Below are 144,179 nucleotides of genomic sequence, written 5' to 3' on the forward strand. Positions count from 1 at the left end.
TCATGCATGACATCACTGTTTGTAGGTGGGCCATGTGTCATTTTAAGTGAATGGTGACGGCCATAGTCCAAAACCCTAAGACACGCTAACCTGCATGTTACAGGTGAGCTGTAACTCAGCAAGCGCTGATCCCAGAGGACAGCAGACGTGTCAATCAGGCCGTTTTGTCGCCCGGCCGCGTGTTACAGATCACAATCAGTGAAGCACCGATAACAGCCATTGTAAAGTAGTGAGGTCTGCTCTTATTTCTCTCTCTCTCTCCTGGCTCAGTGCCTGTGGTGACTGGAGGTCGGGCCGTGCTGCACGGGGCAGGCCTGTTGACGGCTGACGGTGGTGTGATGGATTGGTTCCCGTGGAAACAGCCTGCCTGGCTATACATCACCCAGAGCTGAAGCTGCTGCCTGGAGCAACATGGGGGAACGTCCACTTGCCATACTCTCACTAACCCCCCTTGCACCAATATACACAGAGTCTTTAAACTATATTATTAAACATTATTATTTTTAAACTACCAAGGGATACCCTTCCGTTTGAATTTTGTGCCTTGTTGGATTGAGTGTATGTTTTTGTGACAGTGGAAGGAGGTTGGCTGCCGTGTGGTGGTCTGTCTGGTCTGTTTTTGGAAGGATGAGGGAAAAGCAGCTTCCTGTCCCTTGTAGGGGGGATGATTTCAGAAGCAGGGAGTGCAAGAGGGGGTTTAAGCCAGATGCGAGACCTAGTTTAAAGGTCACGGCGTAGCAAAGCTCTCCTTCCTGCAGTCCCACACACACGCTGTTATTTTCTGCATCTCAAGCATCTTTCTGTCAACAGAGCATCTCTGTCAGCCTGTGTTTTGGGGTCTCCCTCCCAGCTTCCTGAAGAGGCGAAGACAGAGTTAATGAGCCTGGTGTTGTTTTTGCAACTCAGGTTCATTAAAAAAACAAAACTGTGGCGACATTTCTGCAAAATATTATGTTGCTTTATGCACGTTTCGCACACTTTCAAAGTGGAAATGTCAAGTGAGTGGCACTAAAAGTGCATTTTGGCAACATTGAAACTGGAAACATTTTATTATGTTAATTGTTGTGTGTGGCTGGTAAAAGATTAATGTGTTTAAACCCTACTCTAATCCTAACCAATAGTGTTCACAAAAACTGAGCGCTCTCCATTGCAAGGGCAACCCTGAACCAGGTGAGCTACTGAGCATAAGTTTACTACATCAGAAAAGCCATAGAAATGGAGTGAGCGGATTATGTGATGCAAATGGCAATATGTATTATGATAAAAATGTTTTGAGGTCATAACATAGTATTGTGCAAGGAACTGTGTGAAAATAAGTCTTTATTAATAGATCATCTGACCCTGGCCTGTAATCAAAATTTGTGTGAAAAGAAATAAAAGTGTTTTACTGCCACTAATGTTCTTTACAGCTGGAAACTGCAGTGAATAGTATGTAAAGGCAAATTTTTCCAATGAGACAAGGTTGTGCTTTTGAAGTGGAAGGCAAGTGGGGGTTGGGGAGTATGAAGTTTTTATTTTGTTTATCTTTTTCTACTTTGTCAGAAATCACAATGTTAGTTGGTTGGGTTGAGGGAGTATTCATACTCAAATATGTACATCTCTTGCATGAGCGCATGCATGAGTCTTTTAATGTATAGCTCAGTGCAAATGAGTGAAGCAAGAAGTGAAAAAGAAAGGAAGGTGAGGACATTAAAGGAACCTAGAGAAGTGTACAAGATAGATGAAATGCACTTGTGCGGCCCCGTTTGCTTCTGTGCTCAATTACGAAGTGTTTAGAGCGAGGCTAATCTGCCTACACAGCTTGAGCGTGGCACTTAACAGACGACTCCTCGTTGAGGGTGTCCAAACAAATCAAAGGTGTAGGAACAAAACAAATAGGCAACGGAGTGGCAGAGCCCAATTTCACACCTCATTTGAAAAACAAATTGAATGAATCTTTCCAGATTCACTGTTGGATCAAGGAAGGATTGAGTCAAGTACTCCTTCCCTCCTCCTACAATAATCTTTAATCTAACTCGTTCCTGAATCTGTGCTAAACCACTTATCATGCAAACCAGGAGCAAGAGAACAAGAGAGAAAGAAAGAGCACCGAACACCATCAAATTTATGGTATTCTTCCTGTGAATTCAGGTCACAAAAATTTCCTGCATTTGTCCGTGAGGATCTCAGCACCATATATCACATGGACCTTTTATGAATTTATTTACCCAGCCAGCCAGCTCTCCGTGCACCCGCATTTCCTTTGCTTTTTTCTGCATCTCTCAGGAAGCGGCCATGTGATGGCCACATAAATCCTGGGTGCTTTTAGAGCATTTTTACTAATTAACATACCACTATTCATGAACACTTATACCATGATGCATTAAATAGAAAAATAAGGCAGCTAATTTACAAGCACTCATTTACAATTCAACTTCAAAACAGGCAAAACCAATCTCTCACAGTAAATTCAACCCAAGCAGGCCCATAATCAAACAGCAATCCTTCTTCATGCATGTTTAATGTGTCTTCTTAATACAGTTCATGACTTTGACCTGGATACTACAAAGAACAAACTCTGTATGATGCACTTGTTATATCATGTGTTGTGTGTAATTGTTTCGGATAAACTTTCTCCCATTCCTTATGTATGTATGTATGTATGTATGTATATACACACACACAAAAGTTTGAGTCGGTAAGATATTTTAAGTCTCATATGCTCAGAGACTGCATTTTTGAAAAATACAGTAAAAACAGTAATTTTGTGAAATATTATTACAGTTAAAAAAAAACTGTTTTCAATTTTATTATATTTTCAAATGTACTTTATTCCTGTGATGAAATTACCATTACTTCAGTCTTTAGTGTGACATGATCCATCAGAAATCATTCTAATATGCTGATTTGCTGCTCAAGAATAATGTCTAATTATTATCAGTGTTAAAAAGTTATGCAGCTTAATATTTTTGTTATACATTTTTTTTCATGATTCTTTGATGCACAGAAAGTTCAAATGAACAATAATTATTTTATAAAAGTATTTACTGTCATTGATCAATTCAATGCATCCTTGATGAATAAAATTATTTGGAGTAAGCCATATAGACAAATTTTAGGATTAGCCCATTGAATTGTCTTTGTACGGTAAAGATCTAAGTGATTTTTTTTTTTTCTTCAGTTGTTTTTCCACTGTCCACATAACAGCATACTGATTAGGAACAACATGAGGGTGAGTAAATGATAATAATTTTCTTTTTTGTGTGAACTGTCCCTTTAAGACCTTAAACACAACAATAAAAAGGTTGATCTTGCCATGTGAGTGCTGATTAGTTATCCGGCACCTTTATAACCCACAGGCAGATTGGTGATTCAAAGCTGCAAGTTTGTACCAAATGTGTGCACATTCGCCTTAATGGCTGTGCAGCTGCATATGGCATGCAGTGACAGCAAGACAGGTGTCTCTTTCTTTCTATGTAAACCTCCAGATATTCATTCAGGTTGCTCCAAAGACTCTCATCTGCTATTTCGAGTGTAATCTCGGTATTCATGCACATGCACGGCCCTGCGCTCGGCAAATAGTCATCTCCTCCCATACGCACGGACACGCGGACGGGTCACAGGAAGATGTGTGGATCGGGCAGAGCAGCAGCGCTGTAAACATTTCATTGTAATGGAATTTGTAATTTGATGATGTAGTAATGTAGAGGTCAGGGAACGCGAGCTTCAATAAAACAGCACACGCTGAGGCTCTCTCTCCGCCACATCCGTGAATGTTTATCCTCCACGTTTCAGTCCTCGTTGCTCTCATTATTGTAAAAATGACTATGCAGATGTAAATCTCACATCTAATTGTTTTTATCCTCAAACATTTCAGCCACCAACCTTAAACGATAAGACGTGGAATGTGGGTGATCAGTGACATCCAGTAATAACAGGGGCCGTTAAATATGGCCCTGGACCCAGAGCCACCTCTCTATCACAGTGTGAGACCATTAACAGCACGGAGCACAGCCCTAAATCAGCAGCAATCACAGCGCTGCTGGTCTGGACTCCTCATTACACACACACACATACACAGCCATTGTCTGACCATGCTGCGCCCCAGACACACTCATCTGTCATGTGGGAGGAAACACAGATAAGGAGATCTGAGAGGAGTGAATGTGAGCAGCAGACCTTATTAATACGCACAAGTGCGGGGTCGATAAAAGCCATGTCCACAGCTATCTGGGGCCCTTTAGGCTTAAGACGGGCTCCGTGAGCCAACCGTCATCAGTCAATTTAGTGTTATTCCACATTCTAATGATAGAAACCGCTCTGGCAGAGGAAACGCTGTGGTTTAGTGGTCTTCATGTGGAAGGAAGCAGCCATGTTGTGACAGGACCACCCTTTATCCCTCCTGTCCTATATCTCTCTCTCTTTCTCTCTCGGCATACACCTTTCAGAACACGCTTCTGACCTGTGACCTCTCTTCCTGGCTGGACTCAAATCGTAAACAGATGAGCTGTCTGCCAGGCTCTGCTCTGCTTAGTTTGTTCCATCTCTTTGGCATTTACGATGCTGAAGAGATGGCTGTCGGTCAATCAAAAGGCAAATCAGGGAGAAGTATTGTAAAATTATATTTATAATACTATTTTAAAGCTAAATTGCAAAAATAACAATTGTTTACAAGCAGGTTTCCCAGGAACACTTTCTCTGTCTGGTATTGGTTGGACAAACAGATAGCACCGCCTTTTCACAAGCTTTAATTATATATAATATGCGTAGATATATATATATATATGCAAAATATTTTTATTGAATTTGTTTTTTAAATATATTTATAATAATATTGTTATTATAACATTAATATAATCATATGAAATATATTTACCAACAATAATAATTGTTTTCAAACAGGTTTCCCAGAAGACCTCCACCTGCCATTGGTCGAACAAACAGATTTTTTGCTTTTTAATACAGAATTCCCAAGCTCTAAAGCTTAACTAGAAGAAAAAAAAACAATAATTTACTAAATATTCCCATGACTTTTTAATTAATTTCCATGGTTTTTCCAGGCCTGGAAATCAATATTGAGTCATTGAGTATTTAAATTGCTCAATCAATATGATTTCTCAATGAGATTCTTCAATTTTACTTTTGTTGATGAATTGGAATTGGTGTTAAGTCATTTCCAGTCTGTAGAGCAAAAAATCCAAAGAGTAAGTGAAGAGAAATTTTGATTTGGTAGCATTATCACTATCTGAGATTACATTGCGCCGCATTAACAGAAAAGAACGAGATAAACTAAGCTAAACTAGATTGCAGATATTAAGTTTCATTTCTCATGATGAAAGTCTATTGAAAGAGAGTGTCCATGCTACAGAGGTGAAGCTTTAATGCCTGGAAGAATTATTCCTGCTCAATTACAGATCAATATTGCCCAGTTCGTTCATATACTGATATTCAATAACTGTATTTGCCTTATAATTTCTGCATCTGTTTTATTTTCCCTCCAACCTCCTCTGTTCTAAAGGTACCAGCACTTAAGGCGCTGAGCAATTATGGAAATGGAGCTCAGCATCCCTCCATCGCTCCCACTCGGAATAGACGAGGCGGCAGCGGCTTGACGGCTAATCGATGAGCGCTCTCCTAAGAGCAGCATTGCGACCTCTGACCTCTGTAAGCCCGGCTTCTGACAGCTGACAAAAGGAGAGCTTTATTTGACTGAATTAGAAAATTGCATCATTCCATTTCGCCTCGTGGACAGACAAATAGAGAGAGGAAAAGACAAAAGACAGAAGCGGGAGGTACAGGGAATGATTGTCAGTTTAAAAACAAATACAAACATACAGTAGAAATCAGGCCATGAGAGACAGGAAGTTATGTAAGCGCTGGTGCTGGCGTTTGGATCACTGCCTTCCTCTAAACTCTATACATTAATTTAGCTGTTTTTATCTGTTTTCAGTGGCATCGTCTTGCTCTCAGTCACTTACTGTAAACATTCAATGTGTAATCTGCTCAGGAGATAAAACTCAACCTGTCAGAACAGAAGAATGAGGTAATTGGGTGGTATACGGCCAGCTGTTCGGCTTTTCACTGGAGTTAAACAACAAACAGCAATTTTGCCAGATTAGCCCTCCGTGGCTTCTAAAGCCAAGCCTTTATACCTTATCTTTAAAGCGATTCACCCCAAAATGAGCGTTCTGCCATCTACCCACTGCATACTTAGTCAATACTGATATTACTAGTTTGTTTCTCACACAAAGCTATTGTATGGCTGTAGAAGACTTAAATGTTTTCTCTTACAGCATATCAGTCACTTATATGGTACATCTTTGGTTTGCGATCACATTGTCACCATTGAAAAAAAATGTGGTATAGAAGCAATTTTCACTCAGAAATTGCCAATAAATTTCAAAAACATACACAAAGAAATGGCAAGCTACAGAATGAGGAAAACCTGAAATAGCATTTCCTTGTAACGTAGTAGCCTAATATTTGTTTTCAAAAAATCTTTATTACAGTGATTGCATGGAAAAGAGTTTTGTGCTCCATAGATGCGAGAAATCAGGGTTCGAGTGACACGAGGGTAAGTAGATGACAGAATTTTCATTTTTTGAGTGTATTATCCTTTTAATTTTGAAATGAATGTGTGAATAAAAAAAGAATACATACTTTTGTATTTCACATTTCGTTAAGTTGTACTGTATTTTGGATCAAATAATAAAAATGCAGCCTCTGAGCCCCGATGAGAATGAGAAACTTCTTTCAAAAACATAAAAAATCGTTCCAACCCAAATAGTTTAAATGCCCTGATTAAAGTCCTGAATGCTGAATCCTCTAATTGAGAAAACAATTAATGAATGCAAATGGTCTTTCCAGACAGTAGCGTGTTATAAGTGCAGATTGAAGTCTACAGGACGTGTTTGTTGTTTTTGGGTGCTGGTGCCGTGCTGTCAGGGCTCAGGGTAGAGGGGAGTGCTAAAAAACAACAATGCAGACCACAGTGGGAGGCTGTAGTCCACTTCTTGTGCAGATTGCACACTGGGAAGTATCAATTGCACAGACACGGCCATCCTAAACAAAACAACACTACCTATAATTCTTTAACATCTGTGACTGACAGCTGTGTCGTACAGTATAGTCTGTGTAAAAATAGCTTACCTCAAAATGACCTGAGTGTAAATCTGGCCATGATGTGTTTTCATATGAGGTGGAAGCATCCTAACTAGTACAGCATATTTTCTCTTCTTTCCATTGTGTTTCTCTTTCTCACTCACCCTTTCTCTTTGGTCTAAAATCTCTTGCACAGAATGCCCTAAATAGTTGACGCACTGCCTCTGGAGAACTGGGACATAATTCATTTGGGTCAGTGTGGCTCTCACAACCCCTTCACAAACATCTGAACAAAAGCAGATAGAAACACGGGCAGGCAGGGAGTCAGATTTAGGTGACTACTGCTGTTTTAAAACATGACTTACAGTGGCTTCCTAACTTTGCAACTGATTGCAAATGAATGTTTTTTTTTCCAAAACATTAATATATGTTATATATAATGCTAATGTATATGTTAATATATAGATACTTTTGTATCCAGGTTATTCCACTAAGGAAAATTCTGACTTTATCTCACAATTGTGACTTTATTCCTTATATTTAACTTCAATTCATGAAAATGATGCCTAGATTTTTGGAACAGACCAAAAATGTGTGCTTTTGAGCAGTACACACTCCTCTAAACTCTTCCACAGTGTATCCCTAAAAAGATTGGTGGACAGGAGGTCAGGTGAGCTCTGAGGGAAGGTGAGGAACCAGTTCTGAATTCACCCAGAGCTGAACTAACACGTCCATCTATTTTTCATCCTCTGACCCTTTTGTGATCCAGAATATCCTTCACAGCCCTCTCACTCTCTCTCTCTCTCTCATTTTCTCTCTCTTCATCCAGCACTCACAGAGCTGTAACCTGAGCCATCCATTTACCCTGCCAGGGGCCACAGCTCTCTCTCTCTCATTGTCTATTTGTAAGTGTACACGAACAGTGAATCATAACGTGCGCTTGTGTGTAGAAGTGGACCCTGAAATCCCTTCAGGAGGACGCAAGACTTGAAGGCAACCTGGGAAGCGTTCAAGCTATTAATATGGACAAGATTAGCATTTTTATTTCAACATGCACATTAATAATAAAGATTCGCATTACCTCTCCAGCACTACATCACTCACGAACCAAGAGCATGCACTACACTTACCAAAACGTTTAAGTCAGGACATGTTTGTAATTCAGACGATGCTAACACCCAGATCGGGGTGGCACAGACAGACACAGAGACAGGGAGGCTGAGGCGTGTCTTTCTGAGAGTGAGTGGTCCTCTTTCCTCAGCAAACACTGAAATCTGATTACGCATGGAGGATGAAACAGATGAGAAATGAGACGCCACCACCAGATCCTGCTAGACAGATCTGTGTGTGTGTGTGTTTGTGCACACTTTCTTTCCCAACCCCCAATTGTGACGCCAAAAATGTGATATTGTTCAGTCACACATATAAGAGCACGATTTGATTATTTTGAAAAGTCTCGAACTATCTAAGTGTCAGACTTTTACTTTTTCCAGCATATGTTAGGCTTCTCAAGTTGGCATGAAACAGAAGTTCTGATAGTCTTTTCTTTCCTTTTGTGACGTATGTCCACGTGAAACGGCTTTGGCTTCTCAAACAAGAAAAAAAAATTTAGGATGGGACTTGATTTTGCCTATCGGGAATTGATTGGATCGTTGTGGTTTGCCATTACTGCAATCTCATGTGGGTGACAGGTTGTCCCGCCCTCATGCCAAAAAGCACATCATTGGAGAGGAGAGGAGAGGAGAGGAGAGGAGAGGAGAGGAGAGGAGAGGAGAGGAGAGGAGAGGAGAGGAGAGGAGAGGAGAGGAGAGGAGAGGAGAGGAGAGGAGAGGAGAGGAGAGGAGAGGAGAGGAGAGGAGAGGAGAGGAGCCGCTGCAAGTGAAGGGAAGTTATTTTGATTCGGGATTACAAGGGTACATAATGTGCACAGATAAATTATGTATAATAAACACTGCAATATTCAGTTTAAAAAATTTGAATCGTCAGTTTTAATTTCATGTTGACTTTGACTAGCTTAACCAGCATGTCTCCAGTGAACCAGCTTCATTAAAAGCACCATGCTGGTTGACCAACAAATTTTGTACCATGGAAGTTTATGTTGGTCTAGACTGTTTTACTTTCAGCAAGACAGAAGAAATCTCTCAAATCATGAATTTATCTTGTGCACTCGTAGCTGTAATGGCTAAATCAGTGCAGATTATATTACGAATGCATTGGCACCATACTCTGCGTTGATTGTGTACGTGTGTTTCAGCACATAAAGAGAGTGAAAGAGCAAGAGTGTGTGTATAAAGAGAGCTGGTGTCCGCTACAAGATGAAAGCCCATTGACGTTTTAAAGCAGCTTCGACCTCTGCCTGCATCTGGCTGTCAATCACAGTTACCCACAGTCCCCTGAGGCTGTTTTGCCCAGCCCCAGGAAGAAAAAAAAATAAGACGGTGAAAGAGAGAGAGAAAGAAAGAAACATCAGGAACACAACAGGGAGGGAGCTCCAGGCCAGCCCAGTGAAGCCATCAACACCTTAAGGCTGCATAATCATCCACTACTCAGCAACTCTGCTGGCCTCCAACACACATTCACTGTGCACTACAGTTCCCACAATCCTCTGCCCTAAGGCCCAAATATACAGGTTGTCAATCAAATAGTTGAGAACTGATGGTGTGCTTTGAGATACGACAATCCAATAGCTGCATTTGTCATCCTTGCATTCATGTTTGTACAGGCCGGTGATCGAAACCCTGATGTACAGCATATTGACGGAGAAAGATAATGATTAGTGTTAGTGATAGACCTCTCAGACACCTCACTGACCTATACAGCTATTGCACCTCCTGTTTATTGCCTAAACCTTAAGTCTTTGTTAATGATTTTAAGACCTATATTTCCAAATAGTGAACAAATGGAAACAACAGATGTTTAAAGGGATAGTTCACCCAAAAATTAAAATTCTGTCATCATTTACTCACCTTTGTGTTATTTTAAATGTTTGACCTGTTTCTTTCTTCAATGGGATATAAAAGAGATGTTTAGCAGAATGTACTTGTTACTCTTTTCCATATAACGCAGTTTATAACATCACTAGTTTCCACAAAAAAAAGACATAAAAGTACTCTATTTTATAATAGTGTGTGAAAATAGTGTGCTATTTTCCAATTATGCATTATTCAGAAGACCAGACTGAAATCTTACTTAATCCAACACATTTACGTACATATATTTTAATATGGCGACTTAAAGGGATAGTTCGGCCAAAAATGATATTTAACCCATGATTTACATATGTCAATCTTTTTTCAGACGAACACATTTTCAGTTATTTTAGAAAATGTCTTAGAACTTTCAGTGGTTATAATGTGAAGCTATGGGGTCCACCTCCTTCAAGTCCCAAAATGTGCATGCATCCTTCAAAAAAGTAATCCATCCGGCTCCAGGGGGATAAACGAAGGCCTTCTGAGGGTAATCCGTGCGGTTTTGTCGTAAAAATATATTTAAAACTTTATAAATGAAAATATCTGGCTTCCGGCAACGTTCGACGCGCGTTCACGGCAGATGGATGCTGGCGTATGACGTAGGACGTAGTGTAGGAAGCGTCGTGACGTAGAACAAAGTATAGCTAAATCAAACGCTACGTCCTACGTCATACGCCATACGCCGGCATCCATCTGCCGTGAACGCGTGGAAGCCAGATATTTTCATTTATAAAGTTTTAAATATGTATATTTTTACGACAAAACCGCACGGATTACCCTCAGAAGGCCTTCATTTATCCCCCTGGAGCCGGATGGATTACTTTTGTGAAGGATGCATGCACATTTTGGGACTTGAAGGAGGTGGACCCCATAGCTTCATATTGTAACCACTGAAAGTTCTAAGACATTTTCTAAAATAACTGAAAATGTGTTCAACAACAGCTTTAGTTTCATGACCAATCAGCAGTGATGTCACTTGTTCAGCTATCAATTTTAGGTTTTAGTATGCTTGGAACGGAATGCATGAGTCATGTGGATCGTCATGATACTTTTATGATGTTTGAAATCATCACTTCCCAGAACAGAGGATGCCAAACCTCTTCCACGGAAGCAAGAAATCAGCTATCATGACGGTGAGTAAATGAAGACAGAACTCTCTTTCTTGGGTGAACTGTTCCTCATGGTACCCAATGTAGATTAAATTGTCAAGGCATGGCATGGAGCTCAGACAGATATTTTTATTAGGCAGAGCTGATGAGTTTAGCAATTAGAGGAGTAGACATAAGGCATAATGTAGTCAGTCTCAGACAGTACAAACAAGATTAATTTCCAGATGGGAGCAATGTGTGGCACACACAACACACATACAGCCAACACGCTCGGGTCCAACAGCGAAAAGCACGTTCAGTGGTAAAAACATATTTGAGCAGTGTCAGCCAATGAAAAGGCTCTGTATTCTGTGTGATACTAATGAAACATACACATACACAAACTAACACTGATCTGGAAAGACATACAGAGTCGTCCATTGAATGCATTTGCTGTGAGAGGTCTAAACATCTCACCCTCACTGTAGCAACGTGGGAGGTGTGCTTCCTTGAACATGGGATGAGGTCTTAAAAATTCATCCTATTTAAGTTCTTAATGTACTTATCTAGTCTTATTGTGACTGATTCATTTGTGCGTTATTACAAACTTGCCATTTCTGTAATCTTTAATCAAAATATCACTTTGAAATGACTTTCTTTTTAAGTTGACATTATTTAGGCTGTGCAGGCTATTAAATTCAGCATGAAATGAAAGTCCACCCTATACACGCATGTAATGTTCAATCAACAACCAATGAATAAAAAGTTCCCGTCCTACATTTTTCAGATGTTATTCAGATGTATGTCACAAAAGATCTGTCGATATTTCCGCTTAAACACGACTTTAAATAATGTGAGAGCCATCATTTATTTTTAGTAGCCAAATAGCTACTAAAGCATTACCATGCCAAACTCACATTTAGTAATTCTGATTTTTACCATCCAATTAATTCCTGATATATAAAATCAAATCTCGTCCTATTAGCATCACTTTGTGGAAGTAAAACGCATTGTGAATGTCAATTCACGTTCACTTAACAAAATAAATTCTGTTCTCTTTACCTGAATTGAATGAGAATGTATAGCAAAGCATTGACCTATGATGACATGATTGTGGCGATAAAAATAGAACAAAGAGAGAAAGAGAGAGACAGATGGATGACAGGGAAAATGACAGTGTGTGTGTGTTTAAAAGAAAGGTGATCTTCATGCGGAGTGAGGGAATAGGGCGGGAGCTAAGAGAAGGGGTATAAAGAGGCACATCTGTGCTTAACTTGCTCCAGGGCAAGTCTGTTCCCTCTGACACCTTCTAAACACACACACACGTTCACACTCTTCCAATGTTATAAGTTTCAGTAATTGGGCCACTTATTATTAGTAGTAAACAATGAGTGCTTAACAGTTACAAAATCTCTTTCTTTCTGTCTTTCATGCTGACTTTTAAGACTGACAATGCACATACTCATAGTTCATGTACAAATCGATGTATTGTGTTAAGTACAATATTTGTTTCTAAGAAAAAATAATGAAAATAGGGGAGCCCAGGCCTGCCGGTAAACTAAATTAGCATCTAATGCAAATGAGCGGGGTGCTTAATGGTGGAACAGGTGCAGGCAGGGCCCCTAAATGAGATAAATGAATAAAACATCCCTGGGCACGCCTGTGAAAGCTGACACAAAGTCAATGGCATGAATTATTCAGCAGCCAGCCGAGGCTGCGCGCTGCTGACCTCTCACCACAGGAAGTGCATCCCAAACACAACAAACCACAACAATGGACTTCAGACACGGGGGTTCCCTCTGTGCAGTACGCACGCAAATACACACACCCACTGAGCGGTACACAATGCTAAATATAGATCTATGAAATCTTGATTGGCCTGACCATATGGATGAGAGAAGCCAATAGAAAATGTGTTCACTGCAAAAAAAAATCATATTCTTCATCTGACTTTTTTTGTCTTTTTCTAGAAAAAGATACATTTTCAAAAAAAAAGTGAGTATACATCTTTTTAGAGCTTTTTCTTGCTTAACGCAATACTTTTGTTGCCAATCATAAGATAAATAAAATCCAAAATAAAATCAATAAATAAAGTTTTTTATTTTGTAATAATTTCTTAAAGGTATTTAGATACAGCTAAAATATATTTGATCACTTGTTCAAAATATGTGTGTGTTTGTGTGTGTGTGTGTGTGTGTGTGCTGACAGAAATAACAGGATTACTCTGATGTCCCTGCATGAGAGCATCCAGTGGAGAGAGGCAGAGAGGGGATGTTTTCCCAGCATGCCCTTTAGAGGGGAATCTGAGGTTGCTTAGAGCAGATTGAGAAAAACATCAGGTTTAACGTTAATAAGTTGTATGTGTGGACTTACGACAGAAAAAAGTTTGCAATTGGGAGAGTGCATCTGTTGCTGCAGAAGTAGACAGGAAGCCGCCCTGAAGCTGCGGTGACATCACCTTCCCCGGGAGGAGCACTTCCTGTCTGACATTCCTCAATCAACACACACACACACTCGTGAGGAAATGGCATACATCAACAATACCCTCCATATGAACACACACAAACACACGGTCTCATCCGCACACATGCTTCTTAAAACAACACCAGTCTAATCTGTGTCGCCACTAGTGTGTGAAAATGAGACGGTTTGGTTGCTTTTCTTGGAGTAAAATGAAGTTTTCCTCTCTGTCTTGCTCATAAACACTCTTTCTCATCAGTAAGTGTTGTCAGTAGCCTTGAGTGGGTCAGATCTGTGTCTAAAGCGTATGAAGTGGATCAGTGATCTGGCTGATCCGTGGGGCTCTTATCTGTGAGAGCAGAGGAGGAGACTCTGACTGCCAGGGTTTCTAGCACTAGCCTGAAGGGCCGATCAGTCTTCCCAGAGATCGCAAACTCATGCCCTGTTCGTGAACAACAGGCTGGACAAGCAGAGAGATAGAGCAGAGAGAATAGCTGTGTGTTTGTGTGTATGTGTGTATTTATGACTTATGCATTTGGGACAAAATTAACCAATGTATTAACCAATGTTGCCAATGTAATTTATGCAAAAATCCAGAAAATCACAAAAAAAGGTTTGTGAATAAAGCAGTGTTGTTTTGAACTTTTTTATCCAAAAAAATTATAAATAAATATATAAATAAATATATAAATATATATATACACACACACTGAAAAAAATGATTCATTGAATTTAATCCATTTTTTTTATGGTAAGTGGTTGCACACAATTGATTTTAGCTACATTTAAAGAAATGTATTAAGTTGAACTTATTACATTTTAGTTCAACTTAATGCATTTGTTTAAATCAATTGTGTGCAACTACTTACCATAATTTTTTTTATTAAATTCAACGAATAATTTTTTTTAGTGTGTATATATATATATAAATCAGCATATTATAATGATTTCTAAAGGAAATTCTGATTTTTCTTCACAGGAATAAATAACATTTTAAAACATTCAAATATGTGTTATTTTAAAATGTGATCATATTTCACAATATGTCTGCTTTCACTGTGTTGATCAAATTAATGCAGTTTTGCTGGGCATAAGATACTTATTTCAAAAACATTAGAAAACCTTTTTTATTAACATTTGGAAACTGGAAATTTGATTTGCACCTTTGTGTTTCATCAAGCAGTTTTTAATGCATTATTAAAAAATTAGCTTAAAATTTTGTTTATGGAGACCTGGGTATAGTTGAAAATATACCTGTAGCTTAATACTGGGAAAAAGCTTTGCCTTAGGCTTCTTTTGTGTATGTAATCTATTTTAAACATGAAATATATTCATACAGCATAAGAAAATTTCAGAATGGTCTTTTTTCTTATTATTTTGATGACAGTGGTAGCTACAGTCTTACAATAGTAAATGGGCTGGAGTTATAATTAATTTGTTTAAATAATATATTATTAATCAGGTTAATTAATTAGCTTAATTAAAAAAAAAGTCAATGTGACATTTATAATTGTGCGAGTGAAAAAGCAACAGAGAAGGAAAGTGGGCGCTCGGTATATAGAGAGAGTAAAGAAGACAGAATGGTAAAGTTGTCAGGGGAGAACAGCACACACAGGGCCACACACACAGGCACGGGCGAGTGGAGAGGAGTGCATGCTCTTCTTTGGGAACCATCCAGGCGGATGATGGGATTGTTGACAGTGAGTTGCATATCTTTAACCCTGTATTAACTCTGAACAGCAGAGCTTGGCCTTTTATTATTCCTGCACCGTTTGGACTTAAGTAGGCCACACATATACACCTATGCGCACAGACTCACAAATACAAGCAAGCGCACACACATACACACACACGCGCTCTCTCTCTCTCTCTCTCTCTCTAGGAAGAGACATTGTCACTGCATAAGAGCACCTCACCTTTCAGCAGCTGTGACAGCCCAGCCTGGAGTCACGCACACTTTTTAAAGCTGATGCCCACATTTTCCTTCACTAGCACATCTTATTCTCACTCTTTAAGAGGGAAAGAAATTTTTGTAGAGAAGACAGAAACATGTAAACTGCAAATACTATCCTTCACTGTATTACTGTCGTTTTCATGGCTCGCACACACAGACACTCACGCCGAGCTCTCCACAGTCTCTCAGTCTTAATTGCCACACAATAGGGCTACAGACCGGACAGGATTACGTTAACAATGGGAGCCCCAGCCTGTGAGGATCACTCTCTGGCCACCGATTCAGAGAACAGCTCTGTGAAATAGAGCCCGCTAATCCACTAATGCAAACATACTGCAGGAATATAGTGCTGCTCGCTGTCACTGTCTCTTTCCCAAACATCCAATATTGAGGTGCAATTTTACTGCTCAGATGTTGCTCCTTCATAGCTCAGCAGAAGATAGATAGATAGATAGATAGATAGATAGATAGATAGATAGATAGATAGATAGATAGATAGATAGATAGATAGATAGATAGATAGATAGATAGATAGATAATTTAAAAAAAAATCAGCATCTAAGTTCATAAGTGTTCTCTTAATATTACGCTATATCACTTTAGAAGAACTCATGCGTTCTCATGCTGTTTTGAATAAAATAGCACATCCTGTGTGAGCGGCCCGTAGCAGAGCAGGAGCGAAAATGGTTCTGTGAAACATTACTTCCTGTTCTGCTTTAATGAGACCTGAAGGTCTTCTTCTTCTAGAAGGTCAAATCTGGCCAGCAGTATAGTAGCGAGCCAAAGACCTCCATTAAACATTCAGAGAAAGGGCACATCAAGCCCGTTCCGTGGCGTTTTCCATCCTTCACTGTGTTATTTCTTCATGAAGTGGATATCCAGATGTTGAAGTTTACATCACAAATAAAGCCTTCCAGCGGGGTCAGGGCTCGCGACCGAGCGCAAAGCCACAGAACTCCCACGGTTCGCGCGGGAACTATGAACTTTCTGCACTCCGAAATCACTATCAGTGTTTAAGAGTATCCATGGAGATGAAGGCATCAACTGCAATGTTCCCAGGGAGATAGAACGACACCTTTCCCCATTACTGTACGGCTTATTGAGCTTCAATTACTCCTAACACACACAATGATAAGAGAGAAAGAAATCGAGAAAGAGAATAAGAGAGAGCGCTTCTAAGGGATGTGAAAGAGATGAAACAGGAGGCAGTGAAAAGGGCTGCTATTAGATGTCACTGGCCTTTTGTGTCTGTGTCAATGAGAGCAGATTAAAGTATTTGAAATAATCTTACTGGGGCATTAACAGAGCTCAGAAGGTAAAAGAAGAAGAAAAGGAGAAGACGAGGAGTCAATCAAGACACACATACATTTACACATGAAATGAGATTAGATACAGCCATCCAATGTAAACTAAACACACCCCTCTGAGAAGAAAGATAGCTAGCGAACCAGTTTTAATTTCACGTGAGTAATTCAATTTACCCCAATCACATTTTCAAAAGCTTCCCGTTGAGTCTGGGAACTCGAACCGTGAGCCGAAGGTCCCGTGAGCGCAGATCTGCTGCGAGTAAGATTTGTTCTTTTAACAATCTAATAAGGCATTGTTAGTTGGCTTTATTTATCTGACATTCCTCTGGTTTCGCTGAAATGGCCTGTTGTGCTGTCTTATGAGAGGAACCTAATTAGGAAATCACTTTCATTACTCTTCCAGAGGAATTAGCGCTAGCCTTGCTAATTACTGCTGTAAAACCTAATCAGCTCTTTGAAACAAGACCACACTAATGAGCTCTTATTTATTCAGCTAAATAACTTCAAGGGAAAGAAGAAGCTCAAAATCATATTTTTGATGAATTTGGGAGCGTGTGCGCGCTCGTCTACGCATGCCGTAATTGATTCTGTTCTATCTTGCGCCTTGTTTGTTGGGAACCCCAGTATGTGAATGTGGCCAAGAAAATATTGAAAGTTCCAGTAAACTCTTCCATATTTCCCGGTCTCATTTCAAATGACCTATTTTCCCATCTTGGAGAGACACATGACTAAAAGTAAACTGTTACTAATTCCTTTTTTATTCACGGGCAACTAGCGATGCCCTCGCACCTGAGCCTAAAGGGGTCTGTGGTGACCTCGAGCACAGCTGCCGACTTCAGCCAGACCCGAAACACAATCGTTCAGACCGCAAACAGCCACAGCGGAGCTGCAGCAGGAGGATGTGAGGAAGCATTTCAGACAAACTTCATATAGAAAAACAATCAAGAAGAGTAAGTGATGGGCAGTGTGTTTGTGTGAGCATGTGTTGGGTGGAGGTGATGCCACGTGGCGTCGAGGGGCTGCAGCTGTCTTTGAGAGCCGTGAAGCGTTCTAGCCCAGTGGAGCAGAAATGGGCCAGCCTCACAGACACAGCAGCCAGGTAGAAGCCTCTCTTACTCTCTGACAAACACACACACACACCCCAATGCTGGCAAAGTCGCGGTGATCCTACAGCTGTGTTCATCTGATAGCACAGGCCACTGACTTATTAACACACAGATCAGAACACACCTTTGACACTTAAACACACTTTAATCTGCAGAAATCCATGCTTAGTTTCATCGAACCACGGCACGATCGAGTCAGAAATGATATAGTAACTCAATAATAACGTGACACGGTTGTATGATCTTTTTAAACAAAAATGGTAGGAGACGTGCTTCGCTGCACATGCTGCTCTCTCCAGAAGTCTTGCACATCTTCACTGCTGATTATTCATACATGCACACTTCAGAGCACACTACATACTCAACAACCCCGACAGGGCCTCAAAACAGCCCAGCTCGATCACTTAACAATTACTCTTTTGCAAACAAATGGCTTCTGGTTCCAGAAAGGCTTTTTTATGCTTGTTGTCAGGTTGTTTTTCCCACTGATGGTGAATTCTTTGAAATGCAGCCTTTGATTTGCAATGTTTTATTCTGAGCAGTAGAGCGTATATAGTTATATAGAGCACCCACAGACATGTGTTCACAAAGCTGTTATAGAGCAACACTTGTAATTTTGACTTGTTTGAATGCAATTTGAATTAATTTACAGCATTATCTCTGCGGGGGTTCAGATACTAAATTAAAAATTAAAACAGGCTGTTATTTCCTTGTACACTACCAATCAAAAATTTGGGGTCAGTAACTGTTTTCGATTTTTTATATATATTTGAATTCAAATTAAACGTATTTCTATATTTGGTGCAACATTTCTTATTGAAAATAACAGCGCAGCTTAATATTTTTTATTATTTTTTCAAGATATGTACTCTAACTTTTGATCAATTTAACACATCCTTGCTAAATGAAAGTATAATTTTTTAATGGAAAAAAATCGAACTGACCTCAAACTTTTGAATGTTTTTTTAAGGACGCGGAGTGTAGAAAAGAAACATAAATTGAAAAAAATATATATTACTGAGGCCAAGTTTCTTTACAGCCTCATTTTCTTTCGTGTCAAATTAAATATGGAATCTACCCTGACAAACTATCCTTTATAACTCTGTAAATTTCAATGAAGCCACTTGCAACACTTCCACTGGACTTCCTGTCTAGTGTGATGATCAGATACATTGCAACACACATACAAACATCTAATACCCAGCTCTTACCTGTCGATGATGACTGGGTCAGAGGGTGTCTCGTTACGGTTGCCACAACTTTTTTTGTCACAGCAGCGGCTAATAGAGATGGAAAGGGAGAAAGAGAGGAAGAGAGCAGTTAATCTCGGTATTACTGCACATATGTAAGCACTGAACTCAAACACCGTGGAGAAGGAAGAGGTAGCAAATATAAAGAAGTCTTTCTTTCACTCCTTTAAGGCAGGCATTCACTACTGTACACACAGCACACAATATGTTGCTTCTCGGCCAGTGTATTAGTAATTGCAGCTAACAGACTGCCCGACTCAGAGACGGTTACTGAAGGATAAGAAGTGTGGCTGATAACTGGTCAGTTAAAGAGTGATGGAGAGAGGAGACGAGGGCATGGGAAGGAGAGGAAAGGATACAGGAGGAGAGGCGAAGGTAAAGAGGACACTTAAAGTGGGAGCATTTTAGCATACATCCTGGAAGGATTTCATAAAGACAGAAGAGGCAAGTGTTGCTAATGTGTTCCCAGAATAAATGTATATTTTTTTATATTACATAGTATATTTTATTTTATATTTGACATAATTAGAAAAAAGTATAGAACTGTGTGTGTGTGTGTGTGTGTGTGTGTGTGTGTGTGTGTGTGTTAAATTGTATTCCAGCAGCGGAGAACAAGATGGATACTAGAGCATGAGCAAGTGAAAGAAGACAGGAGGGATGGAAAAGGGGTGTATACATGGTGTCTTCGGCGGATGGAGGCTGTGGCGGTAAACAGCAGGTGGGGCGGTGAGTTCAGGTTTCCCTGCACAGATGGCAGAGGGGCTTGAATGAGAGAAGGTATAGGGCATGAGACATCATGTGATAGGAGCAGAACAGATCTGTGTGTGAGCTGGCTCCTTTAGACCTGATGAGCATGATAAGATTGATTGAGCTTGACCCCTCAGTCACGCACCCTGGCGGTCTAAGCGTTGTTAGTTAGTTTGGACAGAGTGTGGTGCTTCCGTATCAGTTTACTCTTCCTCGCTGTTGTATTTTTACCTTCCTTCCTCTCGCTGCTCTCATTTTCTCTCACTCCTCTGAGAGCAGTCAAGTCTTTAGCAATGTTCTCTCAGAAGTGGGTCACACAGAAGCAAGGCTTTCTGGGATGTGAGGGGTGGGCACATATGGATGTGACTCTCCAATAACCCAATAGCCAGCCAGAACCCATGGGAAACCACAACAAGCCCCCCATCAACGATATGCTAATGACTCCACGCATGCTCTGGCTTCGTTCAGGGGGATTTTTCGCCCATTCTGGCTCATTTTGCTCCGTCCCAGCGGACCTGCAGGGGAACCATAATCTTTAATCTCAAGCGTTTCCTCCTGCTGCAGCATTTGAAGAAATTAAATCCAAATTGCTGCACGTAATTACCAGGATGTGGCCCTCGCTGATGCCATTAAAGCTGAACTGCTCGTAGTCCAGCTTCTTTACAGACAGCGACTCTAAAATAGCCCCCAAAACCAAACAAAGCAGCGTTTCTCCAACTGTGACCACCCAGCCTTTAATAATCTGGCCAAGTTTGTGATGTTTCATCTGCACCACACAAACCAAACAAAATCTCATCAATCCGTGCGTATGAGGAAGTGGAACTCCATCATAAAGAGCCCAGAGTTGCGTTTGAGCGATTGTCTCTAGTCTTGCCTGTGAGCGAGTTGTTTGGGAAAACGCGTTTGTGTCTCATGCTTGCAGGCCCATGCGGCACCATATGGCTAATGGCAAGGCATACAGCAATTAACAGCCCTGATTAATGGAGAGCAGTCTAATTGCAGACTGGTAATTGTGCCTTTCTCTCAGCACAGGCTCTGTATTGAAACACCATATACAGATGAAGAAGGGAAAAAGAGACGAGATTTAGTTGTTTACTCATTTGAAATAGACGCTTTTTCCTTTTCTGCTGCTTTTAGAAAGCTCTTTGGTGTGCAACCAAGTATAGACATTTGCATTGGCGGGACCTTATGGGTTCCAGTAGCGATATGTACTTCAGATGTGATCCGTGTAATCCTACAGTGGCAGATCAAAGCTGACATGGTGAGCCTTTGTAGGCACGTATGGTACTTAGTGTTTGTGTTAATACACATCTTTAAATCAGCAAGTATTTTGAAAGAGCAATAACAGAAGGCTGTGTGCGTGTGTGTGTGTGTGTGTGTGTGTGTGAGAGAGAGAGAGAGAGAGAGAGGTAGTGAGGGGGAGTGAAAGATTGAAAGAGAAAGAGAAAGAGGAGAGAGCCTTGGCTCGCCTGCACATATTTCATTGTCAAAACTCAAAGCAAGCTGCATTCATTAGCTGTGGAATAACAAGAGGATTCTTATTGAGTAATGAGTTTTTCCTTGTCCTAATTAAGCAAGCATGAGTGGTATATTTTTAGTAGAAAACTGTTCAAATGCTCTCCATTTCAACCAAAAATAGATGAGGACTCATCTCCACAACCCAGTTTTAAGTGCAAGGAATTTATCTTTTGATTTTAATTAAAGGTGCATGGCTTTCTCTCGCTCTCTCTCTTTTTTCTCCTTTCAGAGCAAGAAGTGGATGACCTGGATAGAGAATCAAGAAGGCAGAGAGACGAGGGCCGCTCTGAACTTAAGGTCTGTCTTCCTCCATTTCTCATGCCATGAAACTCAATTTTTATACGGTCACGACAAACAGGGATGTGCAAAATTCAGAATTGAAAATCCGGGTCCCTTTAAATTCATGAATATATCTATGTATTAGTGCTGTCAAATCGATGAATCGCATCTAACATAAAAGTTTGTGTATATATAATGTGTGTGTGTGTGTATGTATATATATATATATATGCACACACATATATATGATGAGCTTACTCGATTTGACAACACTACTATCTATCCATGTAAACCTTCAAGGCTTTTTACTAAACTTTCAAATCAAGTTCAAAATTTGTCTTGACAAACTTTGCTTTTTAGTTAAAATGAGTTCCTAGTTATTTAAATAGGAATTCTGCATCCTGTTTGCTGATTCAATTCAAATTCAGGTATTTCAATTCTGAACGGTGACAACTATATGACTATGAAATGTGCTGTCCAAAAGTGTATTACTCTACTTGGCTTTTGAGTGTTTATTTAAACAATCACTAAAATAAGAACCACCAAACACCGATAAATGAGCCTCCAAAAATAGAAATGTTAGCTGGCATCTATTTTGAACATACTCAAGCTTTGATTTTTAAGGCTGAGCCAGAGTCTGGGAAAAGAACAGTTCTAACTCTGATAGGAAACAGGCTGGCGTAACTTTATCAGGATCCCATTTGGGCTGGTGAAAAATGATCTGGGAGTGTCTTGTGTAATAGTGCATTGTAAGTCTAAACTTGAGCCTTGATATAAACGTACTGCATCCCTCTTAAATAGAAGTAAACTGTTTATTCTAGTTTTGACGGATGTTTTTGATAAATTAAAGAATCATGATCTGACCTTTCAGCAAATTTATAATAATGTTAATCTATCCTCCCTCTTACGTCTAATTTTACAACAAGGCTTACACACAGCTGTGTGTGTGTGTGTGTGAGCAGAAAGCTCAGCCCTGTCACACTAATGCTAGATCCAGAGGTCTGCAGCCTTGCCAAGACAAGAATGAAGCCAAAGTAAAGCTCTCACAGTCAGCGGGCAGAGCTTGGTAGGGAAGATTCAAGAGCTTGATTGTGTAATAGTGAAGGAGGGAGTGTGGTGTATTGCATGTGTGTGTGTGTTTCTCACCTGCACATGATCTCGTGCGTCAGCAGCACCCGGCACATCTCTGGGTTTTTGTCTTGCCCTTCATAGATAATTGCCTGATGGACAAGAGAAGGTGGAAAAAATGTGGTTAGAGAAAATTGACAAACAACATTTTCTCCTTGTGGTGTAAACGCTCGGAGCGTGCACGAATTTCCATGACTAACTCTCAGGGTGTTTTAAATTCTACCATGAAAAGATTCGGATATCTGTTTGTATCGTTTCACTGAAACAAAAACATTATGACATCACATAATTTCTCCATACACGCACTGCAACGCTTATATGCGGTGAATGTGACCCTTCTTCCATCTGGCAGAGGCTGTCGTTGAAAGATCTCATGCAGCATGGGAATGATCAGTTCAGTTTTAGTATCTTTGTTTCCAAATGTTTTGTTCATTTGGTCCTGTGTTTCTCACTCTCACACTGGGTGCTGAATTTCATTCATGTCATTTTGTTTCAGCAAATCAATCAATAAAAATCGCCTAGTGCACCGTAGGACGGCTTGAACAGAGCCCTCGTGTGCGGGGTGGTCTGTCTCTGGCTGAGCCAGGCTTAAAGTGGGCAATTTAATGCCCACTTACTTGCTGCAATGGAAAACAATCCTCAACCACCTCTCTAAGAGCTTACACGTTCGGTTGTGAGAATCAATGGTGTTTGGTGTCATTAACATCAAACATGGATACATCCAAAGTTTGAATATGAAAATCTTTGAATCAATGAATAATAACTTAATTTTTTTAACGATTGCTTAAGTCAAATGGATTACTTCTATGGTACTTTTTGGAGCTTTATGAGAAAGAGCAGCATGATCATTCTGTCATCTCTATTTGTGTTCCACAGAAGGAAGGAAGTCACACAGGTTAGAAGCAGCATAATGGTGAGTAAATGATGCTTAAATGAGTTTATGTTTGGATGAACTTTTCCTTTAACATCAAATCTATAACATAACTGTCAGTGCAGTGGTAACTGCCAACTGATTTTATCTTCTTTTGTTTCAGATTTGACACCAATGAACAACACTATATGTTCATAGAAAAATGTCCTTTCAAATTAAAATCCTAAATCTGTATTCATTTCAAACCTAAACATTCATTTAACTTAAAAAAGCAAAGTTAGTCAACACAAACTCTGAACTTGTTTGAAATTTTTTGGGGGAAAAGTTAAAAAGCCGATAGATGGACAGATAGACAGACTTTTGTGAAAGAACGCTTCATTTCCCAGAATTTCAACTTCCTGTGGGGTGTGGCCAATTAAATTCTGATTCACTCCCATGAATTGAAAGGAGGCCAATTCTTCAATTTTGAATTTTGCACAATCCTGCATTGTTTTCTCTTGGCAACATTAAGTTCCATCATTTGTTGCTCTTTGGTTTAATTAAAAGCAGATGTGGGGAATCAAAAGAACTATGTGTGTAGTGTTTGTTGGACTTTGCAGATTACTGTCCTCTTATGTCATTGAGGACCACCCTTGCCACAGTGCCCACCCTCCACACGCATCTGGGGCTCACAGATTGGCTAATGACAGAATGCAAAACATTATTGTTCAGCAAAGCACTCTTATTATTACTACATGAGAAAAGACATTTGTGACGTTAAAAGAGATAAAGGAGGCCGATCTGATAAACTGCATAATTACAGGTCCCTCTAAATAAGTGTCGTACTCCAGCTAGTGTGAAATGGCCCTCTCGAAAAGATATGTGCGTGTGAGCTTCCATAAGCCTGCTTCTGTGAGACTCTGTGCATGTGTATGCATTCACGCATGTATTTGTGCATTAGCATGTGTGTGTTTATGTGTGCGGCAAGCAGTTGGGCTGCCAGACTGGAGCATAGCGAGCCATCTGGCCCAGCTAACACTTCATCCAAAAACCTCAGCTTTGTTTCCATCCTTCAATTCCACACAAGATGTCCCCCACAGCCGTGAATCAGTGACTCTACTCAAAACATACACACACTGCAGACTATTAACAGGCTGCTCTCTGTCTCACACACACACTTAAACCCGTTTGCCATGAATCACTCTCTCTTTCTCTCTGAACACACATATACATGCCACTTATGGCAACTGAAGACACAGAAAAACAGCTGATGGTTCTAATGAGGAACTGTTTCCCTCACAAGTGCACAATGCTTTTTCAATTACATGAAACACTTGTTTGAAAACAAGTTTTATAAGTAAAGCATCAGATCCAGAAAAGAAAGTTCATTCATATTAGGGAACACATTGCTATTAAAGGTTCAAATTAACAACTGATTCAAATACAATTGCATTCAAGTTTTTAAAATAATAACATAAGAATAACTTTTTAATAAGAGTAAAAATATGAATTCTAGCTGATTATCGAGTTTATTGTCTCTAGAGTTAATTTTTCTAGCTGATTGTTGATTTTATGGTCTCTCGAGTTCATTATTCTAGCTGCTTATCGAATTTATGGTCAATGAATGGCCGGTTTACCTGGGGTAGCTAAATATAAAGTTAAGATATATTTGTTTACAAGCTGTTTTATTGACAGTTGAAACATTGATTGAGCTATCACTTGAGACATGATAGATTTCATTAAGTTGTAGATTCTTCCTACATACCTTCTGACGTTCATTCGAGTTAATTTCGTGCTATAACTAGTGGTAAAGAGCAAGAGATGGTCGGTTCACGTGCTACTTGAACTGAAGTGCTAAAGCAATCTCACGACACATTAAAAAGCGCCAAAACCACGTAGTAAAATTGACAGAGTTTAAACGCTGAGACTTTAATTCATATATAAAGTAAGCTGTTCTGTCTTGTCTGTCGACGCGTCGTCAGTGTCCTCTTTGCTCTGCGATGTATTTTCACTGCATGAGAAAATGAACGTGTGGCGTGAGAACAGTGTTGACGTGAGTCTCTGAATACGTGAATTAAAAAAAAATTTTTTTTTTACTTATTATTATAATTTTAGTTATGTTAAACTTTCCCAAACTCTACTGGTTCAGCTTTGTTTGCACTCCGAAATGCCGTGTTTTCTTCTATCGGATTTCATCAGGGAGCTGCATTACAGTATTGCGCTACAGCGCCTCCCTGGTCAAACCGCGTTATCGCAGGCCCTTAAAATAGAGCAAAATCATATGAGATCAAAAGACTTTCCAACATCAAAAATATTTATCGACAATTTGATCGACTAATCGTTTCAGCCATATTCATATATTTTTTTATTATTATTTCCTGTCATTGCTTTGGTTAGAGGACATAGGTGATCCGGGGACATTTGTTTGTAAGGTTTCACATTGCGGAAATGAGGGTCAAGGTCCTCTAAAAGCGAGCAAGCATGCATCACTGTCTGAGCCTAGAGCCTCGACCCCGCAGGCTTTCTGAGAGAAAGAGGGAGGCAGAGAGAGCAGTTCAGGCCACACAAAGACGTCCTCTACACCTCCACACATTCATTTCATATATAAGACCGGCTATTTATCACACAAAGCCCCTGCAAACAGACTCAGAATAACTCCATGCAGAGAACAGTACATAAGTGCCTGGAAAAAGTCTGAAAACAGTTTGTCAATTTCTCCTCAGAGGCAAACACAACAATGGTAGTGCATAGTCCTCTGGATTCAAGATAGCCCCTGACGTCACACCTATCGTGCTTAAAAAAAAACTGTTAAAAAAACAGATTTTGTCTATGTTCAGGTCAGACTTAAAATTTTTGCACTAGGGGTTTTGTATATATATACAAAATGTATTTTTAGGACTGATTTTTAATAAAAAAAATTAAGTTGCATCTAACACTACTCTATTGGTATGTAGAATATAAATCATTCACTATCAAATATAATTTACATATTTTAATAAAATGCTTAAAGTACATATTTTGCAGATCATTCGGTACAGTAATAATTTTAAAAAACTATTATTAATTAATTTTTACAAGCAATAATGTTGTCTTCATATCATTTTTTTTTTTTAAATGTGCCTTTCTGCATATAAATATGTTTAGAAATTATATATTGAGGGTTCATGGGAACCAAAACTTGAAAACCTCTGTCTTAGACTATAATTTTTTCGGTTGTAGTTACTGTGTTTTGCCTTTGTGGGGCAGACTTCCTATTTTACCCAAATTCTCACTTTTCATCACCAAGTTGCAACAAAAAAGTCTTTAAGGTCATGGTCTATAGTAGCTTTGAATGCTACAAATTTCACACAAGCACACACACATTTTCAATGTAGATGAGCAGACTTAATCACTGGGATCTTTAGGCCCACAAAACTTGTGTGTGCAAATATTTGCAAATGAGTAGCATTAAGCCTTTATGTGGCCTGGCACAGAGCGGCCATTCACATCTGACATCATCAGAATCTCCAAACAGCTACTGATTACAGGAAATATCCAATATAGGAGATTTGTGTCACTTTGTTGCATGTCGTATACTTTGGAAAAGTGTTTCTGGCATGTAAACACACCCTATTTCGCAATTAACAGGAAAAATACGCTCACAAGCAGCACCAAAGCGAAAGAACGGCCGAGACCTTCCTCTCTCCCGTGCAAATTTATTTAGGAATCTGCCCGAAGCTTAGCTCTAAAAAACACACACACACGGCAACAGGCTACCGCTCTGAGTTGCCCACCGGTTCCAGCCCAACACTTTTCTGAACAAAGCTCTCCTTAAGGAGGGCCGTGAAGCGCATGAAACATGCATGGCGCGGTGCGCCGAGGTGTGTGTGAAGCTTTCATTAGGCCCTGATGCTGCTTTTAATGCATATTTTATATTGCACAAACTGCTCCTCAAATCTCGTTTGAGAGCCGGCAGTGCAGCCTTGAACTGACAGCCGCATCTGAAGCATGTAAACAATTCACTGTAAATACATGAAAACACATTTCCCTCTTTGTTACCATCACGCTAGCGTGTCAGCGCAGTGTGTGTGCGCATTAAGCCCGCGTATGTGATTCGCTTTTGTTCTGTGCTTCAGCTGTTGAGGGAAACAGTTGGATGGAAGGATAAAGAGCGAGAGAGAGAGAGTCTTTTACTGCATTGTCTTCATCAGATCTGTCACGAGCTCATGCGTTGATCACAGATACGGCCTGTCAGCTTGACACCCGCTCCATCTCTCCTCGCCCGCTCCAACCGTTCCCACAGGCAAACCGAGAGAGCGAATGTGTGTTTATTGTGAGCGTGAGCATAAAAAGGGCACTGATTGTGTCTGTTTTCATGCTTAGCGTGTACCGTTTCTTTATTTTGAAGCAAACTTGATCCTTGCAGCTCTAGCCCGGATTGTTTGATTGTCTCTAATAGCTGTGTGTGTGTACAGAAGCGCTCACTAGCTAACTGTGTGGTCAGGCGACTGGACTTCACTGCCTTGCTAAGTGCTAAAGAGAAGTGTGTGTTGAACAGCTCTATAAACCTGCTCATCAGCCCTCCCGTCCGACACTGCCAAAGCCAGCACATGCTGAGTGGAGAGGCGCTCTGTATAGCCTCTCTGTACAGAGTTATGGGGCTTTAATGGGAAATCTTAAACACATTGCGAGCACTCCTCGGCATATGTAGGCTGACTGCTCACCGCAGAGTGGTTTTGGACCAGGTTTTTCAAAAGGCATTTAAATACCAGCTAACACTCCATCATAACTTAAGCCGCGTTTCAAGCTGACATGGATGAGAGAGAGAAAAAAAAAAAAAAAACGCCACAGTCAAATGACAACAAGATCCGAAATCTGAAGAGGAGCCAGTCAAAAGGCCTTGCGCAAGTTTGTCTTTGACACGAATAAATATGTGTTACACATTTTTTCAGGAAATTTCGTGTGCAACAAAAGGTCCATTTGTATTGTGAATAATGTAGCTGTGAAACACACATTCAAACCAAGCAGCTTTCTATTGGTCAACACAGCAGATCTGCGTGACCAACTCGAACCTGTTGCGAAATCTGCGTTACATTTTTCGCCCCCCACACAAAAATCCAGAACACATTGAATCCTATTGAAACGACTGGACGTCACTATCACAATTATTCTTAGTTTCACCCGCATGTCTCCTTTGTTCTCAGTTTCCCGCCATTTGTTTGCATCCTAGAATACTCTTTGTGTTCTAGTTAGTTTCTGTGGTTACTCATCAGTTTTTTTCACCTGTGTTAATCCAATCATCTTTCTTTACAATTAGTATGCGTTATAGTTTTCATTTGTAGGTTCTTGTTAATGCTTCAGTCCAGTTAGGTGTAGTTATCGTTCTGTCAATAAACTCTGTTCACTTTTATCTTCGTCTTCGCGTCCTGCCTCACCGCGCTCAGCCAACGTGTGACAGTCACGCACAAACATTTGCCAAACAACAGTAAACGTGACCATACTTTAAAAGAGGAATTGTATGTAAATATAGGAGCATTTGAGAAAAGGATTCTGGGAAATGTAGTGAAAGAGTCTTTTGTTGCTGAAAGACCTGAGTTGTACCCTAACAAATCGTATTTACCACATTTTTTGGACTTGATACCATGGTAATACTGTCATTAAATAAGTGCAAAAATGCACCTTTCACTGGGGCAGTTCCCCTAAGGGGACAACATTTATAATACAAGTAATAATATGTAACCTTTTAGGGTAAATAAAGGTACAAAGTTGTCCATGTACGACGTGTACTGCTGCAGAGACAAGCTAATGTAACCTTAAAGGTAAAAATAAATACCGTGGTACCTTGGTATACCATCTGATAACTTTTTGTAAAGTAACAGTATATTCAGCTAGCATGTTGACTAGGCTGCCAAACTCTCTTTCACACACACTATCTCTCTTTCTCGTTCACTCAGTGGCACCACATCATTAACAGGTATGGCAGGGCTGTTTGCCACAGAAATAGCCAATAAATCAGTCGGTAATATATGTGAACGTGGGAGACAACCCTGGGGAGATAAACGGCTTTTTATTGAGACACTCAGTGAAAGGCTGAGCCGGGGCCAGTCCCATTGGCCACTGTATTTACCTCAGGGGTGTCAGAGAACAGTCTCTCTCCCTCAGCACAACGCTCCTGCCTTTCACCCACACACATAAATCTGTCCCGCTACACGCCGGCCAAACCGCTCAGCAGAGAGCGGGCAAGAACTAGCATCAGTAACAGCACCTAGCTTCCCGCACATAAACATTTATGCAAAAGGAAATTAAAAACCACAAACAAATCACACAATACAGAAATGGGAGCTGCAGAACAGTTTGCGCCAAAGGTAACATCCAGGGATTTTGTAGTAGGAATTTCTGAATAGAAATTCATGCTTTTGGTCATGAAAAACAGTAGGCTATATGAGTGAAAATGTAGTTTAAAAAAAAAAAAAAATTTGTAAAATAAATATTAAATATTACTATAAAAGAACACTTAAAGAAAATGTAAAGAACACTAAATGTTTTATTTTAGACTAAATTAAAATAATCGTCAGATGAGATGTTTTATTTTCTCTCTTTCTCCACGTCATTACAGCTTCTCAATAAGCATACATCCAGCAACAGGGTGGAACAACAGGGTAATCGAGCTGGCATGTTTAAATCACATGATGTAGCCTACTAAGTGTTCGGAGCGTCTGTCACAGCGCCTGCTAATCACCTAGTATCTATACACACTTCACCCTGCCTGGGGTCACACACATACGCACATATTACTTGTCATACAAAACGACTACGGCAAACCAGCTTATGAGAAATACAATTATTTTAGATATTAGTCAAATTAGCTTACAAGCTTTGCATATTTATTTGATTACAAATGCATTCGATATTTTTTTCTCTCTTGTTTGAAATGATGCAACTTTGAACTAAAATTTATTGTCACACTTCTTGACTTGCAGCTGTTAGCGTTGTTGGATACACTTTCCCTAAAGTGTCTTTAACACAACATTTAAAGACAGAGATCATGAGAGAGGAAGTGAGGGGACGAGCGAGAGAGAGGGGGAGAGGGGGGTTCTGTTTTAGGGTGAAAAAGAAGAGCGCCACATATGAGAATGTGAGGTCACTCTCGCTGCCCTGTGTGTTTTTCTCCAAGATTAAAGCTCACAACCTGCACAGTTAATACGACAAGCTATAACAATCTTCATGCATGCCTGTTCATAATAAACATCTGTTCCCACAACACATTTGAATACACACTGATAAGTCTATAGGCGTTGCAAAAGAGTCACACACACACACACACACACTCAAAAACTGGAAGTATGCTGTTTAAACATTGAAATGCTCCACTGGATAATCCCCTGTGACAGACAATGAATACAACTGAAAGTCTCTTTCTTTCTTTCTCTCTCTAGCTATCAATCTCGCTGTCACACGTATGCACATAAATACATGCATACGCTCAGTCATCTTAAATGATGTCCCAGAGAGAGTATGTCATATTTAGACACTAACCGATCCTCGTGCCCCTGAGGCATGCTAGAGTGTAACCCCAAACTCACCAGGGTGCACGGCACACACACACACACACACACACGTTCACTCTCACTGCAAATCTGACAATATTCACCAGCAGACCGTAGGGATTTTGAAATAGTGTCTTACCTGTTTGGTCATGGAGTCAATCAGGCGTACGTAAAAGTCCTGTTCTGTTCTGATGCCTGTAGAGGAGAGAAAATAACTCCTCTTTAACTCACAGTACAATGCAGGTCACACGCACACATGGATTAGAAATGAATCTGGCAGGTATATATTTGCCATTCACAATAACATGGGTTTAATACAACATAGATGTTTCAAATGTCTAGACAACCCAACCCAACATAGTCTGCAGACAGTGTTAAAAGATTATGAAATTGGTTTTGGATCAAACAAACTGACATAGACCCACATACACAAACTAAAATTAAAATAGCTTTTACAGAGAAAAATAAACAAGAAAACTGTGGTCAAATAAAACGAATAAAAATGTCAAATAGAAATAATCAAAATAACAATCACAGAAAACATGATTTTCAACTAACTAAAATGTATGTTCAAAATGTCTGGAACAGGAGGAACTGGCGCAACAAATTTGCAAACGCCTTGTTGTAATTTGCCACATTAGTAGACAGAAAAGAGTGTAGGCTACTTTCATTACGGCCAGGCCATTAGCTTCCATCAAAAATGAAGTGCACATTTCTGGAAAACGCGTAACCGGAAAAGTGCACTAATGGTGATCGTTTTGTGTTTCAATAATATTCATAGCCTAGTTAAAACGCAACGACTTTGCTGCGCATTTTAATATCTTTTGTTTGAACTATTATACGAATTATTATGACAGTATAGGCCAATTATTATTAGCCTGTTATTATTATTATTATTATTGTTGTAGGACATTACATTTCTTTTCCATCAGTTTTATCTAGTTACATAGGCTAGGGAATTATTTATTTATTGTCACCCCTTCTCGCTGTTTTTTCTTTTTCTTTTTTTAATTTAAATACTGAAGTAAATAGCTACCTGATGTGTTTATGCAAAGTTCAATGGATCTTAGATGATGCGTTCCGTCTTACCGTTGCTGTAAAGAAGCTGCAATCTGTAATGGATCCCATTGTTTGTCTTTTCTCCGCTAGATTCCTGCGAAAATAAATGTGATGGTTAGCAAGAAAAACCCATTTGATTATTCCTGACGAGCCCTGTGAGTCAGACCGGCTATTTCCCAGCAGACCAGGAGGCCAAAAAAACAAAAACAAAAAACACAACAAAAAACGCTAGGGTAGGCTAGTCAGCCGAATCAAAATCTGACCTGTACGTCATTTTCAGTGAGTAAGAACAAGTTTAAAATCAAAAAGCGATCTTAAAAATAAAGTTTTGTATATTTTTACAACGTGATATGATCAATAACAATGTACCCGTGGTATAGACAAAGTGACTGAATGTAGGCTACAGTAAGCATTAATAGCCACATCTTTTAATGAAATCAGCAGTCAGTCACTTTATTTCCAAATGTTTTCACTGATTTAAACAAAACATACGGTCCTTCACAATAATAAAAAAAGAATCTGTTTTATTAGTGTTTTGAAAGGGAAAATGTATTATATGACCTTAGGTTATCACTGTAACTTTCTGCAAAATATACAGAAGTGTTCAGATGATAAACTGAATGAAAAAAAAAAAAAAAAAACTAAAACTAAAACCTGAGATCCTCTTAAATTATTAGGGATAGATATGTAAAAACAAAAATAATAATTAAAGGGTGTTTACGAGCTGAGATTTGATAGATCAGTAATGTAATGCAAGAATAAAGATTTCAACTTTACGCCAGCATTTTCTCTGTTAGCCTAAAAAAAAATTATTATCAGAATTTACCAGACATTTTCATTCAAATTTGCAAAACCAATATTTGCACAAGAGAACGTTACACTTGCCTTTTCTTTTTCAACAAATCCAACAAAAGAAGTTCTTTCAATTTCCACGGGTTGTCCTTGTCTGTCGTATAGCGCTAAAACGAAGTGGAAGAAGTTGGATTTGCGAAGATTTGAAGGAGGCTGCTTCTCAAAGTGAGCTCGAGCAAGACCCACTCCACTGCACAGAGAGAGACAGAGTTATATATTTATATAGGCCTATATATCTCAAATAAAAACAACACTCTTCGTAATTATTTAATAATAGGCTACTTTTCTAAAAAGGGTTAAAAAATGTATTTGTTTTAGTTTCCAAAGTGGAGCGAAAAAATCTTGAAATGTAATTTTAACAATTTAAATAGCTTAAACAAACATTTAGAAGTCTATTAATATAGTCTGGTCTTTTGTATCATTAAGAATTTAGGCAGGATTTTTTTTCTGAAGCATCTGATTTTTTTTTTTCTAACAACAAATACTTAACATATTGGATTTAATTGTGGTAAATCAAAAAAGAAATTAATATAAATCTAATTAGATCTAACAACTATGCTCAACTGTTCATGACTAACTACTGGTCTGGATTTTCTTTTCAAATTCAGTATTTGAAGCCACAGAATCAATGCATAACTTGTTGGCGAAGTCGTTTAAAAGCAAACGTGTGTGGCTTTTTTAACGTTAGAAATAATAATGTTAAAAATAATAAAAAACGGTTTTAATGTGACTTGCAAACCAAGCATTTCATCTGTTGGTGTCGACAGCACGCCGGAGAGGATGCTATCCGAAACTTATCGCAGCAATAAATCAATCTCTTTGTCACCTGGTTATTAATACGCAGATATCGCGCACTGATTAGGGTGATATAGGCTACATGACCGTTTCGTGTCGTCCCAAGATGATAAGCGCACGATATTCCGTCTGCGTGGTTGTTCCCGTAGCGCCGCCGGCTTACCTCTGAGCGGCTGTGTTCGCATCCAGCACTCCGGCGCCCTGCATCCATGTCCGGACAGCGTTCATCCCGGCACCGATGGGCTCCTCTTTCATACTACTCCCGCTCCTTTGAATGCTGTCTTGAATCCCGAACATGAAAACAGACTCCTGTCACCGTCTCAGTCGGTGTTGGCTTCTTTTGATCGCTCCGTTAAACAAGACAAGGAGAAGTGTATGGGTGAGCAGGTGTCACCGCGTTTGTCTCTATTAGCGCTTCCTCTCTGAAACACAAAATAGAGCGACGTGCCAAAAGAAACGCGAGATGTCAACATCCAGGTTTGGGAACACCATGCAACAATAAACAAACAAACAAACAAAAACTGTAAGATTAGACTGGAGGTCCCTTTGGTCTAGCGTGCGCAAAAAGTCTAATGTCACTTTAAGAAACAATAGGATCAAGAACGGGCTTCGCTGAGGGTTAGATCAAATGTCATCATCCAGAGACTTTTTTTTTTCTCTCTCTCTTTATTTTCTCCTTCCTGTCTTTCTCCACAAAGAGTATTCTCTGATCAAATCACATGAATGAGCAATATGAAATCAAGCAGGAGAGGTGGACCCTTGTGAAGACAGCTCCCTCGCTGTTCCCCTTGTTCAAACGGGAGTGATTTGTGTCCTTTCCCAAAGGAATCCGATTTGACTGTCTCTGGGAACTAAACACAAGCAAACTAACCCCAAAGGGAGGAGGAGGATGAGGAGGAGGAGGAGGAGGGAGTGACTGAGCACACAGGGCCGCCCCCCAAACATAAGTAAAGCCGAACTACCATTAGCTGTCCATCCAACCACGAAGCCCGTCGCCTAATTAGATATCACAGCTCGCCCTGCCCACTTAGCGAGCAGCGCGTTTAGAGCGAAACCCAGAAAGAAGTTATGCGCGCGCCGCGAGTTAATGTCACGAGGGTAACTGCCTACCGGAGCGCGCGATTGAAGCCTATTTGATGCAGTTCACATGAACGCTGAGTTGTTGTTTTTTATTATTTTTTTCAGAAACAGCACAGTGAGTTTGTTTAAATAGTTTAGGGATGAGCTAGTGTGTGGATTGTTCAATAACTTTCTTTCAAGGGTTGGACTTTAAAAGGAATTTCTCCAGGAAATTTCGGGGCGCAGTCTGTTGAGGTTTGTCTCGCGCGCTGCACGAGTCTTTTGGCGCCCCTATCTATCATAAAGACTTTTTAAACAAAACACACGTTTTTTTTAATTTTTATTTTATTGAGAAATGTGAATGTAGGTCTAATAAAGTGATAAATAATACCATTGTTTGTTTATTTATTTTGTTTATTTACCGATAATTGTCCTGACGCAAAGTTCTCAAGCCTCCTACTGTTGCTATGGTTACCTGCTAGGAAAACGCGATTTTTTTTCTGTTCGTCAGCATCTTTACATCCAGGTAAAATAATAAATAATAAACTCTTACTAACTTTTGCAATCTAACTTTTGTGGTTGGCGAAACAACCGCAAGGAACCACAGTCATATTAGTGTATTGTTTTATTTAAAACACGTTTGTCAAATCAAATTAATCAATAAGTAAACAGAGATCACCTGTCATCGAAATAATGAGACCAGAGTTTTTATTAAATGTATGTATGAGAGACATCCCATGTGATATGCTTGACAAATAACGTAAGGTGATGAATAATTAGTGTCATAATTATTAAAGATTTGTCTTTTTCATAATTTCAGCAGATCAATTGTTATCAACTAAAAATAAATAATACAATTATTAACATGACAAAATTATTTAGGCCTAGGCCTATACTACAAAAAAATAATGTTTGACGCATGCAATGAAACGCATATGCAACCTAGGCTACTATGAAAAAAACGTCACTGCAGATAAGTCATGTAGCCTAGTTATTATAATCCATAAAACATCTGTTCAGACAGTAGACATATAAAAGCATCAAAAAACTGGAAAGACGCAAACAATTTAACAAAATAACCTACTATATAAAACGACAATAATATATAAAAGTAAATGCTGGGAGCGCAGAATCCTTTAAAAGCACGTTGTGTTTTTCATTGTTCACACAACAGTGTTTATAACTGTATAGGCTACTTAGAATGCAACTATAAAGCTTTAGCCTCTTATGTTCAAAAATGAGCATGTGCGTGGTGGAAATGGAGACTGAATAGAACTTCAGCTATAGGCTAAATGAAATCCTCCACAGAGGACGGAGGAAATATAACAGCAGAGTCCGTCCAATCCAGTGCTGGTCCGGCAGAAGGGAATCTCTGTATTTATATTCCCACACTGCAGTTTAAAGTGGCAGAAACTACACAAGGAGTCCCGGTAGAAACGGTGTATTTTCATATGTCCAAATAAGAAACAGACCTGTTATTTAGTCTATCAAAAAACATTCTACATTTTATGCATCACTTAAATAGGCTAGGCTATAGCGTTATGTGTACGTGTGAATAAGTGGAAAAAATCAATGTAGCCTACACTCTTTTTTAACGTGTGCCCATATTTATTATAAGCGTATAAAAATGCTCAAATTAACGTTTACATAGGCTAATATAGGATTAACTAATTCTATTACTGACAGCGACAACTTCGATTTGATTAAAAAAAAAAAAAACAGATGTCCACATAAATCACGAAGTCGTTGATAGCCTAACCATGTAGCCTAATTGAATTCAATAACCATAAAATAAATCATAATGTAAACCAAAGTTCTTGTTACGTCAACTTTTTTTTTTTTTTTTTTTTTTTTTTTAAAAGAAAGAAAAGCCTGTGAACTCTGTCAGTTTTGATAGAATGCAGTTGCCTAAATCCGTGGGCTACAACAACAACAACATAAAATAACAATAGACTATATAGGATTTTTTTCGCGTCAAGGTCAGAGTGCAAGAAAGCAGCTCGATAATAATTGTGTTCATTAATGTACCATTTATATGAAATAGTTAGGATTACCTATTACCTTTTGATTACCTAGCCTACCTTGTTGTGATCCATCTCAGCTCAACATTAGGCCTATGCCATTTAGACTAATTGACAAATAAGAGTCTCAGTTGGTGGTGATTATGACAACTAAAATGTGTGCATATTTTGTATATACAATAACGACAAAAACTATTTTTGGTTTGTGGAAAAGAAAATAAACCGATTCCAGAGTTTCGGACTCCACAGAGGATCGGACACAGGAGGCGCGCGATTAATCGTTGACAGCCCAACATTGCCATCTTGTGGCCACACGGGGAAACACGTTTGGAAGAAAAAAAATGAGTGAAGTAAAGATATTAATCTAAAATTATTTACTACTCGCTCGTATCATTCCAAACCAGTATGACTTTATTTTTTCCTTCAGTGAAACACAAAAAGAGACGTGAGGCAGAATGCGAGGGACCGAGAGCCTCAGTCACTATTCATAATTTGTATTGGATTTTTTTGAATGGTGAATGGTGACTGAAAAAATCATAAAGTAACAGATTTTTCAGATTTTTCAACAGTCATTTTAACGTATCAGATATTTAATTAGACAAACCTAAATTGTGATTACTTTTGAATAAATGTACATTAGCCTATAACAAAATCCTTATCAAGATATAGGTTTAAAAAAACAACAACAAAAAAACACTTTGTGACACTTGACCTTAACATGGCTTTCCTGCTGAATGACAAAAAAATGTCCCACAAGGACAAGGATTTTAGATATTGCCATCTTTGTGGGGACATTTTGTCCCCATATCGTAGGGTTTACAGGCCACACACACACACACACACACACACACACAAACCAAAATGAGAGGATGAGAAACTCACACTGGTGTGGACCCATGAAGACAACATAATTTATATTCTTGTTCCGTGAGAAAAAGTACCTAGGGAATATCTGGCCTTTCCAAAATGACCGAGTGCTTTGTTCCTGCTTTTCACATGTATTTTCTTTTTTTGTACTTTTTTTCTCCATTATACACAAAGGTCAGAGTTCAAGGCTAACTTTGATCAGAAATATGGAGACGGGTTAAAGGGTAGCGCTCTTTGATTTGCTAATGTTTCCTCCATTCTCTCTTCCTACTCCTCAGTCCTCACGCTAAAGGGAGTTAAAGTGCTCACACAGGAAAAGCGGATAAACGCTCTCATCTGCCTGCACTAGACACCTCACACTGCAGTTACATGTGTGTATGCCATCACTTCAAACTCTTACTGACGCATTTCCAAATGCATATAATAAAGAGTTACAGCAAAATAACAGCAATGACCAGAGGTGGACAAAGAACACAACTTCCTTACTTGAGTGAAAGTACAGATAGGCCTACTAGTGGTCAAATATTACTCCGTTACAAGTGAAAGTTGTAAAGACCGATTTTTACTCAAGTAAAAGTACAGAAGTATCAAAAGTAAAAAGTAAATGTCAATGCATTGTTTTATTATTGTTGCATTGTTGTATGTAATACTTCAAGTATGTATATCACATGTATTTCTAGAACACAGTTCCAGTAGTGGGATTGAATGTGAGATTGAATAAGTGCACTCAATAACGTCCACAATGGTTTCGGACACCCAAATGGCTGTTCCCTCAAATAGTGCCCTATTTAAAGTTTTTTGGCTTTCTGACAACCTGACTTTCATTTCCAACCAAAATGCAACCAAAATCATCCCAACTGACGTTACTACCTTCTACTCAAGGACCTTGACAGAAATGTAGCGGAGTATAAAGTACGATATTTGTCTTTCAAATGTAGTGAAGTTGAAGTAAAAAGTTTCCAGAAAAAAATAATACTCAAGTAAAAATTACTTATAGCCTACAGTACTCAAGTAAATGTAGCCTACTTTGTTACAGTCCACCTCTGGCTATATGACTATGACGACTGTACAGATTAGGACTGTGTACAGTAACTCTACAAGGGGGGAAAAAGACAAGTCTTCAGACCTCTGAAAGATAGTGAGTGGTCAGGAAATGAGTGCATATCCTGTCTGTGTCTCTTCATCAGATGTTTTGATGGTTTCCGCAGTCTGCCATTACCTCAGTACTCAGGTGTGGGTCTGTTTGATTCATCACAGGTGGGTTTAAGAGCCCTGTAGGACTTATTACACTTCAGAAAGGCCCCGTGAAAGAAAGCCAGAACAAATGTTTCATACGTTAGGTTTGGATTTATTCGGATATTCCGGTTCACATTCAGGCTTCAGGCATATTTTACTGAATTCAGCTGCAATTGAAACAAAACATAATTTCCATGCAGAATAAAAGCAAAGGAGGATACACTGAGAACGCTACTCATAGGCCTACACCAGTTTCATATAGATTTGATTTTTAAATGGAAAAATATAATAACAGCTTTTTTGAAACAATCAGGTGATCAAAGCTGACATGTCCTATATTCAAAAACAGAAGTGGTCAAGCTGTTAGTCATGTTATGGCCAATAACCGTTAAATAGCCTAACCAAAATTAAAATTCTTTTTTTTGTCTAAACGAAACACTACAAATTAAATTTAGGCATCACAAATTTTTTTATGTCAATTATGAAAATGGATATTCATATATTTCTTAAAAGGTACCATCTAACGGTAACATTAAATAAGTATCAATCAATAAATTATCATCATCATCATCACCACAGGTGAGAGCCCAGTCTTTTACGGTGAACGTGATTTCACCAAGTATGTTCCAGGATCAACATTCCAATCAACCAATCAGATTTGAGGGACAAGTTTACAGTTTATGTCAAGTTTAGGTTTACAACAAGGGTTAGGGGCTTCTGCACAACTCTTATTCCCCTATCATTTCCCTCTGATTTGAGAGAGAAGTTATGGGGAAGGGATAGGTTTAGTGATAGGGTTAGCACTACTTTTTCAGACAGGAATGATGTTCAAGGATCAAGAAAATATATTGATCCAGGAAAGAGGTGAATGTCTTTTTCCAGCTCAGAAAGGCACAGTGAAAGAAAGCCAGAACAAATGTTTCATACATTAGGGTTGGATTTATTCTGACATTCAAGTTCACGTTCAGACTTCAGGCATATTTGACAGAATTCAGCTGCAATTCAAACAAAAGTATAGCTTTCACATAACATCATTCCACGTTTATGCTGTATACGAATATACTTTCCATTCTCGTTCAGATTAGTTTTTTAAAAGAAAAAATATCTGTAACAGATTTAAAAACTGTGGTGTTCCACATAAACAGATTTAAAGCCAAATGTCATTCATTTAACGAGCTATATTAAACATATTAACTTAAACGGCATTCGCAAAGTGTGCTCATACATTCTCTAATGTATTCATGTTCACAAATGCGCTAAATGCCAAATACTGTCGAGAATGAATTTGACTCTAAAACCGTCACCAGTGCTGATCCACAGCCAAAGGCACTTCCCACTATCACCACCAGAGGCGTAGCGATCATATGAGCCTGAGGCCACTTCATGACACTCGGTGCTGCTTAACACTGTACTTTTTCATATCAAAACTCCACCACATATATATGTGTACATGGGTATATATTTCATATATAACTTGATCCAATGCATACACACCAAAATATTTGGTATCAGACAAGACAAACTTTGGAGGATTGCTTTATGTTACATTAGTGCAAATGCAGTGGCATATACTGTATATTTATATATTTTTTTCTCTCTCAAGAAAACAAATAGAGAACAGAAAAGAGATGGGCTACTGCTATTGGATGCTGAGAGCATGCTAGTGCCAACAGAGCATCACAGCCCTATATTCAAGGGTCACACGATCACATTCAGGTTGGTGTTTGCTGGAGATTGTAGTTTCATAATAAAGGGTGGGGAAGAGCTGGTGTTTGGGTAGATCCAGATGTGTGAGGGGTGAAATGATTCTTTTCACCTCTGGATTCTGTGACGGTTTGGATGAGAGGGGGACTGTAGAGGGGTTTTTGATTGTATAGGTGTCCAAGGAGCATTCAGTGTGCGTAACCGTCACAGAAAGCCGACAGTTTCCCATCGGACATTCTGCTGCAACATAAGTCTTTAGGCCAGCACTGTGTGAGTTAGGTTTGGCTCAAGGCAGGTTTAGGACTGGGAGGAGGAGCAGGCAGGAGAGGCAGCGTCTTCTTTTAGCCCAGCTGCAAGGTCTGTCGCTGGGGTGTGAGTGGAGTCGTCTTGCTGGGGAACCTGGAGGCTTGAATCTGACTCTAGATGCTGTGGAGGATCCAGATCCAGGGTCTCTTGTGGTGGGGCGTCCTGTGTGGAAGAGGCGGACTGTGATGAGCCTTTCAGCTGGTTGTGGCAAAGAGGGCAGGTCTCCTGCACATACAACCACTTCTTCAAGCAGCCGGCATGGAAGAGGTGACTGCAGGGGGTGATCACAGCTGACGTCATGTCCTAGATTCAAGAACAGAAAAGGTTAGATCTAAAAAAAAAAAATTGTGCAGCCAAATTGATTAATCGCATCTAATAGTTTGGATAATAGTAAAAGTTTGTTTACATGATATAGTCTGTGTGTTAGGGGTGGCACGGTACATGAAAAAACATCCGAACCGTTCGGTTCGCTTGTCTCGGTTCGGTGCGTGTGTGCGTCGCACGGTTCGACTTCGACGTATGCGCAATGTAGCCTCGTGCCCGTGCTAATACAATGCTAAATCATAAATCAGATGTATGTAGAATAACATTATGATGTCCAGCAATCGATTTAAATAGTACACTGGGTTTACTTAGACATTTAACTTAGAGATCTACTCCACTATGTTGTTTTTTCACGTGAATAAATACATAGGTCGACTGTTTCACAAATGTAGCCTACTTTAATGGTCCAGTGGCAGAACTCTTGCCAAGCGTGTCATAGGTTCATCAAAACCGATTATGTTTATCAGTGGTTGTATATCAAGCAGGGACAGATTTGTGTGAATTTTGCTTTGTGATTTCACCAGAACGAATAGAGAGTCTCCACAGCGGATTGAAGCACGCGTCCGAGTGAAGACTGCGGCGTGTGCACGAGCCACAAGAGAACACTGTATCAGCGCCACTGATCTCAGCAACGAGCACTTTGATCACTTGATTAAAAAAAAAAAAAATTTCAGCGCTAGATTGCTTCTTATTTAACAAGCGAACGAAACGAATAATTTGCTAGTTAACTGGAGATGTTTTATTTATTTGTATTGGTACATCCGTGCCGCGAGATGTTTCAAAAGTGGTGGGGACAATATCGACCCTGGGGTACATGTCCCACCTGCAAATTACGCCTATGATGACGAGACACGAGGAGAAATTGACAAAGAAGTGTCCGACACAGCCCACGCAGCTCCCCAGATGGATGGACCTCCAGGGCCACTGAAAGTTTCCTCACGGTGACCGCTCACTCACTATATTACTTCGAAATGGGAAATGAGAAGCTGCGTTTTGCAAACACGCCCCATTTATGAAATAAATCAATTAATAATTAGATAATTAAGCTATATATCATATGCTGAAGTACATTTTTGGAGTGTTAAAGATTAAAAGAAAAAAATAACAACAAGAACCGTACAGAACCGAAAACCGTGACCCTAAAACTGTGATATGAACCGAACCGTAGGTTTTGTGAACTGTGCCACCCCTAGTGTGTGTATATATATATATTATAAAATGAATATATATTTCATATATATATATTTCTGTGTGTGTGTGCGTATCTGTGTACATATACATATATATACATACACAGTGTATAATTAATCACGATTAACTGAACTGACAGCACTAAAAAAAAATATACTGATAATTATAATGTACAATATGAAAAATGTATATTCATTTTGAGATATATATTAAAACAAATTATAATCATTATTATTTATTCTTATCATCACTAATATTTTTATAATAATGGAAAATTACATTATTATTATTATTATTAGTAGTAGAAGTATCATCACATTATCACCTTCGCTCCACATCGTGCCTAACAACGGCCCTTAACTGTTCTAAATTCACTGTAAACCACGGCTTCACAAGGCTTATTGCTTTAGTCAGTACAGTGTATTAAAATAACTCTCAGTAACAACAGGGTGAAAGAGGTGCCTAACGTATTATATGTGCACTGTCATGCACATAGACTTAATCTTATTCTAGTGGACTGTGTACGAAATATCCAGCCTGCTGTACAAATGCTCTACAATTTTGTTTTCTGGTTCAGTGGTCCATGACATTTTCATTTGGTGAGCTTGAACCATCTGAACAGCCAGTCGAGTTGAAGAAACTTAGTGAAACACGTTGGGCATGTCAGCACTCTGCATTGTGGGCAATAAAGAAAATAAAAATAAAAAATTCACTCCCTGCCATTCTGGCCACTTTGCAGGATGTTCGAGTGCACACAAATACGAGGCGAAAAACAGATGCCAGGGCAATGCAGGGGCTTATCGACCAACAATTTGTTTTGCGCCTCATTTTATTTGAGGACATTTTCCGGATCACCAAATTTGCTTCAGACCAGCTGCAGTCACCCAATCTGGACATCTCATCAGCAAGTGATCTGATCCAATCTGTCGTCACAGCACTATCTGAAAAACGTTCTGAGGAATATTGGAGCGATATACAAAACCGTGCAAATGAACTGTGTGCCAAGGTTGGCCTAGCATCGGGGAGCATATCACCACAAAGGAGAGATGCCCGACAACAAAGCCAAGTTTTTGGCTTTTATTAAGTTGTTGACAGATTGGTCAGTGAATTGACGAGACGCTTCTCTAAAGATGCCGACGATGTGATGATGGGGCTCTCAGCCCACAACACAAGTCATTCTTAGACAAGAAGTGTCTATTGCCATCACTGAAGAAAATTTTAATGCAGAGATGCACCAAGTCCGGCGTTTGCTTGAAAGAAAAACAAAACAAGGACACTCGATTAAAAACACTTCTGAATTGCTATTACTTATGGAACCATATAAAGATGCATTTATGGACTTGCACAAACTCATCTTGATATCCCTGACACTTCCTGTGACATCTGTGAGAGATCTTTTTCCCGTCTCCGACGCTTGAAAATATATCTGAGAAGCAAGTGTGGGGATGCCCGAAACAGCGATATATATATATAAAATTGTGTAGCTCCCCATATCAATGATCTAGCACCCCCTTAGCACCTGCGTTAAAAATGATCTGGCGCCGCCCCTGCTTAGAGAACTGTATTAACAAGAGCGATGCACCCTAACTAAACCCACCATCACTCTACCACAGAAATAGACAAGGAATGGACCTGGACATCCATCACAAACACAAATCGTCACATCCACACACACCTGGTAGCAGATGGAACAGATGTCATTGTGTAGTTGGAGTTGTTGGTGAGAAGCTGTTGGCAGGCTCTTGATCTTGTTGACAGCATCTCTGCGGAGCAGGAAACTCTGCCAGCCCAGCTGGGCCCTCAGCCACACGTTATAGTAAGAATGGATGAGCACGATGGTAGAGCCCATCACGGTCCACTCCCCAAACACAGTCTCGGACACACCGTACGCGACCACGCACAGCGCAACCAGGAACTCCAGCAGCCGGTAGGTGCAGTTCACCCAGTAGATGACATCATCCATGTTCTCCACCGGAGCCTTGCGGAGCTCCTCCACCATGAAGAGGATGTAGATCAGCAGTGTTCCCAGCACCTGGCAGTGAAACAGTTCAAAACAGAGGGACAACAGATGAATTTCACATTACACAAATAAAACTCCCATAATGGTCAACTGTAATAGGCTTTTCAGGGTTAATGACCAGAGAGCAGGGGCTTGCTCAGTGGATGGCCGACGATGGCGCTCCAATTAAACAAATACTTAATATAAAAATAAAATCATTTATTTATTAATATTTGTTATTAACAAATGTTATTGGAAATGTTATTATCAGTACAAATGCAAAATTACTACTATCTTATTATTAAATGTTACTAAATTAAATATTTAAATAACACTAAATATTCTATTTTTTATAATTATACATAATTATTATTAAATAAACACAATATAGCTGTTGGTTGACAAATTATATAAATAATGTAAATAAAATGAATATAAATAAAAATACGGATAAAAATTATACGAATAAAAAAGAAATATTATTCTGTTTATTAGCCTGGCTGTTATATCATTCTAACACAACTCTTGACTTCACTTGCAGAGATTACTCACTGTTAGTACTGCCGTCATATATATTTACATTTTCATTTACATTTATTCATTTAGCTGACGCTTTTATCCAAAGCGACTTACAATTGCTATATATGTCAGAGGTCGCACGCCTCTGGAGCAACTAGGGGTTAAGTGTCTTGCTCAGGGACACATTGGTGTCTCACAGTGGATTCGAACCCGGGTCTCTCACACCAAAGGCATGTGTCTTATCCATTGTGCCACACCACCACACCATTCATATATATATAATTTTTTTTTCAAAATGAAGTTGTCGAACATTCTTTTACATTCATCCCCCCACATATAGGATGCAAAGATTCTCTTAAACCAGAGTTTCATTTCTCCTTTCTTTAAGAATAAACTATGTATATTTCATTTTTTATGAATTACAGGAGTTTTATCTCTATACTATGATAAGGTTAGCGGAAAACAAGAACATCATCCAAAAGAAACTGGAAGGTTTACTTTATATAAGAAATATTAGAAAACATCATTAGAGAGCTAAAAAGAAATCATATTCTTCATGGTGTAGTGTCTTCTATTGGAACTGCTACCAAAACTACCAAAATTGTTTGTCAAGATTACATTGACATAACATGTCATATCAGGAATAAAAATTTTAAATAATGGCATCATAAATGTTGCTATTCCAGCTAGAATCAAGCAAAAAAAACAAAAACAAAACATTTTGTCTTGCTAATGCGCACGTGACTGGCACTTTTAACCCAACGGCAGAACTTCCTACAGCGCCATATTGTGTGTTTCAATTACTCCCATATAATTTTCTGAGTGTTTCTGACACAGGTTTTTAAGGTTAAAAAAACACAAGTAACAGGTCTAGATAGAACTCTTTTAACTTGAGCGCCATGCTTTTAGAATCCAGTGTCAGTGATGCTGCAAAAGACACCAGGCGCAAGCGCAATGGTCAAACGTAGAAAAACAATGGAAAAGCAATGCAGTGGAAAAAGCTTTCTGATGGTGTTTTTGAGTACCTGTAGTGAGGTCAGAATGCTGGAGGAGATGATGATAAGCAGCCAAAAGTCCATGTGAAAGAACTGACATATCATGTAGGACATGTAGGCCGGGAACACCAGCAGGAACAAGCACAGGCTAACCGCACGGAAATGCTTCCATAAACTCCTGTTGGTAATGATGATTATAAAATAATCAGAATACTGAATTACAACGTCCACTCGCATAATACATGACTTCAACCTTCATTGTTATGTACTTGTCTCTGGAGGCTCCCAGCGCCAACACTATGGGATCAGCTATCTCCAGCATGGACTGCAGGATGGAGGCCACTACAATGAAGAGGATGATGCTGAGGAGGAAGGCTCTGTGGATGACCTTTAGCTCGATCAGTCCAGTCTGAACAGCAAGGATCAAAAGAGTGATTCCCTCCGTCATGCCCCTAATAGAGAGATGAGGAATTGATGGACTTCTGTGAGTTCAATGATCAATTAAGTGATAAAAAGGTGCCATAATGAATCAAATATAGACTCCACGCCAAACTGTTTAGCAGGGTTATCATAAAGGTGTAGTTTAATTGGGGGACAGAGTGGCAGCTTAATTAGAGGTACAAAGCGTGAAGAAAAGTCAAAGCTCATTTATCGAGATTAGAGGCAAGTTCAAATCCTGAATTTTGGGATCAGTAAGATGTATTAATCAAATGGCATTTTTGATAGTAAAGATGCAAAAGATTTATATTTCAAATAAATGCTGTTCATTTGAACTTTCTATTTATCCATGAATATCACGTCCAAAAAGTAAAACATATTAAGCAGCATAACTGTTTTCAACATTGATAATAAGAACTGTTTCTTGAGCACAAATCAGCATATTAGAATGATTTCATAAGAGACATCCTTCAAAAACATAAATTATAATTATTAAATAATAACAATTATATTATTATTATTATTAATAATAATAATAAAACATATAATTTTATTATTAAACCAAACAAAATGGCAACTGACAGTCAATGCTTATCATGCACATTCCTTACATGGAAAAGAAAACCTTTACTCTTTTTATAACAACTTACTTAGTTTTCTTTCTTTTCTTTCTTTTTTTTTTCATGAGAAAAAAGTTCTGAGGAACAAGAGGGTATATGAAGGGTACATGATACCTGTGCATGGTGTTGTCATTCATGAAAGCCCTGTAGCCCTGCAGGTAGAACTTGCAAAGAGTGAGCACCCCCAAAGCAACAAAGGACACGGTGAAGACCAGGCCCAGCAGAGAGTACGGAGTACAACAGCACTCTGCAATACTGGAGAGCATTTACAATTTAAGTTGCTGCGTACCTTCATGAGACCAAAATCAAACATTTACATTTACTAACACTTTATCAAATCAAAACTTTATAATGGAAAACAAATCAGGGACTCTCATATATATATATCTTATTCATCTAATTATGCTCAGGATTTATGAGCAGAGCAGCCTGAACTTCCACTCACCTGGTGAGAAAAAGGAAGAGCAGCCTCTCTCTAGACGTGGGCTGGTCTCGTGTGCTAAAATATGTGTAGATTTGCAGAGCAAACAGAACCAGCCAGAAACACATGAACAACACAGGCAGAACCAACTGATTCCACAGAGACATCCCAAGAGCCAGCAACCCATAAACCTCCACCACCTAACAGAATGAGGCAGAGAAGATCTTAATTCTTGATTCTTTCATTTGACATTCTCAAGTCTGCCCTAAAACTCACTCTTTAAGCCTCTACTGTTCCCTAGAAAGGCACTGTCTAACCTGTGCAAGCTCCCGGTATGCTGTCTTGGCCAGGTTAAATGGCACCAGCAGGTTGGAGGCTAAGAAGTAGATGACTTCCAGGCCTGTGAAAATCATGGCAAAGCGATTGACGAAAACAATGGTCTCCAAAGGGACCAGGCACAGCCTGGCCACCAGAGGAAGCAAGTGCGCTGAGAACAGCCAAATGCGCTTGGTCTGCATCACACAGGAGCATAAGGTACACACCACCAGCTGGCCTATTCAAACATACACAGAGAAAGAAAAAACATCGTTTTCATAATAGAATTGAAGATATAGGCATTTTGGTAATAATAAGAATACTAATGATACCAAACTGCAATATGGTACATTAAAGCAAAGCAAAGCACCTGAATCTGAGCTGTGTGTTCCCTACTGTACTCACTGACGTTAATGAATGCATCTGTTCTTGCTGGAGTTAATTAGGCCCTACAGAATTCAGAGGAATGGCTGAAGGATTCAGTAGCACTCAAGAACTCAATGAACACACTAGTGAAAGAGCAAGCAGTAAACTCAAGGGTGAATCTCACCAACAAATGCTAGGCTTATATATCACCACACAATGAAAAGGGATTTTTGTTTTTGTTTTTTATTGCATAAAGAAAATTAAGCCTATTAAATACCTATTAAATCCCATTCTAATTACTGTAATGCAGTACGAAAATCACCCTGTCTGTCTGATTCTGTACATAATGTTTATTTCTAGACAAATCAGCTAAATTTAAATTCAGTACAGCAATGGAATAATATATTCCTAGTACCTTACCCACAATAATGTATACCTAGGATTAAAGAAGATGTACTTTATAATTATATTTTTTTAACATGAGGCTACACTGAAGAAAATAAAAGTTACTTTAGACCAACTTATAAAATGATGTCGTTCTCAAATTATATTCATGGTTTGGAATCCAAACCTTAATTTTTTATATAAACACTAAACAAAAAAAAGTAAAACAAAAAAATGTTTTATATATATATATATATATATATATATATATATATATATATTTTAGACGCAAATAAAAATGTTACTTACAGTAAGTGGTGAATATTAATTTTTTTTGTTGCTTTTTACAACTTAATTTCACCATAAACAAAAGCTAAATTAGCTATAACATGAAAGTAGAATTTTAACCGAAGATAAAACTAAAAACATTTGTTAGTCAATGTTTAATTCAGTTAAGACAGGATAAATAAAGACAGGAATATTCTCTCCGAAATACCTTAAACGTATATTTTAATGTCTTTTAAAAATATGCTTCATCTTATGTGCTAACAGAAAAATACCAAAATAAATAAATAAATAAATAAATAACTGAACAAAACAGGTTTGCACTGGTAACAATGATTTTCATTTAAGCCAATATAAAAATGCACTTTAATATACTGTGCAGAAAATTTGAGGACAGATTAAGGAAGGTATAATCTGTTTAATTGTAATGAAAATAACATCATAACTCAAAAATCATAATGATCTAAAAACAGATTAACATGAACTAACAATGAAAAAGTATATTAATCTTGGTTAATGTTAATTTCAACACTTACCAATACATTATTAAAATCAAAAGTTTTATCAGTTAAAATTATTGGTACCACTTTACAATACATTTGTTAACATTAGATAACTATACGAGTTAACATGAACTAACAATAAACAATACTTGTACAGCATTTATTAATCTTAGTCAACAGTAATTTTAACATTTACTAATACATTTTTAACATCCAAAGTTATATTTGTTAAAATCAGTTAATGCACTGTGAACTAACATAAAATGAACAAATATATTTTTACTATCTAATATTAACAAAGATATTGATATAAATATATATAGGTATAATATTTTAAGCTTTAAAAATGTATTGCTCATTGTTAGTTCATGTTAGCAAATGCATAACTAATGTTAACAAATGACACCTTATTGTAAAGTGTTACCTTAATATTAAATGGCCAGAGCTAACATGAACTAGAACATGAACCTAAGCTAAAATGAACAACTTTCCACATGTAAAATAAATGGTGTAATTTATTATATATTTTTATTTCATTTCAGGGTGAAATATGACCTTGACATGTTCTTGATGTTGAGATTCACCCCTTATACAGTATAAAAGTCAAGAGAAACAAAAAGAGTGAGAAAGAAGTCAGAAAAACAGTTGATGAGAAAGCATGAGTCAAAAGAAGGGACAGATTTATGAAATGCAGTGAAAGAGAAAGTGAGAGAGAGTGTGTGTGTGTGAGAGAGTGTGACCTTATAAACAAGGGGAAGGGCTGACAGTATTTATGAGTGAGAAAATAAAATCAAATAAAGGAAGTGAGCAGGAGAGGTTTTGACTAAGCTGGCAACAGCTATTTTGTACTTATAGCAAAAGTGATGACAAGGGAAAATATGACATCTGCATCTCTGGCACTCGTGCAGTGTGTTTGAGGGCATGCGGCTTATGAGAGGGGAACAAGAGCGAGAAATGGCTTGACCTCTGACATCACATCCCAAGACATGCAAAACTACCTAACTCTCCACAGTGACACTAGGCGCGTTTCCATTATAGATTTGCACAAAACGTTTGCAAATTTTATCAAAGTAAAATTATTCCCAAAACCATGGCAACGTTGGTAGGATTTATGTATATCCCAGCCAGTGCACTAGCCATTATTATTAATTGAAGGAGATGTATGAGTTTTCCAAGCATTAATGGTAAGGAACGACCCTTATTATACTTGTGAGCGGCACATATGAGGTGTTTCTGGGTGTTTCTCCCTCATATCTGCTTCGAGGTCTTGATTGTGGCATTTATTTGAGGTTTAGAATCCATTATTCCTGTAATTATTTTGTCTTATATGAATTTAATAAAGAACTCTGTCTCGTATTCTGTCCAAACATACCGCGTCATCTACGTCAGGTGTCCTGTAAATGCGCAAAAGCTGTTTCCATTGCAGTTTTGCGAAATATTTCTTTTTCGAATTGCCTGAAAAACCACCTCATGCGAGCGTAAAAACTTTTTTGCGATAAATGGGAGTTTTATGCGAAATTTACGTGTTTCCGTTGGGCGTATTTTCAATTCGCAATTTAAATTTGCGCAATTTGAAGGGTAATGGAAACGCGGCTAATGACACTGCATGAGCACACTTAATTTCACATACACATACACATACAGAGCAGTAATGAGTCGGTGTGAGTCTCACACATGACAGCAATATTAACATGACTTGAAACACCCATTTGAAGTCAACATGAAATCAGAACTGATCCCGTTTACTTTATTAATGCAACTTCATAGTCATATTGTGAACGATTTATTGGTGTACGTTATTTTAGATAAAAAACAGTTGGTGTATGGAATTTTTAATCAGAATGTAATAACTTGCTCTTCCTCTAAAACATTTTTTAAGTGATATCAATCTGACACATGAACATTTCAATCAGTCCTCTTCTACTAGCAATGTAGCAAAGACAGAGACAGTAGCAAGAATGTACATTTTAAGCTCTTTAAGTTTCCCATCTGCAGACTTTGAAGGAGGAAGAATATTAGAGAAGTTGCAAGTGTATTACAAGCATTTCAATTGCTGCATTTTGTATGTATTACATTTTTTTAAGTAAAACATATGTATAAAATATTGCTGTTTATTAAAATGTATTGTTATACTGGTTCAAATAAATAAAAATGCTATTGTATATATATGTTTTATATTATCTAATATATTATTATTATCATTATAAATATATATAGTGTGACATTAATATTTATTTTATGAATTTAATTATATTGATATTAAAACAGTTCATATTTATTCATATTCATGAATTAATTACTTGTGCTAATTAAATATTAAAAACTGATATATTATTTTGGTCATCACTCTTACTATTAACTTGAATGTTTGCCTCAATATACTTCTAACTGCTTAATAATAGTTAGTAAGGTAGTTGTTAAGTTTAGGTATTGGGTAGAATATGGTCATGCAGAATAAAGCATTAATATGTGCTTTATAAGTACTAAAAAACAGCCAACATCCAAGTAATATGCATGCTAATAAGCAACTACACTCTCAGAAAAAAAGGTACAAAAGATGTCACTGGGGCAGTACCTTTACAAAAGGTAAACTTGTGTTCCTTTTAGGTACAAAAGATACCACCCCAGTGACAGTTTTTGAACCTTTTTTTCTGAGAGTGTAGTTAATAGTGAGAATTGGAAAACTAAAGTAAAGTGTTATCATCATTTTTGGGATTATTTTGCCCAGCCCTAATAGCCCTATTTCAACAGAGCACATTATTTGAAAAAAAATATTTCTTTGTTATCTTTTATCAAAACTTACTCTGAAACAACTTTTTTCAACTGGTATATGCAACAACCGCTTTTCAATCAATTGATTTTTCTCACTGAGTATCTTCCCCCAGAAATCCTTCACATTACACGGAAGTAAAAATGGGATACGAACAGCATTTCACATTGACTTTAAAAGTGTGATATAGTCTTTGGGGACTTTGTCTGGCACTTACAGATGAGCGCAGTCGTGAAGCGGTTGATGGACAGAGGCTCCAGGTACAGCGGGCCCTCGTAGCCAGACTCCAGCTCACTGCGCACATAGTCCCTGAAACACAGAACAGAGACCTTATTCTAACCTCTCACAGCGTGACATTCCCAGAGTCATCACAGCCTGTGGAGGATCTATACTTACAGCCCGAGTCAGGCAGAGCAGAGCGGTGGAACTATCAGTCCGTCTGTTTTTATCAGACTAGAATTCCTGCGAGAACATTCACTTATATAACCCTCAGCTGAGTCCCAATGAGCACAAAAACAGCCACAATTGACATTCAGAAGTCGAAAATAATCCTTTACCTTTAGATAAGGGATTTTAATAGGGGGTCCACAATAGGGATGGGCATTTCAAGCAAAAATAATATTCAAAGATCTCTAGGTAATATTCGATTATTATTCGAAAATCGCACCCCTCCCCCACATGCACACACACATGCATGTATAGGCTACACATCAGAGCATGTGAGAAAAGCGGAGCGGTGTGACGCTTAAATATAACTTAAACATAAGTTTCATATTTATATTTAAATAATATTATTTTATTTTATTTTATTTTATTTCATCTATGTTGATTATATGAAAAGGGAACCGCAAGAGAGGAGTAAGATAGGATCATAAGGTGCCCAATATATCGGGAGACATTTGGAGTGGGTCAGACAGGATTTTGACCACTTAATTAAGTTTTGTTTTGTATAAATTGTATCTTAATTTTAATCAATGTTTCATCAACCAACTGCCTGGATTTAATAAATAAGAAGCAAATATAGCAGACAATATAATCAGGACACGGAGGCGCCGGCGCATGAACTGGAGCTCGTCTCATAAATTAACCGAAACTCAGTGTATAGGCTACTTGCCTCACAGACCTGAGAAAATTATCTATAGAAAGCTTGCAATATCTACTTTTAAACAAAACAATTCAAAACGAAAAGAAACGGGCTGCTCTGTTCTTATGTAGGCTAATTCGTATGGAATGTGCATTTCTCTATAAAGGCGCGTTCACTGCTGCGAAGATTGCGAGTCAGTATCGTCAACTTTATCTTTGCAGCCGACACTGACACAGAAAACACTAGTTTATTAATAAACAATTAAAATGTCTCATGATAATCATTACTTTTGCCGGTTCTTTGTGGCAACCTTTATGCATGTGCTTGAGATGCGGAATAGGCAATATATTACGAAAACGCTTATTATGGTTTATTCTCTCCCATATATAAGTAATTAAATTAATATAAATATGCGATTAGACTAATGGCTTAAATGAACAACTACTAGTCGATTAGTCGATTAAATGAACGACTACTAGTGGTGCATGGGCAGCCCTACTTATTTTTTACATATTTTGAACCAGCATGTAACAAAGGGCATTATTCTGGGTTGAGCGAGCAGCGCTGAGTGGACTGAGCGAGCGGAGCAGAATCTTCAGAAAGGCACTCTCCGCTCTGAAGGAAATATTACCACTCCGCTCACATGCTCTGGTGTGAGACTTGATTGACAGCTTTTAGATGCGTTATTGGCATCGCCACCCTCTGGTTACATGAACGTGTCACCACCGCATCAGAACCGAAAACATGGGGATTTTTTTTAGAGACAATTGCACAACCTATTCGATATTCTATAATAAAATCAACTAATCGAATATTCGAAAATTGTGACTCATCCCTGGTCCGCAAACCCTAGGGGCTCTACAGCGCTACTGCAGGGGCTTCTACATTTTTTTAAATCTTAAATTAATTTATAAATTAAATCATTTAGTCTAACTGTGACAGTTTAGAGCATGAAGTGTCCAACATTCAACACTTTGTTTTTCGGTTAAGTGCATCATCTGGAATTTAAAGTGAACTCTTTTTATTTTTTTAACTCATCAGTGTGGACACACTACTTGCACTATTTATACCACAAAATGCAGTAGAATAGTGCACATGTTCACGAATTGGGACGCACCTCAAGTCTTCAGAAGACAACAGCTTTCGGTGAGAAATTTGATTATCAAAATGGCTTCCCATACAACATCAAAACAAATTTCTTTTGGTGGGTGAAATAGGACCCAGACATGTTATTTGGGAGATGTGGACAGAATGGATATCACACATGACACACACATACCTGAATAAACATTTACAAAGCTTGTTTCAATCCTTTACTGAGCTCGGCTTTGCTCAGAATGAGGCAGAGAGGGAATGAGTGAGGCAGGTAAGTTATGAGCTGGCAGTAATGGCTTTGCCACACTTGGGTGATCTTAATTTGAGCAGCCACTGCTTTTTCTATAGACACACATTATGCTGAGAAATGTGCTAAAAGCTCTCTCTTAATCTGACACTAAACAGCCACCTGTCAAGAGCAAAGCACCACACTATAATCACAGTCACATGAGCATGGCAGAGGAGCCTCCAGTAAAGAAATGTGTCTGTCTGCTCACATCTTAACTGTCTTTCCACCTTCAAAGCATTAAATACAAATCTCTTTGTGCAACATTATTTAAATATCCAAATACAAACTCGAAGTACAATAAAAATAAAATAAAAATATCCTGTGTGTGTTCATTAATTAATGCAAGTATCGTTAAAATAGTTGTAAAGGAACACTGAGAAAAAAGGTGTAAAAATGGTACCTTTCAGGGTACAACATATTGTCACTGGGCCAGTACCATTAAAAGGATATTTTTGAACCTTTTTTACCACAAAAAGGTTCATAGTACTACCTTAAAGTACATATTTGTACTCTAAGGTACTAATATGCAACTTTTAGGAGTAAAAAAAGGTACAAATATGTCCTTTTAAGGGTACTGCCCCAGTGACAAGCTGTTATACCCTGTAAGGTAAAATTTGTACACCTTTTTCTACCTTCCTACTAATCTACTTTTGTGTTCCATGGGGAAACTGGGTTTAGAATGACACAGAGGGAAGTAAATAAGTGTAATACTTAGGGGTGGGCGATATGGCAAAAATATCATATTACGATTTTTTTCAGGAAAATCACGATTCATGATTTTATCACGATTCTTTTTTATGTTGGTTTTACTATTTTGTGACTGAGCATTACAACTAATGCCCATATTTTAAAAACAAAGCCTTAGGTAACAAAATATAAAATAAAAAAGAATGGCAGACAGGGGCGAAAATACAAATATTTGTCATTATTTTCTTTGTTAATAAATATTAAGATCAAAGATACACATTACACATACACAACTTAATATACAAATTAAATAAACAGTGCTTTATGTTTTCAGCTACAGTAGGTGTATTTAACAGTAGCATTGAAGAAAGTAATTAAATGAACAAATATGAAAATAAAACAAAACAGACTTCACTGTAAAAATTATACATTGATACTTAAAGCTACTATTAAAGTTATCAGTCAAGAGCAGTGAGTGATTTTCTCTTTGCATTTTGTTGTTTTATTAACATTAAAGGAATAGTTCTCCTAAAAATTTAAATTGTCATAATTTACTCTCTCAAGTTGTTTTAAATTAAAGTTTCTTTCTTCTGTTGAAAATAAAAGTTATTTGGAAGAATGTGGGTAACCAAACACCAAATATTAATATTAGAAAAATATTACATTATTTTAAAGACATTATCTATTTTAGAACAACATTAGAGTGCGTAAATAATGAGATAATTTTTATTTTTGGGTGAACTATCCCTTTAAGGACAAGCGGCAGCGTGTTTACTATTACTACTGTCTCTTTAAAGGTTGTATCAGTGATTTCAGGCCCCCAAAAAAAAAAGATCACATTCATCTAATCTTTCCTAACGATCCGTTAGCTGCCCGCCCCATAAGCATGCCGTCAAAAAAACGCGTCTCTGTAGGCAGCCTAGGCTCTGAGATCTGCACACAAAAACAATTGGTTTCACCAACCACTCAAAACCAAAACAAATAGTGTTCCAACCAATCACCGACAGGGGGAGGGTGTTGTGAGGTTTCGTTAGGAAAGATTAGATGAATGTGATACATTTTTTTTGGGGCCTGAAATCACTGATACAACCTTTAAGAGTTGCGCACAACGCATCTAATATACATGCATTTGACAAGCAGATTTTCTCTCAATTTTCTCAAGTTTGCTTTTACTTTAGACATAAACGACTTTGTTTATGTAAACCTTGTGTGTATTTGACAGTATAAGCACAATAAGACTCAAAAGATAACTTAGTCCAGTATCCAGGCGCTGGTAGACAGGCTTTTAGTGCATGTGAGCTTCACGCGCTGAGAAACGCACACGTTAGAACAGCGCATCAGCACGCGAATTACATTTTTAACCGACAAGGCATTAAAGCACATGCAAATTATGAACTTTTGTGAACTGCAGTGTCCCATGCCGCTGCGTGTGAATATACGTCGCGTTGTTCAATATGTTGGGACAGAGGCGCCAGAACAGCAACTGATAGAATGCACGATACTACGATATTTCTTCAAAAGCAGATCGTGGAGACATTTTAATCGTCCACGATCAAAAATCGTCATATCGCACACTAATACTGCACAGTAATACTGTTCAAAAGTTTGGGGTCAGTAAGATTTTATAATACTTTTATTTAGCAGGGACACATTTAACACATATAATTGATCAAAAGGGACAGAAAAAAAAAAAACACATTTATAATGTTATAAAATATTTCAAATAAACACTGTTCTTTTGATCTTTTCATCAAAGACTCCTGAAAAAAATGTTTTCACAGTTTTCACAAAAATATTAAGCAGCACAAGCATTGATAATATTAAGAAAACAGTTGCTACAGTCACAATATTACTGTTTTCACTGTATTTGATCAAATAAATACAGTAATGGGCAGCATAAGAGACATTTAAAAATCTTACCAACTCCAAAACCTTAGAAGGTAATATAATATAACATTAAATAAAATTATAGAATTTTTATTTATTATATTATTAATTTGGTATGGTCTTGGGGGGCAGACGTGAATAGGCTTGGACTTGGTCCTGGTCCCCAATGCAATTGGCAATGGTAACAGCAAAATTAAAATATTCATTTTCATCTTCAATGATCCCAGTATGACCATTATTGACCATACAAAACAGAATCTTTCTGGAAAGCGGGGTTGTTCTGGTAGAAAGCAGCTTTTTCTGTCTATCTATCTATACTGAAGTCCTGAACTCTCACCTTGAGATCTGATGACCTGCGAACAGCAGCAGAGCAGTGAGCACATACAGGTAGAGCTGCACCAGGTGCTGTCGGGGCAGCGTGAGCAGAACCAGACTCAGAATGTAACCTGAAAGAGAGAGGGATAAAGAATGAGACTGCTGTTAGAACGCTATGTGAGGATGCTGTCAAGCACACAGAGGGCTCTGAGGGCACATCTCTCTCAATATCCCTCAGATCGGCAGAGAGAGTCCATTCATTCAGGCTGTCAAAGGAACTCGCACAGCCAGAGCACACTGACCGAATCTGGATATCCAGTTCATTGATAGTCACACCTGCATAAAGAGTCTCTGGCTATGTTCAGAATACTAGCATACTGGTTCGTGAGCAGAATACACTACTGTATATACTACCTGCTATTTAAATAGCATGTGAAATAACATGCAATATTAAAATATATATTTTTTTTTTAGCAAATGGCGTTCAGTTTCCAGTTTCGAAAATAAACATGGTTATTCAGAATTTTAATAATTCAAGTCGGATCTTTTGCCAGTCTGATGGATTCTAGCAAATGTAGCCCATATTATTAATATATACACTCACCTAAAGGATTATTAGGAACACCTGTTCAATTTCTCATTAATGCAATTATCTAATCAACCAATCACATGGCAGTTGCTAGTAGGGTTGGGCGATGTCCCCTAAATTGGCAGTTGACGATGTTTACAGTAAAACATCGCGATGGACGATGATATCGTCGGGGGGGGGGGGGGGGGGGGGGGGGGGGGGGCTGACCATCACGAAGAGAGAGAGAGTACACTTCTACTGTGTTTACGCCACGGGAATACTCGGCTTGGCATTTTGAAATATTTATGTGTTTATTTGGCTGTTTAGGCTCGCAACCGAAGACAAAGACTATATTCTTGTCCGTGTTGCGCTCGGAGCGCGCGCACAGCATCCTGTCAGTACAATTCAGTTCTCTTTCGCGACTTATCGCGCTTTTAATATTTATTTTCAATATAAAGCACATCCTGCTCTTTTCTTTCTCATTCATTCATGTTTTATTATTAATAACTTTAAACAGAATCGTCAACTGAAATCTGCGCGGATTATCAACAATACGACACATTATAGGACATAAAGGGTCTCTGCGGCAAAAGTGAAAGTACCAGCGGCCAGCGGGTGAAATGTTTCGAAATGTCTCTTTGAACAGTAAAGCACCCGTTTCAATAAAAGGATATATTAAAGTTTATATAGCCTACTTTTACATTTTCGGTGCTGTTCTAAAATGATTTTCGCCATCACCTTAAACAAGCAGCGGCTGCTTGAATCCCAGTGCAGGAGCTGTTAGGTTACCACAGAAACGTAAGCGGTTAGTTGATTGCTGTGGTGACTCGTGACACTCGCGAACAGCACTGAACACGCACGTCTTAATTTTTTTATCGTTCGTTGGTAAAGGGTGAGAGACCTTGCGAGCCACATGATTTTTGCCTAAGAGCCAGGTTCCCAACCACTGGTGTACACACGAACACGAACTGCCGTGAGACTGGGCTGTTCTGACAGGGTGGGGGGCGTGGCATCACGATGGTGGCTCACCATCGTGATGTCGGTCAGCCATCACGATGGACGATGATATCGTCCATCGGCACAACCCTAGTTGCTTCAATGCATTTAGGGGTGTGGTCCTGGTCAAGACAATCTCCTGAACTCCAAACTGAATGTCAGAATGGGAAAGAAAGGTGATTTAAGCAATTTTGAGCGTGGCATGGTTGTTGGTGGCAGACGGGCCGGTCTGAGTATTTCACAATCTGCTCAGTTACTGGGATTTTACATGCACAACCATTTCTAGGGTTTACAAAGAATGGTGTGAAAAGGGAAAAACACCCAGTATGTGGCAGTCCTGTGGGCGAAAATGCCTTGTTGATGCTAGAGGTCAGAGGAGAATGGGCCGACTGATTCAAGCTGATAGAAGAGCAACTTTGACTGAAATAACCACTCGTTACAACCGAGGTATGCAGCAAAGCATTTGTGAAGCCACAACACGCTCAACCTTGAGGCGGATGGGCTACAACAGCAGAAGACCCCACCGGGTACCACTCATCTCCACTACAAATAGGAAAAAGAGGCTACAATTTGCACGAGCTCACCAAAATTGGACAGCTGAAGATTGGAAAAATGTTGCCTGGTCTGATGAGTCTCGATTTCTGTTGAGACATTCAGATGGTAGAGTCAGAATTTGGCGTAAACAGAATGAGAACATGGATCCATCATGCCTTGTTACCACTGTGCAGGCTGGTGGTGGTGTTGTAATGGTGTGGGGGATGTTTTCTTGGCACACTGTAAGCCCCTTAGTGCCAATTGGGCATCGTTTAAATGCCACGGCCTACCTGAGCATTGTTTCTGACCATGTCCATCCCTTTATGACCACCATGTACCTATCCTCTGATGGCTACTACCAGCAGGATAATGCACCATGTCACAAAGCTCGAATCATTTCAGATTGGTTTCTTGAACATGACAATGAGTTCACTGTACTAAAATGGCCCCCACAGTCACCAGATCTCAACCCAATAGAGCATCTTTGGGATGTGGTGGAACGGGAGCTTCGTGCCCTGGATGTGCATCCCACAAATCTCCATCAACTGCAAGATGCTATCCTATCAATATGGGCCAACATTTCTAAAGAATGCTTTCAGCACCTTGTTGAATCAATGCCACGTAGAATTAAGGCAGTTCTGAAGGCGAAAGGGGGTCAAACACAGTATTAGTATGGTGTTCCTTCCTAATAATCCTTTAGGTGAGTGTAGACAATCATTAATGCTGGCATTCTAACCAACACCATTTCGAGTGTGATTTAGCTTTTATAAAAGTTACATAGTAACTTACATTGTAATCACAATATTGACAACTCCTTTGTCTATTTTTGGACCGGCAACAAAAATAGCTCTGTGTTTCCCAAGCAACATTATTGCCGTTCATGTATGAATCAGTGTGTTTGAACAAATCATTTGAGTGAACGATTAGAAGACACACTAACATAGAAAGTTACATGTTTAATTCCTAAATTAATGAATTGTTTTGTTTTCGAATGAATCGGTTGAGTGACTAAATTAATTCACTACGGATGTGAAATGAAATTATACTTATGAGTTATGAGTGTTAAACAAATGCAATGGTAATGTTATTCAAATTTTAATTAGGTAGTTTATCACAAACAGCAGCCAACCAGCAAACTAGAAGAATGGATAAAAATAAAATAAAATCCGAAGGCTTTATCTTAAAAATCTAGTTTGTTTAGCTATAACAGTTTATATATTATTAAAGTCTGACAGCTGTGCTAGGAAGCTGAAAGAAACATAAAGAGTCGTGGCTATGGAAATTATACACAGTCTTGTCTAATGGCATTGTTGTAACCTGTAAGGTTTTACAGCCTTCAAGTGTCATGTCAAAAGCACATAGAACCCATAATAATCAGCGATACAGTGTTGTGCTGCTTTAGACAACAGGACAAATGGATTTGGATTTGAAATGTCTAGGTAGTTGGACTTAGAAGAATGTTGCAAACCATATTCTTTTGCAAGAAGTTTCAGCTCGTTTCATCTAGAATCCTTGGTGATTCACTCACCTTAAATGCTATTTTGAGCCTACAGTATGTTATGGCCATCAGTGAGAAAAATCAATTGGAGGATCTAGAATGGGAAAAAATTGGCTAATACAAATTCAACATAAAACTTATTATTGGAAATATCATAATTTATTATTGGAATGTTTCCATTAGACATTTATCTTATAAAATGCCTCTGATGATGCAATATAAAAAAATAAAAAAAAGGTGCTTTTTAAATGAAATTTAAATGAACACATTTAGTATCATGTCATAATGACCACGAGTACTGTAGTACATCATTCAACCTCCACTCTGACATTAAGTGGCTCACGTTGACGTCAGTGTGCGTGTTCCACCGAGTGTGTATGTTCAAATGAGTGTGTGTAGACAGGATGAGGCAGGAGATTAAGGCTTTTGCCATGCACAGATTAGGCCTTCATTACGCCACTGCCAAACCCTCTTGATCCCTCTTGTTGCGTAACTGTTTGTCTGACATTCAGCACTCATCCTCTCACCCGTTCCTCCAGTTCACTTCTGCCATTCACAAATATGAAAACATGTGCCATATCCCACTGTCTAGAACACAGGAGAAACACAAAACAGTGGAAACGTTCTACTGGCAGGAAGGCACAAAGTTTATCTCAGTATTGATTAATGCGGAGTATGCTGGCACGCTAGCTTGGACCAATGCAATTACCTGGGAATAAAGTTAACGCTGAAATATGAGGAAGCTCTTGCCAAGTCAGAGAGCAGAGGAATTGGCCAGCTTTGTGGCTGGATAAAATGTTGAAAGACAGCTCATATTATCCATAGGTAGTAAAGATGGAAAGTGCCTGTGATCTTGCTGACAGTAGATGTTCTCCATGTCCATGACCTCTTTGCTATAGTGCCTTCAGCCAGACCAAACTCGTGTGTGTGTCAGGGAGGCCACAAATACATTATATTTCCTCAATATAATGATAGAATATATGGATCTTAACTGTTTGAAGAAAGAATAGAGCTGTTCTGCAGAAATGTCAGCTCCTGGTGTTAGGCAAGGCCATCTCTATTAGTTTTAATGTGCCTGCAGTGTCATATTTTAAAATTGAAGTGTTCCAACAGACAGGACAGGACTATTTTTTCTGCTTCATCAGTGTAAAATTCACAGGAGCTTCTCAGGGCCAGGTGGTTTTTCTCAACATTAATACAAACCCAGCAAGCCTGAGATTAAAGAAGTCCAAAGTTTCTCCTGACAGCAATACTTTTCACCTGTGGGAGCTTCTGTACTTGGACTCTGTCCAACATTCAGCAGGGGGTTCTGAGGGTAACCATCGACATTGGACAAGTTGCACTGCAGAACAAAGCTGCAGCCAAGAACAAAAGCTGCTGAATCTCTATTAAACAGAACACTAGTAAGGGCTCTGCTAGTGGTAGCTTTGAAATTCCTGCTGAAAAATCCAGCATTGCTGGTCACCAGCATAAGTTATGTTTCGCATGCAGGGACCAGCGTGGGAAGCAAAGTACTGGTGGACAGGCACCAGCTCAATTTTGATTGAAAACAGCATGACTGGTCCATCAGTACAGCTGGAATTCATGCTGGTTTATGCTGGATTTTTCAGCCAGGATGTCATCATTGCTTCTAAACAATGGCTAATGTCAGAGCATCAATGCGCTAATATGGCGCACTGCAGAAATGTGCAAAATTAAGTCATTTGTTTTCTGCCACTTTGTGAGCATCATAACTGAGAAAAACAAATAATGTCTGTTAGTTTTAAATGATAAATTTATTATTCTGAATACATTCAACCTACTGTATATGTGGGTATTCTCAGTCAGTTATTTTGGAAAGAGCGTCACACTGACTTGTTGTGTTTAATAAAAGAGTGAATGACATTTATAAGAGGAAAAAATGAATTTTTTTTTGAAGGAAAACAATTTAGCAAATCAAGTTTAAAACGTGCAACATTTTTAAAAATGTACTCTGCATTTATTTTGGTTTCGTATGTTATAAAATGTTTAAACATGTGGCAACACTTTACAATAAGGTTTCATTTGTTAATATGAACCTAACAATAAACAATAATTGTACAGAATTTAATTATCTTAATTTCAACTAACTTTTTCGTTAGTTAATGCACTGTTATCTAACAAGAACCCAAACATTTTTATTAACTAACAATAACAAAAGTTAATAAATGCTGTAAGAATATATTGCTCATTGTTTGTTATAATGTTAGTTAATGCCTTAACTAATGTTAACAAATGAGACCTTACTATAAAGGGCTACCAAAAATGGTATACTAGTTTTAAGAAAGGTTTAAAGTTTAAATATAAATTTGCTTTTAACAAATTAAATAGTATATATATTTTTACAGATATCATGAATAATTCATACATATTATGTTTTTGCAGAGTCATACCACATGACATTCTTTCTATGATATAATTTTCTGTTTTCTTTTTTTTTTCTGCTTGTCTTTTAATGTTGTTTTGGACCAAATGACTGATATGAAGGACAAAAGATTTCTAACGTCAATAAGCAAAATGCAGTTTTGATAAAATGTCATATGTAAAACAAATATTATATTATTTTTTTATATCAGTTATATCACCCTAACCCAAATTTCACAGTGCATTCATTCAAACAATTACTTTTCATTCTGTAAACTGGATGTACAGTATGGCGCATTGTTTTGTGCTTTGCAATTTGCTGGGTGGTGTTCTGTGTTCTAAAGCTATTACCAGAAGCTGCCATTCTTATTGTACGAACATATCCGCATGTAACCTCAAAAGCCTCCTCTCCAGGGTAAATAACAACCACATGGGCAAAGCGCATGACCACACATACAAGACAAATCAGGGTCATTAGGGTTTGTTCCTTTAGGTACTATACAAACACCAGCTTTCCTGGAGTCTGCAGCTTTAATTAAAGTTTATAAACCAACATGGGGTTACTTGGGTGAAGTTGTACTTAAGTCTCTTAGAAACAAGACCAAATGAGCTGAAACCTAAAAAAATAAAATAAATAAAGCATGCTCCAGAAGTCAGAAACCCATTCAGATAGAAAAACAAACAGACAATTGAGAAGGAGGGGGAAATGAAGTCATTCACAACAAAAACGGTTTCAAATCACACACATCAACACAGCACGAGCCCTGTGAATAACTCATGATCTGTGTCTGTTGGGATGTGCAGCAGATGATGCCACGCTCCACTGAGTCTTTTCAAAGCTCAGTACAGGGGGCTGTCTGAGAGACCTGTGGTGACCTGACTCCACCATTGTCAGCACTAGGACCACAGGGTAAATAACATTGAGAAAAAGGTTTGAATAGATTTTATTTATTTATTTTCTGGTGATTTTTCTTTTGCATGCAAGGCTTTTGGACAGTACATTTCAGTCTTTCCCACGCTCCACTCAATCATCTTGCTGCTTGTGCCACCATTATTCAAATGAGTGGAAATCTGGAGCAAAAACTCTCAATGCGATGAACAGACCCCCTGTCTGACCTCTAGAACAATTTGTTTCTCTCCTCTTCCAATTGCAAAGAATCTTCATAGACTGCTTGACTGTCCTCAACTATAACAAACCACACTTTATCTTCTATAACAGCATTGTTATGCTTTAGCCAATCCCAAACTCATGAGAAAACAACTATTTTACAAGGTGGTCATTTTATATGAATTCGTAGGGAAACGTAAGATTTTTGGAAGAAAATGTGCCTAACCCTGGTAGGCCGTAAGCAGATCGTACAAAAACATCTAAGGTCAGTCCAAATTCAATTTTTATGCAAATCTGATTGGAATCCGATCAGATTTAGATAGTGTGAACGGTTAAAAATCACATGCGATCTTTACAAATCCGTTTCAAGCTACATTCATATGTGGTTCATATGTAAGATAATTAGGTACTTTAGTTATTATTAACACAATAACGTAACACATGCAGGCTACGTTTCTCAACACTGAGAATGAATAAATAAACGCCTGTTTCTCCAGACTCGCACTTATCAGTAATCCACAAATCACAGCACTTTCATAATCACTAAGCCATAGCGATTTCAAATTTATTTCGATTTATTGTTCAGCATTACTTGAGCATTTTATAATTTGCATGGCTGAATGATGTCTTCCTCTTATCTGAGTGACCATGAATAACAGAGTATTTTAAGATAATCCATGCGATCACTCCCATGTGATCATCGAATCCAGAGGATTAAGTTAATTCAATACAATATTTCAACTTTCCACATCCACCCGAGGCCGTTTACCTTCAGGAGTTAGAATCGTGACTACTGTACTGTCCTCGCTTATGAAATCAGTCAGACGGCGGGCCGCGGGAGTGGAAGGGGGATCGAGCGGGATTCTATATTGGTGTCGATTTTCAGTCTCATTTTAATGATAGGCCTTACGCATCTGTCAATCATCCCCGCTTGCTATTTGGGGAATGACCCCAGCGCTATGATTAGTCGAACTCTTCTTCTTTTGCTGTTGCTTGATTTGAGGAATGCGAGTGCACAGAGGAGTCACCAGGTTTTTGCGTAGTTTAGAGTGACAAATCGTACCAGCGTACTTTGAGGTCAAAATGCGTATCCGCTATGCAAAATGCGTATCCGCTACGCAAAATGCATACAGGTTAGCAGGTCTGCCATGGTATACCCCAAATATTATCGCATAAAAATAGGCTTGTTACTCACCCACATAGTGAAGGTAGAGGGCCAGGTATTTGTACTGGAAGAGGGGGTTGTTGTTGAGGCTGCTTCTCTGGATCTTCTGGAAGAAGGAGCTGACATCCCAGCGGTACAGCACCTCTAGCAACATGATACTGGGGACCCGCAGGCCCACATTCAGCACCGCCTCCACCCGCTCCTTCACAGCCATCACTCCTGACTACCGCCAACCACACGCAATTCACTGGCACTATCACACACCAGCACTGCTCTGATAAGAGAGAGGTAGACAGAAACAGACACAGAGAAATAAACGTTCATGACTGTAAGTCATTAACAAAAGATGTTTTCTGTCTCAAGACAAGCTCTAAGCACAAGAGAAGCTCTGAAAACAAGACCAAAATTATTTATTACGTGTATCAACGAAACACAGCAAAAAATACAAAAAGATTGTATGCAGGCTATAATTAGACAGATTAAATATAAAATGGACAGAGTCAAACACAGGTTATTACATAACCTGTTTGTTTCCTTTGGGCTGCCTGCTATTACAATTCACACAAACACGTTACAAGCCGGAGCTTTAAACAATCTAATATGCTGCATTGTATACCACAACCTAGCAAATAATGTGTTAGCAAATAACTTGATTGTCAAAGTTCCCCATAACACTGTAAGCAGTAACCTCGTCCATATAGGGAAATAGTTACATAATGGCAAATACAAAGCATCTGTTTTGCACTCAGTGTGCTAAGTACAGGTATACAGTACTTAGCACACTGAGTGCAACTTTTGGGAGAGGAGTACATTTTTGTAACTTCTTTTGTAAAGTAACTTCGAAATCTGTTGTGTTTTTGCACTAAAAATGGTCACAAATAAAACGTCTTTTTGAGATACACATATGCAATAGCCTAGGCCTAAATATAATAAAGTGATCAATAGAGTAGCCTATATGTTTGTTTTGTGCAGACGGATAATTAATGAAACACTGGCAGCCTATACTGTTATTATGGTTACCTCGTAGGCGAATGCATTTCTGTTAACGAGTGTTACATAGAGTAGTCTAACTTTTGTCATATCTATGACCTTTTATGGTTACTGAGACATTTCAAATGTATAGGCCTATTTGTCTGTAAAAAATAATATACTTTTAAGAACTTGTTGTTTGGACTTCCTTTGGGTGGGGTCAATCCTTATCAAAAGTAACTTTTTATAAGACTCCAATTTTATAAGACCCCAAGCCCTGCTAATGTATAGGCTATTCTAGTGCTAGAACCAGTATTAACTCGAAATGAACTATAGTAACCCCGAGCTCATTGAAATTTCATTGTATGAAACTGGCTGATCGCACAACGAGCCTGTTGCAGGATTAAATAAGCTCCTCTGCAAAAATTACTTATTTTTTCGTCCTATCAACGTAAATAAGAACAACAAGCGTGAGGATCTTATGTGTTTATGTTATTTGTACAAAGGCTCGATGCTGCTGCTTTAGCACGTTGATAACCGGTGTTAAACGTTTTTAATAAAATGATAGACTTGTAAACAAATACCTCTATCGTTGCCTTTAATCACACGTTATGTATAATATTTGAATACAGCTATATGCAGCACGCGGCTATTTATGTGCCTTCTCTCTAGAGATGCTGCTGAACCGTTGTGACCTCAGATAACAAACACTGACAGACCCCAGCTCAATGAACCACAATTTACAGAGCCAAAAATATCATTCAACTTACACGAATATGACTCTCGCAAGTGCTCTCGCCTACGATGTCCGACCTTTATTCTTCTGTCGGATGTCAACCATGTTGACGGAGGAATGAATGGAGTGGTTGGCGGTCTCAGGGAATAGCATTCCTACCGAAGAGACGCGGCGCGGCACCGGGACTCGTATCACATCATCCCGCAGCCATTACAGATTGCCACAGTGATCGGTACTGAGCATGTGCGCCGTGGAGAGCGGATTAGCGAGCGCCGTGGCATCATGAGGGCACACGTTGAAGACTGAAAGAAAAAGAAAGAAGAGAGGGGGTGGATAGGTGAAATGATAAGGAGTCAGACCAGACGACTCATTCAAAATGCCAACTGTGCTATAAAGATTAAGAGCGCTATAACCAGATCACGGGCTGTGAATAATAATAAAAAATATATTGGACTTTATCTGTAATGCTGCCTCTTCACATTAATATCTCTCACTTGATTAGATTTAATAATAATAATTTTCGTTTAGTTAAAAAGAATATTTTTATTTATTAAATATACTTTTAGATATTAATATTTATTTATAATAAAATTAATTAAAACAATTACAGGAGTCTGCTGTTTAATTTTAAATGGAGTCTTTGTGGTGGGTTGTGAAGTACGGAAATAAAGTGTCCCCACCCCAGTTGCAAGATTTTAAAAAAGAAGAAAAGTGAATTAGGCCTAGTGTCTCTGTCACGATTCCTTGTATCTCTGTTTCAAGGACTTTTATATTTTTGTCTTGTTGTGCCAATTTGTTCAGTTCCTGGTTATTTAGTATTTATTTAGTTACGGCCACCACGTCAGAGTCTCATCACGTCATGGCCGCCGACCAGGCCAGAGTCTCGTCAAGTCATGGCCGCCACGCCAGAGTCTCGTCACGTCATGGCCGCCGACCACGCCAGAGTCTCGTCAAGTCATGGCCGCCACGCCAGAGTCTCGTCACGTCATGGCCGCCACGCCAGAGTCTCGTCAAGTCATGGCCGCCACGCCAGAGTCTCGTCAAGTCATGGCCACCACGCCAGAGTCTCGTCACGTCATGGCCGTCACGCCAGAGTCTCCACATGTCATGACCCACGCACCTCAAGTTTCCCCAACGGCTCTCTGTCTGCCTTGTTACATCCAAGGAGGGTGAATATGAACTCTCTGTCTGCCCTGTCACAGCCAAGGAGGCCGAATATGAACCCTTTGACTGCCCAGTCACGATCACAGAGGCTGGTTATGAACTCCCATTGTTCCCTGTTCCCTCCGTTACAGCCACTGAGGCAGATGAACTCTTTGAGCTCTTTGAGTCATGGTCACAGAAGCCAATTTTGAGCTCCTTGTTACAGCCATTGAGGCAGTGAATCCCTCAGTGCTCTATGTTTCAGTGTTGCCGTAATATCCAGCACCGACAGCACTGTGATGTTCCAGGCTCCCGTCAGAGTGGTCCTCTACTCCGCCTGCTCCACCGTGGGGGTCTTCTGTTTAGTCTTCTCTACTATGGTGGTCTTCTGCTCTGCCCTGGTGGACTCCTGTACCTTCAGCCCCCCTTTGGTTGTTTTCAGCTCTGCCTGCTCCGCCTTGGGGTTCTCCTACTCTGCCGGTTCCAACCTGGTCACTGCCAGCCCAGCCTTGGCTCCCTGAACTGTCAGCGCCACCTTGGTCTTTAGGCCCACTTCCACCACACAGGCCTGGCCCTCCATCCTTTCCCCTGTTGGAAAACCCTCCTGGATTTTTTGTGTCAGTTTCAGGGGCATCTGAAAGTCTTCATGACTTTTTTTTTACATATTCCTTTTTTTATATTTGTTCTTTGTTTGCCTTGGTTGAGTTCCTGTTACACTATCTCCATTGTAATCTTGTTAGTTTCCATAGAAACCTTTGTTTGTCACCAAGTGAACTAATCACATACACCTTTCCTTCACTTAGTCTCTTGTTACCTTTATGTATTTAAACCCTCTGTCCCTCTGAACATTGTCTCGTGTTTCATTGTGGTGTTTACCTGTATTTTCCATGTGTGTAATAAATGGGTTTTCATCGTTCCTCTGCATCAAGCATTTTTTGTGGATTATCACGTCTATCCAGAGTGTGACAGCCTCTGCTTTCACACTCAGACACAACAAAGCATGTGGTTTAAAACTGATGACCTTAATCACGCTTTATGGGGAATTATCATCTCCAAACCCCTAGTAATTTCTCCTCTTGTGGTGAAACCACATCTGGCTCATTTATTTACTCATGTTGACATGTACTTCCCTTCGGTATAAACATATGATTAAGCATCATCTACAGAGTATGATGTAGCACACATGGAATATACAGTAAATGTCCATTCAATTGTAAAATACAATCACATGTTCACCCACAACAGCAGTCCATAAAGCAGCCTTGTGTCAAGATAACCAAAAACAATAGTTTCAACTGACAAGTCTCAAAAACTGTACAGGTCCTGGACCACATCAAAAACACAGTCCCATTTGTACGTTTAGTGAAAGCTCATTTGCTAAATCACTGCTGAGTAAGATTCACTATAGATATTCCAGACCTGTGTATTTTCATAAAATTAACACACTATTTTTAGTCTGTCCATTATAAGACAAAATATGAAAGAACACATTTTATAACCTTTTATTATAGCCACAGACAGTGTGTCTGCTGCATATCGACTGTAAATCATTGAATTGTGAGCATGTGAATGTTTCTATCAGCCTACTAGCAAGACCACATGTCCCAGAGGGAGTGAGCCAATATTCTCTTTTAGTCTCTATACTTCATAAGTAGGTCAGCAATCTGTACCCTCTTCACTCTCATAATGATGTTGAGGAAATGTTTTTTATCCGTTTAAATGTCACACTTGCCTTGAAAAAACTCTGATAAGGAGGGACTGTGGCTTTCGTAAGATGTTAAGAAACCAACTTGTATAAATCAAGAATAAATACAGACAAGGTTTTGGCTCTTTTTAAAATATTATCTGTAATAATTGTAATGATTCGTTTATTTTCATTCACCTCATTTAAAACTGATTGCTAATTTTGGTAATTAGCAGAGTTTCAGTCACGGCTGATCTGCTGTGAGAATGAATGGCAAAATTGTTTGGGTAAGTTCCTCAAAATGAATCACAAATTGTATCATTTCCAAAAACCCAGCGCTTGTGTTTTTACAAGAGACAATTCATGGTGGTTAAGTATCACTCACACGTGTTTTTTCCAGGCTTCGATAGAGGGTTAATTTTTTACACAACATTTGAACTATCAGTGATTTAAGCAGTGCTTCTGCTTTGATGTTGTAACTCTGTTGAACTGAGGGGAATAGCACTTTGTTTTGCTCCACACTGAGCTGTGACAGTAATTTCTGTCTTGAGCAGTCCTGTGTGTGATCTACAGAAAAAGAAAGACATTTGCACATAATTAGGACCTTAACAAAGTCCATGCCTTTCAAATGTGTGTAAGCAACCTACACACTACATAATAGTTCACAACTGGTGAGACGTGACATGAAATCATTTTTGAATTTAAACATGCAACACAAACTGAATTAAGAGCATATTGATGTTTTATGTCTGATATAATCATGTAAAGACATCAGAAACATTGCAATCATAATAAATACATGTAACGCAATATTACAGTTATAAATAATTCATTTAAGGGCATGATAGTGTTATTCATTCTATTATACAATAGATAAACTATTAAAAGAACACATACAATGTGTTTGTATTTAATTATACAGTATATGACCAAAGTAAGTCTAATAAGAGTCAATCATTGTTCATAATGGTTAAAAAGATTTAAAAATATAAAGCTGTATTTAATTATACATAATCAATTATAGCATCATTAACTTTGGTTCTTGGTTCCAGTGCTTCTTGTTTTTTTTGTTTCTGAATCTAAAAAATAAACAGAGAAAGTTTGTATTACAGTGTGTGCAGAAAAACAAAAACATTAATTAATAAAGCAATAAGGAAATTATTTTAGGGATAAAGCAAATTAATCTCCCGCTAAAAAATAGAACAAATCTTAAATACACGTACTTGTACAGGCTCCATTCACTCCAAGAGGAATTACAGAATTCATCCTTCGCTCTCACACACACCGCCATCCCTTTTTTCACTGGCACCTGGTGGCTTTGTGTGAGGTAAGTCTGAGCGCAATGAGAACAAATATTAATACATATAATAATAATAGTTTTAATGATATATATATAGTGAGAACAAATATTCTCATATTTTTTATTCCATAAAAAAAAAATTAAAACAGGTATTTTTTTTTTATTGTAATAATATTTCAATATTTCTGTTTTTACTCTATTTTTGATCAAATGAATGGTGAGCATAAGAGACATTAGAAATCGTAATTATTCCAAACTTTTAACCAGTAATTATTACATGTTAAATAAGTTAACAATACCTTTGGCAAGTTCGGTTTGGAGCAGTCACATTTTTTGCCTTTCCGACAGCGAATCTCTTTCACTTGGAAGATGAGAGGGAAGTAGGAAGATGGTGTGTTCCAGGAGTGTGGATAGCCAACTTCGACAGATGTTTTATTGATCCTGCTAATAGCCACCACATCAGGCCTCACTTAAAAGTGGAGAAAAAGATGTCAGCAACATTGTTTCATATTCAGATGAGCGGCATATTACTTCAAAATTCTAAGCCCCATCTTATCAATTTTTAAGCGCTCACCGATATCCATGATGTAGAACTTTTTGTTGTAGGTTTCTACAACAAAGCTACTTCTGAAGTATATGGTCAGGTTGATGCGGTCCACCTCCTCTGAATAAGCACAGTAGTCTTGATCTAAGCATGTGATGCTCTGTCCTTCTGAATCCAGACTGCAGCTGATGTTGCTTCCACCGTGAAGCCTGGATCAGAATCACACAGTCAAAAAAAAAAAATCTCCACATTCCTCACATCATTGCAGATGGCAGAGCAAGTTTGGGAAACTTACCGTGAGGCTTTGATATGAGCAACATGGCCATGCCTGTTCTTATCCCATGTCCAGGAACATTGGAAGGAACCTCCATAGTTATTTGTTGAACAATGGATGTAACCTTGTTTGGTAATTAAATAAATAAAATAAATACACATAAACATACAAATCGTTTGCAATCAAGTGTTTTAAATTAATACTTATATGTAAAGCAAAGACTCATTAAATTGATCAAAAGTAACAGTAAAGCCATTTATAATGTTAAAAGATTTCTATTTCAAATAAATGCTATTCTTTTGGACTATTCATCAAAGAATCCTGAATTGTTTTTATCATGGTTTCGACAAAAAAAGTAAGCAGCACAACTATTTTCAACATTGATAATAATCAGAAATGTTTCTTAAACACCAAATCAGCATATTGGAATGATTTCCGAAAGATCATGTGACACTGAAAACTGGGTTTTCTGGAAGGTTTGAAACTTTTTTAGTATTATGACAATGCTACAAAATGTAAATGATGGGTCTACCTTTCTCAGGAGTGTTCTTGATAATCTTCTTGAAGGTCCACTGAGCCAGCACCAGTGTGTGGTTTAGGTAGGAGCCATCCTTGTTGAAACAGGAGTAATTGGCCCCCTTCCACCCCTCCACTGTGACCATGATCCTGTTTCCTTGAGCCTCCAGATTTTCAACTTCGTTTTTGGTCCATGTAACATTTTGCCCTTCGTAGGCTTCTCCACAGATAAGTGGCACTTGTACCATGTTTACATCTTTACCAGAATCAACATTCACCACAAGCACTGATGACAGACAATTGGAAAATAAAAATTAGAGGTGTGACTATATAAAAACAAGCCCAAATACAATTAAAATCCAGTTTATAAGCAGAGCTCAAGTAGGAGTATTTCAGGGTCAAGTAAATGTCTAGGAGAAACTATACACAATGAAAAAAATCCTTCAGATATGATTCATAGATACAAACCGTTTGGTTTAAGTGTCCAATAACTCTCAGTTGTTTTGATGGATCCTACAGTAGAGGACTGGAGAAACATCAATGTACCTAGCAAGAGAAAAATCATCTGTTGGTAGAAAAAGAAAAGGTTTACTCTATGGTCATTTGCCTTGTCATTTTGTAATAGAATATTTGGCCTATTGTTTGTTATGCATGTTAAATTGGTTAATCCTACTTCTGCTATTGTTATTCATATATAAAAGTGTCAGTTTAAATATAAGATCTTTGTCTGTGAAGCAAAACTATTGCTCGTGGTGAACTCTTAGGCTACCATAAATAACTGAACAAATATTTTATACATTTTAATATTAAATAATATATTATTTCAATAAAATAATTAAGTGGTACTTTTAATGAGATTATAAAAGAGACTTACCTTTGATCACTCAAAAATCCAACAAGATTAACCTCCACAGCCAGACTGACCTCGCTTTGCTTTGTTGTGTTTTAGTGTGCAAGCTTATAAGCAACGTGTCAGGAGGGCAGAATTTCCCTGGCCAGGAAAAGTCCAGTGCAGGTTATAGAGGAACCAAACACAGAATGAGCAACTCCAGAACCTGAGCTTTCCTCGGACTTCCTCTCACTATCTAGTCCTATCTCTTCTCTAATAATGGTCTATTTATATACAATAACAAAGCCTGTTAGGGACAGTATTGCGCTTTTATTGGACTGTATTATATTTGGCAGGAAAAGATAGGACATGAAATTGCTAATTAGTTTCCAGTGTGGACTACTGAGCCTAAAGGGTGGGAAAGAAATTTAGTCAAATATTTGTTTTAAAACACCTTGGAAATTTTTGCCACAAGTTCTCATCTGAAAACCAGAGGATGATTTACCTGGTTGCATTACTGTGTTTGATTTGCTTATCCCTACACCCAGCTCTGCTGTTTTTTCCAATTCAAAAATTCCCTTTTTCACTCAGATTATGTCATTTAGTGATTTGTGCATTAAGGGTTCTGATTCGAAATTACACATGAAACACTGATGACACTATTCAGCATGATACATGAAAAGTGTTCTATAAGATGCCTAGATTACATTTAAAAAAGAAAAGAAAACAAAGAACTCTCAGCTCAGTGGTCGTGTCCGAAAGCTGAAAAATGCTTCCCCATAATTCTGCGCGTTCGATTCCGTGACAGTTGCGTTAAAAAAATAAATATGGTGTCTGAAAGTTGCAGTTGGTGGTCAGGTTGTGTGTAAATGTATTTTTTAACCAAATTTTTCCACTTTTGATGTCATTATAGTGAGAAATTATTGTAGTCAATAAATATAAGGTCTATTTTGTTGTAGATCATCAAACCAAAATCAGTTTCGTAAGGTACCTTCCAGCACAAAGTCCAGTGAGGCAAGTCCTATGATTTCAGACCCAGCCATTCTATATGGAATTCTAAAACATAATTACCATGGTAAAAGTATTAAATGAAGGGTGACGTTATTTCAACCCAAAGAGAAAAATGAAGTGAAGGATTTTTTTTATCCATTATTTGAATTTAAACAAATTTTATTGCATTCTCTAACTGATGAACACTATCAAATTTATGATTATTTCTGCCTTCTGGATAGTCATGAGAAAAAAAAAAAAAAAACACTGAACGGTAAGAATAATTACTTGTTAATGCATATTTCATCTTTAACAAGAGGACAACCCGAAAAAAAACCTATACCAAAATGTATTTAAAATACAATTTCATACTAAGTACAACAAATCCATTAGCTTACTGACATATCGCTTGAGACTTGCCTGATATATAAATTATAATTAGATTTGATTTGGAGTACTTCTTTATTGCAAAATGCACATTTATTACACTTAGCCTTACATTAAGCCTAAAATGTGTTTTAATACATTATTAGTAAGGATAGTATGATCACTGTATGACATCAGTCTTTAAATGCAAGATATTTAAAGTGTACCTATCTTTAGTTGGACCTCAGTACTATTTCTGGATAACTTAAGCACATTAAGTACGAAAATAGTTGTTCCAATTTAGCAGACAAGTCAAGTCATTTATTATTGTCAAGTACAATGAAAAACTTACTCCACAGACTATAGACAGACCAAATACAATAAACCTCACTGTTATATAAACAAAACAAATATACATACTATAAACAGATATTACCAAATGATTGCTAAACCATATGACAATAAGATAATCAGTGGAAAAAATAAAAGACAATAAGTGACATAATAAGTCATGATAATGCAGACTTTAAGTATATCAATTTAGTGTCTCAAAAGTAAAATTGCAGAGTATTTATATTAAGTACATAATATGTAAATGTATTTGTAGTATACTTAGCATAAATAAATGTATTTCAAATATAATTGAGTATATTTAGTTTTCACTAGGGATTTCATGAATCTGTAATTTCTATGAATCTTTTTATGTAATTTTTATGAATCTATAATAAGTGGACATATGGTGGAATTTCAATGTTTCGAATAACTGTTGTGCTTTTCTTTTCCCTTCCTCAGACATTCAGTTCTACCTTTTCATGAAGCATGTGACTACAATGGGGAAGAAACACATGATGCTGACCTTCAACATGCTGGATTGGGATACAGATAGAGAAATTGATTTTGAAGAGTTGTATCTAATGGTCTGCATTATGCTCAGTAGTGAAGTGAGACATTCTCTTACAAAACATGAGCACATCAAAAACAGCCCCTCCACACTTACCACAATACAGGACCTACAATATCTGAGCAAAAAGCCACTTCCCCACCAGGAAAACCCCATTTATGGCCAAATTCCCTTTGTCTTTATCATTGATATTGGTTTATGAGATCAAGAAAAGCTATGCTGTGATCAATATGGCATGTGCTGAATTGTGCCTGTGTTCGTAGCATCATGCGAAAAAGACCTTCATCCATCGCCATTCCTGCTCTGTGTTTGAGATGCTGGATGTGGATGGTATACTGTAAAAAGTGTTCAGTTCACTTACTTAAAAACAAAATTGTAAACCCGTTGCCTTAAAATTATTAAGTAATAAACGTAATGCTTAGTTGAAAAAATAAGTTAAGTGACCTTGACAATTCCACGTTACTACATTTTTTCAATTAAGCATGAAGTTTATTTACTTAATCATTTTAAGGCAATGGGTTTCCTAAATGTTTTTAAGTTAAGTCAACTAATCACTTTTTAATCACCTCAAAAAAAAAATTCAGGCTTTCAAATTCCACTTCGGATTCATTTTTAACCTCAAGAGTTCAGCGCTCTAAAAACTTTTCACCAGTTTGACATCAATAAGGATGAGGTACAGATTTTACAGCTACAAGTGCTGCTTAAATATTTAAAGGGATATTTCACCGCTGGAAAGATGAATGTGTATTTAAATTGGGTCATTTATGTAGTAGAAATTATTTTAGAAGTTGGTGCCTTCTAGACTGAGAAAAGCCAGAAAAAGTGGATGAAAGACAACAATTCCCAGAATGCACTTGCTTCGCTGCCCTACGAGGCCACTCCCAAGCCACGCCTACCGGTTACAGAGGGCAGTATCGGAAGAAATGATACAACTAGGCTACTAGTTGACTCGAAACTGAAAAGACGGCGTTTTATCGTGAGATCCCACCCCCTATGGGCGGGTTGAAACCATGCAGAACTAGCTCCTACTACTGGCTGTAGGCTCTAGCCTCTGGCCAAAAAAGCCTCCTCCGGTGACGCAAAATTATGATTTTTGTGCCATCTGAGTTTTTTTCCAGACACACAATACAGAAATCTCTCGTCTCAGGGGGACATGAGGGAGGGAAGCATGGTCATTCGAAAATACTACCGGGTTTCTACTGATACAAAACTGGAAAATCGGTGAAGTATCCCTTCGCATAAAATGAAGCCTTAAAAAGTCACCATGCTCAAAATTGTCCATTCTGATTTTTTATGGAATTTTGCAGTATTTATTATAAATTATTTATCCATGCACATAATCATTATTTTAATTCATGTGCCCTCGAAAACTTTAGTCAAAATAACTTTCCTTGCAGCGACATCTATTATGTGACGTGTTTACTGGCGCAAGGGTGGGACAACCTGTCATGAGATCACAGCAAAAGCAAATGACAACGATCTAATCGACTGATAGACAAAATCAAGTCCCGCCCTACATTTTTTCTTTGGAGAAAACAAAAGGGAAGAAAAGACTATCACAACTTCAGTTTCATGCCGACAAGTAGACACCACTGCCAGCTGGATGCTTCAGTAGTGGGTGGAACTAATGCGCAAGTAGCAATCCCATTGGCTAGGACTTAATTTTGTTTTGATTTCAACAAATCAGTTCACTGAATATTATTTAGAAACATTATGTCAAAAGTCTGGCAGGTGAAAAAAAATGTACTAGCCAATGACAACTATGTCCAATGTGTCTGCAGAGAGAGTAGTCAATATATAAGATTCAGATAAGAGGATTGTGTGGATTGTTGTTTAATCAAATAGTAACTTAATTGTGATTTAATAATAGAGCATTAAATCAAATGAAATTAAATCATCAACAGTGCCTGAATTTAACCAGGTTGTGCATGGATGCCCCCCCAAAAAACAAAAAAACACTTTGAACAAGACAATGACACACAATTTGTGGAAGATGCCACCAGATGAACCTCAGAATCACAGTTACTGCACTGAGTATATTGTACTTGAGATATAAAAAAGTGTCTTCTGTTTATTCTGACTATTGTCTGATGTAATAAAGGTGAATAACAATAGCAGTAGTATCAATAGTAAAATAGAAGAAATAATGAAGTATTTGTTGAGAATGATATTGTAGCAGTTTGTTTAATAATATACGTGTACTGTATCTATTTAAGGTATAGAGCCCAGCTAGTTGTCACACTGTTTACTCCAGTGAAAATTTCATTTTTGAAAGTTAATTTCTGTAAAAGATAGTTTTGACTACACAAAAGCTATTTCTACATTTCCAACATCTCTGCCCAAAGAAAAAGATTCAGTTCATTAGCAGGGCCCTATATGGGGTAAATTGTCACAATGTAACCTCAGTCAATACAATTATACAATTATGAAACAATTGTAATACAACTTCTCCGTGTGACAACTACCCTTGTCTCCCGATATTTATGGCCTAGTTCCATACATTATTTTATGAGTTGCTGACATAACTTCCCTTGACCCTGAAACCTTTTAAACCTTTGAAAGTTTCTGCCACAATAGTTTATTTAGTGAAACTGTGCTATCACACATATACAAAGCAGAGAGAAGAGACGAGGGAGAGTGAGTTCACTTCCCACATTTACCACTGAAAGGGAAGTTCTCTGGTCACCTTCAGCAGATGACAACAGTGTCCTGTTACACTGTCCTTTATGAAACTCCTTTACATTTGACACTTTTGGCATTAGTTAATAGGTTTTATGTAAAAATGTTAATGTAGATTTACAGTAGAAATAGTGTATTTGCATTTTTTTTTTATTCTTGTATCTCTCATGAATGTTTTAACTTAAAGGGATACTCCACTTTAAAATGAAAATTCTGTCATCATATACTCACCCTCATGTTGTTTCAAACGTGTATGAATTTCTTTCTTCTGCTGAACAGAAAGGAAGATATTTAGAAGAATTATATTCAGTTTCTGGTCTCATTGACTTCCATAGTATATATTTGTCCTACTATGGAAGTCAATGAGACCAGAAACTGTCTGGTTACTGACATTCTTATAAATATCTTCCTTTCTGTTCAGCAGAAGAAAGAAATTCATACAGGTTTGAAACAACATGAGGGTGAGTATATGATGACAGAATTTTCATTTTAAAGTGGAGTATCCCTTTAAAACATAAAGGCCCCTTGTGGATTTTCGACATTACAGCCAGAAGAGGGCAGTAGTGTACCAGTTCTGTGTAAAGACCTGACCTTCTTATTTCTACAGTCAGAAGCTGAATTCAGATCTGCATTCTAGTGTACTTCTATTACCATATGCAAAATTAATGTAGGAAAAGTAGGAAAAAAAAATACTGTTTGGTTACCAACATTCTTCAAAATATATTATTTTGTGTTCAGCAGAACAAAGAAATTCATACAGGTTTGAAACAACTTGAGGGTAAGTAAATGATAACAGAATTTAAATTTTTAAGTGAACTATTCCTTTAAGTATATTTGACTGTGCTAAAATGGAACTATTTCAAGGATACTTTAGGTACACTTTAAATATCTTGCATTTAAATCCTAATAGTGATATTAAAACACATTTTAATATTAAGGAATGTGCATTGTGCAATAAAGAAGTCCTTCAAATAAAGTATAATTATAATATTTATATCAGTATGTCTCAAGCGATATATCAATAAATATATTAATGGATTTGTATTATACTTAATTTATTTTAAAGACATTTTGGTATAGGTTTTTATTCATTAGGGAGAAACAGGGGAAGAGAAAGATCAGGGAAAAGCACAGAACCTGCTTTTGAAATCTTTCTAACCTTAAAGGTGCTGCTATCCCACTACTTCATCCATCAGGGACACGACGTGATAACCGCAGCCACAAACAGAAAGTAAACTGAAACAGGAAGCCTGTAAAAAAAAAATATATATATACATTGTATCACTCACCCGTTTGCTCTACACACAAAGAGTTACAAGAGCAATGTAAAATATGTCAGATGTCAGCCTGGAAGTATAACAGCCGATGTGCTGACTCAACATTTGTACACAAATAAGGACAAAAAGTGCTGTATTTCCTATACTAGCTTAATAAGAACAAATAGGTTTTAAAGTTAGCATGAAATTGAAATTCACCCTACCTATTTTGTAAAGGCATGTTATTATTGATTGCGAGCGATTCATTGATGTTTCTTTTTTTTTCTTTTTTTTTTACCTTGTAATTTTGAATCATTTTTAATTACAACTTGACCTTCCATTGAAATAACAGACTTTTCTCTAGTGACATCCCTGTACGCCAGACTACTCCCAGTCCACTTAAACACAGACCCTTTCCTACAATTGATTACAAGCTCACATTCAGATCTTCCTCCATCCAATCAAGAACCAATGGATATAACCTTTCAGTAAATCTCTGCCTTACATTTTCTTTTTCCTTTTTCTTTTCAGTAATCCATTTTACTGGACTCGGATGTCACAATAGGGAAGAAAAGACCTGTCACTACTTCAGTCGACTTCACAACTTCACTACTACGACTTTAACAGTTCTGGGCATAATCACAGAAAGACCTAATAGCACATTTATTTACAAGTTAAATCCAGATGGGACATTTAACAAAAGTAATTTGCAGCTTTTTTATGTTGCAATTTAAATCCTGAAAAGATCAGTAAAAATGTTGAAATGACTTGAAAAGAGTTCAGTGTTTTAAATTAAAGAGAACTAAATAGATGATTTAACATTTAAAGAGATGGTTTAGGACTGTTAACTGTGCAGAGCATAAGATGGATTTAAACATACAGCAAAGGGTAACAGTAAATCCACGAGGAGAAAGCCTGGTAGTTTAGGATATAGTGTGCACATTCTAGTCAGAAACTTCATTACCATGCAAGGGAGCTCTCTCTTCAATAAGAGGAGGGTAAAGGCTCTGGGAAAGGTGGTGCTTTACCATCTGTCTGGTGCCATGGCTGACAGATGGATCAATAACTGTAGGCTCAGAAAAGATCCTAATGAAAAGCAAACCCTCACCCAGATTCTGATCACAAGTGTATCAAAGCTATAATAAAAGCCGTCAGTGCATAAACTGACTATCAAAAAAGTCAAACGTGTCACCCAGTTTATTGATAAAGTGATGAACAATATCTGATTTGCTTACTACATCTGCTAAAATTCTAAAGTATGCAAACAACTGGTCCTTTGCTATCCCATGGGAAAGAAATAAGAAAAAAATACAAAATGGCATGAAACTGTGAGCCAGGTGGCTTTTACCAGGTACCAAGATGGTTGTTGTAAAATGTACTGGAATTACAACACCATATACAATGCATGACAAACTGTTTGTGGGTGGATTTTGTGGGTTTTGCATTGAAGAAACGTTTATCTACCTACAAATTGAATTTACTGCAGTTTCCAGTTGAAATTACCACTAGTCGTAATAAAACACCAACCATTTTAATTCCTTTTCACACAAATTGTTATTACAGGGACATATTGTCTATTAATACTACTTTGTTATGATTTCAAAACACTTTTACTATAGTGCATGATTTGTAAACTAATACATTTTGATGTTTGCATGCATCACATAACCAGGTACTGCTATAGCAATCAGGTACATGTGAGGTATTCATCTTTATAACTGAATAAATTAGACTGTAATTTTGAATATGCCCATTTAAAAAATTGTTGTGTTTCTCTCTGCCTACAATATTCATCCCCTCACTAACTTATGCAAAGACCTTTCAAGAGCCTTCAAGAGTGATGACAGCAGATAAATCCCAAGGAACACTCACATGAGAATGAAGTGGTACTTGACAGTATTGGTCAGGTCAGAAAAATCCACATCATACATATTTGATGTGGAGATGTTTGAGGCTCATCAAGACACAGATCAAACTATGAATCCATCACACAAGAATATAGCAGAGCTAAGGTAGTAAAATCCATCTCATGTGGTCTAGACCTCAAATACGTAGATATTCTTCAGGTATTTGCAACAAGTATCCCTTCAGATTATTTTATCCCTTCAAGCAACTCTCGCTGATAACATGGTTGTAAACCCCTGGCTTAAGCAGTTCAGTAGAAGAGAGACTCTGAATGTTTGATTAATGTGAGGATATGAGACATTTTGAGGTGAGAGAACAAAACCAACAGTAAAAGCAGAATATACTGCAGGAAAAACCTGCAAAGTACCCCAGATTGTGTAAAAGGTATTATACCATGAGACAATGTGATACTAAACTTTGCTGCTTGCTCTTGCCTCATAGCTGGCCATTCGTCACTGGGTGGACACTCTTCCATTTGGGTTTGTCCCAACAGCCACTGGACAGAAAAGAGGGCAGGACACAAACATCAATGTCTCCTTATTTGACCATCGAGATGATATAAGCTAGAGCAAATAATAGGCTATCTCAGGGGTTTTCAAACTTGGGACAGGGGACCCCCAGATGGCAGTTGGGGAATTGTAAGGAGGCCTTGGAAAAATTTAGAGTAAAACTATCCAAAAAATAATAATAATAACATTATACTAATACACACATAAATTACTATTATAAAATAATTTAAATAGTTCTATAGAAAGTAGAAAAAAGTAATAATCTAATGTAATAGAAATTTAAAAAAAAAATCTAAATAATACGTGGAAAATTTTAAATTAAAACTAAACAGTTAAACAGTTAGAACAGTCTAAAACTAACAGTTATAAAAATAAATAAATTCTTAAGATAAATAAATCAATTTAAAGAAAGAAAGAAATGTAATTACAGTAAAGTACTATAGTGAGTAGAAAAAAATTATGCAACATAACAAAAATTAAATATTTTCCAAATAATATTTTCCAAATAATGATATACATTTTTTACAATGTATAATATTTTTTTTGCAATATAACAATATACAACTTTTTCATTTTTTTTTTTTTTTTTTACACATTTATAATATAAATGTGTCAATATAGTTTTTTACAACATATATTTTTTATAATTTTTTTACACATTTATATAAAAAAAAAAAAAAATCATTTTATACGTGAAAATACATAGCTGCCTTTTAAATTTTAGGATAGGGATCCCTTGCACAAGGATGAACATTTTAGGGGGACCGTGGCATCTAAAATATCGAAAACTAGGCTATTTCAAATGAGATATTTACATAATAAAAGGTTATTAGATCATGAGTGGCCTACATCATCATAATACGTCATAAAAACGAAGAGCAAAACAACCCATTTGGACCTTCTCCATTTCCTTTGCGGATGTATATAACAATCTAACAAACAGTCTCAACCAATCTGAGATTCGTTGACACAATGAGGTTTTTGTGTGTGTGTGTGTGTGTGTGTGTGTGTGTGTGTGTGTGTGTGTGGGTGGGTTGAGTTTTGTCTACATTGTGGTGACCAAATGATAGTGAAACCTGAAATGAACTACAATGTGGGGAAGATGAGGAAAATGGATTAATGTCTGAATAACTAAAAAATTTTATAAAAATAACCAAAGAACGCAAGTCTATAATACCCTAGTAGAAAAAACAAATGTGTGTGTTTGTGTTGGTGAATGGCACATGTCCTATGGCAAATTATGCTTTGCTGAGACTCAGATGACACAAGATGCTAATTGTGTATCAGCAAAGTCACCTGCCAAACATTGTGACTGTCAAAAGAAACAGAAATCATACTTGGATCATGATGTTGTTGCATTTCATTTGTGGTGGCGCAGGCGCTAGACATGTGGTCTGTGTCTTCATTTCATTCCTAACCATGGCCTGCTCTTGGGAAAGCAATAATGAGCATATTATTTGACCAAATGACTGGTAGTACATTGTCGGCTGTTCAGCTTTTCTGAATCGTTTTTCCTGCGTGCACTCTAAAAAAGAAGGTACAAAAGCTGCCACTGAGGTCTCAGTGACAGTATTTTGTACCCTTTTTCTGAGAGTGAGTGAATCAAATAAGAGCATTAAAGAGAACATCAGAGAGAAGATCTGTCCATTAATGTTACTTATGTTCTAGAAAAGTGGTTCTAAACTGATGGGTTGTGAACTATTGTGTGAATTGGTTGTGAATTAAAAAGGGTCGGACTCGTAGCAAAAAACACACACACACACACACACACACACACACACACACACACACACACACACGCTAAATGCCAATAATAAAACCCATCTAAACATGTAATGGACCACTTGCACTGAACTCCGTGACGCACTCCGTTTGGAAACAATACATATCACTTATTTCCGGTTATGTTTACTTTCAATGTAGCCTACTGTGGTCAATGAGTTGAACAAACACCACCTAAAATGAGTGTCTGCGATAAGATTTAAAATTGTGGACATTTTTATTGACAGAAGAAGGGATTTTATGATGTTTACTGTGTGCAGAATTTTCCAAACTCATCGGAACATGAAGTTTTAATCCAAACCAAGCCAATCTGAGAAAGCCGCGGCTGTTAAAAATACGCATTATTTCACCACAGGGTGTCAGTGTTCGTCTAAACTAGCGACCGCGACGCTGAAGTGTGTGAAAACAGATGAATAACATCAGTACGAACCACGAACATTTATTTATTTGGATTAAATATTTTAATCATTCTGTGTCATTTTTCAATGTCAATCTTTTTACTATGTTCATGCCCAAAATGCTTAATTAATATTCAAAGAAGTTGACTGTCATTCTCCTCTACGCTGTGTGCGTTGCTGTTGAAGATTAATTAAATAGCCTATATTTAACATCGTTACAGGCACCTCGCGAGCATTCATTCATTCAACTATTTTAAAAAGACTGTAATAAAGCACCAATGCACACAAGCAATCCTTTGTATTAGTCAAATTCATAAAAAAAAAAGTAAACTAAACAGGTATAAGTAGGCTAAGAGAAAAACACTGTTAATGAGAAGACGTATAGGACTGCTGCAGGTTAGTAGTGGATAAAGTTGTGCAAGTATATCCCATTGCCTTTAGGATATTAGCAAATAGGCTTATCGCTTAATTACCACATATTTTGATCGTTGACTTTTAGGTGTTGGCAGAAAATCATCTGTCTCTTGGTAGAACATATGGATAGGTCACGTGTTTTGTGCAAAATAAAAGTAAACATGGTGCAGACTACATGAAATGGAAGTTTAAGTCACTCGTTAATTTGGTGAATCACGCTTCTGTTTTTTAGGCATTTAAAATATTGTCGCTGTTTTTATATATTTATATATATATATACACACACAACGGCTTTTTACACTTTTCAAGAACAGAAGAAAAACAAAACGCATGCGTCGTGTCTACACCAGGGGTCGGTAAAGTCTCATTATTAACTTACTGTTACGTGCTTTCCAATAGACCTTATTCAGAGCAGCGCCATCTTTGACATGAAATGTCATGGAATGAACCTCCATTCTTTGGAATGAAAGCGAGGCTGTGAGGGACATGCATCTCTTCAATGGGCTGTACTGTGTTTTTGGATTGTTCTGGTCATGAAACACTGGAAAAATATCTTTCCAAGAAATTTCAGTTGACAAAAAACTCCCGACAATATAAGCTGTGAAAAATTGTAGGTAATAAGTAATCTAGGAGCTTTATACAGCTTTTTTTCAGCGGGTGCTATTGGAAACACACTGTCTATATCCCTCACAGCCTCACTTTTATACCTGTCATGGCGCTGCTCTGAATAAGGTCTATTGCCGCCTGATGTCATGCCAATGGATAGCCTACACAAGCTTTATGCAATTCACGTCATGTTTCTTAATTTATCATTTTATTTAGTAATGTCACTTTAGAACAATTTAATAGCCTACATCCACTATATGTAACAGTAAATCTATTTGTCAGTTGTATAGGCTTCTCCTTGTAAACCTGAAGTGAAATCATCACAGTGATGTTACAACAGGTTTATAGTGAAAGGTTAAAAGTATAATAGGCTAAATACATTTAGCTAATTTAAGTTTGAAATATTTTGATTTACCCTAAAACCTTGATTTCATCAGTTACCATGTTTCTCACCAAGCCTTGGGAAAAAAAAAATGCAGGCCTACATACTTGCTGTTTTGATGACATATGATGTCAGCTGAGTAAAGGCAGATTGGCACCACAGTGAGCCTGAGGGTTTGGTTCAGGAATTGAGGCCAAGAAAGTGGCTGCCTGTTTCCAATCGCTGCAGACAGAATGAAAAATGGTATTCGTTTGCTCAGGAAATATTTAGACCAGACCACCACCGAAGATTTCTTCGATGAAAATGACCTTATCTAAAGTGCGTCGAAGTACCAGTAATTCCCTTTAAAGAAATATTTCACCCCAAAAATGAAAATGATGTGGATTGGGACCAAGGAAAGCCGTGCTCACCCTTCATTGTATTTCATTGTGACAGAACTTTAATGTTTCGACTTCTCTAAAGAAGTTGCAAAAGAAAAGAGTAGGAAAAATCTGCAAAGAAAAGAGGGGGGGTTATGAACTGAGAGACTTTGACAAAAATTCTAAAATATGCCTGGGGGACTTTTCACAACAAAGTTTTTAAATGGCTCTAGACAGGTTTGAAAATGCAAATTACCTTCGTATATCTCCCACTACCAAGGTGGAAAGTCATTGAGGTGTGTTGTGCTGTAAAATATGGTGTGTAGAAAGAGAAAACAACTTTTTATCACACTCTGCCATATACTGTAGCCTATAATACAGCTTGACAGAGAGGGACATATTTACTTCCCCATCAACTACAGAATGTACCTGTTCTTTGCATCTTATGGAATACAAATTGACCTCATATTTATGCCTTAAAAAATGGCAGAGGCATCAATTGGTTCTAAGTTCTAATAAAAAAGAGAGGCACAAGCACAAGATGACGAAGGGTTTGATAATTATATGTCAAGAACATACCAGAAAGTGAGCAAAAGTTTGATTTTTCAAGGCTCATTTAAGTGGCCATTTAACAGATGAGAGGAGGCATTGACTGCAAATTGCAGTTCCGATCTTTTCCATCGGCTCTGATTGGTTCTTATTGTACAACTCTATGATGTTGTACATTACCTAGAATAGGGACTGAAGAGTTAGACAAGCATACCATTTCACAATCAGTGTATATACATTTGCAACACTGTCAGAACAAAATGAGCAAAACAGCTTGTCACTGGAGCAGTACCCCTAAAGGGACAACTTTATTCCTTATCTACCTCTATAGTTCCTTAAAGTAGTTTTATGTCCCCTAAAGGAACTGCTATGAAACTTTTAGGGCTAAATAAGGTACAAAGATGTCCCTTTAAAGTTACTGCCCCACTGACAAGCTGATGTACCTCTACAATTTTTTTTTTTTTTTTTTTTTTTTTTTTCTTCAGGGAGATAATGAGATCTTATATTGACAGAGAAACGCTCATGCAATAATAATTAGAAAGTTGAACTGCATGACTATTTTCAGATCTGATTCTGAAGATAATGACTTCTTGATCTTGATATAGCGGAACAACATTTCCATTTAGAACTGGTCTTTATTAAAGGGAACTGTCCGAAATAGGGTACTTGATGTGGACCGTAGTGTTTCCCATTTGTCATTTTTAATTTTCAAAGCGTGTTCTCAAATTCAGTGGAGGTCACCAGGTCGTTGTATTGTTGAATGCAAGTAGGCGTTCATACAGCTGGATGCCCTGAGGCCTGTTTCACACATTCTGTGGCTGTGGAGTGTGTGCGTAACCCAACGATTTCTGCTGGAAAACAGAATAAATAACGTGATTTCTGAGTAAAGAGATAGGGTGTCCCATTTTTTTTTTCCTGGAATGTGCTCACCAGCTTCTCGTGTGCATCTTCATTAAACCCTTTTGACGAGCTTACATTGGTGCAAAAGTCAACAGCGAACTGTTACCTTACTGCCCATGTGGCACAGTACAGAGGACAACGGCAAGGGCTGAGGGTGCCATATGGGACAGGACTGCGGAGGAGGACCACAGGGGCTGAGGGTGCCATCTGGGACACGGCCTTTGAGCTGTTTTCATGCCCTTCCACTTCTGTTGATCAGGATGTGCAAGAGAAGAAACTCTTGTTCTCCTGGAACGCCAGTACTAAATAAACACACAAACACACATTAATTTAATTTCCCATGCATTCCTTACCCAAATAACTTGATCTGACTTCCCAGCAGAGACATAAAGTAACAATGATATTTTAATGAAAAGAAGCCGGTGAAACATTTCTTTTTAAGAAGAAGTGCTACCGATGTCAATGCATAGTAGCTACCAATGGTGCCTTGGAGACAAAGCACTTACTGTACAACTGGAATTTTAAACACACTTTAAATACATTTTTAAAATCAATAGCCTAACAGAAACTTCATAAGCAAAACTTGATATGTTGGAATATAACAGTTAGTGCATTTTCTCTGTATTGTGTCATTTCTTTTACTGTTGCATACATATAACATTGCATCTTTTTGCTCATGATGTGTTATCACACCTATAACTGTGGCTTCTAATGCCATAATGATGGCTTGTAATGTGGGCAGGACTTATTATAGTTTAAAAGATTTTCTTTCTCTATAGATGTTGCTAGCACGCAAATCAAGCAGAAGCAGTGCACCAACTGAAACAGAAAACATTAGTAAGTGAGCCAGGAAGTGCTTCTTGCTATCTTGAAATTAAATTTAGACATATCTCAAACCATCTACGTACAGTAAACCATTTGAAAACCTTGAGCCCGAAGTCAAATGTCCATACTGAATCTTATGACTCGATTGCATCATAAGTAAAAAAAATATATAAACGACTGCCTGTGAACATTTCCTTGCTGTGACCACATTGCATGTGATTATCATACTCCAGCATCAGTTTAGCAGGGTCACCGAACAGTCAGGTTAGTTTATCATATCAACTTCTTTGATCTGAAAAACTGAATTTGCAAAATTTTCACACAATAATGCCTTTAAAATCTTGTTGATTTTACAACCCAATTTAATATAAAACAAAAGTAATGTCAAATACAATCCAGTCAGCATCATCTCTGCTATGCTTACAGAAAGGACAATAATAGCATTGTGAGCTGAGCTGTGTTTGTGCTGTCCAGTGTCTTGTCCTAATGTGTCCCCCTTTCAGCTCTTTTGGAGTAAGGAGGAACATTGAGAAAGCCGACAAATCAAAAGAGCTCATGGATGGTGGAGTAAAGGTTTCATTTCTATTTCTGTAAAAATGGTCCATTGCCTCTGTTTGAAGCTTTAGATGCTCAGCATGACATTTAAAGTTCATTTCTACTCTTTTTACTAAAGAAATATACAGGTAGGAATATATTTTTATATTCAATTATATAATACCCACTTAATAAGGATGGCCTTTCTTTCATATATGGACCATTCTACAGAATTGGTTCAAAGTCAGAGTTGGAAACATCTTGAAAAAAAATATGTCTTTTCCCACAAATTTTTTATGCATGCACATTGTATAATATCCAAGGTACACATTTCTAGTAATTGTGCAGTTAATTCTCATATTGGATTTTGGATTTTCTTTACATCTACCTTGTAAATATATTTTTTGCTATTTTATTTAAAAAAATAATAATAATTCACAGGTAAATCGATAACAATTACAATACCAAAAAACAAAAACACCAAACATCTTGCACATTTTCGGTAGTGACAGTAGTGTTGTGGTAGCGACCACATCATATTACAATGTTTCGCATACTAAAACATACAAAAATACTAATGATTTGCATAACTGTACTAAACAAAAAAATAATTTCTCCCAAATAAAGGATTCTGTATTCCTTTTTGTCACTACCAAAACAATAAAGGTCACAATCAAAACATGACTGTAATTGCAATTAAGCAAACTCTTTTGGATGTTATTCCATTCTAAAATTGTCACATCCAAAACATCAGCACATTCGTGACAATTTTAGAATGGAATAACACCCCCAAAAGTTTGCTTAATTGGAGAAAAAAGGAGTTTGGTAGTGACGTTCCTTCAAGTTACACACAGATTTTCAGACTTTTGAACACATTTACCTCAAAATGATGGGACCTATCTACTTCCTCACTACGTATATGATAGAGAGGGACACAGGAACATTTCCTGATAAAAAATGTTGGAGTGTGGTAAAGTCAGTCTCAGCCAGCTGTTTCAGTAGTGACATGAAAACGCAGGACACATTTTATTTTATTTTTTTACATAAAGTTTCATGATTTACAAAGAAATGATATAATAAATATAAATTTTATATATAATATAAACTCACTCGTGAAAATGAATAGTTGAATAATTATTATTATTTATTTTTTTGCGCACAGAAAGTATTCTCATAGCTTGACAAACTTAAGGTTGAGCCACTGTAGTCACTTGGACTATTTTAACGATGTCTTTACTAACTTTTCTGGGCCGGCAGATGCAATTAAGCAGCCTATGAAGGAGTGAGCCAGCTCTCAGATTTCATCAAAAATATCTTAAATTGTGTTCTGAAGATGAACGAAAGTCTTACGGGGTTGGAACAACATGAGGGTGACTGTGAGTAATTACTGACTTGGGGTAATTAATCACTTATTGGGGTCCCCTAGAAACGTTTCCGTTGTGTTCTGTGTTATTTGCAGCACGTATAAGGTTGTGTTGTGAACGTTTTGCACACACACGTGTTGTGAAACTGATGAAGATGTTTTCTTAATTTGCGGGTGTTTTTCTATTTGCATGTGTTTTCTTCAGTTGCAGCGCGTTGAGCTCTCTCGACTACTGTAGGAACCTCTACTTTCCATGTACAGTAGCTACCTGTCATATTATATTAGCATATGGAACAATACGAAACACTGTAACTGTCACAGTATCTTTTGAGCACTAAAGGATGTTTGTTTTATTCCTCCATATCTGATGCAAATTAATAAAACGTTTTGCATACTTAATAACAATGCTCTAATAATTCTGTGTGCATTATATATATATATATATATTTGTACAAAGAATACTTGGTCTCTTTCCCCCTATACAATGCAAATGTGATGAGCATACAAAACAAAATGTGCATAATAAGATGTAAATGAGTTGTGTTCTATATGTGGAAAGCAGTGGGTTCTCAGAGCTGAGCAGGAGAAAAGCTCTGCTGCATTCTAAGAATTTACTCATTCTGTACCATGGTTTAGACAAAATGACATTTCCATTGGCCCAATTGATTGCAATTCTGTGGCTTGATGAGATCATTTTACTTTCAGTCAGTCAGTCAGTCTAAAGACTATCAGAGATACAAGTGACATGCTTTAGGGAGTGTTTTATCTTTCTTTGGCGCTACATGTTTAGCAGCAATCCCTACTTTCAGAAATTTAGATTATCAGACCATATATAAATACATCAATTTATCACTGACATAGCATAGCAAGACTTTTATATTGCGCATCTAGTTATGGATTCATTATAATAACTGCACAGTTTATAAAATACATTAGGTCACAGTATACACATTCATCTTACTTTTCCCAATTGCCTAAATTGTTTTAGCCCACGAAATATGAAAACTCATTTCACTGTTTTGTTGAAATGGCCACATTATGAAGCCAGACATTCTTATATTTTGGGAAGTTACAAAAATTACTTCATTATGGTGTCACATAAAGAAGAGGACAGACGAGGTAAGTTAGTATAACGCATCTTTATTGCAGGAGTGGTAGAGAGAGTGGGAAGGCAATGCCCGTCTAAATCGGTCCAATGGCGGTATCAGAACGGGTGAAGGTCCCTGCACGTTACTGTCTTTCTACGTGGCAAAGTAATTTAATTCCATTTAAGCTTTTATCTGACTCCATTTTATAAAGACCTCAAATTTAGGTTAGATTGCCAATTGGTTATTGGTCAATTATATAATAGTTTAGCAATACATTTGATTGTTCTATTTAACTCTTTACTTATATTTTACCCGTTCATATTAGGAAGCTATGTCGCTTTGAGGTTTAAAGTGGGTCTCACGATCACAAGCTCATCAGTTTTGGTCACTAAACAGAGGTAATTGGCTATATACCTCACGCTTACACAATCAAAGATACTTTGGTATAGCCCCCGTGGTTTTGCATACACTTGAATTTAAAGTAACGTTTACTTCAGGCAGAGGTATGGCCACTACTACAGATTTAAGTAGATCAACATTACTTCTCTTATAATAGCTTTGGATTGGCAATGCCATGGTTATGTACACTTATCTAAAACAGAGGTAAGACACACCCAAATTTAGGTTGGTCAAGCAGCATTTTTGCTGTCCTAGACGGAAATTCATTTCTTGTCTTTGCGAGTTAAGGACACTTGAATTAGTGCCAAATATTAGTCGTCACTCGACACGTACACGAATCGGTTTGATCTACTTGGGAAAACAATTTCAGAATCAGTCAGAATAAAATGAAATGTTTACAATTTATTATGTCAGGTAAATGTATCATGCCAGTTTCATAATCAGTTCAAAGATAATAAATAAAAAAAAACATCAAATGCTCTGTAATAAAGAGAAAAGATGCGAACCTGACATTAGAAAATACATGATGCTGAGTGTCATTCCCACACTACGCATCACGAGCTAATTTGAACTACAAATCGCCCTGAGCCTCTTGTTGCTTTTCTTTTCTTTCACATGAAAACATTTGCTAACAATGGGAATTTGCATACAGAGTTTACACCTTTTGGGAGCAGAATTCCATTTGCCTGGAAGACACACCCTCCTTTGTGTGCAAGTTATCTCTAAACTCTTAAAAACTTTATTACTTTTTGGTTTACTTCTTTGGGAATGAGACATTTGTACCACAGAGTCGCACAGAGACATTTCAAATGATACCAAACATGTATAATACTGTATGATAATTATTCACATTAAACCATATCGATTTTTGGGGTGAATATCTGGTGATCTCAGCGTGAGAGAGAGACAACATGGGGGAGGTGATTGACTCGAGGATGCTAGTTTCTCAAGAGAGAGTCAAATGTTAATTTCGAGAAAGGTCCTTTGTCTTCTCGGGGAGTGGTCGTTCCTCAACCAGACTTTCTCAGTTCTTACAGTCAACTGGCAGAAGATGGTTAGATGATGACTTAGCTGGCTGGTAACACTGTGTTCTCTGTGCAGGTGAAGGACTGGCACGGGAGGCTGGTGAACAGGCGAACAGAAGATCTAGGCAGACGAAGATGAACGGATCAGGTAATATAGGTAAGTACTAAGGTGAGTAATCGGATAGAGTCTGTGGGGCTTGTCATAGACGAGACCAGACAATGAGGTGAAGAGAATGACAGTACAAATAGGGTGTGCTGATGATCAGAAATCTGGTGATAGTGAATGAGTGGGCGGAGTGTGGTAATCTGGTGTTGATGGCTGGAGTGATGGTGTTGCTGAATCCGTGACAAGTATAGGTCATTTAAGTGGAAGGTAACACACCGCCTTTTACAATTAGAGATCTATAATGTCATGCCATGTTTAATTCACAAAGAGAGGCCTGGTAAATACCCCTCATTATCATCTCCATTCATGTTTCATAAGGCATCAATGATGATGTAGAAACACATATAATTATCTCATCAGCACCTCATGATTTGGTGTTAATGAATAATTTTTGTTCCAAAATTAAAATGTGTGAATTATTTATTGGCAAGATAAGTGAGGGTGGAAAAATCACTCACATTGTTTAGATGTTCTTGATACAGACACAATTTGAGAGGTTTGAAAAGGGGCAAAAAAGGAGAAAAATACTACAATAAATGGAAGGATAAGTAAGAGTCTTTCTAAGTAAAATTATTAAACTAAAAAAAAACTTTCATGAAATGTAATCAAACTGATAACCCAATCCAAGATCCCGAACAAATGTCTCCAACGAGCATTTTTTGTGTGTGAACAAAACACACACAACTGCCATTCAAATAAGTGCAGTTAAAGGATTGTTCCTGATAATTTACTCACCCCCACGTCATCCAAGGTTTTCATGTCATTCTTTCTTCAGTCGAAAAGAAATTACGGTTTTTGAGGAAAACATTCCAGGATTTTTCTCCATATAGTGGACTTCAACAAGGACCAACAGGCTGAAGGTCCAGATTGCAGTTTAAATGCAGCTTCAAAGGGCTCTACACGATCCCAGACGAGGAATAAGGGTCTTATATAGCGAAATGATTGAAAGGTCAAGCGTGACTTAGGCGGAAGTACAGACCTAGTGTTTACAAAGAGAACGTGCAAACACTAAGTCAAACGCCCTTTATAAAATAAAAAAATAAATAAAAGGTAAAACAACGTTGTCGGATGATTTTGAAGTTGGAGGAGAAAATGAGCTGAGAAATTAGTTTTTCGCCTATACCCTACATTTTCTGCCTACGTCAGGTTACCGCCTGACCTTTCCAACGTGATTACGTAATGCGTGAAGTCGTGGATGTGCAAGACGAGCATTTGCGGTTAAAAAGTACATATATTTATTTTAGTTTTATTTAGTGTCTGATCGTTTCACTAGATAAGACCCTTATTCCTTGGCTGGGATTGTGTAGAGCCCTTTGAAGCTGCATTGAAACTGCAATTTGGACCTTCAACCCATTGAAGTCCACTATATGGAGAAAAATCCTGGAATGTTTTCCTCAGAAACCTTAGTTTCTTTTTGACTGAAGAAATAAAGACATGAAAATCTTGGATGACATGGGGGTGAGTAAATTATCAGAACATTCTGAAGTAAACTACTCCTTTAAAGATCTGGGCCCGGTTCCCCAAAACGTTCTTATCGCTAAGTAGTTCTTAACCTATTCCTTAACCTCTCTCTTAAAGTCCCTGTAAAGTCAAAATTAAGTATGTGTTCTGAGTTTGTCACACCACAGAAAAAGGTGTTATTAGCCACCCAGCCAAATTTGAATGATAAAAAAAGCCGGCAAGTCCATAAAATAAGCTATCAAAATCTTGAAAAAATGAGCAGTAGTCTCTGATCCAATAGGGGTTCAGCGAAAAATCGGCAGCTGGCAGCAGGAAGTAGCTGCCACTGGCAGTTGACGTCAGCTGCCGCTAATAACCGGAAGTCGGAGGTGGATGCCGCTTTTAGCAAGGCAAATAAATTATTATATCAATGTAATTTCAGTACTTATTTACAGTTTTTTTCAATCGCTAACAAGCGCTTACCCATACTTCAGATACTTTTTCTAAACTCTTAACACAGACTCACACCTACAAAACACAATTGGCCAAATGGTTAATTGTCTTCTCAAAAACACATTTAGTTAAATATATACTAACTCTTCATTTCAAAACAGAACACATGTTTCTCTGCACACACTAACTTTACCAAAACACTGGAAATCTGACTCAAAATGAAAATTTTCTGTCAAAGAATAACACTTGTTTTCACTTCACAAGGTACATGCACTCAATCAAAGTACACCAGGTTTCAAAATACTGGCTATTGTTGACATTACTAAAACTGCATAGACTTTTATGTTTCAGTTTTACAGGTATTTGCATGCAAAATATGCAATCCACCGTTTTTACACTAAATTTCTTGGTTGGGAACTGTCCACATGTACAGTACTGTTCACATTCATAAGCATTCCAGTAAAAAGCAAATCATTTTTTATTCCTTTACTGTTTACTACAGGAGGTACAGTAGAAACACGGATTGATAGAACAGAAAAAGTTTTACAGTATTGCTTACAGTGAACAAAATATCCATGAAACACACAAGATCATTCTGAACAAAAAAACACACCCACAAAACCCCCCACAAAATTACTGTATCTAATCTCTGCGATCTTTAGGGTTAAGCCACATGTTTTCATCAAGATCACATCTGATATCATCCAAGGTGATGCACCTGGGATAAAACTGCTTGGTATGTCGGATCCACCCTTGGAGCCAGCATCCATGGCTTCAAGGAGGGACATCTGGTCATGTGGCTGATGGTCATAAACCTTCCACCTTCACATTACATTTTGTCCAGGTTGACGCCATTTGGCCAGATTGAATCCTGCCTCATCTATGTATATGAATTCATGAGGGGCATGGCTGGCCTCCAATTCCATAACTCTCAAAACAAAGTTTATGTAAATCATGTCATTACTGTATACTATACTGTAACCTATTACTGTGTAGGTTACCTACTTGCAAAGTGCAAAGCTTATAGAACTGGACATTGAATTGAATATACAGTACACTGTAAAAAATGATCGTAATTTTAACGGTAAAAGACTGTTACAGTTTTTTACGATTGCTATGACAGATTTTTCAATACTTTTAACAATTTTCCAAAACTCTTAACACAGTTAGCACTACATCCGTCTGTGTAAGCTATACTATTAACACATTTCTTGTTGCTTTAACACAAAATGCATACAATTAACACAAATTTAAAATGCTTGAACTTCTTTTACACACAAGCTCAAACAAGACCAAAACAATGGATTTTTACTGCCAAATTTACCAATGCTTTAATACTGTATGTCAGAACAGATAACACCATGTTCTAAACCTAACCTTACAGGCTAAAGTCAAGGTAAACAGCTGCTTATATTGTGAACTGAAACACAAATATATCCCCTGTATTTTATTCCATTGCTACTGAGAAACAGCTGATTGAAGTTATGCAAATATGGGACAATGTGGCATTCCACCATTCCCGTGCAGTCACAGCCTGGTTTGACGCCCATCAGAGGATGATGTCCATTTTCCTTGCCCCTTACTTCCCTTTCCTCAACCCCATTGAGGAGTTTTCTCAGCCTGGAGATGAAAGGTTTTTGACCATCGTCCACAGGACCAAATGTCCCTCCTGTAGGCAAAAGATGCTGCATACCAAGACATCACAGCTGAACACTACCAGGATAAGGCAAGCCAGAAGATTCTTCCCAAGATGCCTTGCCAGGGAAGATATCAGGTGTGATGTGGATGAGAACGTGGACAAACGCAGAAGACCGCGCAGATTAGAAGATGGCTTTTTCTGTTTGTATATTTTGTATTTTCACATACAGTAATACTGTAAATGGCAGCTATATTGCATATTTTTGTTATCTTGCAGAAATGTCCTGTTGCAAATAAAGCCGTTACTGCAGCAATTCTGTCTCTGCCTTCTTTTTTTCATAAACCATACATTCTATAAAGCTACTCTAAGAAGGGGCATTTATTTTGTTGTATTGAATTTCTGCTGCAAAAAACAACAACAAAATGCATGCATTTACATTACAAACAAAACAAAAATGTAGAGAGACTTAGAAAAAAAAAAAAAACTGCAGTGCAAAACACAATCTATGATCAATACAATATACTGTCTGCTGTATAAGGGCACACCTGACACATGTAAAATAATGCAGTTTCTGTAATTTCAGCTGATGATAGTGTTTTTTTGTCATTGTGTTATGATTGACTAAATGTTCCTGTTGGAAGAGAACATGTGTTAGTGTTTTGAATAATTATTTGATTTTGAAACATGTTTGCAGTGTTTTGTTAGACGTAGTGTATTGTGTTAGTGTATTATTGTATTTTGAAAATTAGTTTTGGAGTTTAGTTTACAATGTGTGATTTTGAGCATGAAATTAACCGTTTTGCCAATTGTGTGTTTTAGGTGTGTTGGTGCGTTAAGAGTTTAGGAAACTTGTTAAATGTATTGAAAAAACTGTCATAGCGATTATAAAAAACTGTAATTGGTTGACAGAAAGTTTCCGTACTATATACGGTAAATAACTGTGATAGATCTAACGGTACATTTAATGTAATTTTACTGTAACATACCGTTACATTTACAGTTTTTGAAAGTGAAAAAACAACTCATTGTATCATTTACAGTGAAAAAACGTAAATTGACATTCCCACAATTCCCTGTGACACTTCACATTTGATGTATTTTTGTTGAAATAACTATGTTTGTTTCTTCATAGTTTTCTTCGTTTTTTCTAATCAGTTATGTACATTAGGGGTTTATGTTTCATTTAATGTTGTTAAATTAATGTTTATTGCATTTTTAAAATTTCATGTGTTACCATGATGGTGTTTAATGTTTGTGTGAATGACACTGTGCAGCTTCTATATATATTAGTATTAACTCTCTTGTGGAAGAACTGCTTATGTTGAGCTTTTATTGATCATGTGACTCTCATCACTGCTGTGATTGGTGGTTATCAGTGTACAAAACAGATATTACAGTTTTTTACGATTGCTATGACAGATTTTTCAATACTTTTAACAATTTTCCAAAACTCTTAACACAGTTAGCACTACATCCGCCTGTGTAAGCTATACTATTAACACATTTCTTGTTGCTTTAACACAAAATGCATACAATTAACACAAATTTAAAATGCTTGAACTTCTTTTACACACAAGCTCAAACAAGACCAAAACAATGGATTTTTACTGCCAAATTTACCAATGCTTTAACACTGTATGTCAGAACAGATAACACCATGTTCTAAACCTAACCTTACAGGCTAAAGTCAAGGTAAACCGCTGTTTATATTGTGAACTGAAACACAAATATATCCCCTGTATTTTATTATATTCTTACTGAGAAACAGCTGATTGAATTATGCAAATAATTAGAAGATCTTTTTTTTTTTTTTTATTATTCTTCTGGTGCTTTTTCTGTTCGTATATTTTGTATTTTCACATTATTCCATTGCTAGTGAGAAACAGCTGATTAAAGTTATGCAAATATGGGACAATGTGACATTCCACCATTCCCGTCTAGTCACAGCCTGGTTTGACGCCCATCAGAGGATGATGTCCATTTCCCTTGCCCCTTACTTCCCTTTCCTCAAACCCATTGAGGAGTTTCCTCAGCCTGGAGATGAAAGGTTTTTGACCATAGTCCACAGGACCAAATGTCCCTCCTGTATGCAAAAGATGCTGCATACAAGACATCACAGCTGAATACTGCCAGGGGTGGATAAGGCATGTTACTGTAAAAGATTCATCCCAAGATGCCTTGCCAGGGAAGATATCAGGTGTGATGTGGATGAGAACATGTGGACAAATGCAGAAGACCGGGCAGATTAGAAGATGGCCTTTTCTGTTTGTATATTTTGTATTTTCACATACAGTAATACTGTAAATGGCAGCTATATTGCATATTTTTGTTATCTTGCAGAAATGTCCTGTTGCAAATAAAGCCGTTACAGCAGTAATTCTGTCTCTGTCTTCTTTTTTTCATAAACCATACATTCCATAAAGCTACTCTAAGAAGGGTCATTTATTTTGTTGTATTGAATTTCTGCTGCAAAAAAAACAACAAAATGCATTTACATTACAAACAAAACAAATATGTAGAGAGACTTCAAAAGGAACTGCAGTGCAAAACACAATCTATGATCAATACAATATCTATAGATATAATAGATATAGTATAATATATATATAGAATAATATGTCTGTTGTATAAGGGCAGACCTGACACATATAAAATAATGCAGTTTCTGTAATTCCATCTGATGTTAGTGTTTTTTATGACATTGTGCTATGATTGACTAAATGTTCCTGGTGGAAGAGAACATGTGTTAATGTTTTGGTAGACATGGTGTATTGTGTTAGTGTATTATTGTATTTTGAAAATTAGTTTTGCAGTTTAGTTTATAATGTGTGATTTTGAGCATGAAATTAACCGTTTTGCCAATTGTGTGTTTTAGGTGTGTTGGTGCGTTAAGAGTTTAGGAAACTTGTTAAATGTATTGAAAAATCTGTCATAGCGATTGTAAAAAACTGTAATACTTCAATAGGACGGTAAATTAACATTATATCATATTCATATTACCGAAATCCAATGTTAAATATACAGTTTTTTTCCGTAAAAACAACGGGAAGAAATTACCATTTTTTTTACAGTATTTTTCCGTTTTTTAACAGAAATTTTCTGGCACCCCTGCTGCCAGAAAATTACCGTTTTTTTACGTTTTTTTTTTTTACAGTGCACACTATACCTGGACATATTGTCGTTGTAGCTCCTTGACTCTCACTGATATATTGTTTTTGAACTGATATCATTGCAGAAGCAGAGGTTTTTATAAACTTTCATATTGTGAAATATTAGTACAATTTGAAATAACTGATTTCTGTTTAAAAATATGTATGTCATGTAATAAATTGTGTAAAATGTCATTTATTCCTGTGATGAAAAGCTGAATTTTCAGCATCATTACTCCAGGAAGATGCATATGGACTCGAAAAGCTTGTTTCTTCATGACATTGTTCAAAAGCAACACATTTTGCTAGCAATCAAAATCACATTTTGCTAAAATCATGAAATTTACAAAAATGGTAAAAGTTAATGTAAATGGTAAATAAATAAATGCAGTCCATACTGTAGCCTATCTAAGGTTTGGAATATTGTTTTTGCTATTGTGGGATGTTGTGTGTTAACATTTGTAAATACTACAAAAACAATCCATCATTTTGTTGGGAGGTATAGCTTGTCTGTTAAGAAAATGTAAGCATTATGGAAATGTGTTCACTGACTGCATATTGTGTGAAAACGACAAGAAATGTGTGAATGGTATGGCCACAAAAGACCGATGCTGTGCTAATTGTGTTTAGAGTTTTGAAAATGTGAACACTGGCTGGACAAACGCTTGTTAGCGACTGAAAAAAACTGTAAATAAAATACTTAAATTTGTAATTATTTTGTAATTGATTTAAAAAGGTTTATCAAATATAAATGAAGTAACGAAGATCATAGACATAGTACAAAAAACAAACATTAAGCTACACTTGAAATTATGAATTTGTACGTGTATAAATATAATTTGTGTACATGTTTGTCAAATAATGAAATATATATACATACATGAATGCCTATATATTGTATATTTATTAAACGTACATAAACATTAAACAAATAATGAAAGTCCTGTCAAAAAAAAAAAAAAAAAAAAATTCTCAATGACCTTTATTTAAAAATCATATTTTGCTATCATTTAAGTTATTTTACATTTGTAGTATTTCAATACATTCTTGTCTTTGTTTTATAAAACAGCTGTAACTTTTGAAACAGGCTTGATATTTGTTGTTCTGAAATCAGAATGATCAACAATTCTGAACCAAATGGTAAAGTTTGTAGAAAAACTAAGTTGGCTTGAAAAAGCCTAGCCAGAAAGTTTGAAAACGTTTTACAATGTTCTAGCATGGTTTAACATGATTTACAATGTTTCTAGCATGGTTTAACATGATTTACAATGTTTCTAGTGTTAGAGGATAACAGCTTAAAGACCCAGGACCAGATATGATGAAAGAAGACCAGGAGTCGTGAGGTTCAATCAAATAAATAAAAATGTACTAATAGTTTAATCGGTAGAGCCAGGCATCAAAGTCTCATGGGGGTCGCAGGCCAGAGACTCTACTGTACACAAAATCTCACATCAGTTATACCATTTCCAAGGGCATGATTGACATCAGTACATACAGGTTGGCTACTTCTCATTGGCAAAAGAACAAAGTTAAAACAATTCTACACTTATGGATAGATAGGAGGGTAAGTCGACATTGTCATCCGAGTCCAAGATGGTCCGGTGATGACCTCGGAGGTCGTAGAAGGGCGTCTTGGGGTCAGCTGTTGCTGTCAGAGCATAAACAATATCTGCAATATGAATAAGTTACGACGATCAAAGTTCAAAGCAAAGGGAGGCGTATCTCTTTTTTTTTATACAGAAATCACTTTAAGGATTACAACAAACAACTGGTGGGGACTACACAAGCTTCCTCCTGGGCTAGTGACATCACTAACCTTAACACACACACACCTGAAAAACAAAATTCATTGGGATCAGCCTGATGTCTTTTGATGACAATTATTATGGATGTTGGGTTATCCGTAAAATAAATGTTGTTATGGGAAAACAAAACCACCGTAATAACTTACCATTAGCATGAATACACTGCAGTCCACAGATCCCAACTGAGCTGGAACACCCTGAAAAAAAAAAAAATCTAAATGAAAAAACTAACATTTTATTTATACACTAAAGATAGCAAAGAAATCAAAATTGTTGTAACATGAAATCAATACCTTATTTTTAATAAGCTTCCAAGATCCCGGATCCATCTTTATAGCAATTGAGCTTAAAAAGAAGGGAAAAAAGTTAGTTATTTTATACACACGACACGAGAGAGAGAAAGAGAGAGATGAACTCCGTGTTGAACCACTTAGCCATGTTGCAGCAGGTATAGACAGTAGCATACCTGAACTAGGGAGCAGGCGTAATTTATTTTTTAAATGCCACTGTCTATGCCCATCTAAAGCCAGAGAACAAAGTGTTGAACTGAACCACTGGACTAATATGTAAAACTTTGAAGCCCGGCTTCACAGATAGGTTTAGATTATGCCAGGATTAGGCCTTAGTGCAATTAGGACTTTCATAAATGCCTTAGAAAAAACATTACTGTTGTCAATCTTAAAAGAAACAATGGCACTGATATTTTAAGATACGCAAGTGTAATTTGCTTTCAGTTAAACATGCATTTTAGTCTGGGACCAGTTTGAGCCTTGTCTGTGAAACTGGGGATGAAAGTTATATGGAAAAAGTGAACAGTTCCAGTATATTTTGAATAGATATATATAAAATAATTTATATATATATATATATATATATATATATGTTCTGGTCTCATCTGGTGATTGGGTCCCATCCAAAACATGATCAAACTAAGAAAATAAACAGACACTGAAATGTCAAATTTTCGATACAATCTAGAATTTGTATAAAAAAATTAAAAGATAAAAAAACAGAATGCCTTTTTCCTGCTTTGATCAAGACAGGATATAATACATTTGAACATTATGTTTCTTATGTAAAAACATACCAGTGAGATTGGTTGGTTTTGCAACTGGAAATCTAGGGTTTCCTTCCTGGCACCGTATGTTTGTCCGTCCCCAGCAATCTGTGTCAGGCTGTGGTGAACTTGGTGAAACTACAAAAAAACAGAAGTTTAGAATATGGTGAAGTAATGTTGATTAAAATGGTGTTTTGTATTAAAACATAGATCATTTGGGATATTTTGTTAGCATTGCACGTGTACCATCAAGGCTGAGCTTGTCAATTCCAATAAATCAGCATGAGATTTATTCTAATCAATAGATTAAGTTAACATGTTAACAAACGCTAATATTTAATGATAATGGTAACGTAGTATTTTAAGTTAATGATAGCCCCTCACAAACCAGGAGCACACGGTGCACAAGTTGCGTTTCTACAAATGATTAAATTAACCAATTCAACTTAAGTAGTCACAGATACACTGTCTCTAACATAAAAAGTTAAACTCCAACGTACAGAGCAACAATTATTTATTACAGTTTTTTTCAATCGCTAACAAGCGCTTACCCATACTTCAGATAATTTTTCTAAACTCTTAACACAGACTTACACCTACAAAACACAATTGGCCAAATTGATCATTTTCTTCTCAAAAACACATTTTGTTAAATATATACTAACTCTCCATTTCAAAACAGAACACATGTTTCTCTGCACACACTAACTTTACCAAAACACTGGAAATCTGACTCAAAATGAAATTATTCTTTCAAAGAATAACACTTGTTTTCACTTCACAAGGTACATGCACTCAATCAAAGTACACCAGGTTTCAAAATACTGGCTATTGTTGACATTAGAAAAACGGCATAGACTTTTATGTTTCAGGTAACATGCAATCCACCTTTTACACTAAATTTCTTGGTTGGGACCTGCATGTCCACATGTACAGTAATGTTCACATTCAAACGCATTCTAGTAAAAAGCAAATCAGTTATTTTTTTCTTTATTGTTTACTAAAGGAGGTACAGTAGAAACACAGTATAATAGAACAGAAAAATTTTACAGTATTGCAATGCTTACAGTGAACAAAATGCTTACAAAAACAAAATTTTCTTCTGAAAAGAAAAGAAAAAACAGCCAAAAGCCCAGATAAAAAGGGGGGAACTAAAAATAGCACAAAATTAATTTATCTAATCCCTGCGATCTTCAGGGTTAGGCCACATGTTTTCGTCAACATCACATCTAATATTATCCAAGGCGATGCACCTTTGTATGTCGGATCCACCCTTGGCAATCTTGAACTGTGATGTCCCTGCAGCCAGCATCCATGGCTTCAAGGAGGGACATCTGGTCATGTGGCTGATGGTCATAAACCTTCCACCTCCATGCAGAAAAGAACTCCTCTATGGGGTTGAGGAAAGGTGAATAGGGTGGAAGGAAGAGACTTACCAGTCTTGGGTGGACTTCAAACCATGCTGTTATTGCTTGCGAATGATGGAAAGCAACATTGTCCCAGGTAACTACAAAGGTCCTCATGTTTTTACCCTCCTGATCCTGCTCTGGTACCAGGCGCTGGTGGAGATCATTGAGAAAGGCAAGGAGGCGCTCGGTATTATAGGGTCCAACCTGACATCTCTGAAGGAGTAATCCTGCATTTGCCATTGCTGCACACATGGTAATGTTTGCCCCTCTCTGTCCTGGCACATCAACTGTGGCCCTTTTTCCAATTATATTTCGTCCACGTCGACGCCTTTTGGACAGATTGAATCCTGCCTCATCTATGTAAATGAATTCATGAGGGGCCTGGTTGGCCTCCAATTCCATAACTCTCTGAAACAAGGTTTATGTATATCAAGTCATTACTGTATACCATACTGTACTGCAACCTATTACTGTGTAGGTTACCTACTTGCAATGTGCAAAGCTAATACAGTAATACTGGACATTGAATTGAATATACACTATACCTGGACATATTGTCGTCGTAGCTCCTTGACTCTCTCACTGTTCCTCTCAAAGGGAACAGTGTAGAGCTGCTTCATCCGCACTCTGTGTTTGGACAAAGTCCGTGTAATGGTTGTGAGGCTGATGCTTTCTATATTGCCAAATATCTCATGGTCCTCCACAATTCTAGTTTTAATTTCATGCAGTTTTATTGCATTATTTGCAACAACCATTTCCACAATGGCAAGCTCTTGATCATTATTGAGGAGCTTTCCTCTTCCCCCAGAGGGTGGAAGACGTTGCATTCTTTAGAGGAAAAAAAAAATTCAACATATGCATTACTGTATGACCTTATTGACATGTCAAGTGAGAATAGAAACAGTCCATGTAAAATGCACTACTTACCTGTTGGTTTGTTGAAAGATGCGAATAATGGAGGCAACGGTTGACCGCCTCAAATTGGGTTGCACTCTTTCACCAGCCTCTCTTAGTGAGAGACCGTGGTTGATTACGTGGTCAATGATAGTGGCACGAATTTCATCACTGACTACTGTTCTTGCAGCCCTTGGAATGCCACCACCACGCATCCTTACACCTCTACCTTGCCCTCTCCTTGGGCCTGCTCCTCTTCCTGCACCTGCACCTCCTTCTGCATCTCTCACTGGACCTGCACCTCTCATTGCTCCTCTCACTGCTCCTCTCACTGCACCTCCTTCTGCATCTCTCACTGCACCTGCACCTCTCATTGCTCCTCTCACTGCTCCTCTCACTGCACCTCCTTCTGCATCTCTCACTGCACCTGCACCTCTCATTGCTCCTCTCACTGCTCCTCTCACTGCACCTCCTTCTGCATCTCTCACTGCACCTGCACCTCTCATTGCTCCTCTCACTGCACCTCCTTCTGCATCTCTCACTGCACCTGCACCTCTCATTGCTCCTCTCACTGCTCCTCTCACTGCACCTCTCACTGCACCTCCTTCTGCATCTCTCACTGGACCTGCACCTCTCACTGCTCCTCTCACTGCACCTCCTTCTGCATCTCTCACTGCACCTGCACCTCTCATTGCTCCTCTCACTGCTCCTCTCACTGCACCTCTCACTGCACCTCCTTCTGCATCTCTCACTGGGCCTGCTCTTCTCCCTGGGCCCCTTGCTCTTGCTCTTCCTCTTCCTCTTCCTTGTCCAGACATTACAGTGTTTGTCTTTTTCTGTTTCTGTTTCCAAAAACATCACTCCTAAAAGTCCTCCTTTTATAGTAATAGAAAAAAATAACCCCTGCCACTGAGTCTAAGCCAGACTGGAACCAGCTGTGGTTGTCCCAATTTACCCAACATAAATCAGCTGTATGTCAATTATTCAATTGTTTGTTTATTATCAGCTGAGATATATTGTTTTTGAACTGATATCATTGCAGAAGCAGAGGTTTTTTATACTGTATCTAAGGTTTGGAATATTGTTTTTGCTATTGTGGGATGTTGTGTGTTAACATTCGTAAATACTACAAAAACAATCCATAATTTTGTTGGGAGGTATAGCTTGTCTGTTAAGAAAATGTAAGCATTTTGGAAATGTGTTCACTGACTGCATATTGTGTGAAAACGACATGAAATGTGTGAATGGTATGGCCACAAAAGACTGATGTTGTGCTAACTGTGTTTAGAGTTTTGGAAATGTGACAACTGTTTGGACAAACGCTTGTTAGCGACTGAAAAAAACTGTAATCTGATAATATACGAACTTACCGAGCAAAATACCGCCGCCATTACTGAAGATTCGCCGGCGCCACCATTGGCTGCTGTCGCTTGACTTCCAGGTAAATGTGATTGGTTGCTACTACGTTGGACGATACTGATTGGCTGCCACGAAATAGCAGGTCCCTCCTAATATGGCAGGGCTTCCGGCTGTCAACGGCAGCTACTTCCTGCTGCCAGCTGCCGATCTTTCGCTGAACCCCCTCTCCTCTGATCTCAAACGATGGGGGCGTGTCCACTGGCTGCGCTGAAACCACGCCCACTCGCGGGAAAGCTGCCGTGGCCCGTCGCCACACTCAACTGTCACCGCTACAGCCGGAATGGATGCTCCTAGGTTTTACAAAGCCATACATGTTCGAGCCTGGACTACCTACTATAATTATAACATAAGCATACAAGGCAACTTACACTCATTGGTGGGCTCGCACTGCCGACGATGGCACCAGTTGTCGGCGCGACGGGAGGATGAAGGCCGAGGCGGGAGATAGTCGGCTCGGCCCCATTCACCAGTAACAGCGGGTTATCAGTGAATCCCAGTTGTCTCCGACGAAAGTTTATAAAACTATCCCGTGTAAAATGATCACTACAGAGGCGGGTTTTGGCGGTGATCCTCAGCTGTCCATCAAGGTGGCTCTTCACAAAATTAATCCACTTCTTCTTGATCGTTTTTCAGAAATTTAAATAAGGACACCGATCTGTTTTGTACGTGATCGCATCCAGATAGTACGCATTTCCGTGACGAAGGCATAGCTAGCTAGTAAACTGTAAGCTGTAGTAACTAATAGTCCTGAGTGACAGTGACTCGCGATCGGCAAACTGATGTGAATGAATGTGCTATATTGTTAGGGGAGGGGCAGCGTCAGGGGCTCCAGTGCGTCATCAAGTAGGGGCGTGTCCAGGAGCTCAGGGGCTTCAGTGCGTCATCGAGCCCCCGTTTTAGCCCCGCCCAAAAAATATCTTAGCGTTGTTTGAGCTCAAGACACTAGTCGCCGCCACTGTGCAGCAGTCTTTAGAAATCAGTGCAGCGCAGTACAAGTCAAACTATGGTATGTTGACAATGTTGTGGCTCAACAATGATTTTATGTTATGGACATTTTAAGACTAATAATAAAATATGTTCGCAATGGATACAGGCCTATTTATGAAGTTGACTTTATTTGGTATCAGAACTAATATGGTGGTTATTAGCCTAGGCTATTTCGTAAATTGGCAATCACTTTTGATAATTAAAATCTGGCAAACAATTTGGCTCTAAATGGCTAAGATCTATAAATGGGTAAGCATGGTGGTGTCCAGTAAGCGACCAACTATGGCAGCGATCCAACGTGTCCTTGTACTGAATCAAAGACGGCGCCGGCCGCGGAGCCGTTTAGTCCATGTCAATTTGTTTATTCGGCAAAACTTAAGCCCTTTTGACATTTTGCCTGACGTCCTGCCAGGACCTTGGTGTGCCTGATCCTGAGGCAGCCATCTTCCTTGCTATGTCGCTCCATAGCTCTTTTTTGTTGCTGTTGCACAAGTTATTCCGAAAGCTGGAAAACAGTGTCACTTTGTGCAAGCTCACCTCGTCCAGCAAAACTTCAAGTTCCTCTGACGAGAAGCTTGGTGCCCTTTTTTTACGTTGCTTCCCCACCATATTCTGTATCTAACTCTCTCTCTCTGTTCATTGTAGATAGGTTGCTTTTTATTGAAAACATTAACCAATGGCAATTAAACGCATTAAACAGAAGTAACTGCAGCTGCTTGCCAGTCAATTCTGATTGTAAAGTACCTTACCATTAATATAAAAGTGTATTACATCATTTTTAGAAGTCGTTAAACCCATGTCAAGAAGCGGCACAAGTGGCACAACGGGATAAGGAGGGTGGATGATTAGCGAGGGATACCTGGTTCGTCTACCCGTCACAACATATCGTGTGAACGTATTACTGACAATTTGATAATTTAATTAATAGTCTATATTTTACTGATAACTTAAACTATGTTAAAATAAATGTTACTGGAATAATTTGAGGAATGTTTCATTTGCATAGAACGTGTTGTCTTTCTTGGAAAATCGATTTCTGAGCAATCGATGCCAACTAATTCAGCACCTTCACTTGGGACAGCGCCTTTGTAACGTCGAACGTAAGAGGCAGCCTGTTAAGAAGCTTCCTAAGGGACACTTCGGGGAACACACTTAGGAACATAAACAACTTTGGTAAGATATATCTTTCGAGTCTTCTTAGCGCGCTAAGAGTGAGCGTTATCGGGGAACCGGGCCCAGTTCTTTTCAACTCCCATCCCTTAACTCACTAACAAATCAAAGGGAAAATGTATCCACTGATTTCAATATTGCCAATTTATTTAAACCAGTAATAGTACAAACACTATAACTAGACTTCTATATACAGTTTTAATTAGAAAGCTGCCTCCATGGCACTCACTGTTTAATAAGAGCATGATGTCATAATCACACGTCTCTCCGGGGAAAAACACCTACAGTGGCAAATGGAGGTGATGGTCAGTGCTCTTTCTTCCTCAGTCCTGTCCATGTTAAATTAGACTACTCACTCTTTTCTCAAATGTGTGAGAAAAACGTGTGATTGTGAGCTGAATTGAATTAATTTGCAAGTGTAAAAAAAAAAAATCAATCAAATACAATAACAGGTGCTGATTATTAGCCAGCATGAATCCAAAAGGAGCTCAGATTCACATTTTGGCAAGACTACAATTTATAGACAAGACTATAAGATTTATCACTAACATAGTTGCATTGCACTAAGACTTTTTGCGTATCTAGTTATGCATTCATTATAATAACTGCACAGTTTATGAAATGTATTAGGTTATAGTACTAATTCATCTTACTTTTCGCAATTGCCTACATTGTTAGGCCTAAAACAACCAAATACAAAAACAGGTCCTGATTATTAGCTACAGCATGTAACCAAAAGGAGCTCAGATTCACGTTTGTAGACTATTGCTTTTCTCAACACACTGTAAAAAGTGAACAGTTGGATCAACTTAAAAAAATTACTTCAATTGGTAACACCTAAAGAAATTAAGTTTTCTCAACTTAAATAATCACGTTTTATCGTGAAAAACGTGATAATTTAAGTTGAGAAAACTTAATTTCTTTAGGTGTTACCAATTGAAGTAATTTTTTTAAGTTGATCCAACTGTTCACTTTTTACAGTGCATTTGTTTTTAATTCTAAAGTTTTACGACAATTTGAGTAGACAACATGTAGTTCTGTTTTCTTCAGAAGTGTTTATTGATGTCTGATCTGTCTTATATGGTGAGGGCTGAGAAAACAGAAATCCTGTATGAGTCAGGCCTTTCATCTTTCACTAACAAGGTTAACCAAAACCCACAAACACTCACGCTTTTCAGAACCGTTAAGTGGAAAAAGCCCACCACAGCTGCTCTGTTCTTCAGTGGACCAATCTCTTGTGCCGTGTCGGTCATTGTTAGCACCGTGAAGGAACCAAGGTTGCTGCACCTTCTATACATTTAGCACTGAACAATTACTTTCAATCTCACAATATCACACAATCTCCTCCGGTTTCATCAATGGTCAGGCCACAAGTGAGTGACAACTCACTTCATAATACATCATGAATCCAATCTCCAAAATTACTTCTGTCTGTTGCCATAGAATTAAACATCAATTGAATGTCTGAATGAATGTAAGGAAATAATGAAATAATGTTTTTATCAATTGCAGATCATTTTCACCCTACCCAGGCTCTCGCTTCTGGCTTCTGCAAAAATGTACCTATATGTAGATTTCACTGCAGTTTCCAGCTGAAATGAACACTTGAGGCAGTAAAACACCAACATTTTTGTTCCTTTTCACACAAATTATAATTACAGGGCAGACTGACTGAGCACTTGAGATGCTGAGCGCTCAGGCACGAGTCGACTTAAGTACGACAAAAGAGCTCAAAGCTTAGAAGTTAAGTAAAATGGCATGGCTGCTTCGGCAAATGCGTTTTACCTCACATTTGCTTCAGTTAGGTTTAGTGTACGTTATTTTCAAACGCGACAGAGCATTAACCTTTTAGTGCCATTTCATTTCCGAACTGCCATTATACGTGCATTAACCAACATAATAAAATGTTGCCACAGTCACGTTTAATTGTTTTAGAGAAAAATGAACACATTATTTAGTGCCAGTCTTGGACATTTCACATGGAAACTGCCATGACACCAGCAACAAGCAATGCAATATCTTTTTTTTGCAAAAATTTACCCACAGGCACTTTTTTTTCATGACACTATAATAAACCTGCATATGCAAATTATTTTAATTTCACATTCTAAAGAGTTATAATAGGCCTACTTTCTGCCAGGTTTATGTTCAGAAAATCTGGAAGCCCTTTACAGTGGGTTTGTGTTTCTCCCCAGTTTCATGCCTCATGTCTGCCAGCAAGAGGAGGCTTAATGTATTATTCTCACACCTGTCCCTCATTTGCCACATTAGTCATAACTCTGCAACAGGGATAATTGGTATTCATGAATGTGCTTGCTGGAAGTTATTCATTACTGAGATACATTGACGTGAATTAAAAGTAAATGAACAAAAGGACATGGAATTAAGGGATAAATGGGACCTTTGGTCAGCCGCTTTATATGGTGCGTGTCCTTCTCTATTAACATCTCTGACCTTTTTCTCTATCAAATGCATATTGGATTTTATGGATTTATGAAAGTGGATGTGAAGGAGCCACCGCAGAGGTATCTGTCCTTCAGTCTAGAATAGCGTATTTCTTTCAAAGAGAAGAGAAACAAGACGTTAAATCAACCTCTACACTGTAAAAAAGAAAAAGTTAGTTCAACTTAAATTTTCAAGGCAACCGACTGCACAGAATTTTTGAGTTGAAGATATCAACTTATTTTTTTAAGTGTTAAAGAACTACAATTATTAAGTTGCGTAAGCTAAGTTTTTCAAGTTCTGACAACTAAGTTTTTTTAATTCAAGTTACTGGAACTTTCAAGTCTGTAAAAGCTTACTATTTTGAGTTCAGGTGATGTTGGCTGTTTATTGATGAAGGTGTGATCATCATATAGTGGCCTGAATCATCTTTTTCAGTGTCTAATGCTTTGATTATTGGGGTTATGTGTTTTTTTATAAAACATTTTTTATTATAGTAGCTGTGTGACTTGACAGCATTAGATCCAACAGTTAATCAAATAATATAAAGCATTTTAAAAACATTTAGTGCATTAAACATTTTCTTCTACATTATTACTTAGACATCAAGAATCAGTGTATGACTCTCAACAATGGTGACAATCAATGAAATGCTTCATGCTGCAGTGCATGCTGGGTACCACCAATCAAAACTCACCCTTATCTCCCAGCATGCATTGCGGCATTAATAAATTATGCATCTGGATTTTTTGTAGCTTTTGTCACCATTGTTGAGATTCATATGCTGTTTCTTGATGTCTGTGTGAGTCTAAGTAATGCTATAGATGAACGGTTTTTGAGCACTAACTACTTTATTTTATTTTTTTTTTGATAAACACTGCTAGATTTCATGCTGTAAAAAAATGGCTTCTGTTATGAATAAAACAATATAAAAATAAACAGCCAACATCACCTGATACCTTTTTGTTTTCTCTTGGCTTTTTTGCTGTAACAAATGTGTTTTATAAACACACAATTATAGCAGCCAGAGAATATGTTTTATTAAAGAGTCAAGGGTCAAGAGCCCAACTAAAGCAAACGCTAACCACCATCATGGTGACTTTAAAATACAACTATTGATTTCATTAAAACAGAAAATTAAAAAAAGTCAGTCTGGTTAGTAATAAGTGAAGCTGGTAATGCTGTTTGTGGAGTTGTTTAATCCTCCTCTGCTGAGACATTTAATGTCTTCTTTTCTCTTCAGTTGATTTCATCTAAGGCTGTCTTAAGTCAGTTGTAGTTCTTGACTTCACTCTAACTGGGTGTCAACTACAACTTCAAAATAAAATCAACTCAATTTATAAAATAAGATGAACTTTTCCTCAGAAACGTCTGAAAGTGAGTTCTAGTGGCTTACAGCAGATAGTTCAAGTTCCAACTAGCAATTTTATTGTCAGTGAATGCAAAAATCTTAGTAAGGTGAACAATTTTGAGTTGTCGTTTTTACAGTGTATGACTAGGGTCTAAATTTGATTGTTAAATCTCAACAGTGCAGGGATACATGAAATCCTAATAATTACGACTGATCTGATTAACCCTTGATACCTTCCACTGACAAACTGAATTCCCTCTATTCAGTTTAAATGAGAAATGTGACTCAGCAGTTTCAGCTGACTGGCAAAACCTGTTAATCTCAGATAAATGCGGGTAAGACACGCATATATTGTTACCCTGGTGTTCAAGTATAATACAGTAGTGTATTTTGTTACAGATTCCAAGGAAACACTGGTTTGGCTATCAATATATTTTAAATAGAGACAGCATATTTGGTTGGCATTAAACTTCCTTAACTGGACAGAATAAGGAACAAGGATGGGGTTTATAACCAAACATCTATCTACTTAAACTCTCACACGCACATAAACAAATATAAACAAACAGGTGGTATATTCTTTAAAAGAATATATTTATATTCTTTTAGGCTCATCTCCTAACAACTCAGGAGCAGTTGGAGCACGACAGGCACCAGTAACATTTTCTAAACAAGCCTGCTGTTGTCAAGCTGAAATGCTGGGTACATTTTATTAAAGTCACTTACATTCAGAACATGTCCCAGACTGTTTTGCAACTGTCTGTATTTGTGACTTACTCTTCGTGTCAGATTCTGTTCCTCTTTTTAAAAAATTGCTGGTATGTCACAAAGTTCTTCCAGCAGTAACCACACCATTTCAGCATGCGACGGTGTCGTGTGACAAACGTCGCTCTAGATACAATGGAAGGATCCTTATAAACAGCATAAGTATGCCCTGGTCTCGTGTCTCGTTGTCCCTGTATGAACCACATGGGAGATGGTGTCGTATGGAAGTATGTGCCCCTGCTGGAATGCATTTCCAGACTCTAGATAAAGTATCATGTGACTGCAGAAGGTGACTGTCATAAATCAAACTGGAATGGTACATGGGACATACTGTACACACATTTACACACAAAAGTGAAGGGCATAAAAATTGGGAGTGGAACGCAGCCTGGGTCCCTGGTTTTGTCATGTGATTCCCTTGTCCTCATGGTTGTTCTGGTCATGTGTCCTGTTTTCTCATTGGTTCATTCATTGGTTGATTATTTACAGGTGTTCCTTGTTAGTCATTAGTCTCTGTGTATAAATAGCCCTCATGTTACCATTGTCTCTTGTCTAGCTTTGTAGCTGGTACTACTGTTTGGCGAGTTTTTGTCCATGGTCCAGTTTGTTTCATGTTCATTCTCAAGCCAAGTGTTTGTTTATTTTTGTATTTGTTCAAGATTTGTTGATAAAAATTGTACTTGGGTTCTCAATACGCTCGCCTCAGTGGACTCTCATTACATGTTTTTTTTAATTCTTTAAATCGTTTAAGTTTTAAGCAAATAATAATATTTTCATAATGGACTTTCATAATTTAAGATCAAAAGTCTGCCTAGAAAAGAAATAAAACATATTAATTATATGACCAAAAAGCATATTTAAAAGTAGCAAAGGACCTTCATATAAAAGAAACACAAATATTCATATAAAAAGAAAATGGTGAAATGTTACTTTGAATAAATCCCTTTGGGACACAAAAATGTCAAAATTTGAAGAAACACCCATTTCCTGGATGACTCTATGTAATCACTCATGATTCAGCTTCTGTTAAGGGTATGAGTATGTTAAGTCAGCAATGCTTTATTGGTTTGGCCAAACAAAGATAAATGTTAATATCCATTGCCAAGCCAAACTTTCATCAGTTGATACAGTTCATCTACTTTTTGCAGCACGTGTCCATGTCTCTTGAGTTTGAGATTTCAGTCCATGGCAGTTTAATTCCAATCATGGTGCATTAGTCATCCATCTGCCACTTCAGACTCACTCTGTCACCAATCCGTTAACCCTGCCAAAAATTCCACAGTGTTGGCACTGTATATTAATATGAATCCATATCTCTATTCAATCAAGCATGACTAGACTAAGGAGGACAAAAAAATTAAAAGATCAATTGAAATAATATCGACCGCCATTTTGAACATTGGGGAGCTCTGTATTCAACAAGCAATTTTCTCAATCAATCCACTCCATGAGTTCTGTACCAAAGGAGCTCTGATTCATCTAACAAGGTCTCCTTTTCATCAGCTCTCCTTTGTTAAATAAGGGAGAAGTGGCTTTATTGCTCACATTATACTAATACATATGGACCAGGATGTGTTTTTTTTATTCATTAAGCTCCTCACAGGTCTGTACAAATGACATTAGTGAGGGCTTCTTACCTTGCTCATGCTGTGCTTGTGTAATAGTGCGCTTTGATAGGGTGCTGTTGAGATAAGACAGAATTCCTGTAGATAATGGCAGGCCACAGAGGTAACAGACCACTTGTGCCGACTGCCTGGGTTCTTCTGCTGATGATGATATCAGCTATGCTGCTGGGAAAAGGTTATTTCCATCTGCTCAAAGTACATGAGCTACGCCCGCTCCCTCTCTCGCTCTCTCTGGAGGCAATACATGTTTTGTCAGATTGGATTCAGAGCAAAGAACAGAACATATGCAAACAAATGCCCCATTTATTTACTAATCATAAAGTGAGTGACTGATCAATGAGGATGACAAAGAGCTCAGATAAATGAGCTTACAGAATCTTAGAATCTCATCATGCAAAAATGTATTCATGTTTTATATTTGGGATCTCTGAAAGCTGGAAGATTTTTTGTTTTGTCTGTTTTTGAAAGATTCTTATGCCCATCAAGGCTGCATTTGTTTGACAGAAAAAATTACATTTGGTCTGTTTTAATATATTTTACAATCTAAATTATTTCTGTGATGGCAAAGCTGAAATATCAGTGTCACATGATCCTTTAGAAATCATTATAATATGCTGGTTGCTGCTCAAGAAACATTTCGTATTATTATCAACGTTGAGAACCGGTAATATTTTTGTGAAAAAACATTTTTTAGGATTATTTGACAAATACAAATAAATAAAAAACAGCATTTTAGCTCTTATGACACTTTTTATACATTTAATGCGCCCTTGGTAAATAATTATAAACTTTATTTTATATAGCACCTTTAAAAGCAGCTTCTCAAAGCTCAAAGTACACAAGATAAACAATTAATTAATAAATAATTCAATAAACATAAAATAAAAGAGCAAACATCAGCAAGCAAATGCTAGTTTAAAGAAATGTGCCTTAAGTGCATTTATTAAATCTCATACAAAACAATAAAGGAGAGTTAAACAATCAAGAGAAAGGGTATGTATTGTCTGGAAAAACCATGTGGTTATTCCCTATTTGGCTGGAGTATCTGAGAAGTTTAGAAGGGTTTTCTCTAAGCATAACATTCCCATGTATTTTAAACCGATGACTACATTAGGACAATGTTTGGTCCATCCAAAGGACCAAAGAAAGGTGAAGAAAGCAAAGATCTGTATATAGAGGAAACCAAACCCCTTTTTTGATGCATGACCTAGCATAGACAGGCAAGTTCTATGGGGCAGGACTAAGGCAGTCTCCACTTAAAGCAAAATAAATACAGCACCATGATCATGAGGTAAGGATTCTGGACAGAGGTGGTTTGAAAGAGGTGTAAAGGTATGAATCATATCAAGTTATAATCAGTTTCAATAAGATAAGAAAAAAAATCTAATAAAAGCCTACTTCAATGTTGTTATGAGTATATTTTGAGCTAATGGCACAGTGAAAAAAGAACCTGAGAGAAACACTAAAGTCATTATACAAAAAAAATTGTAATGTCCTCCCATCAAATGTTCGCCTCATAGATGTTGTGATGTCTGTCTACTTTAGTATCTGGAGCCAAAGCAACCTGATTAACAAGGTAAACTGCTCCCAGAGGCATAGAGAGTACCAACCCTAACTACTTCTGCATTCCCCTGAACACACACAGAGCAGTGAACATTTCAGTGAAAGAGGCCTTGGAATGCAGCACATGTAACTTCAGTGATTTCATGCATGGGAGGATCTCATGTAGCTTTGATAAAAAACAACTGTCACATTGACTCAAACGTGCTTCAAACGGTTGAAACACAAGAACAAGAGGAAGCACAACAAAAAAAGCAATTGTTGGCTAATGGTTAGAGAGTCGGACTTCAACCTAAAGGTGGCAGGTTCGATCCTCAATACTGACAGGAAAATGTCTTCCACCCTCAACACCCTGAGCAAGGCACCTAACCCCCAATCGCTCCCCGGGTGCCGCAGCAAAAATGGCTGTCCAATGTGTGTGTGTTCACTACTCACTGCTCCTAATGTGCGTGCACTAACATGGATAGGTTAAATGCAAAGGATGAATTCTGAGTATGGGTCAATTCACTTAAAACTAAAATTTAAAGAATATTTTGATTTGGTCTGGTTTTGAGGAATCAATCTTTAGGGACAACACCAAGTAATAATGATTTGAGATTTTGATTCATCCAAGTGAGTCAAATATTTTTAATCTGACGCATATACTAGCTCAAGGGTAATCTGTTCAGTTGCCCTTTTGCAGGCTAGATTTGTCTTTTGGTGTGTTATGATTGAATCATTTGACTCAACTGAATGATTCATTTAACCAATTCATTAAAAAAAAACTCTTAAAAAAAGTTGTTTGTTTAGAAATCATTCAATACGAGACTAAAAATCATTCAATAGAAGACAATTATTCATTTCCTCTAAAGATTCATTCAAAAACACCACTATGCACTCAAAAAAATGGTTTTGTGGCACTGTTCTTTTTACCCCAATATTTTTTTGTTAAAGTAACACATTTACCACCAAAACACTATTGTATTGCGTTTAATTAAATTAAAGCTACAATATGCAAGAATTTTTTGCCGCTAGAGGGCGCTACATTCCAAACAACAACAACAACGGCGTAGCTTGATGACGATGTGAAGGAGCGTGGAATCATGTTCATGGATGAGGCTAAGTTCTTTTTTTATAATGACATGCTTTTTGTGGCGAGGGGGGCGTGGTTCAGCGCGGTCTGTAATGGGAGAGAGAAGAGACGAGCAAGTAGGTCAAGTGCAAATGACGAACACCTGTGTCTTACTGCAGTGATCCGCGTGGAGAGACCGCTTTTAAGCCGCGCGCTGGAACGAGAGAGAGACTGAAGAGAAAGTTGGACGCAGAGAAAGAAAACCGATGGATCCGAGCTCTCATTTTTGAACTGTTTTGTGCCGTCGCGGTTGCCACGGTGAATGCGCGTTGTGCACGACTTTTGTTTGTTTTGCTTTATTTTAATAAAGTACGAGTCCCAGTCACGCCGACCCGTCTTCTTCCTTCCTGACTCTTAAACCTCATCACACTTTTATTTCATTAAAATGAATTAACCGCAAGAAAAGTAAGGTTTAATACTAAATTGGTTATCATAGATGTGACTGTACTGTATCAGTTTTCTTACTGAAAAGATCAATGATGCCATTGAAAAGGGGGAATATGGTATCGGTGTATTCTTAGACCTTTCAAAGGCCTTTGATACCATCGACTTCACCATACTACTGTATAAATTGCACCATTATGGAATTAGAGGCCAACCACTGAATTGGTTCAAGAGCTACTTACACCTGAGGCAACAATATGTAATTATACACGAACAGACATCAGAAAACAAACACATTAAATATGGTGTTCCACAAGGATCCATATTAGGTCCTCTCCTCTTTATTATTTACATTAATGATCTGGAAAATTCCTCAAAGACCATAAAGTAATCTTTGCAGATGACACTAACTTGTTCCTATCACACAAAAATGAATTTGAACTTCAACAACTACTCAACAAAGAGCTTCAGAATGTGGATAATTGGTTCAAAGTAAATAAACTATCCATAAATACCAGTAAAACCAACTACATAATATTCTGTCCAAATAAAAAACAACCTAATTTTGAGGATCCAAATTTCCAGATCAAAATAAAGGGAGAGGAACTAAAGAGAGTGAAGATGACTAAATTCTTGGGTGTCTTCATAGATGAACACCTAAACTTTAAACACCATATTGAATACCTTGTCAAAAAGCTATCCAAATATGTTGGTCTGTTCTTTAAGCTTAGACACCTGCTTCCCCACGCAATACTATACTTACTCTTTACAAAACCCTCTTTGAACTCCATTTAAACTACTGCAATATTATATGGTGCAATACTTATCCCACTCACCTAAAAAAATGAGAAATTCTACAAAAAACAAAATCATTCGCAACATATCATGGTCTGATTTCAATGCTCCAACTCGTTCTATTTTCTCTAGGTACGGTATTTTAAGACTTACTGAATATAATATATTTCACAATGCATGTACTATGTATCAGGTGGTCTTTGGCTTGAATAACAGTCTATGTGAGCTTGTTCCCATCCGCTATCCCCGGCACACTTACCTCACTAGAAACACGCACATCATTACTGGTAAAAAACGGAGATTAAAAAGCACTGGTATGGGTGTAGTGTGCCGGGGACCGCGGATCTGGAACGAGCTGGATGAAAATTTGAAAAACTCAAGCTCTATTTTTTCTTTTAAACAAAACCTCAAGAAACAATTACTAAGCTTGTATACATCTTCCTGATGTACGTACTATTTCTCACTCTGCATGTATGTCAGTATTAATCTTTCAACCTCAAGGTAAACTGTTAAACAAGATTTGAATCTGTTAAATGGGATCTCCTATTATTTGTTGTATGAATGAGATGTATGAAATGTATTATATGTAGGCCACACATTTTTCATCTTTCTTTTTTCCTTGTTTGTCATGGCCCCCTATAAGCTTCTTTGGGGACCAGTTCACATGCATGATCGTTTCTTTGTTCTTTGTTTTATCTCAAGTGCATATGAATATATGAATGTGTATGTACACTGAAAAAAATGATTTATTGACTTTAAAAAAAAATTATGTTAAGTGGTTCCACATAATTAATTTTAGCTACATTTAAACAAATGCATTACGTTGAACTAAGTTCAGCTTGATGCATTTGTTTAAATGTAGCTAAAATCAATTGCGTGGAACCACTTACGATAAAAACATTTAGAAAATTCAATGAATTTACTGAAATCATTGAATTTACTAAAAAAAATTATCATAAGTGGTTCCACGCAATTGATTTTAGCTACATTTAAACAAATGCATCAAGCTGAACTTAGTTCAACGTAATGCATTTGTTTAAATGTAGCTAAAATCAATTATGTGGATCCAATTAACATAATTTCTTTTAGTAAATTCAACTAGTCAATGAATCATTTTTTTCAGTGATATGTGAAAAACTTCAACTTCAACTGTATGTCGAATTCATTGTTGTGATAACGCAGCGCAGTTTTACGTGTTCTAAACAATTGTTGTAAAAGTACATTCGAACATATGTATAACACATGCTATATTTATTTACATGGCCATAAACACCAGACGTGATAAACAATGTCAATAAACTAAACACAAATCTAAAGCAATAATACTTCCCTTACATAAACATAACTATTACCGAATGCTACATTTGGAAAATATAAAATTAAGCATGCTTTGTCGACAGTGAACAAACATTTAATAACAACATTTGGGATATTGTAAGTAATCAACTTAACAAAATATATAACACTGGCCTTGAGATTATGGGATATTTTAATGCAAAATTCTTGCATATTGTACCTTTAACCTGTATAATTTTCCACTATACTTAATTATCAATCATAAAACTAATGTAAAGAGTTTAATTTTGCGATAAAAAAAAACCGGATGTGACGTTTCCAACGTATTGGATGAAGACGGCGTGTGAAGAAGGTGGCAAGGTGCATGGCGTCAGAGAAAATATAAAGTTAATCTAAAGGCAAAGTCTTTCATTTCTGTTAGTATTTCGGAAAGTCTGTTCTGGAATGCTTTTATCATATTGCACTGACAAAATTTATTTTGGTTGCTAAATTGCTCTAAAAGTTCAAATTGCTTATTAAAATGAGCTTAAGCAACACAATTGCTATACATTTTGTCCAAATTTTATTTGATTGTGTTCAATCTGCTTAAATATGTAAAATTTAAGTTTACTTAATCCGTTTGTGTTGGATTACATGAATGATTTGTGTTGCATTAACTAAAACTGGAAACTGAAAAGCTTGTTAGTTCCCAGCAAGCTTTGCATATAGCTGAATTAAGAGAGAATTATTTTATGTGTTTTTGAGAAAATGAGGAAAGGGGAAGACTTGATAGTGTGTAATTGTGTTTAATGTTCAATTACATTGGAATTATTAGAACCATTTAAATTACAGTGGGTTACCATTGTGGAGAAGAGTGGAGCATTTGGTTAGGATGTGGACTGATTCAAATAAATTTAACTCTTGAGGCTGAAGGAGCATATAAATCTTAGCATTTAATAAGTTAAAAAGTGCAATTATTAGCTAATAGCTAGCTATAGTTTCCAAATTCATTTGAGAAATCATGTAAATCCTACACACTTGTATTTTTCAGTGCAGTTTAAAAATAACTAAAGCATGTTTGTTCACTAAACTTAACCGGTTTAAGTTACAGGGAAGCAATTCCATTGATTTGGAATTACTATTTTACATTACTAAAATAGTAATTACATTACATTACTATTTTACATAGATTCTTTCTCATTCAGTTGTGTTGTCACAACACAAGGAGCTTACATAGATTAAAAAAATTCCAATAATGTTAATAAAGAATTTGCTTGTGTGGAACCACTGTCCATAATTGAATTAAGTTAGTTTAAAGAGAATTTTTAGTGTGGTGGCCTTGCGGTGAATTTTAAAATTGGACATCCAGTTAAGCATTTATCTTGTTTGTTTGCTTGCTGTGAATGAAATTGTATGGAAGAGTGTTGTTTGTATCAAAGTTGTTTAACATGACAGCTTCTGACCCACCAGCAATCCTTTTATCATTTACCAGCAGCAATATACTTTAAAATAGCATCTGCAGTAATACAGTGAATGAGAGGCACCCTCATCCTCTTTAGCTTGATTGGATGAATGATATATTCATCTTACAAACACCTCAATATGGTGCTGGGAAGTTTCAGTCAACCCTTGTACAGAATCACCATGCCATTCTGGACAGTTCCACGTCAAAATTTGCACTTATAATAAGTGACACCACATGTTTATACACTGGGAAATACATATCACCTATTGAACATGAACCACAAACATATACTCTGCTTTGAATACACTGCTCAAATGTCACACTGCCCATATTACAGTATGACCCATACTGTTCTTTGTATACTGTTAAGCACTGTGTGTATACTGTATACTTTTAAATGCTGTACATGTCGCTGTGCTGTGTGCTCCGTGGTTGACATTTACATATACTCATTTAGCAGGCACTTTTATCCATAGTGACTTACAAATGAGGAACATTGAAAGTAGAGCCAGAAATATTTTAGGACACAATGCCATTTTTAAGCATAAACTAAACAAGAACAGAAGTGAAATGCAGAAAAAGAAGAGGTTTTTTTTATAACCAAAAAAAGGGGGGAAAATGATAACCATAAAACTCACCATGAAACCTGACCATAAAAAAAAAAAACCATTTGAAAAGTATTTCTCACTGATTCTGTCACATATTTCAGCAGGATCCAGTCCACAAAGAAATTACAAACTATTTGTTGATCCCAGAGGTCGTAAAGTTGGTAGGGCTATTAACTCAGCAGGGAGTTGAGCTAGTGTTGGATGATTTAGTTTTTCAAGTGCTTATGTAAATGAGGCTAAAAGCAAAGTCTAATCTTTCTAAACTTAAAGGGATAGTTCTCTCTTGCACACACACACACACCTACCTCTGCTACACTCAACCCCCCCAAACCTCACTTTTTCATACTTTACATTATAATATTGTGATGCAATTCACTTATTTAAAAAACCCAGATTTTACTTTATAGTGTTTTATTTATAATTTAATTTGCCAAAAAAGTATAGAATTTTAATATTTCATATGATGTATAAATCTCAATTTATTGTGACCCATGTGACTGGTTTTGTGGTCCAGGGTCACATATATTAAATATGTTCTGAGTGCCTATTACTGTGCCACACTGCACACAATTTTCAGTGTTAACAGACCAATCACCTCTAGCAGGAGTCTTTTAATTTGCGTCATACCTGGGACACATTACGTTTTTGAAGCTGTAAGTCCTTATGATGAAGGCAGACTTTGTTTCAGATTATGTTAAAACAATCCCTCATCACAGCTAACTAAATGTGAAGGCCCTTCAAGCACTTTCAAATGAAGCTTAAATATTCACCTTCTCTAGGGTCCCGTTCACATTACATATCTTTCATCTGGAATAGGCTACACAATGGAAGATATTTTAAAGAATGTTGGGAACCAAACAACATCGAAACTCATAGACTTCCATTGTATGGAAAAACAACAACAAAAACACATAAACACAAAACATTTTTCAAAATATCTTCTTTTATATTCCACAGAAAAAAGAAAGTAATTCAGTTTTGGAACAACATGAGAATGAATCCATTATTTTTCATTTTGGGGTGAACTATCCCTTTTAAATGTCATGGTTTGAGCGTAACACTCATCGTTAAACATGTTGAGTTGTCGGTATTGTATACTTTAGTGTTTAAACTGCAAATGGGATTTGACCACATGTGTATTGATTAACTCCGAAAGTGGTTTCTGCATTTTACACCAGTTACACCTGTATTCACCACCATCCACTTGGATGAAGGCTACAAATTCCATGAGTATTGTTTTAGACTGGAGCTGCGTTCCAGTCCACTTTTAGACACGCACTTGCGAACTTCCCTAAGCACTTCCCCTCGGGGGAATCCCTGCCGCCATTTTGAAGTGCGTTCTACTTCGTGAAGTTTATATGGACAGACCCTCATTCGAGTCTCGAGTCTTCGAGCGAGTCTACTTCATATGTACACTTCAGGCACCTAAATGTCCCACAATGCAGTACGATTGTGACGTCACCACATATCTCATCTAATCACCACCACAAACAAACAACTCTATGATATTTTCATTATATTTTTTATTTTATTTAAAACAACCCAAACACACCTATATATGCTGCATTAAACAAATTCTTAAAGGGGAAAAAATTTAAATAATAAATCAACTCCATAGCTGATTCCAAGTGATCAAGGGCTTAGGACGTTCCAATTCAGCCCATTGCAGTTTCCGCCAGTAGTGGGCACTCGTGCACAGTGTTGCCAGATTGGGACGGTGATTTCCAGCCCAAAAGCTCACCAAAACCCGCCCACTACAAGAAAAAACCGCCCAAAATTTTACTGCCGCCAAAATAATATGATATAAATTCATTACCATGTCATTCAAGGTTGATAACCACAATTTTTATCTCTTTAAAACAAAATAACAATGATAAAAAAAATAAAAAAAAAAATTCCAGGAAAACAGATCAAAACAGGGCAATAATAAAGGAGAATTAGCCAATATGACTAAAATGTCCAGATGGACACTGTCAAAACGGCAATCAAGAAATGAACCGATTACTTTAACCCTCGGAAGTACACATTGCAGAACATAACGCAGAATTTAGCAGTCAAACTCATTCATCGTTGATTCAAACCTTTTTCAGCAGCTGTCAGGGTCGAGTATAGTGCAGTCTGGACGGTGTAAAAGTTGCCGATGTCTCTGGTAAGGTTAGGTTAGTGTGCACATGGCCATGGACATATTTCACGTCCCATATTTCATTTAATTTCAAGTCATTCAACTGTGCTCTCCTCAGAGTTATATTCACCATCTATCTCCCACCAGGTGTACGTTTTTAGAGTTGCTCACTATCTTACTCTTTACTGTGTAGATGAAACTTACTGTTTAGTAGGCTATAGCTAGCCTATCACTTTGGCATTAGCGATCACTTGAATATACAGCTACAACTTATCGCGCTCAATCGCATCTGCCTGCTGATCACTGATTGGCTAAAAGTGCGTGCTCTTCGGTGATGTCAACACTAACGCCAGCTGACTCTGCATGGGCGCGCGTGTGTGTACAGTAATGTCATGATGACTGATTTTATGGACTACATGCACACTTTAGTTTAGTTTTTTAATCAATTAGACTTTAAAATGTAGATGTTTGAAAACCGCCGAACTGACCCCAAACCAGCCCAAATTTTGTCCACCCGCCCAAACCCTTTTTTACCCGCACAATCAAATTCAAAACCGCCCAATTGGGCGGGAACCCGCCCAATCTGGCAACACTGCTCGTGCAACGTAAGCAATGATGTACATCCCAGTGAACGAGACGGAGGGAAGCGAGTGAAGGGCATGACAATTTTGGACTGGAACGCAGCCTTAATAGGGGCTTTCGCACCAGGTAGTTCTAGGAGTTTAGTTCTAGGAACTAGATACCAGGGTGGCTCCCCGAGAACTAATGGTTCCCTTAGGAACGTTTTCCTGGTTGCATTCGCACCGCTAGTAGGAACTCTGAAGTGACGCAAGCCGTGCCTGTTGTTGTGACTTTTATTTTGACGGCGCGGCGGACCTTTATTTTGATGGTGCTGAGAACATCAGAGTACACAGTGCTCGCATTCTCCGTGTTCGGTGGTTTACGATCTGTCTAACAGTCCTGTCTAATATGTTATTGCATAGAAAGTAGACAGTATATGAAAAGTTATTAGCGTATGCAGTGTGGTTGATGTCCAGTGTTGCTAGCTGAGCAGAAATACATAATCATGTCTCGCTTGGTCCCCTCAAAGTTGCGTTGGATTATCTCTTTAGTGTAAAGGTTAAGAGGCCCATCTATCACTGTTTTCCATGATCGTAGAGTTAGTTCGTGGAGTAAATACAGTGTAGGCTCTAATCTGTGAGTTTACACAGCTTCTTTTTTTTTTTAAATGGCGGGTGCTGGTGTTTCGCATGCGTTCGGCCAATCAGCGTACACTAATGTCACTGGTAGTTCCTAGTGCTGGATTAGACCAAAAGGAGTTCCTACTAAAATCGTTCCTAGTTCCTGCTAGAACACGCCAAAATCCGGGTACTTCTGTCATTCATATTAAAGTTCTAGAAGTTTGCCAATACTACTAATATCACAATGAAATTAGACTTATAATATGCTTCATATTGATTAGTCTCACTTTGTTGTTGAAGACAGATCACTGAGAAATGCTGCACTCGAACACCTCTGGATGGTTTGACATTTAGAGAGAGATAATTGAAGGTCAGTGATATGACACATCATTTTATCATTGCTGTAAATGTGGGGGCATAAGTTAGCCTGATGATATTTCTGATGGCCAGTCAATGGCCATTACGCAGACACTTTATGGACTTCACACCACTGAGGCAATTAGGATCAATTTAGAGGCTTAAACAGAGTGGCCTAGACTATCCTTCAATTCATTAACCCGACTGAACATAAGATGAGTTTGCTCCAAAGTCAATATTTGAGAAATATGCACCGAAACACTAGTGACAGGCATAAGGAAGGGATGTAAGAACCCAATGTCCTTCTTCAAGTATGCATCTTGAGACAAGAGAGGAAGAGAGTAAAGGACACATGCACTCACTATACACAGTTACACACATATAATGATAAAACGAAGTATTAAAAGAAAACAGCAAAAACAACAAATCAAGAACCTCTCTACCGTGCCCCCCGAAGCGTGAAATTGATGTGGAGCATCTAATCGGCTGCCAATAGGACAGCCGGCTGTAGTAGAGAATAGACAAGGACTCAGGTTTTAAAATCACTCTCTCTCCACGTAACAGCTTGCGTCTCACACAAGGCTGTTACGTCCTTCTCTCCATGCACTTGCCTCAACTGTTTCTGCAGATGAATGGCTTCTCAAACTCAAAGATGTCTTAGTTCCATTCAGCCCCTTTGAAACAGGAAGCAGCCATCCTCTGCTCACAGGCACTGGGTTGGTATGGGAGTTAAAAGCATGCAAATTGGTGCTTATTATAGTTGAGGCAAACAAAGCAGCAGGAATTAAACAAGAAGCAGTGTGGAAAGAGATGGGGAGGCCTGGTTGACTATGTTATGGAATTCATGCTGGGAAAATGTTGATGTAAAAATAAATCCTGCCAGCTTGTCAGCAAGAGTGAGCTGCTCTCCCAGAATAAAAAAAAAAAACTACAGTGAGAGACAGAGTGTCTTCCAGTTACAAAAGGTCATAATTACAGTCACACAACAATCATGTCTAACATCACATCACACAGTAGTGCTTTCAATTTAAAAGTTAAGGTTAACATTTTAGGTTTTTGAATAGATTATTGTGTCCTCTATAGGGTCATAAGAGTCTGTCTGTGATGAAAACAGGAACTTGGTGGCTGGTGACTGTATTGGTGTATTATACTGTAACATTCAGTGTTGGGGAAGCTATTTTAAAGGGACGTTTTCTAAACAACAAGCTGATTTAAGTTAAACTGCAGTCAATATACCCCTCTGTAAAAGTAGTTTGCAACACTACAAGCTACTATTAAAAAGAAGCTAAAAGCTGTTTCCATGACAATATATAAATTTCTAATTATATAACTATAAGATGATTTTTAATTATACAGAGCAGTATTTTTCTGGCACAAATACAAGACCGTAAAAGGTTAATTCACCCAAAAATGAAAATTCTGTCAGTAATTACTCACCCTCATGTTGTTCCAACCCCGTAAGGCTTTCATTCATCTTCGGAACACAAATTAAGATATTTTTGATGAAATCTGAGAGCTGGCTCACTGCTTCATAGGCTGCTAGGTAATTGCATCTGCCGGCCCAGAAAAGTTAGTAAAGACATCATTAAAATAGTCCAAGTGACTACTGTGGCTCAACCTTAAGTTTATCAAGCGACGAGAATACTTTTTGTGTGAAAAACAAAACAAAAATAACGACTTTTTTCAACTATTCATTTCTTCCGTGTGGGCCTCTGATGTGAGTTCACGAGAGCACCACAATGTATGCGCGAGAACTGAGAAGATGATGCTCACGATCATTTGATGGGAAAGTGTGAAAGGTAAGCCATTCATTTTGCGGCATTGGTAAGGCAATTTTATGTTTTCTTGTTGGTTTCTCATGATTCGGACATCCAGGAAATGTACACTTTAGAACCATTTTAAACACTACATCGAGACCCATCTGCGTCATCTTCTCAGTTCTCGCGCATGCGTTATGGTGCTCTTGTGAACTCACATCAGAATAATTTCGTTATTTTTTGTTTGTTTTTGCGCACAAAAAGTATTCTCTTAGCTTGATAAACTTAAGGTTGAGCCACTGTAGTCACTTGGACTATTTTAACGATGTCTTTACTAACTTTTCTGGGCCGGCAGATGCAATTACCTAGCAGCCTATGAAGGAGTGAGCCAGCTCTCAGATTTCATCAAAAATATCTTAAATTGTGTTCTGAAGATGAATGAAGGTCTTACGGGGTTGGGACAAAATGAGGGTGAGTAATTACTGACAGAATTTTCATTTTTGGGTGAACTAACCCTTTAAGTGAAGGTGTACATCATTTTCAAATGCAAATTATGCAAGTATTACATTTTTAGCAACACCCATCGAATTGAAGGCAGGAGTCACTGCCGTTACACCCAGTGGCAAAAAGACTGGGGCTGTGTCTTAAATCGCATAATCTCTTGAGTAGGTATTTTGAATAATTACTTCACGAATGCTAAAAAATGTTGTTCTATGTACAGTAGTAAGTGTTGTTCTATGTGCTTGCTTGCTTGCTTGCAGTAGTATGAATGTACTGTATGTAGTATGAATGAAATCCGGGCGTTCTACATTCGCCATTTTGAAATTATCAAGTGATCTACCAGCGTCACTTATGTCAGATCATTGTCATTCACAAATCCTCTCCCGTGGCCTCATGGGATAGTAAAGTATCTATCGTATGCACACTTCAGAAAATCGCCAGAATTAGTATGTCATCCAGGTACTTTTTGCCTAAACTTTTATGAGTACTGTGAATTCAGACATACTTCTTTTGTCACATACTGTTTAACTACAATATAGTAGGGAAGTATGCAATTTTTGGATGCAGCAATTGACTGTACAAATACTGTAGATTCAACAAGAAATCGGATCTTTTTACAGACAGCGCAAAGCTACAGAAAATGAAGCAAATGGATCGCTGCAAACAACTGACATAACGTTCAATTTGATCCCTTTAAGTTACATAGGTTAAGTTACTTACTCCATCAGAACAGAAGTCAAACCATACGCAAACAAATATGTTGCTCAAAAGTGTTTGAATGTTCATTGCCATCAGCAGCTGTAAAGATGTCTACGGCATGAGAGAGATTTGTGATGCAGATGAAATGGGGTATTTCAGCAGCATTCAGCTCGACACAAAGTGTATTGACTGCTCTGAATACATAAAGATGATAAATAAATAAAAAAGCCAGCATCCAAGCAAACGAATGAACAAACAGAACAAACTGAAGTTCCTAAAGGCTACAAATGAGATCCAATATAGTTGCAACATTTCAAAAATAAACCAAGTTAGAATTCACAATGTTTTGCACCTGTCAATTTAAAAGTGCACTAATCCAGCAAAATCTATATTTATTATGTCAATTTAATATAAATAGTATATAAATCAATTAATCAATCCCACTGCATGAAAAGGGTCAAATCTGGTAATATCTAGCCATGGTAACCTGCTTCAAAAAAAAAAAAAAAATTCAGGTTTGCGGGATGTATTTGGAAAAAATACCTGAGCAACACAGAACAGTACGTTTCCAGAAATACCCAGATACTTGGAGTACACGGACTTACACAGGAATCCATGAAATATCATGGACATACAGCTGAAACACTGCTGGCTGTGAGGAGTGATGGCTGTCTGGTGTGAAGACCTTCCATATGTTAATGACTGGCAGTTAAGGTGCTTGCTGTCTTCTCAGATGGAGGGAGGGGGGTGAGCCAGGGAAGTTGCACAAAACAGCCTCAAAATATTCTCTAAAATAACTCTAATAAATAGAGTCATAACTCTAATAAAGTAACTGCCTCAAAATAACTCTAATATAGCTAGCTTTATCACTTTTGACAGAGCCATTAGAGAACATTTCTATGTATGATTTATAATTTGAAGGCATCCTCTTTCCCAACTCCATCCATTCTTTATTGGTGTATGTGGAAAAGTGGTTTCTCTAGCAGTATTTCTACAAATAGTTATTAATGCCCCCCAAAAACTCAATATGTGTGTGTGTCTCCTTCTCTTTCTCATGCAGTGGACTTCTTAAAGGGATACTCCACTTTTTTCGGAAATAAGCTCATTTTACATCTCCCCCAGAGTTAAACAGTTGAGTTTTACCGTTTTAGAATCCATTCAGCCGAACTCCGGGTCTGACGGTACCACTTTTAGCATAGCTTAGCACAGATCATTGATTCTGATGAGTCCAGTAGCATTTCTTTCAAAATGACCAAAGAGTTTCAATATTTTTCCTATTTAAACCTTGACTCTTCTGTAGTTAAACCGTGTACTAAGATCGACGGAAAATGAAAAGTTGCGATTTTCTAAGCCTATATGACTAGGAACTACTCTCATTCCGGCGTAATAATCAAGGAACTGTGCGGCTGTACCATGGGTGCAGCAGGCGTAATGATATGACGCAGCGCCTGAAAATAGGTCTAATAGGTTAGACAAACTTAGTCCCGGTCACGTTGGAAGAAGTTACCGAGCTGGGGACTATTTTCAGGCGCTGCGTCATATCATTACGCCTGCTGCACCCATGGTACAGCCGCACAGTTCCTTGATTATTACGCTGGAATGAGAGTAGTTCCTAGCCATATAGGCTTAGAAAATCGCAACTTTTCATTTTCCGTCGATCTTAGTACACGGTTTAACTACAGAAGAGTCAAGGTTTAAATAGGAAAAATATTGAAACTCTTTGGTCATTTTGAAAGAAATGCTACTGGACTCATCAGAATCAATGATCTGTGCTAAGCTATGCTAAAAGTGGTACCGTCAGACCCGGAGTTCGGCTGAATGGATTCTAAAACGGTAAAACTCAACTGTTTAACTCTGGGGGAGATGTAAAATGAGCTTATTTCCGAAAAAAGTGGAGTATCCCTTTAAGATCATCTTATTTCTCTCAGACAATTGTAAACAATCAAGGAAACCCCAGACACTTGTTCCAAACTATAAATAGATTGCTTCAAGTTAATTCTGTTACCACCTTGCCTGTTTCTCAACAGGTATGTATTCCTTTCTTCAGTTTTTTATTTTTTTTATTTTTTATCGATAATGTTCGCAAACAAATTTCTGTCACATCTGATTCCAATGCTTCACTCTTTCGTCCATCTGTGTTTGCTGGTGTTTCTCTCATTCATTTCTCACAACTTGATTCTGAGGCTCTCATAAGGCAGGTATCTAGCATGAAATCTACCACTTGCTTGCTTGATCCTAATCCAATAAGCTTATTTAAGTCTTGCTTCGATGTTTGGTGCCCTGCTATCCACGGTATGTTAAACGATTCATTGGAGACTGTGGTTGTTCCAGCAGCATTAATGATTGCTGCTGTAACTCCTGTGCCAAAAAAAAAAGAAAGAAAATCCAATTTTCATCACATCTTAAATCTTCAGTTTTTGGCAAAAATACTTAAGCATGCTGTTGCCTCTTGATTGTGTAATCATTTCATCTTACAATTAATAACATCTTCGAACCCCTTCAGTCAGGTTTTTGTAAATTTCACAGTACTCAAACAGCTTTGGTCAAAGTTACCAATGACTTGTTGATGGCTTCTGATTCTGGAGCAACTTCCATTCTCATCCTTCTTGAAAGAGATTTTGGTGCATTTGGGACAGTTTATGGTTTAAATCTTATTTTACTGACCGTTCCCAGTTTATTTCAATGGGTGGTTACAGGTCTGACATTAGCTCTGTACACACTGGTGTCCCCCAGGGCTCAGTTTTAGGCCCTTTACTTTTCAATATTTATTTATCACCACTTGGACATCTGTTGCGATCGCTCAGGTTCACTGACACGGTTTGTTGATGGCTCTGTTTTGGAGACTCAAAGTAAAACAAGGAACATTGTCGTACATGCCAGTCTTACATTTGATTATTTTTTACAGAGCACCGTTAAAGCATCTTTTTGTCACCTCAGAAATATAGCAAGATTGCACCCTATGCTAAATGCCTCTGTAGCTGAAAAGCTGATAAACTAATTTGTTGTCTCTCAGATAGATTACGGTAATGCCCTTTTAGCCTGAGTTTCTAAATACAAACTTAATAAGCTCCAATATGTACAAAACTCAACCGCCAGGATCCTTACTGGGACCAGGACATGCAATCAAATTACTCCTGTTTTGGAGTCCTTGCACTGGCTCATGGTCAGATTCTGTGTCAATTTTAAAATGATGATGCTGACATACAAAGCATTACATGGCATGGCTCCTCGTTATTTATTTGCATTGTTAATTCCTTACACCCCAATTTGCAGACTGCGCTCCTCAGTCTAATTTGTTGATTGTTCCACAAATCCGCTTAAGATCTCCCATATATCTAACTCTTCATAAATGATCCCCTTCCACCACACACACACACACACACACACACACACACACACACACACACACACACACACACACACACACACATCATCCCCTGTTGCAAAGACTTTTGTGTTTTAACCGATCGGTCGGTCACACTTCTTGAGGAACTGTTTCAAACACACCAACAGCTACAAACTGTAAGCTAGCACAGTTCTGAGAAGAATCCACTTCAACATAATGCACAAACCAGGTAAGACTGATTATCTATACTGTGCAAAACTAATATATTTAAAGTCAAAACTATATTTATACTGTATTTTTTCTTGGATAATGTTTCCTCTTTTCCACAGTGTCCTATACACACGAGACTGGGTCAACTCATCTTCTGAGATTATAAACAGCATCAGAAGGTTGTTTCAATCTTTTAATATCAATTTCTGTATTGTTTTACCTATCCAATTAAATATTTTCTGTTACTAAACATTTTATGCATTTCAGGTATCCTACAAGATTTATAATGAGGCCAAGAGGAAGAAGTATTCATTGTTTCATTCCGGAAAAGCCCAGCTGAAACTCTCAATCAAGGTTGGAGCAAAAAAGCCAATGAGAGTCACAACAAGAAGTTTAGAAATTGACATAATATAACTGTATATTCTCTACCTGTAGTGAGTATTGTCAGTGGTTACATTGCTGTTATTTTGCAGTTGCTGAGGACGAGGTCAACAGTGGAGGACAGAAATGGTGGAGCTCAATGTAAGATGAGGAAGATGTTGTTGATGTGGATTCATGCAGGAGCAACAGTGAGGACTGGAGTCTGCAGAGACACATCATCTCATGTGTTATTTACTGCCTTTGTTTGAAATCTTTAAAGTGGCGCTATGCAGTTTTGGCAATTTCTTCGCTTTTTGCTCGCAGGTTTCTCTATAGAGCTCCCCCTACAGATTCGGAATAGATATTTGACAACATTGTCGTAAAAACTTGTTGGCGACTCTCCCCCCTCCCATCTTCTCCCTCTGGTCATGTGCATTTGTTATTTTAAAGAAGCTGGTGAACGCACGGAGCCATGTCCACTGAGGTATGTATGATACACAGAAGGCTAGCATATAAATGTTTGCGTGCAGTACCGTAAAGCAATTCATTACCCCGTTTGGCCCGCCGGTAAATTAAGCTAAAAAAACCTGCATAGTTCCCCTTTAATTCAAAGTAGATTGAAATTGTTGTTTTCTGACTGTTTTCGATACTTTTGATACAATTGTCCCTAATAAAAGACAAACAATCAATTACTGGTTAAACTTTATTTTTTCTATCTGCCGACCTGGCCTGCAACCAATCAAACCACTCACCTGTAAGGCTTTTGGGAGGTATATATTTTAAATGTAACTAATACAGTCACTTTTCTGTAAGGGTTCTGGGTGGGATACATTTCAAGTTTACCAATGAAATGACTATTGAGGAAAGTTTGTGTGCTCAGTAGACCAATAGCTGTCTGGTTAGGGGGTGGGTTTAGCCTCAAAGCAGCCAATCCAGTTTAACATGAATGATCAAAGCGGAGGGCGGAGTGGCACAAAGTTGTTAGTTGCTAATCTTTAAGGGGATTACTTGCCATGGCAGCAAATGGCTGCTGCACTTAAGAATACCTCAATAACATACATCCAAATTATTTTTGACAGTATATGGACCCGTGGTACTTCCCATATCTGGTCAGCGATACTCCTGAATTCGTCCGAAATTCTGCGGTGTATACAGGAATATACTGGTCTGTATATACATCTTTTCATGCAAAGTTATCCACGTTATACATAGGCTACTGTAAAGTGCTTGAAGGATATTTGTATTAGAGAGCAGTTTACACTAAATTGATGCTTGGTAGACAGTTTAGAGAACAAGTTATTCATTTACCAACACCACATGCAAGGAATCCAATGCATTTCAAATACAGCATAAGAGTAACAGAATGGACCAAATTGAGAGAGACCACGTGACCCACCATCCACAGCAGATACAGAAGATGTCTATGTTCATGTCTATGTATTTAGGCCCTACTATTAATGGCCAAGTACACAAGGAGTACAAAGGCCAGATGACATCTGGTTCATCTTAACATTGAAGAAGACACTGTACTAAATAGAAATTTTACAGACACAGGCAGAATATTTGACAAATAATTAAAAGGATGATATAACATTGCAGACACAGTTGCATAATGCTTCACATCCAACACATCACTGACCTTGTTTCCAGACAGAACTTCAGTTCATTTCTTTACCTTGGAATAGTTATATATAAAACGTGTTCCCTAAACCATTCTAAAGGCTTTGCTCACTCCATTCACACTACACAGTAGGCTCCCAGTTACGCAATACATTGTGTAGCAGTTCATGGCTTTAATTTATATGCCAATATATTGTATCTCACAGTTACATTTTGACAATAAGTCACTCTAGCAGCAGTTGGTGAGAGCAATTAAACAAAACAAGACAACTCTGCAGTTCTGAATTATTAATGCCATTTTAATGACCATCTTTAAGCAACCTCAGCGCACAAATCGATACAAATGTTCCACGAAAATTTTCCATTGACTTCATTCACGTTCTTGATGATCTGCATTGCATTCCATTTATTTTAACAATATTAAAAGGCTTAATTCAACCCGCCAGATGAAGTGCTCACACACCCTATTACCATAACCTAATTCAAGCAACCTGATCAATGGCACTCAATGACAGAAAGATGCAAATAGAATCGTTTGACTTTGTTGTTGTCATGCTACAAATGGAAACCCGGGATGTGCATCTGGCTGAGATGGTATTAATTACAGACATCCTTTGCTGCAGATTATTGATGAAGTCAATAGGCTTTTGTTCCCAGCAAAACTAAACGGATCATGCGCTCAGAGCTGCACAATGCTCATAAAACGGGGGCTTTGCAGGCACAAAATACTGCTCACTGAAAAGCCTTTTATCATTTTTCCATGTTTAGGATTCTTGAGAAAATGGCTTCAGGAGGCAGACCGTATGCATTTAATTGGAGGCCAGTTTTAATTCAATATTTATTTTCTTGTTGAATTATGGACCTCACCCCAAAAATAAAAGACAGAAAGTAAAAAAGAAAGGAAGGAGAACTTAAATGAAAGTGCCAAAAGAGGAAAACATTCAGTAGAAACAGGTGTGAACCATGCCTCAGGTAGAACGGTTGGAGCCAATGACAGCTAGCATGAAACATTTCAAAAACATGACTCACATTTAATTATAATTACAATGTGCACATACTTATTGAGATCTAGACCATTTTTTAGAACTTGTATTTTGAGTTTGTGATCAAATGAAACCCATGCTAACATACAGTAACTCCCAAATGGGCTGGACTAGATTAGACATGACCAAGCATGAAATCAATATGAGTGGCATGTAATGACTCATTTTCACACCACAACTCTCTATATCTGGCTCACCTGGCAGGAGACGTTCAGCTAATTATTCTACAGGTACAGGAATATATCTGAGGCCGACATTACGTAACAATGGAAAATTCAGACTTAAATCAGGTGACCATCCATATGCCCTGGTTATTAAAAGAATCATTCACCTGAGACTACAGTAAAGTAAAAAAGTTTCCAATTTATTTTAAAATGTATATATATGCATACATATATGGACAGAGGCCAATAGGCAAATTTGACCAGGATGCCCGGGTTACTGGGATTTTTTATGACCACAGAGAGTCAGAACCTCTGTTTAACATCTCATTTGAAGGACGGTGCACTTTTTGACCGTATAGTGTCCCTATCACAATACTGGGGCGTTAGGACCCACACAGAACACAGGGTGAGCACCCCCTACTGGCCTCACTAACACCTCTTCCAGCAGCAACCTAGTTTTCCCTGAAGGTCTCCCATTCAGGTACTAACCAGGCTCAACCCTGCTTAGTATCAGTGGGCAACCAGTCCTGGGTTACAGGGTGATAGCTGCCAGCAGTTCTTCGTGGCATAGATTCAACAAGGTGATGGAAACACTCCTCAGAAATTTTGGTCCATTTTGACATGATGGTATCATGCAGTTGCTATGTCCCATTCCACCAGATCCCAAAGGTGCTCTATTGGATTGAGATCTGATGCCTGTGGAGGTCATTTGAGTTTAGCGAACTCATTGTCATGTTCAAGAAACCGGTTTTAGATGATTTGAGCTTTGTGACATGGTGCTTTACCCCAGTGGAAATAGCCATCAGAAGATGGGTAAACTGTGCTCATAAAGGGATGGACATGGTCAGCAACAATACTCAGATAAGCTGTGGAGTTTAAACAATGCTAAATTTGTGCTAAGTGGGCCCAAAGCGTGCCAGGAAAATATTGCACACACCATTACACCACCAGCAGCAGCAGCCTGAACCGTTGATATAAGGCAGGATGGATCCACGCTTTCATGTTGTTTATGCCAAATTCTGAATGTCACAGCAAATATCGAGACTCATCAGACCAGGCAACATTTTTTTCAATCTACTATTGTCCAATTTTTGTGAGCCTGTGCGAATTAGCCCGTTTCCTGTTCTTAGCTGACAGGAGTGGCACCGGTGTGTCTTCTGCTGCTGCTATAGCACATCTGCTTCAAGGTTCGATGTGTTGTGTGTTCAGAGATGCTCTTCTGCATACCTCAGTTGTAACGAGTGGCTATTTGAGTTTCTGTTGCCTTTCTATGAGCTCCAACCAGTATGGCCATTCTCCTCTGACCTCTGGCATCAACATGGCATTTTCGCCCACAGAACTGCCACTGGATCAGGACGGTCATCCCAGGAGATCAGCAGTTTCTGAAATACTCAGATCAGCCCGACTGGCAACAACCATGCCACATTCAAAGTCACTTAAATCTTTCTTCCCCATTCTGATGCTCAGTTTGAACTTCAGCAGATCGTCTTGACCATGATTACATGCCTAAATGCATTGACTTGCTGACATGTAATTGGCTGATTAGATATCTGCCTTAACGAGCAGTTTAAAATAAAATAACCAGCATTAATATAATGTTGTTTTTTTTGTAATTAGTACAACAATGCTTTCAGTTCCTTTTTAAGACAAGAAATGAAAATATGGGGGAATAGAGGACAAAAAAGAAAAGAAAAGCTGAAACACTAAAGAGACACTGCTCTATTGCACCGTAAAAGACCCTGGTGGTAATAAATCGTCTCCTGAATTCTGTCTCTGTTCCCCTGAAATCCAATCTAGGATTAACTTGTTCAGGCGAGTTAGAAGTCCACAGTGCTACAGTCCAATATTTGTTATAGAAAAACTTTAAAACTATGTCCATTGGTAAAACGTCACAGAACTTCTCCTGCGTTGTATTTCTAATTATCCAAGCCAATGAGCTCATCTTAAGGCTTCGCTCTGCAACTGTCTGCAAATGCCATAATTTAGACAAGACTTTCTCAGTCAATATTCAGTCACTGGTTTCAAATAAATATCCTGTAGACCCTGTAATGACGCCCAGACGTGCTTTAGCTAAAAGTATGAAAATAGCAGTGGGGCTATTACAACTTCTAGACATTTGACCTGCGGATATCCCTAACGGATAGTGACTTAGAGCTTTTCCCAAACTAATGCCTGCCTCTAAATATGCCTGATATGCCACCTTTTATCACTGAGAAGTGATTTGTGCCTATCCCGGAAACATGTCTATGATTGGACTATGTTGGCCCATGACAATGTGCGGCAAATATGCTGACCCACATTCACATTATACTTGGGCCTATATGGAATCCCAAGCATCACTGTGTGAAAGACTGGAGAGTGAGCTTTATATAAACTTCTGAAGTGGCTACTTTCATTCTCATCTGTCATTAGTACAAATCTATATAAATAATGGGTGTTTAACACACTTTTCACACTGTCAATTGTTTGATGCTTTTTAAATACCGTGTCTAACAGCGAATATATTAACATTACAGAATAAAATCATGCAAAAAATATTATTTCCATCACATCCCAAATGATGTATCATGTATAATTTATGTATTTAATAGCCTTCTGTAGTTGAAATTACAAGCTATGGAAATCACATTTTGAATATTTTTGGAATAAAGTTTCTTATATCACAGTTTTGTGATGATCGTCATATTTTAAGAATGCAAAGCTGTGTCAGGGACAGGGGTAAAATAAAATCTATATATTAGAAGTAGCAAAATATTTCTAAAAAGTTTCTAAAACAGTTTTAATGAGGCCTTCATATAACAAAATGTTAGCTTTCATAAAAGCCCTAAAGCATTAAAACGCCTGTCATATACACATGATTAAAATTAAAGTCTTGACCACAATATAACCTTCCAAGGTTTTCAGACATACAATATACACAACGTCTGCTCTGAACGTTAAACTCAACGCATTACATAAATGAAAAGTTATCATTAAATCAGCTTGCCTAAACGGAGCATAAATCTTTCCACAGCTTTAAGCATTAAGCTTAGTTGTATTCACTGTGTCGTGTAATCTGGAGAATGTTATTATAACTGTAAAGTTTGACATGCTTGTGTTTATAATGCTCACATCTAGTTGTATGAAATATAGTTGTTGATTTTCTCAAGCATAGATTATTAAAAAAAAATGATATCGAAAGCTTATGGACGATGTTGAACACTCCAGGCATGTTCTGATCTTTCTTTCTCTGGCATGACTTGGTCTTCAGATATTTTGCAGATAAATTCTGAGCATTGCCAGGAATATCTAACCATTTGCAAAATTATCTGATCTAGCCACATTTTTCCACCGAGAGGAAAACTAGCTTGTGATCACCATCTGAAGATTGTTTGGTTATGCATGAAACTTTAAAAATTAGAGAATAGAAACAAAGCTGTGTGATAATCAAATATTGAGAGAGAAACCCTTAGTTTTTTCAGACATCTTATTTCTACACATTTAAAAAAAAAGAAAAGAAAAAAATTCCACATCACCATGCGGGGTTCCATTCAAAATAACTCAGAATAACTTGGAATTTATAAGACCAGTAAACATGTCATGAACCAATCACTACACAAGACTAATGATTTGACACAAGACCCAGATTTGGCCACAGACAAGACAAATTAAGATATACAATAAAAGCCACATGAAAAACGTTTAAATGCATTTTATGTACTCTGACTTGATAATTACTATCAATTCATTGCTCATTTTGTTTTCCCTCACATTTCTTAATATTATATTGTCATTTGTATCAGTACTTACAGTATCATGCTGCTGGTCTTTTATTTGGGTTTTTTTATGTTTCCAGTTGTTTCTTGTTGAGCATTGTAAAGTGCCTGTGCACTGTAAAAAAAAAACCCGTAAAAAAACGGTAATTTTCTGGCAGCTGGGGCGCCAGAAAATTCCAGTTAAAAAACGGAAAAATACTGTAAAAAAATGGTCTTTCTTCCCGTTGTTTTTACGGAAAAAAACTGTATATTTAACATTGGATTTCGGTAACATGATATAATGATAATTTACCGTCCTATTGAAGTATTAATATCTGTTTTTTCACTGATAACCACCAATCACAGCAGAGATGAGAGTCACATGATCAATCAAAGCTCAACATAAGCAGTTCTTCCACAAGAGAGTTAATACTAATATATATAGAAGCTGCACAGTGTCATTCACACAAACATTGAACACCATCATGGTAACACATGAAATTTTAAAAATGTAATAAACATTAATTTAACAACATTAAATGTAACATAAACCCCTAATGTACATAACTGATTAGAAAAAACGAAGAAAACTATGAAGAAACAAACATAGTTATTTCAACAAAAATACATCAAATGTGAAGTGTCACAGGGAATTGTGGGAATGTCAATTTACGGTTTTTCACTGTAAATGATACAATGAGTTGTTTTTTCACTTTCAAAAACTGTAAATTTAACGGTATGTTACAGTAAAATTACATTAAATGTACCGTTAGATCTATCACAGTTATTTATCGTATATAGTACGTAAACTTTCTGTTAACCAATTAACAGTTTTTCACTGTAGCATTTTTACAGTCTTTTACCGTTAAAATTACGATAATTTTTTACAGTGTGGGTACAGACCACATGACCACATGCTTTCATCAGCATCCTTAATGCTGCACGCATAGCAGAGGATGTTACTAAACTCAGAGATAATTATTGAAAATTATACTCAAATTTTTATTTATGCATTTCAAATTGCATTGTCGACATATGCATTAGAGTAAATGATCTATAAAACTAATTTAATCACCAAAACTCTTTGTTTTGAAAATGTATTTTAAAATGTAGAACTCTTTGTAGATATGAGACCTGATATGAGCTGTCAGCAGTTGCACAGAGGAAGTAAAAGTGGTGTTCTTAACGCCCACAGATGGCTTATTTATAACACTCTATGTGAAAAAAGCAAATATTTTATCAAAACAAAATGTTGCATGTTTACATTGCGCACAAAACACTATTGATTTTTCTGTAGACAGCCGATTTGCATCTGTTTCAGGATATGCACAGTGGCCAAGGATATGTTGCACTTTCAGTGAGTCATCATAATCAAATAAACTGTTGAACTGATCAATGTAGAAATTATTCAGAGAGTGGTGAACCTTCCCACAAAATACGCTGAATCTTCGAGATGGTCTTTCATAAACTCTTTCATGCAGCATGACCTTGAGTACAAGACTGCCTGAAAACACTGCTTACACAAAGAATGTAAAGATGAACAAAAGCTGGCCAGTGGCAGGGTTATTTTTTATCTAACACATCCCTGTTTAATAATATAATATAGTAATTAATAATGTGAAAAGCACAATGCATCACTTTGACCTTTGTAGACTGAGCAACCTGTCAGTTTCCAAGTGCTGGTTCAGATCTAGCATGGTTCCAGCTTCACTGCAACTCACTTCCTGTCCAACTATAAAGCTCTTCCTCCTTGCTGCTCCCACCATATACTTACAATCAGAATGGCCACTCTGACACACAACACATGTTCATGACCCCTGGCTTTGGGTGTGCCTGAGGTCAACAGGGATAAAGTCACATATAAAATGCAAATACAATGACTTTGTGAAAGGACAGGAGGTCATGATGTTCTGATTGTTTAGATTAGTCTCCATAGAGAGCTTGACATGCTTGTCTGCAGGGTCAACAGATATGCAATTAGGACATTCACTTAATTGACTTCTGTTTACCTAAAGTTTGTCCAGATTTGAAGAGGGTTTTCTTCCAGAACTCTTTTAGCTAAATTCTAAAGCAGTATCACATAACATGCCAGCCTGGTCTCATTGTTAATATGTATCAATATGGAACATTTTCAGGTGCAAAACATACATTTCTTGTATGTTTGGAAAGATACTGAAACTTACAATATGGACGTAACTTTTAAACATAAACATTATTACGTATTTACAGCTAAAAAACATAAAATATGTACCGATATGTTTAAATGTTGTCAATACGTCCATATTGTACATTACAGTGTGTATGAAAACGTATGTACGTGTGGTAGAACCACACTTTACGTAAAAGTAAACACGAATGAGATCACGTTGGGGATTCGAACAGAAGGCAATGCACAGAATGCATTATGACAAGCTCTGTGAAATGATAGGAGGGAGCTAAGAGAAATTGTAATTGCAAATAAAGTTTTATCTCAAAATACCATAACATTTCTATAAAATACTCTAATAGGCAACTTGATCTCATGGGAAACCCAAAGTATTACGAGATGGCGAATTTGTATAATGTGATTTGTATAAAAATGTGTCCAAAACGTGTCCAAAACGTAACCGTACAAATTAGCCACAAATTCGGCAAAACTTAAAATCGTTACGAATTGCTATGAGATTTTGTTGAAATAGCTCAGTATAATTGAAATGGAAATTATTTAACTCATTTTATTTCAGATTATTTGTTGATCTATTGAAATCAATAGATCTGTTCAGTTTCAAACATTCATATTTTGTTTTACAGCATAAATTGAATCCAGTCAAACCTCAAATATAAAATTGGCAACTTCTGTGTGCTTAAAATATATATGTTGCTAACAAGCAGCTATATAAAAATAAAACTACCACAAGGATGTGTGTATGTGCTTGTGGAGTCATTGTAGTCTACATGGAAGTCATTAATGAGGTTTCATGACAGTAAGGATAATGTCTTAGAAAGCAGCTGCCTAAGTTAGAATGAAGCACCTCACTATATTTTGGAAAAGAGCTTGAGTGTGACTAAAGATTGCAAATACATGTTTTTTTTTTATCATCATGAAAGACACATCATGCCTTATTTTAGGGAGCAGGTTTTTTCCACTGTAAAATTAGATTCCACTCTCCAGAAAATTCCTGGCTTTGATGAGCTGTAGATACAAACTGCTGGCAGATGGTTTATGGAAAGCAGGACAGACTATCTGCTAAGGGATGTTGGAATGTATTCTATCCAGACAGCAGGCTGGATGAGGCAAATGTTCCGGTCACTAGATTTTATGACTATTCAGCCTAAAATTACAGAAAATACTACCCTGGTAATCCAGAGTTCTCGCGAGAGCACAAGTTGAATTTGCTCAGCGAGTTACTCTGGTGTCGAGTAATGATGCTCATTAACACTAGAAGTGCCATGGCGGTCATTTTGACCGTTTTGAATTTTATATCTGCAATAACTTTGTTTAAAAAAAAAAAAAAAATTCTGCTGGTGCCTGACTTTTCCTAAAAGTGTCTGTATTTTCATTTAAAATGTTTTTCATATAAATTACACATAAGGCAAAAAAACAAATGAACATATTTACCTACTTCGGCCATAGACGGTCATATTGACCGCACTGAATTTCGCGGTATTATTATACATATACCAATATACACAACCATAAAATGTGGTGAAAAATACACAAAACATATTCCACAACAAATCATTTAAATGTAATGATATTCAGATCAGAACAAGAATGAAAAAATAACTATAAACAAGCCAAAATGAAATACTTTATAAGCGAAAGTAAGCGGCGTTGGGCTCACGTAACTCTCTAATTAGAATCAAAATGTTTCAACATTTGCGGTAAACTATTCTTTATTATAGGCTTTGTACTTCACTCACGTTCCAATATCGACAGAAAAAAATCATCCTCTTCAAATGCGCAAAATGGTACGAATTGTACTAGGCTACTGACTATATAGCAGTGGAATTTTTATATGTTAGGTTAGGGCTGTCACGATGTTAGATTTTTCACACCACGGTTATTGTGGCCAAAAGAATTCACGATATCGATATATCGCGATATCTATAGAATCTATGGCAAATTTTTGTGAAGGAAGACAAGCATGTGAAGTTTATCTGGTTTCAAACTGAAGCCAAACACTGTCTGAAGGTTTCCTGAAGAACTGAAAAGCTCTTAAACCTGTTGTTGCACTGGCGCCAATAAAGTCATGCAGATAGCAGATTTGAATAAAAAAATCAAGTGCAAATACAAATACAAAAATAAGATGAGTAAAGAAAACGGGGTTCTTAATTTTAATAATCACCCTTTATTAAATATATGAACACAGAAACCCCCTGTTAACAGTTAATGTCACGTTTCCCATTCCATGATGACTAGTAAAATAATAGCCGCGTCGCGTCTATGACAACTCCAGGTATTGCACACCGGACACGCACTTTCTCAGTTTATGGCCAGCAATATCATTATGTTTAAGGACATTATGGAATTGAGATAATGTCTGTACTATGTTATGATTATACTGTACAATTAAATACAATAGTTGCTGAGTCTGTGATCTGAACACTTTTTTCTGCGCTCTGTGTCGCGGCAGGATTTTGAACAAGGTCCTGAGCCGTTGCTGGGCGACGCGGACAGACGCCGAATAGAACCGCGCTGTGCTTCTCGTCCGGTGTGTGTACACTCATACAGAATGTGTTCGAATTTTAAAGACGTGGCGCTGCGCTTCTCGTCCGGTGTGCGACCACCTCTAAGGTGCTGTTTTCTTTGAAGCCGAAGAACTCTGTTGTTAATACTGGCGAGCTCAGCTTACTTTTTTCGGGTGTGGACAGAGTGTTTCACTCTAGCTGCGCGGGCGCGGACGAGCGCTGCGTCTAGAAAACGCCAATATCGCCAATACCGGTATATTGTATTGCTCTAACACGATGTCGATATTTCATGCTTTGAATATCACGATTATCGTCAATACC

At 37.6% G+C, this 144,179-nt stretch overlaps 3 protein-coding genes and 2 long non-coding RNA genes across 8 annotated transcripts in view; all 5 read right to left on the reverse strand.

The window, feature by feature from the left end:
• The window catches only part of ebf1a (EBF transcription factor 1a), a 125,082-nt gene extending 90,246 nt beyond the window's left edge, over positions 1–34,836 (reverse strand). For both annotated transcript variants that reach the window (XM_084429812.1, XM_084429813.1), the window contains exons 1-6: positions 34,132–34,836; positions 33,207–33,363; positions 32,352–32,415; positions 31,402–31,457; positions 22,905–22,978; positions 19,176–19,244 (exon numbers count right to left, since the gene is read on the reverse strand). In XM_084429812.1, the coding sequence (XP_084285938.1) occupies positions 19,176–19,244; positions 22,905–22,978; positions 31,402–31,457; positions 32,352–32,415; positions 33,207–33,363; positions 34,132–34,265 (554 nt within the window). In that variant the 5' untranslated portion in view covers positions 34,266–34,836. The remainder of the gene's footprint in view (positions 1–19,175; positions 19,245–22,904; positions 22,979–31,401; positions 31,458–32,351; positions 32,416–33,206; positions 33,364–34,131) is intronic.
• Positions 34,837–39,251: 4,415 nt separating this feature from the next.
• On the reverse strand, positions 39,252–80,015 carry rnf145a (ring finger protein 145a). 2 transcript variants are annotated; one of them, XM_084429904.1, is made up of 12 exons: positions 79,990–80,015; positions 67,639–67,906; positions 65,930–66,173; positions 57,671–57,779; positions 52,509–52,600; positions 47,986–48,221; positions 47,693–47,868; positions 47,362–47,502; positions 46,459–46,641; positions 46,220–46,367; positions 44,352–44,708; positions 39,252–41,464 (listed from the first exon to the last, which is right to left on the reverse strand). In XM_084429904.1, the coding sequence occupies exons 3-12, from the start codon at positions 66,111–66,113 to the stop codon at positions 41,153–41,155; spliced, it is 1,938 nt and encodes a 645-aa protein (XP_084286030.1). In that variant the 5' UTR covers positions 66,114–66,173; positions 67,639–67,906; positions 79,990–80,015; the 3' UTR covers positions 39,252–41,152. The 2 variants fall into 2 exon arrangements, with proteins under 2 accessions (XP_084286030.1, XP_084286029.1); XM_084429903.1 differs by lacking the exon at positions 79,990–80,015 and adding an exon at positions 70,817–70,951.
• il12ba (interleukin 12Ba) lies at positions 71,275–74,901 on the reverse strand. Its single transcript, XM_084429905.1, has 8 exons — positions 73,940–74,901; positions 73,534–73,630; positions 73,082–73,351; positions 72,571–72,673; positions 72,306–72,484; positions 72,031–72,200; positions 71,655–71,764; positions 71,275–71,510 (listed from the first exon to the last, which is right to left on the reverse strand). Exons 2-8 carry the CDS (start codon positions 73,628–73,630, stop codon positions 71,450–71,452), a joined length of 990 nt encoding a protein of 329 aa, XP_084286031.1. The 5' UTR covers positions 73,940–74,901; the 3' UTR covers positions 71,275–71,449.
• A 2,388-nt stretch (positions 80,016–82,403) lies between the features above and the next one.
• On the reverse strand, positions 82,404–86,754 carry LOC311303429. The gene is made up of 4 exons (XR_014629756.1): positions 86,698–86,754; positions 86,493–86,573; positions 86,190–86,304; positions 82,404–82,487 (listed from the first exon to the last, which is right to left on the reverse strand). It is a non-coding gene; the product is annotated as an uncharacterized lncRNA (long non-coding RNA).
• Positions 86,755–101,315: 14,561 nt separating this feature from the next.
• Positions 101,316–108,113, reverse strand: LOC311303703. Of its 2 annotated transcripts, XR_014629805.1 has the most exons (5): positions 106,507–108,113; positions 102,864–102,971; positions 102,070–102,121; positions 101,923–101,973; positions 101,316–101,803 (listed from the first exon to the last, which is right to left on the reverse strand). It is a non-coding gene; the product is annotated as an uncharacterized lncRNA (long non-coding RNA). The 2 variants fall into 2 exon arrangements; XR_014629806.1 differs by having other exon boundaries at positions 101,316–101,973.
• Positions 108,114–144,179: the final 36,066 nt, after the last annotated feature.

The sequence above is a fragment of the Rutilus rutilus genome (genome assembly GCF_951802725.1).
Source record: "Rutilus rutilus genome assembly, chromosome: 14".
Taxonomy (NCBI): Eukaryota; Metazoa; Chordata; class Actinopteri; order Cypriniformes; family Leuciscidae; genus Rutilus; species Rutilus rutilus.

Coding starts and splice junctions, on each gene's coding strand:
- il12ba (XM_084429905.1), bottom strand. CDS start 73,630: ATGATTTTTCTCTTGCTAGGTACATTGATGTTTCTCCAGTCCTCTACT. Junction 72,201..72,305: donor GTTCTACATCATGGATATCG/GTGAGCGCTTAA, acceptor TCCACTTTTAAG/TGAGGCCTGATGTGGTGGCT. Junction 71,511..71,654: donor AGTGAATGGAGCCTGTACAA/GTACGTGTATTT, acceptor TTTATTTTTTAG/ATTCAGAAACAAAAAAAACA.
- rnf145a (XM_084429904.1), bottom strand. CDS start 66,113: ATGGCTGTGAAGGAGCGGGTGGAGGCGGTGCTGAATGTGGGCCTGCGG. Junction 52,601..57,670: donor GCAGGTCATCAGATCTCAAG/GTGAGAGTTCAG, acceptor TCTGTGTTTCAG/GGACTATGTGCGCAGTGAGC. Junction 44,709..46,219: donor GCATTCTGACCTCACTACAG/GTACTCAAAAAC, acceptor TTTCACTGCCAG/GTGCTGGGAACACTGCTGAT.